Source organism: Budorcas taxicolor, chromosome 2, assembly GCF_023091745.1.
Source record: "Budorcas taxicolor isolate Tak-1 chromosome 2, Takin1.1, whole genome shotgun sequence".
Taxonomy (NCBI): domain Eukaryota; kingdom Metazoa; phylum Chordata; class Mammalia; order Artiodactyla; family Bovidae; genus Budorcas; species Budorcas taxicolor.
Window position 1 is genome coordinate 119,340,143 of NC_068911.1, and position 144,179 is coordinate 119,484,321.

General features: G+C 37.9%; 1 pseudogene; it reads left to right on the forward strand.

Annotated features, from left to right (window-relative positions):
• Nucleotides 1–14,111: 14,111 nt before the first annotated feature.
• Nucleotides 14,112–108,235, forward strand: LOC128060826 (immunoglobulin superfamily DCC subclass member 3-like; annotated as a pseudogene).
• The last annotated feature ends 35,944 nt before the right edge of the window (nucleotides 108,236–144,179 follow it).

Genomic DNA, 144,179 nt, shown 5'->3' on the forward strand with positions numbered 1-144,179 from the left:
TATTAGATTCCTCTTTGGCTAACCTATCTCCATTTGTGTATCTATTATAAGTGTTAGATGCTCAATCGTGTTTGACTCTTTGTGACCCTATGGAATGTAGACCTTCAGGCTCTTCTGTCCATGGAATTCTCCAGGAAAGAATATTGGAGTTGGTAGTCCTGTCCTTCTCCAGAAGATCTTCCCAACCCAGGAATAAAACCTGTGTCTCCCCCAGAGCAGGAAGAGTCCTTACTGTCTGAGCCACCAAAGAAACCCATCTCTATTTGTGCTTGTATAGTTTTATTCTAATAAACAGGCAGCAGATAATTCTTAAATTGCAAATATTTTAGGTATTTGCTAATTAGGACAAGGTCATTTTTACAAGTTATGATTCTGCCAAGGTAATAGAAGTCCATGAACAGCAGCAGAGAAAATTTAGAATTAAATTTATCTATATTGAACATTCTTAGTGCCAAAACACTTAGATTGTTTTCCATGGTTCAGTTTAAAAAAAAAAAATTAATGACTTCTTTTCAGAGTAAAATTATATACTGGCCATCATCAACAAAAAAGACTGTAAATCTAAGCCTATGGTTAGTGTATGCTTGTGTAGTAGTGCATATATATGTATAGTTTGAATCTGACTTTTCAGAACTCATTCTGAAATGCAAGCCACACTAGAGCAATATTTGAGGGACTCTAAAATTGTATTTATGCGAATCAAAGATTTTGTTTATACATTTACCACGGTTGTTTCATAGTGGGATTAAAATTCAAACCAGTCCCATAAATTGGGCCAATACAGAATAAAAGAGGAAATTGATTACCAAACTCTTTATGCACCAAAATCACCTGGGTCTTTGTTAAAATAGCTCCCCTGGCCCCACCTCTAGAGTGTCTGAAGTCTGGGAACAGACACAAGAATTTGTATTTCTAACAAGTTTCTAGCTAATTCTGCTACTCTAGGTGCAACTCTGAGAACTACTGACAATGATCTTAGAGAAAAAGATGTAGACTCTTGATTATGTTTCATATGCTGAGATATAAAGGTGCTGGTGTCTCAGACTTTGACAGGATATCCAAAAGATAAATCAAGTGTGAATTCTTGCCCATCTGGAAGATAGAGCTGAAATCATTGCTAACTCCCTGATTCAGCCCACTCAAACCACATGAGGAACTGGAATTGAACTGAATCTGTAAGTAGTTGGGAAAGAGGTACTGACTTGAAGTTCAGGTGGAGATCTTGGGGAAAGAAGAGGTGTTTGAAAGATACTCTGAAGCTTAAAATACTGTACTCCTTATGACTAAGGGTGCAGTAGCAGCTAATCCTTTAAAAATGCAAATGACAGAAACACTGCCAACACAGAAACTTGAAAACTCACTGCAGCAAGAGAAAGCAACCACAGCAAACTAACTCTGCAATATGAAAGCATAATTTTTTAAGAGTGACATTTGCAGGAAGGCTTAACTTTCAGGGATATATCCTGATTTCTCTTGTGAAGAAGCTGTGGTTTGGGGACAGAAGGCAGGTTCCAAAGTCCATTTTTTATTGACTGAATGGTTTTGGGCAACCTGCTTGACTTCTTCAGTCTTCCAATGATACATGAAATCTTTTTGTACAATGTAATTTGTGAATGATAAGAACGGTTGATCATAGTAAAGGACGTATAGACAGTTTGTGAAGTTCAGTTGAAATTACTAAGCTTTTATGTTATTTTCTAGCTGTATGATGTATCAGTATTTTGAAATGTCAGGAGTTAGGGTAAGTAGCCATAGCTACAAGCACAGTATGAATATATCAGTTCTTCCTTATTTCTTAACACTGAGAAGAGAGAAGATTAAGGACAGACATTTATTTCTCCACATGCCTGATTTTCACAAGGAGTCAATACCATCCTCTAATGCAGTAATAAAAAGAAAATCAACATGACATTCACAATTTACTAGGCAAGTCAAAATACCTTCCTAGGGGGGTTTCAATAATGAAATACAGCCATTTACTTCATCCATTTCAAAATCAGATTGAAGGCCTAAGGGAAAATTTCCCTGAAGAATTCACATTTTTCATGTTGCATATATTTAGAATACAATAATTCCGCACATGGAAGCAATTTTTTCTTGAGTGTCATAAAAAGTGGATGAGAATAAAATGACCATTTTCCAGTTTGTATGAGCATGAAGAGTTCCAAGTTCAGCATCTTCTAATTCACAGTTTCTAAGCTCTATTTACAATGGCGTTCATCTCTCACTGCAAGATAAGTGGCTTTTTTCCCCTACTCGTATGGTGGTTAAAGCTGCTGCTAATGATTCCCATCTTGTTAGTAATGGTTGAAAATAGATTCAAAACAGGCACTTTCATTGTTCTTTCTCTTCATTTGAGTGAGTTCCACAGAGTCCTACACATAGTAGGTACTTTCTACATGTCTACCCAAACTGTGAGACCAGCAACAAGAAAAGACAAAAAAATGAACATTCTTTACTATTTCATTCAGTCCTTCTTGTGGGAGATTCAGATCAAATAAGGTGCCTCTTAAGCAACCTGCTTCCACATTCTTTGTTGTGTCATGTTGTAATGTCTTTCAGTCATGTCTGACTCTTTGTGACTGCATGGACTGTAGCCTGCCAGGCTCTTGTCTGTGGAAATTTCCAGGGAAGAATACTGGTGTGGGTAGCCATTCCCTTCTCCAGGGGATCTTCCCAAACCAATTATCACATTTTTTCTTAGAAAAGGAGAAATCTTTTTTAGAGAAGGGGAAAGCTTCTGTGTTTAAAAATACAAAATCATTGCAGCTGATGTTGGACAACTTCATGTTAACAGAGAGAGGAAGGAAGATGGCTATTTTCTTCTTTTCTGGATTTGTTCATAACTGTGCTTTGAAGAAAATTCTGATTTTTGAAATGTTAATCATCATCAAATGTAATGAAAGAAAAAAGTCATGGTGCCTGCCTTTGATATGCTCATAGATATGACTGAATTATCTTGCTTTTCCCAGAGTTAAACTATTTTATAATACTACGTCTAGAACAAAAGATATACACACACAATCCTGGCATTTTACTGAATGCTAACTTCTATTGTCTGTATGGAAAGAGAACAAAACATATCTAAAATATGAATTATAATTTTTCTGTCTTTTTTCAGTTAATTTTTTATGGTGATGTCTAAACTATTGCAATTACCATTTCTTCACATGCATTCACCATAATCTTCCCTAAAAACAAAGTCAAAGTCAGAAATCACTCCCTCCCCTCTGATGCAAGTTTTCTTACTCCTATGGAGCCTGCTCACACTCTTTTCTTTTTAAGGGGAGTCCTCTTTTCCAGTTAAAAGCCTTAATTCTGAACACATTTTAGGTAAAATGAAACTATGTAAAAGACTTCAGTCAAAGGAATCCCCCTTCTCTCATCTGTCTGATATCCCAGATCTGCTCCCCAGAGGTGGCCAGTTTTTATTTTGGAACACTGAATAAATGATAACTAATTTTATTGTGTTTCAAGCATTTCTTCCTTCATTCATTCACTCGGAAATATTACTCGAGTGACAATTACATGGCAGCCATTATGCTAGGCACTAGTCATTTGAACCTGAAATAAACCACAGATGGATGGTGACTAAAGGCTATAGAGCAGGGTTTTCTAGCTGTCTCGGGTGAAGGATGAGATGGACTGACACTATTATATATATTATGCCATGTTGAAATAGAAAAATGAATCTAAAGACATAAAAATTACAAACAATTATTGCAGTCAACAAACATCCAATCATTCTGTCAATTTGCTGTGCAAGGTTTTAAATGCTACAGAGCAGGGTTCTAAAGCCTTATTCTGCATTTTTTTCCTCCAAGACAGGCAACATGACATTTCTGCACTAGCAAAGGACAAGAACTACATTTGGGAAGCATTTGTATTGGTTCCAGAACATAAACATAATGGGGGCCAAGTTCCTCTATTTCCTCTTACCTGTTAGGGTTAAGGATATTTCTTCCATTGCTCCTCAGGGTGTTGAGGGCTCTCCTCCCTTTAGAAGATAAACTTGCTAATGGTTTTCCTTTGCTATTAAAAGGAAGGATGTATTCGAATAGCCTTAGCAAGGTCTCCTAGCAGAGCCTGGCATTCAGCTTTTGGGAGTTCATAGGCAGTGGAGGTAGACACTTTTAATTAGCTGTAAATAATATTTTTATGCCTTTATTGGTTTATTCATGAATTTAGCAATTATATGTGGATTTTCTTATGAAATTTGCTTAAATGTCCTCATCCCCTTTCCTTAGTTTCCAAATTTGTCACTGTATCTCCACTCTTTCTTCTTCTTATGGCTTCATTATACAATATACATACACCACCATATAGATTACCCACACGTAATATAATTGTGTATTTCTTATTCTATTAGTTTTATATCTCTTAACCTCTTCCTTTATGAATTGATATATTCACATTCTAACCTATCTAAATCCCTCTTATTCGCTGCTTCTACCTCTTGACTTTGTCATCTGCATTTTTTTATTTTAAGGATGACATTACTTACTTAAATACTTAAATATTTAGTTTCATAAAAATTTAATCATAATTAAATTTTCTGCACTTTTAAAATATTTGGTTTGTAACATGAAATCACTATATGATGATTTATTGTTAGTTTTTTTAGAAATAATGTGTATGATAAAGCTAAATATATTCCTAGGATTGCACTTTCTTTTTTAGAAATCCAGTGCACAACTCCTATGACAATCAAATATTTGGACTGCCTTTTCCCTCCACTGAAAATATGGCACAGCTTGATTTCCTTTACTTGAGCAACAAGTTTCTTGTGTCTTTCTTAGCTTTTTTGTTAGTTTCCACCAGAGTTATTTTTTTCAGCTTTGTTTCTCTTTATTGTTGTTGTTGTTCAGTTCCTAAATCATTTCCGACTCTTTACAACCCCATGCACTGCATTATACCAGACTTTCCTGTCCTTCATTTTCTCCTAGAGTTTGCTCAGACCATATTCATTTAGTTGAAGATGCCATCCAACTATCTCATTCTCTGTTGCCCCCTTCTCCTTTTGCCCTCAATCTTTCCCAGTATCAGGGTTTTTCCCAATGAGTTGGTTCTTTGATTCAGGTGGCCCAAAGTATTGGAGCTTCAACTTCAGCATCAGTTCTTCCAGTGAATATTTAGGACTGATTTCCTTTAGGATTGACTGATTTGATCTCCTCACTGTCCAAGGGACTCTCAAGAGTCTTCTCCAGCACCACAGCTCAAAAGCATTGATTCTTTGGTGCTCAGCCTTCTTTATGATCCAGCTTTCATATCCATACATGAGTACTGGAGAAACCATAGCTTTGACTATGTGAACACTTGGCAGCAAAGTGATGTCTTTGCTTTTTAATATGCTGTCCAGGTTTGTCATAGCCTTCCTTCCAAGGAGCAAGCATCTTTTAATTTCGTGGGTGCAGTTACTCTCCACAGTGATTTAGGGCATAAGAAAATAAAATCTGTCACCTTTTCCACTTTTTCCCCATCTATTTGCCATGAAGTGATAGGATCTTCATTTTTTGAATGTTTAGTTTTAAGCCAGCTTTTTCACTCTCCTCTTTTGCCCTCATCAACTGGCTCTTTAATTCCACTTCATTTTCTGTCACTAAAGTGGTATTATATGCATATCTGAGGCTGTTAATATTTCTCCTGGCAATCTTGATTCCAGCTTGTGAGTCATCCAGCCTGGCACTGCCCCAAATTCCTCAGTGGCTCAGATGGTAAAGAAGCTCCCTGAAATGTGTGAGACCCAGTTTCAAACCCTGGTTTGGGAAGATCCCCTGGAGAAGGGGATCACAACCCACTCTGGTATTCCTGCCTGGAGAATTTCATGGACAGAGGATACTGGCAGGCTCCGGCCCGTGTGTTTGCAGAGTTGGACAGGACTGAGCAATTGTCTCTAGCTCATACCCTAGCACAATCTACATATAATTTTTTTTTCTTTTTTAAATTCATTACATCATGGATATCTGGCAACATTAGTTATGTCATCTATTTTACTGAAATCATTCCATTTTTATCCTGACAAACATGTTTCATACAAGTCTTTCAATTTGTATCTTACTTCAGACCAAATAAGATACTAGCCAGGATTATTGACACTGGCTACCTGAGATTTTCTCACTAAAATCTGTGATTATAATTTACATGTTTCACTTTGTGACATTTACTTTGGTTAGATACATCTTCAAGTATCCCCCTAAGAAAGTGTGCATGAACAGATATATCTTTGTAATTGCCACATCTTGAATACATATTTTAGGAAGCTTATGCTCAAGGTTATTTTCAAATTTTTTTCCTCAGACTTTTGTAGGCCCTTTATTGCTGGTGGTTTGTGGGCAATGGGAACAGAAACTTTTCAGTAATTCTAAATGTTATTATTATAATACCTTTGTTTTTCACTCAGAAACTCCAGCTATCTCTTAAGGATGTTCTTGCTAAATTCAGCTGCCAATGTTATTCATTAGATGTGAGGGCATGTGTGCTAAGTCACTTCAGTTGTGTCCTACTCTTTCAATCCTATGTATTGTAACTCACCAGGCTCTTCTGTCAAGGGGTTCTCCAGGCAAGAATACTTGAGTGGGTTGCCATGCCCTCCTCCAGGATGTCTTCCCCATCCAGGGATTAAACCTACCTCTCCCTCATTGTGGGTGTATTCTTTACCACTGAGACACTGCAGAAGTCCATTCATCATGTTGTAGCCATGCATTCTGGGAAACAAACTCACTCAGAAGGACAATGCAGATAGTGAAGTGCAGTTTATTACACTGGTGGGCCCAAGGCAGAGTTTCCTCAGCCAAGAACCCCGACCGGCATTTGTGAAAATCTTTTATACCCCATGTGTACCTGTCTGAACCCATGACTCCAAATTCCTAAAGACTTACAAAACAAAGGAAGGGTAAATACAATCCCAATAACCCTAACATTCATGTGTTATGTGCTCAAACAGTTAAACAATTGCCCAATAATCAATAAGCCTGAGGTTACATTCTGATAGGTACAAAAAATTTTATGAGCTATCTGGAGGTGGGGGGGGTTAGTGTATGTTTTCTCTTAGGCGATGAGTAACCAGGATACCTTTTCATACTGTTGATACTGTTCATGGCAAAATAATAGGATACTGAAAGAGGAACTCCCCAAGTCAGTAGGTGCCCAATATGCTACTGGATATCAGTGGATAAATAACTCCAGAAAAAAATGAAGGGATGGAGCCAAAGCAAAAACAATACCCAGCTGTGGATGTGACTGGTGATAGAAGCAAGGTCCGATGCTGTAAACAGCAATATTGCATAGGAACCTGGAATGTCAGTTCCATGAATCAAGGCAAATTGGAAGTGGTCAAACAAGAGATGGCAGAGTGAACTTCGACATTCTAGGAATCAGCAAACTAAAATGGACTGGAACAGGTGAATTTAACTCAGATGACCATTACATCTACTACTGCGGGCAGGAATCCCTTAGAAGAAATGGAGTAGCCATCATGGTCAACAAAACAGTCCAAAATGTAGTACTTGGATGCAGTCTCAAAAATGACAGAATGATCTCTATTCGTTTCCAAGGCAAACCATTCAATATCACAGTAATCCAAGTCTATGCCCCAACCAGTAACGCTGAAGAAGCTGAAGTTGAATGGTTCTATGAAGACCTATAAGACTTTTTAGAACTAACACCCAAAAAAGATGTCCTTTCCATTATAGGGGACTGGAATGCAGAAGTAGGGAGTCAAGAAACACCTGGAGTAATAGGCAAATTTGGCCTTGGAATATGGAATGAAGCAGGGCAAAGACTGATAGAGTTTTGCCAAGAAAATGGACTGGTCATAGCAAACACCCTCTTCCAACAACACAAGAGAAGACTCTACACATGGACATCACCAGATGGTCAACATCAAAATCAGATTGATTATATTCTTTGCAGCCAAAGATGGAGAAGCTCTATACAGTCAACAAAAACAGGGCCATGAGCTGACTGTGGCTCAGATCATGAACTCCTTATTGCCAAATTCAGACTTAAATTGAAGAAAATAGGGAAAACCACTAGACCATTCAGGTATGACCTAAATCAAATCCCTTATGACTACACAGTGGAAGTGAGAAATAGATTTAAGGGCCTAGATCTGATAGATAGAGTGCCTGATGAACTATGGACTGAGGTTCATGACATTGTACAGGAGACAGGGATCAAGACCATCCCCAAGGAAAAGAAATGCAGAAAGCAAAATGGCTGTCTGGGGAGGCCTTACAAATACCTGTGAAAAGAAGAGAAGTGAAAAGCAAAAGAGAAAAGGAAAGATACAAGCATCTGAATACAGAGTTCCAAAGAATAGCAAGAAGAGATAAGAAAGCCTTCCTCAATGATCAATGCAAAGAAATAGAGGAAAACAACAGAAAGGGAAAGGCTAGAGATCTCTTCAAGAAAATTTGAAATACCAAGGGAACATTTCATGCAAAGATGGCCTCGATAAAGGACACAAATGGTATTGACCTAACAGAAGCAGAAGATATTAAGAAGAGGTGGCAAGAACACATAGAAGGACTGTACAAAAAAGATCTTTATGACCCAGATAATCATGATGGAGTGGTCACTCACCTAGAGCCAGACATCCTGGAATCTGAAGTCAAGTGGGCCTTAGAAAGCATCACTATGAACAAAGCTAGTTTTGGTGATGGAATTCCAGTTGAGCTATTTCAAATCCTGAAAAATGGTGCTGTAAAAGTGCTGCACTCAATATGCCAACAAATTTGGGAAACAGCAGTGGCCACAGAACTTGAAAAGGTCAGTTTTCATTCCAATCCCAAAGAAAGGCAATGCCAAGGATTATTCAAACTACCGCACAATTGCACTCATCTCACACGCTAGTAAAGTAATGCTTAAAATTCTCCAAGCCAGGCTTCAGCGATATGTGAACCGTGAACTTCCAGATGTTCAAGCTGGTTTTAGAAAAGGCAGAGGAACCAGAGATCAAATTAGCAACATCTGCTGGATTATCCAAAAAGCAAGAGAGTTCCAGAAAAACATATATTTCTGCTTTATTGACTATGCCAAAGCCTTTGACTGTGTGGATCACAATAAACTGTGGAAAATTCTGAAAGAGATGGGAATACCAGACCACCTGACCTGCCTCTTGAGAAATCTGTATGCAGGCCAGGAAGAAACAGTTAGAACTGGACATGGAACAACAGACTGGTTCCAAATAGGAAAAGGAGTACGTCAAGGCTGTATATTGTCACCCTGCTTACTTAACTTGTATGCAAAGTACATCATGAGAAACGCTGGGCTGGAAGAAGCACAAGCTGGAATCAAGATTGTCAGGAGAAATATCAATAACCTCAGATATGCAGATGACACCACCCTCATGGTGGAAAGTGCAGAGGAACTAAAAAGCCTCTTGATGAAAGTGAAAGAGGAGAGTGAAAAAGTTTGCTTAAACTCAACATTCAGAAAATGAAGATCAGGGCATCTAGTCCCTTCCCTTCATGGGAAATAGATGGGGAAACAGTGGGAACAGTGTCAGAGTTTATTTTGGGGTGCTCCATAATCACTGCAGATGGTGACTGCAGCCATGAAATTAAAAGACGCTTACCAACCTAGAGAGCATATTCAAAAGCAGAGACATTACTTTGCCGACTAAGGTCCGTCTAGTCAAGGCTGTGGTTTTTCCAGTGGTCATGTATGGATGTGAGAGTTGGACTGTGAAGAAGGCTGAGCACCGAAGAATTGATGCTTTTGAAGTGTGGTGTTGGAGAAGAGGCTTGAGAGTCCCTTGGACTGCAAGGAGATCAAACCAGTCCATTCTGAAGGAGATCAGCCCTGGGATTTCTTTGGAAAGAATGATGCTAAAGCTGAAACTCCAGTACTTTGGCCACCTCATGCGAAAAATTGACTAATTGGAAAAGACCCTGATGCTGGGAGGGATTGGGGGCAGGAGGATAAGGGGACGACAGAGAATGAGATGGCTGGATGGCATCACTGACACGATAGACATGAGTCTGAGTGACCTCTGGGAGCTGGTGATGGACAGGGAGGCCTGGCGTTCTGTGATTCATGGGGTTGCAAAGACTCGAACACGACTGAGCAACTGAACTGTACTGAACTGAACCAGGATATGATCTTCAAATTTTCCCTCTCTGGAGGGGTTCTTATCTTTCTGTTGTAGTTTCCATAGGCACTAAACACAGAGTTCAGAGTCCATTGGATAGGTGGCCGAACATGATCAGCATGAACAAGCCTAAGATGGAGTCCTGGCCCTATGAATTCCCTCTTCAGTCAGATATCTTATATCAAATGTTTCACATTCCTCTACCATGCTAGAAGAATTTTAGGACATCATTTTATTGTGGTAAATTTCATAGCAATATGCCTAACAGTTGATCATTAAGAAAATATTTATCCTCACTGGTATTCAGCCCTTTTGATCTGAAGTCTTACCAGTTGAGAAAGACTTATGACAACAGATACATTATTGTATCTACACATGAGTTATTTAAGCTACTAGAAATTATATTAATTATTTTCTCTGCATTTTTTCTTTTATCTCCTCCCCCTTTAAATTCATATGTGGAGTCATCGGAATCCTTGAATCTCTCCTTTTCTCTCATATTCTGCTTATTTTCTTTTTTTCTAAGTATTTTTGCAAAGACTACTCCTTGTTTTGTGTGTTCACTGAAGTTCCTGTTCTTTAATCCCATGTTCAGCTAGAGTTTTGGCAGAGATGTCACTCTGCGCCATGTAGTTCAATGGGTATTGACAAATGCATAATGTCCAGTGTCTACAATGGTACTGGGGAGAGTAGTTTCACCTCCCTAAAAATCCCTGCTGAGCTATATATTTTAAACGGTTATACTCTCTCAATTTTATCTCTACCCTGATACAAGTTTTGTGTGCTTTTATCTCAGCCTTTTCATATTAATGATTTCCTTCAAACATACATTGAAACTTGTATGTCCACTTTTATGTTATTTTATTTATTTTTAGTGAAGTATATTATTATATGTTACAGGTGTACTACATAGGGATTCACAGTTTTAAAAGGTTATACTCAATTTATAGTTACAAAATATTTTCTATATTCCCCATGTTGTATAAGTAGCTTATTTTATATGTCCACTTATTCTTTAGAGTGAGGGAGTAGGAATCCTACGCATGGAAAGTGATATGACAGAACACACAGACCTTATGGACTGAGCTTTGCATTAGTGGTCGTTTGTGCAGGGATCCTGGAACTGTCAGAAAATGATGTATCTAAGTTGGGATTACAAAACATACAGTACCTATTTCAATTTAGATGGGATGGATCAGTTACCTCCCAGATATAGTCTATTATCAAGCTGGGACTTGTGCTTCCAAATTTTGTTGAAATCTCTAATCTAATGAGGGACTACTTTCTCATTGTTTCACATATATAAATTTATAAAGTTTTAAATTTTTATTTTAATTTCAATAGCATCTTGGTAACCATGCGAGAGTTTTATGTGCAAAGTCTGCCGTGTGGTAAGTAAAATAATATAGCCTATACCAATTTGTACAATACTTAGCACTCACTGTATGCATTCTGCATTATAAATCTGTTTGCTACTATCTTCTATTTTCTTTGTGTATTCAATACTGAAATTACTTACACATTAAGACTTGTGGCTTATATATTAAAACTATATGTGTCATCTAGCAAAGGTAAAAATATGGGAGTTGTTATCAAGCACCTTTGTAAACTCTGTTGTCTAGAAGTATACCTTTATGTGGCATGTCTTATTTTTTCAAATAAATAATTCATTATTAGAACTACTTATCCATATTTTATATGGGAAAGAAGAGTATAATTAGGATGAGATATCTGCTGTTAGTCTTATCAGAGTTTCCATGTACAAAATGAGTGATACTAATCTGGCTACTTGCAAAATTTTCTGTTTGTCCTTCAATATGTTACCAATAATGGGTCTAGGTGTATAACTCTTTGATGTTCATATAACTCCTTTGTTGTTCAGATGGGTTATTTTTATAAAAGTTGAGAACTTCAGCCATTATGTGTCCAAATATATTTTTTACTTTTTTGCCTTTCTCCTCTCTTTTTGTGCCCCTATTTTGCTTATGTGGATGCCCCTGGTGGTTTTCACATTTCTCTGAGTTTCTGTTCATTTTTCTTCATTTGGTTTTCTCTCTTGTCAACTAAAAAAATATTAGTCCAAACTCGTAAATAGAGAGTTGTTTTATTTGGTGGGGATGTTAAGGACTCCGAGCCCAGAACGCAACGTCTCAGTGCCTGCAGGCATGCCAAGTCTCTTCAGTCGTGTCCGACTCTGGACTGTAGCCCAGCAGCCTCCTCTGTCCATGGGATTCTCCAGGCAAGAATACTGGAGTAGGTTGCCATGCCTTCCTCCAGGGGATCTCCCAAACTAGGGATCAAAGCTGCATGTCTTAAATCTCCTGCATTGACAGGTGGGTTCTTTATCACGAGCACCACCTGAGAAGACCAGCATCACAGTAGCCAGGAGAAAATTATTCTCAGGAGGTAGGAGAGGGAGTTAAACTATACACAAGTTTGCAACAAAGGAGGCAGGCAGTCTAAACAGTGCAGATTCTTAACTAGTCAGGAAAACAAGATATCAAGTGAAGGAATTTAGCGTTCTGTGTACGGGAAGATGGAAGCCTCTGGGCTCACTGAAGTCATTCCTTTCATATGTATCTCAGCTCTCTGGAGCCAAATCCTGTTTCCTGTCACTGTAAGGGGCTGCAGGTGAGGTGGATAGGTGCCTCTTGCATCCCCCACCCCCAGCTCATTAGCAGGCACCCTGGGGGTAGTGGTGGCATCCGCTGGATTGCAGCCCTTGTGTTCGCTTTTGGGAGCCCTCATTCACATCAGGGCTTCCCAGGTGGCACTAGTGGTAAAGAACCTGCCTGTCAATGCAAGAGACATAAGAGATGCAGGTTAAATCCCTGGGTTGGGAAGATCCCCTGGAGTAGGAAATGACAATCCACTCTAGTATTCTTGCCTGGGAAGTCCCATGGACAGAGGAGCCTGGTGGGCTACAGTCCATGGAGTCGCAAAGAATCAGACGTGACTGAAGTGACTTAGCACACATTCACACTAGGAGGCCAGAAATTGCAGATAGCTGTGGCTTTTTTTTTTTTTTTTAACCTCTTGATATGGCAGGAAGTATTTCATTTCACACTCTGTTCTTCAGAATGTGTATTCTCAATCTTCATATTTGTAGACACTCTCTTCTCTCAGCTCAAATCTACTAGCGTCTCCTAGTGAATTTCCCATTTTGATTAGCATATTGTACTTTTCAACTGCAGATTTTCCATTTGGTTCCCTTTGTGATTTCTAGCTCTTGCTATTTTCCTTTTTATAAGACATTGTTATCACCTTCATTCAATTACACAAACACAGATTCCTTTATTTCTTTGAATATAGCTGTAAAAGCTGCTTTGACATCTTTGCTAAGTTCTACATTTGACACCTTCAAAGGAAGTCTCTATTGCTTGCATTTTGTTTTTCCTATCTATGGATCACAATTCCTTATTCTTTGCATGTCTCTTTATTTTTGTTGAAAACTGGACATTTTTGATAATGAATTGTAGTCACTCTCTAGGTACCACATCCTAGTCCTCATCCTCACCCCAAGGGCCTGTTATTGTTTAAGACCTTGGCTGCAGCCTATTTCCCCCACACTTTGTAACTTCTGATGGGCTTATGCACAGTCATCTGACCAACAGGAATAAGTGTGGTCTTAGCCAAACTCTCTCAAGAGAGTTCTGTCTCTGAACTTCCAGTGAAACTTATAGATGGTCTGCCTCTTTTGGTATGGAAACCCAGCTGTTACCCTCCACAAATTGCTAACTGACTGTACTATTGTTTTTGAAAACACCCTGGGGATATAAATTGTTCCAGAATCTAATCCAATTGAAGTGGCAATTTTGCATGAATAGAGTGCTGCTGTCTCTGAGACTTCCTCAGTCTCAGGAGGGGACTTCTTAGCTGTTTCTTTTCCTACTTCTCTTTGCATAATTTTGAGCCAGTTTTACTACATCTCGCTTATTGCCAGCACTATTTCAGAGCTACTAACATTTTCTTCTCTGCTTACCACCAAAATATTCCTTAAGCATAAACTTTGCAAGCAATGTTCCAAATCAAGTCTACCTCCTTAGGAAGAGCTACAGAAATCTCTGTTCTTCCAGTACGCCTTGTCCTTGGGCAGAATACCTATGTCATTGCATTGGGCCTGAAGCTCTGGAACAAGGGTCTGCTTCTCCCCGATGAACCTGCTACTCTACAGGTGGAGTATTTCATGGTGATGAGAGTCCCTGATCTTCTTGGTTTATCCTTTCATAATGAAACTACTAATGTATTATACAAGCAAGCTGGGGTAAACAATAAATTCCAAGTATTCTCAAATGGCTACAACTGGGTTATAGCTTTTGCCCCATGAATGGAGGTTTAGTGGGTGAGGAAATTTGGATTCTCTTGGTTCTGAGGCAGGAGATAGATGGGCTCCAGGTAAGGCATTTTCAACTAGTCTGCTGTTTGCATTTCCTGAGGCAGGAGGCAAGCGGTCTTCAGGCTAGATATTTATGACCAGCCTCCTGTCTGTACTTTGAGATAGAAATAACAACAGGGACAGGATAAATAACTGGACACTTTAAGATAACAGTAATAGCAGGGACAGAGAGATGCTAAACTCTGTTTGGTCACATATTTCCCATCCTAGGCTCCTTAGAGGTGAAGAAAGAAGGGGCACCACCCCATAATAGGTGATACCAAGACCCCTCCCAATAGGCCTCTGAGCTGGACTTCATCTTGGAAAAATGTTGTGCATGCATGTTAGGGAAGATCGTAGGGCAAGGCAAGTGTGGAAAAAGAAACCAGATAACTGGTCAACGGCAACAAAGACCCAGAAGAACTGCCCTATATAAATGACTTAACCATCTCTTTTCTGTGATTCTCTTCATTAGGGGGGATGCTTACACCCTTTCTCTCCAGGTGTGTCTCTCTGCCTTGCTTCTGTGTGTGCTTTCCCACTTGTGCTTCATCTCTAATAATAAACTTTGCCTCTGTTTTTGTTTTTTTCCTCCTTGAGAAATGCATTTTTCACTAGGACAAATAGCCAGGAAATTTTCATTCTAGCTTCTAGCCCCTGATGAACTAGCGACTGGGGTTGCTGGTTTTTATCCAGGCTGCTGCTGCTAAGTCTCTTCAGTCGTGTCCGACTCTGTGAGACCCCAGAGATGGCAGCCCACCAGGCTACCGCCTCCCTAGGATTCTCCAGGCAAGAACACTGGAGTGGGTTGCCAATTCCTTCTCCAATGCATGAAAGTGAAAAGCGAAAATGAAGTCGCTCAGTCGTGTCTGACTTTTCGTGACCCCCATGGACTGCAGCCTACCAGGCTCCTCCGTCCATGGGTTTTCCAGGCAAGAGTACTGGAGTGGGTTGCCATTGCCTTCTCCCAATTCAATTCCTGGGCAGGGAAATAAGATCTTGCTTCAAGCCACCACTTACTGCTATTTCTTCTGAGATCAGTCCCACCTACCTAGAATAGATGCAATATACTGCTGAGGAGAAAGATGAGAGATTCTGGCTGCCTATGCCTCCTGGAGACAAAACGTGGCTCTAAACTAGGTGCTGGGAGAACAGGGTGTCGTTGGTCATAGTCAAAGTCATCTAGAGTAGAATTTCCTTCACACTGAGTTGGGTATGGGGGTGGGTAGAGTAGATCATGGCTTAAATTACCTCTCTCTCCCAAACAAATTTTTACTATTCTTGCACATATTTAGTAGATTTTCTTGATTAAACATTTCTTCATTTTCTATGTACTCTTAGGAAATGGTTGTTTCACTGGGAGAAGCAGGGAGGGGGTAACTCAGATGGGTAAAGAATCCGTCTGCAATGCAGGAGACCTGGGTTCAATCCTTGAGTTGGGAAGATCCCCTGGGGAAGGGATTCGTAACCCATTGCAGTATTCTTGCCTGAAGAATCCCCATGGACAGAGAAGCCTGGCAGGCTATAGCACATTGGATCATAGAGAGTCGGACATGACTGAGTGACTAACACTTTCACTTTCACTTCACTGCGAGGTGGGTTGCTGAGCTACTCATATGTCCATTCTGAAGTGAGAAAGCAAATTTTTGATGGAAGAATTTATTCTAACGGCAGTGAGATTTTGCAAGAAAAATAAAACATATTTACATGACTTAATAGCTACAAAATTCTCTATAAAAGGCTGAGGACTAGAGCAAGTCTTTGAAGATGAGATTGTGATATATAGAGTACTGAAGTCAGCACACACAAAGGGTCATTAAAGCCCTGGATAACTGAGCTCCTAAATATTGTCTTATTGGAAACCATTCACAGTTAGTCCCCTACATATGAACTTTCAAGTTGCAAACTTACAAAGATGCTAATATGTGTTCAAGTGTCCTTTCATGTGCTTGGCTTATATTATCAAGTACGTGCATCCTTTGCAAGTGGTTGTGCTTTTGTGTACGTTACAAGAGAAAAGACAAAGAGAGGGAAGAAGAAGAAGAAGTAACTGATGAACCAAAGAGATTCACCATGCAGGAAATGGCAAGATTTTCTTTATTTGAGGAGGTACTGTTAGTTCTTGAGACATAGAACCTGAATGTAGAATGGTACATGAAACTTGCAACAGCCATTTAGAATGCAATCCATTGCTACTTGCTACCATGTCACCTATGATGAGAAAAAAGACCCACAATCCAGATATTATTTGATCATTCTTTCAAGAGAATAGATAGAATTGAATCCAGCAAGGAACCGGACAGAACCTGTGTTTTCAAATCAGGAGTGAATGGAATGCAGCTTACCCTCCATCTCCTGTTTCTTATAGTCCTTCAGCTCTACCATCTCCCACCTCCCTCTTCCAGTTGGTAACTCATCTTGCCTGTTCACTTGATGCCAGCCCCTGTGTGCTGGCTATTCTATAGTACTGTTATAATTTTCAAAGTATTTTACCATGAGATTAATTTTTCTTCTGTTTTTCTTTTATATATTATCTGTGTGAAAAGTACTATAAATTTATTATAGTACAGTACTATATAGCCCATTAGGGTAGTTGGATACCTAGGATAACACTGTTGGACTTACAAACAAATTAGAGTTATGAATGTGCTCTTGCAATGGAACGTGTTTGTTTGTAGGATACTTACTATATTTAGCTTATGTAAAATATCTGTAATACATCTAGAAGTAATACGTAGAATACTCCTAGAAACTGCAGGATGTAATTAGTCACAATTCTTTTTATAGATTGTGAGAAAAAAGACACATCATACTTAAACAGTAAGGAATGTATAGAGTACATATTTTATTCACATTTGGAGGCTGAGGATGGTGCACTTAAATAAAAATAGATGTCCACGTCTGACCACAATTCTGAGTTTGTGCACTCTGTAGAGGTCATGAAAGACAGTGGGTCTCTTGGGTAAAAGATTCGTGTAGATTAATTCATTAACATCTCATGATTAAAGGTGTGAAAGAACTCATAATATTTGCTTTCATTTTGATTACAATACTTAGGATATGCTCCTGCTGCTGCTACTAAGTTGCATCAGTTGTGTCCGACTCTGTGCGACCCCATAGACGGAAGCCCACCAGGCTCCTCTGTCCCTGGGATTTTCTGGGCAAGAACACTGCAGTGGGTTGCCATTTCCTTCTCCAATGCATGAAAGTGAAAAATGAAAGTGAAGTCACTCAGTCGTGTCCGACTCTTAGCAACCCCATGGACTGTAACCTACCAGGCTCCTCCGTCCATGGGATTTCCCAGGCAAGAGAACTGGAGTATAATCACCTATTATTTCAGTTACACAGGTGTTTTTCATGATAGTTTTGTATTTTGATTTTGTGAGTTTTCAGTTTGGCATAATTATCTTTTTAAATTTTATTGAATAATAGTTGCTTTACAATGCTGTGTTAATTTTTGTGCAAAATAGTGATTCATACATACATTCCTTTTCATATTGTTATTTGTTCATTCTATATATAATAGTTTGGATCTGCTAGCCTCAAACCCCTAATCCTTGCCCCCACCGCCTACTCCTTTCCTTTGTCAACCACAAGTCTTCTCTTTGTCTGTGAGATTGTTTCTGTTTCATAGGCAAGTTCATTTGTGTCATATTTTAAATTCCATATATAAGTGGTATTTGTGTTTTCTCTTTCTGACTTACTTAGTGATAATATCAAGGTCCATCCATTGTATTATTTCTTTTATCAGTTTGATAGAATATCTTCCCAAAATTTCTCTTCTTTAGTTATTACCACTAATTGGACACAAAAATGCTGATTTGTCCTACTGTCATAGTTTCTTATTCCTTTCTGTTTTCCTCTGGTAACTCTGCCATTGACACTGCTGACTATGTGACAGCTGAAACTGAAAACATTCTTGGGTGATATTTACCCAGTTGTTTGGATTTGGTTTACTTGTGGCTGGGTCCTGGCATTTTCCGAACTCCCAGTGGGCTTCTTCCACACGACTCCCTGAGGCAGCCACAGTTACTGATTCCAAAATACCTACTCCTCTGTGTCAAAATCAATATTTGATTCTTCATCACAGGCTCTGCCTCTTCACTAACTCCTACTGACTACTGCCTTCACTTGCCACTCTCCTAACAACAACAGAAATGCCTCCTGTAGCTACTTTTGAGCACACTAAAAGTAAGATTAATAAAGGCATTCCATTCTTTTTGTAGTTTCTTTGCCAGCTTGCAATAGAATTCTCTACCATCTTCTAGCTTTAACTTGTCTGAATTTTTTGAGACTGTGAGATGGGACAACTGTAACCTCTCAAAAACCATTGTCTCTAGATTCTTGACAACTGGAGAAAATGCTACTTTCCATATGGTAGGAGACAGGTGATAGGTAGGGCTTTAGGTTCCTATAAGGTCTTCACTGATCAGAAGTGTGACGTGGTGTGTTAGTCTTGGCAGATACAGTCTGAAACTTAATTCACATTAACTTTAAAACATAAAGATGGTATGGACCCAGAATTGAATCAAGATAGCTCTAACTCTACAAGCAAGAGAATTTATTTTCCAATTATAGGAATAGATTGACTGAACAAATGGAGGAAAAAAAAAAATTTTAAATTTACAGATGTCCTGGTAAAGAGTTGATCTCCCAAGTGTAATCTTAATCTTCTGGCTTCTGGCAACTGTTGAGACTCTTCCAACAAACAAAACACTAGACTGTAATCTAATTGAATCAATGGAATTAACAACTAGGAAGTCTATTTTGGAGGAGTTATCCCACGTCCGAGGTCAGGGGCAGCGGCCGAGAGTGCCAGGCTGAGATGGCGCAGGAATGGTAGAGAGGAGCCACCCTGTGCCCGAGGCCAGGGGCAGTGGCCGGGAAGAGCCACCCCATATCCAAGGAGCTGTGACTGCGTGGGCACAGGAGGGCCTAGAGGAGCTATCCCACTTTGAAGGTCAGGAAGGGCAGCGGTGAGGAGATACCTCTCGTCCAAGGTAAGGAGCAGTGGCTGTGCTTTTCTAGAGCAGCCGTAAGAGATACCCCATGTCCAAGGTAAGAGAAACCCAAGTAAGATGGTAGGTGTTGCAAGAGGGCATCAGAGGGCAGACACACTGAAACCATACTCACAGAAAACTAGTCAATCTAATCACACTAGGACCACAGCCTTATCTAACTCAATGAAACTAAGCCTTGCCCATGGGGCCACCCAAGACAGGCGGGTCATGGTGGAGAGGTCTGACAGAATGTGGTCTACTGGAGAAGGGAATGGCAAACCACTTCAGTATTCTTGCTTTGAGAACCCCATGAACAGTGTGAAAAGGCAAAATGATAGAATACTGAAAGAGGAACTCCCCAGGTCAGTAGGTGCCCAATATGCTACTGGAGACCAGTGGAGAAATACCTCCAGAAAGAATGAAGGGATGGAGCCAAAGCAAAATCAATACCCAGCTGTGGATGTGACTCGTGATAGAAGCAAGGTCCGATGCTGTAAACAGCAATATTGCATTAGAACCTGGAATGTCAAGTCCATGAATCAAGGCAAATTGGAAGTGGTCAAACAAGAGATGGCAAGAGTGAATATGGACATTCTAGGAGTCAGTGAACTAAAATGGACTGGAACAGGTGAATTTAACTCAGATGACCATTATATCAACTAGTGAGGGCAGGAATCCCTCAGAAGAAATGGAGTAGCCATCATGGTCAACAGGAGAGTCCGAAATGCAGTACTTGGATGCAATCTGAAAAAGGACGGAATGATCTCTGTTTGTTTCCAAGGCAAACCATTCAATATCACAGTAATCCAAGCCTATGCTCCAACCAGTAATGCTGAAGAAGCTGAAGTTGAACGGTTCTATGAAGACCTACAAGACCTTTTAGAACTAACACCCAAAAGAGATGTCCTTTCCATTATAGGGGACTGGAATGCAAAAGTAAGAAGTCAAGGAACACCTGGAGTAACAGGCAAATTTTGGCCTTGGAACACAGAATGAAGCAGGGCAAAGACAGATAGAGTTTTGCCAAGAAAATGCACTGGTCATAGCAAACACCCTCTTCCAAAAACACAAGAGAATACTCTACACATGGACATCACCAGATGGTCAACACCAAAATCAGATTGTTATATGCTTTGCAGCCAAAGATGGAGAAGCTCTATACAGTCAACAAAAACAAGACCAGGAGCTGACTGTGGCTTAGAACATGAACTCCTTATTGCCAAATTCAGACTTAAATTAAAGAAAGTAGGGAAAAACGCTAGACCATTCAGGTATGACCTAAATCAAATCCCTTATGACTACATAGTGGAAGTGAGAAATAGATTTAAGGGCCTAGATCTGATAGATAGAGTGCCTGATGAACTATGGAATGAGGTCCATGACATTGTACAGGAGACAGGGATCAAGACCATCCCCATGGGAAAGAAATGCAAAAAAGCAAAATGGCTGTCTGGGGAGGCCTTACAAATAGCTGTGAAAAGAAGAGAGGTGAAAAGCAAAGGAGAAAAGGAAAGATATAAGCATCTGAATGCAGATTTCCAAAGAATAGCAGGAAGAGATAAGAAAGGCTTCCTCAGTGATCAATGCAAAGAAATAGAGGAAAACAACAGAAAGGGAAAGACTAGAGATCTCTTCAAGAAAATTAGAAATACCAAGGGAACATTTCATGCAAACAGGGCCTCAATAAAGGACACAAATGGTATTGACCTAACAGAAGCAGAAGATTTTAAGAAGAGGTGGCAAGAATACATAGAAGAACTGTACAAAAAAGATCTTCATGACTCAGATAATCACGATGGTGTGAACACTCATCTAGAGCCAGACACCCTGGAATGTGAAGTCAAGTGGGCCTTAGAAAGCATCACTACAAACAAAGCTAGTTTTGGTGATGGAATTCCAGTTGAGCTATTTCAAATCCTGAAAGATGGTGCTGTGAAAGTGCTGCACTCAATATGCCAACAAATTTGGAAAACTCAGCAGTGGCCACAGGACTGGAAAAGGTCAGTTTTCATTCCAATCCCAAAGAAAGGCAATGCAAAAGAATGCTCAAACTACCGCACAGTTGCACTCATCTCACACGATAGTAAAGTAATGCTCAAAATTCTCCAAGCCAGGCTTCAGCAATACACGAACCGTGAACTTCCTGCTGTTCAAGATGGTTTTAGAAAAGGCAGAGGAACCAGGGATCAAATTGCCAATATCCGCTGGATCATGGAAAAAGCAAGAGAGTTCCAGAAAAACATCTATTTCTGCTTCATTGAATATGCCAAAGCCTTTGACTGTGTGGATCACAGTAAACTGTGGACAATTCTGAAAGAGATGGGAATACCAGACGACTTGACCTGCCTCTTGAGAAATCTGTATGCAGGCCAGGAAGCAACAGTTAGAACTGGACGTGGAACAACAGACTGGTTCCAAATAGGAAAAGGAGTATGTCAAGGCTGTATATTGTCACCCTGCTTATTTAACTTATATGCAGAGTACATCATGAGAAACGCTGGGCTGGAAGAAACACAAGCTGCAATCAAGATTGCCAGGAGAAATATCAATAACCTCAGATATGCAGATGACACCACCCTTATGGCAGGCAGAAAGTGAAGAGGAACTAAAAAGCCTGTTGATGAAAGTGAAAGAGGAGAGTGAAAAAGTTGGCTTAAAGCTCAACATTTAGAAAATGAAGATCATGGCATCCGGTCCCATCACTTCATGCGAAATAGATGAGGAACAGTGAAAACAGTGTCAGACTTTATTTTCTGGGGCTCCAAACTGACTGCAGATGGTGATTGCAGCCATGAAATTAAAAGACGCTTACTCCTTGGAAGAAAATTATGACCAACCTAGATAGTATATTCAAAAGCAAAGACATTACTTTGCCGACTAAGGTCTGTCCAGTCAAGGCTATGGTTTTTCCTGTGGTCACGTATGGATGTGAGAGTTGGACTGTGAAGAAGTCTGAGCACTGAAGAATTGATGTGTTTGAATTATGGTGTTGGAGAAGACTCTTGAGAGTCCTTTGGACTGCAAGGAGATCCAACCAGTCCATTCTGAAAGAGATCAACCCTGGGATTTCTTTGGAAGGAATGATGCTAAAGCTGAAACTCCAATACTTTGGCCACCTCATGCGAAGAGTTGACTCATTGGAAAGGACTTTGATTCTGGGAGGGATTGGGGGCAGGAGAAGAAGGGGACGACAGAGGATGAGGTGGCTGGATGGCATCACTGACTCGATGGACGTGAGTCTGAGTGAACTCCGGGAGATGGTGATGGACAGGGAGGCCTGGCCTACTGGGATTCACGGGGTCGCAAAGAGTCGGACACGACTGAGCGACTGAACTAACTAATTAACTTCTTCTTCTGACAAGGATATCAATCCCTTGTTTATTCTGAACCCACTCTTATCACCTCATTTAATCTTAGTTAGCTCTCTCAAGGCCCCATCTTCAAATATATTCGCCTTAGTTAGGGCTTCAATGTACAGATTTTGAAAGTGAAAGTGTTAGTTGTTCCGTTGTGTTCAACTTTTTTTCACTGCATGGACTATGAGGAATTCTCCAGGAAAGAATACTGGAAGGAGTAGCCATTTCCTTCTCCAGGGGATTTTCATGATTCAGGAATCAAACCGGGGTCTCCTGTATTGCTGGTGTGTTCTTTACCATGTGAGCCACCTGGAAAACCCACAATATGAATTAGACTTATTTGACATGTTCTTTCTAGTGAAGGAAGATCACACATTCCTCCTAAGTCACTTTAGTCGTGTACTGGACCCTACGACTGTAGCCTGCCAGGCTCCTCTGTCCATGAGATTCTCCAGGCAAGAACACTGGACTGGGTTGCCATGCCTTCTTACAGGGAGTCTTCCCCACCCAGAGATCAAATTCACGTGTCTTATGTGTCTCTTGCATTAGCAGGCAGGTTCTTTATCACTAGTGCTACCTGGGAAGCCCATATAGATTTTTTGAGCACACAATTCAGCCGGTAACAAGGTCATTGCCTGCACATGGAGGTTGGCTCATTTCTTCACTTTTCTAGTTTCTAGTCAGGCAGAAAATTACTTAAATCCTTCTTTTGATTAATCAGATAACTAAAGGATCTCTCACACCTGCCTTAATTCCCCTTCCCAACTTTTATCTGAATTATTTTGCTAGTGCTGAGTAAGCAGGTAGAAAATGGCTGAGGGAAGGAGGTTCACCAATTAAAAGCAGCATGTTACTGCTGAGTAATACATAATCATATTAACAAATGTTGTTAATTTATTTTATTTCCTAGTCTTAGTGTCTGAAGATATTCACCAGTTTTCTATGTATGGTAATGCAGCGTGCTAAAATGCTTTTATTCAATTTTGTATATCTGAAAACAGCAGTTTGATGGTTACCTGCAATAGCATCTTGGGTGAAATATAAGCACTTATTGACCAAAAAAAAAAAAAAAAGTGATAACCAGTTTAAAATCTATAAACTCAGCCACACAGTAATATTTTAAATTGCAGTGTGTCAAAATTTCAGATCATATTACAATCAGATTGCATAAGCCACCATTATATACATAACTTCTAGTCTTCGACAACACTGTGGAGTCTTCTGGTAACCACAGGAAAACTGGAACACTAAACAGTGCTGTCTGCTTTGGAGACCCATAGATCACTACCATAAACTGTGGTAGGTGCTCAAAAGATGGGCATAGATGAGAATGGAACCTGGCATTAATATGCCTCTGATAAGAGAACATGAACTTCAGGTATACTTGGATGTAGGCAACTAAACTGGGAGTATCAACTCATTTCACTCATACATTTATTCAATACCTTGGGAACCGATTTCATTCCATCTACTAAATGTGTCTACTTATGACAACCCATTCCAATACTCTTGCCTGAAGAATCCCATAGACAGAGGAGACTGGTAGGCTACAGTCCATGGGGTCGCGAAGAATTGAACACAACCGAGCGACTTCACTTTCACTTTTCATTATCATGCATTGGAAAAGGAAATGGCAACCCACTCTAGTGTTTTTGCCTGGAGAATCCCAGAGATGCAGGAGCCTGGTGGGCTGCCATCTATGGGGTCTCACAGAGTTGGACACGACTGAAGTGACTAAGCAGCAGCAGCAGCAGTACCATAGAGCTATAATACAGTTTATTAGTTGGAGTCATGTTTTTGTTTTATTCTATAAATTGTTTTTAATCTTCAGTTTTACATTTTGTTTTAAAATATGCTAGAGTTCAGTGATTAGACATGGAAAATATCAGGAGTACAAATACATAACACTGAAGATGACCATAAAGTTGATAATTGTGCAAATTTGCTTCAAGATATTCTACAGTTACCTTAGACTCATCTATTTGATCACACAAATTTACTAATTCAGGGCGATTCTAGTACTACAAAAATCTGTGCTTGGTAGCGAAGATATAAAGACAATTATGTCTAATTTTTTAATGAGAATACAATTAATCTATAATATGTTATTTCTAAGCAAATGCTTCTAAAATCAAACAGAATATGTTTATTTTTATGGTTTATAAAAAGAACTCTAAACATCAAAAAGAGAATTAAAAACAACTGAAAGCACTTTTTGCCTGTTGGATTAAATTTCAGTGTATAGTTTAATATAAGTTTGGATCTGCATTGCAAAATAGTGATTTATACTTAAATGCATTTCTTGACAATACATGCTCTTAAAAAAATAAAAAAAAATTCAAAGTAGCACTTGTAATTAAACATTGTATATTTTCCTTTGCATCAAGAAATGTTAAGAATTTTGTTTAAGTGAACTTTGTAGAAAAATTATAATATATTTTTCTCAAGTATTATTTATTTATACAACTTTAACTGTGTGACAGTCATGATTTATATGCTTTAAAATGTAATAAAATGAATCAACTTAATAATATCATGACAGGTACCATTTTATTCCCATTTTAAAGATGACAAAAGGCAAATTCAAACAACTTTTCCAATTATTTCTGTTTCATGCAATAATAATATTTTTAAATCCATATGATATTTATACCTAGAATATACTACAGTAAAAGGGATATGAAGCTACAATTATTAGGGAAAAACTAGATTTAGATGATCTCAAATACCCATTTATGTCATTCATGGATAATTCATGAATTCTCTAAACTTCTCAGCTGCAAGGAAAATAGTGTAGGAAAAAACGAAGCCCTCAGATTTGGCATTCTCTGCTTTCTTCTAGAATGTTAGACATCAGATGGTAGGCACTCTGTTTGTAAGAATATATTTCTGCCCTTTATTTTTAATTGAAAGATATTAAATGTGTAAGTACTATATTTAACTAGAAGGAAGATTTGAGAATGTTCTATGAGGATAAGGAATAGCTGCCATGTCAAAGGAGAATTTCATTCGAGATACACAGTGTACACATCTAATGAGAGTCCTCACAGTTTAGGTCCAAGGAATCCACAACGAAAGTAATAACATGCACACACAAAAACACCCACACACAGAAAAATAGAGATGGTACCTACCACCACAGGACAATAACCCAAAGTTTAAGTTCTTTACTGTCCAGGGAGAGTTGATTTTCCACAAACTATCATTTAGCATCATAATGATTCAAAAGAGGGACCCCCCCCCCCCCAAAAAAAAAGGCAGAGCAAAAGGAAAAGACATTTGAAGTTTTATTTGGGGTCTGTGTTTCATTTATGGGCTTCCCAGGTGGCTCAAAACAGTAAAGAATCTGCACGCAATGTTGGAGACCTGGGTTCAATCCCTGGGTCTGGAAGATCTCCTAGAGAAGGGCATGACAACCCACTCCAGTATTCTTGCCTATAAAATTCCATGGATAGAGGGGCCTGGCGGGCTACAGTCCATGTAGTCACAGAGTTGGACACAACTGAGCGACTGACACTATGGTCACTATAAGTATTTCATTTAACCAAAAGAGAGCAAACAATACATATGGCGAACGATGTATGGAACTCTCAAGTTATTTTGCCAAGTGATGAGATGCTGCAAAACTCTGGTCATACTTCTGTTCCTTCCATTGGTTAACTGCTGGTTTGGATAGGTTATTTACTTTCACAAAATATACAAAAAATACTTTTCCACATTTGAGGGATCTCATTAGACAAACAAAAATTTGAAAATTGCTGTCTTAAAAAATGTAGAACAGAACTTAATTAGGAGTAACACTAATAAGTAGAAGGACAAACTTCTCTCCATTAAGTCAGGTTTCTATTTTGACCGAAACTTGTTTGGAAATGGTTTAAATTTGTATAGGGAGATGGACATGTTTTGTTTGTTTGTTTTTCATATCTGTGTATGTATAATCAACCATTGTATTATATGAGATATATAGGAAATATTTTGAAATTCAAGTCTGCAAGCATTATTTGTTTCCTATCTTGAGCAAACAAGAATACCCATTTTGTGCACTGTTCCTAGTAAAATAGAAAGTCCCCATCTTCTGGAAACTTATAACCACACAGATGAAAATCACAGAGATAATTCACTCTAATATTTATCAGGGTATAGTAGACAATATTTAATGCATAGATGGTCTGTATTGGGAGACTGTCCCAATTAGTAATTTCATGATGGCTGCAAACATAGCCTCCACTCCAAACTCATGGGAGAGGAAATTGAGGATTTTGAAAATATTCTTGAAAAAGGTGAACACTGAGCTGTTGAACTGTTTGTTGAAGGATAGGCAGGAGTTAATCAGGCAAATATGAGAGGAAGATGATTTCATGCAAAGGTGAAGAGAATAGATGTGGAAACATGAAGACATTGGCATACACAAAATATTGTAATGTTATATCACCTATGAATTTATTTTTACATAGCTAGGCATCTCTTTTTCTCTGAATGTGTGGCTATATGTATTTGAAGCTTTTGAATTTGTCATAATTCACTCATGTTATAACACAGTTTGTGTTAATATCCATTATTCAACTTGACCGTCAAAGTATACATATGACTCTCAGAATTCTTCTGTTTCTTTCTTTATCTATTTGTGTTGCCTATTAAGCCAACTTCAAAAGGAATTGTTTCTCTACAAACAAGATCATCATCAATACTAGCACATAAAAAATACTTTTTGGTGAGAAGTGGCAAGGAAGTACAAGATCATTGATTGGTGTCTGTATTAAACATAAATATGTATTTATTGATGGTACCTCATTTTTATATATAAAAATTTTCTAGCAACTAACCTATATTTTTAACATTTTAATTCTTACTCCTTACAATACATAGGAAAGCAGCTATCAGAAATCAGATAACACTATTTTCCTTTGCCAACACACATCAATTTACTTTTTGGTGAAAGATGCCATGCATAATATAAATTATAACTTAGGAGTTGCTCATATTGTCGGAGAAGGCAATGGCAACCCACTCCAGTACTATTGCCTGGCAAATCCCATGATTGGAGGAGCCTGGTAGGCTGTGGTCCATGGGGTTGTTAGGAGTCGGACACGACTGAGTGACTTCACTTTCACTTTTCACTTTCATGAACTGGAGAAGGAAATGGCAACGCACTCCAGTGTTCTTGCCTGGAGAATCCCAGGGACAGGGGAGCCTGGTGGGCTGCTGTCTCTGGGGTCGCACAGAGTTGGACACCACTGAAGTGACTTAGCAGCAGCAGCAGCAGCTCATATTGTGTGGAGGAGAAATTCTAAAAGTCTTAGATTTCTATAAGAAGTTAAAAGTTAATAGTGTGGATTTGGACAAAGATAATCTTGAGTTTAAATTTTTCTTCTGATACATTCCAGCTGGGTGATATTGTTTAACTTACTTTATTTTACTTATCTCAGTTTCTGCACTGGATTCCCATCATTAGTGATAGTTTTTGTGAGATTTGAGCAGTTATAGACATGTACAAAGCTTTTAGTTTATAATCTGTATATAGCATGGGCTTCACACACTGTGGGCTGTGTGTGGGTATGAATAGGCACATGTATGTATATTCTTGCTGCTGCTGCTGCTGCTGCTGCTGCTGCTGCTTAGTCACTTCAATCATGTCCAACTCTGTGTGACCCTATGAACTGCAGCCTGCCAGGCTCCTCTGTCCATGGGATTCTCCAGGCAAGAATACTTGAGTGAGTTGCCAGGCCCTCCTCCAGGGTATCTTCCTGATCCTGGGTCTTCTGCATTGCAGGCAGATTCTTTACCACTGACCCACCAGGGAAGCCCATATATATGCTTACCCATAATATATTAAGAACAGGAAAAAATGAGAAAAACTATAGCATGATATAAGGCCTGACAAAGAAACCACCAAATTCATATGGAATGAATAATTAATTTAAATCCACAAATAAGTAACATCAATTTTTAAAAATAAATAAATAAATGAATTAGTGTCATAAAAAGAAACAGCAAGAATTTTATCTGTTGTGATTTGTCTTTTCTTCTTTTTAACTTTTCCTTTAATCTCTAATACAGACTCTACAACTGACATATTACCATTCATGCAAGGAAGGTGTCACTAAAATTTGCAATCTAGAGGAAGAGGCATGAAGTATGCAAGTGATAGGGAGTGGAATGTACGTTGTCTAAACACTAAGCCCATCAAAATTATCAAACTTTGAGTTGTCTGTTATTACTTGTTTGGCAGTTGTGACTATATAATCATAACTATTACTATAATGCTTTTTAGCTTCAAGCTGTATAAATTCTGAAAGAGATGGGAATACCAGACCATCTGACCTGACTCTTGAGAAACCTATATGCAGGTCAGGAAGCAGCAGTTAGAACTGGACATGGAACAACAGGTTCCAAATAGGAAAAGGAGTACGTCAAGGCTGTATATTGTCACTCTGCTTATTTAACTTATATGCAGAGTACATCATGAGAAACGCTGGGCTGGAAGAAGCACAGGCTGGAATCAAGGTTTCCAGGAGAAATATCAATAACCTCAGATATGCAGATGACACCACCCTTATGGCAGGCAGAAAGTGAAGAGGAACTAAAAAGGCTCTTGATGAGAGTGAAAGAGGAGAGTGAAAAAGTTGGGTTACAGCTCAACATTCAGAAAACTAAGATCATGGCATCTGGTCCCATCACTTCATGGGAAATAGACGGGGAAACAGTGGGAACAGTGTCAGGCTTTATTTTGGGGGGCTCCAAACTGACTGCAGATGGTGATTGCAGCCATGAAATTAAAAGACGCTTACTCCTTCGAAGAAAAGTTAGGACCAACCTAGACAGCATATTGAAAAGCAGAGACAATACTTTGCCAAGAAAAGTCCATCTAGTTGAGATTATGGTTTTTCCAGTGGTCATGTATGGATGTGAGTTGGACTGTGAAGAAAGCTGAGTGCTGAAGAATTGATGCTTTTGAGCTGTGGTGTTGGAGAAGACTCTTGAGAGTCCTTTGGACTGCAAGGAGATCCAACAAGTCCATCCTAAAGGAGATCAGCCCTGGGTGTTCTTTGGAAGGAATGATACTGAAGCTTAAACTCCAGTACTTTGGCCACCTCATGCGAAGAGTTGACCCATTGGAAAAACTCTGATGCTGAGAGGGATTGTGGGCAGGAGGAAAAGGGGACAACAGAGGATTAGACGGCTGGATGGCATTGCTGACTCAATAGACGTGAGTTTGAGTGAACTCCGGGAGATGGTGATGGACAGGGATGCCTGGCGTGCTGCGATTCATGGGGTCGCAAAGAGTTGGACACACTGAGCGACTGAACTGAAATGAACTACGATTTAGGGCTTCCCTGGTGGCTCAGACAGTAAAACGTCTGCCTACAATGCAGGAGACCCAAGTTCAATCCCTGGGTCAGGTAGATCCTCTGGAGAAAGAAATGGCAACCCACTCCAGTACTCTTGTCTGGAAAATCCCACGGATGGAGGAGCCTGGTAGGCTACAGTTTATGAGGTTGAAAAGAGTTGGATACGACTGAATGATTTCACTTTGAATGCTTTTTAGGTGGCTCAGTGATAAAGAAGCCACTTTCCAGTGCAGGAGATGTGAGTTTGATCCCTGGTTTGGGAAGATCCTCTGGAGAAGGAAATGGCAATGCACTCCAGTATTCTTGCTTGGGAAATCCCATGGACAAAGGAGGCTGGAAGTTGGCAGTCCATGGGGTCTCAAAAGAGTTGGACATGACTTAGTCATTAAACAACAACATTGCTATTATTACATATTATTCCATTAATCAGAATATTTCAGCATGTCTGAGGTCTGGTCCTTTAACAATCGTTCCAAATGATTCAATACAAGTAACCAAAGTGACTTGAAAAGTCACTTTGAAAATGATTTGAAAAACAATGATGTAAATCTCATCCAGAAAATAGATCTATAAGTCCTATGTGGTACTAAGGAAAACTATTTTCACAGAATTTGTTAGCTTCAAGCTGTATAAAATAAATTCACTGATATGTAAATTGATTTGTTACAGGAGAGAACAATTTAGAAATCCTGAAGCTGAGTGGAGAGGGACTGCTTGAGGCAGAGACATTAAAGAACACACAATGACAGAAAATTTTAAATATTGTAAACTTGTAGTTGAATGGAAATATTCAGCACAGGGACAAACTATCCTGTGTAAATTTGGAGCCCCTGAGTAATTTATTCAATATAGCTTTTTACAAGCATGCTTTGTTTTCAAAAATATGCTTTCCCATTTATTATATTTGCTAAAACTTTACTGGAAAGACAATACTTAGCAGTCTCGGCTTTCAAGGTGCTTATAAATCGAGAGGTAAGAAAGTCATCAACAGTTAATTTGAAAATCAAGCTGCTGATTAGCAGTACAAGACAACAGGAGAACAGATGTCATAAGTAGTAAGTGATTAATTGCCCCTTGAATTACATTGACAGTATTTGATAGAGGACTTCAAAGAACGAAGTTATCTGATGACCGTGAGTCATTCCAAGGTGAACCTATGCCAAGGGCCTCTTGGTTTTAAAAGTAGGCAGAAGGAAACAGCACTGCAAAGCCCTCCAAAGGTGTCTGTAAGATTAAAAAAAAAAATTAATTCCTTCTATGTGATTGGTGGGGCTTCCCTGGTGGCTCAGACAGTAAAGAATCTGTGTGCAATGTGATTGGAACTATGCCATATGCTATATACATTAGTTTATACATGTATACATTTATATACATTTATTTAATCTTTACAACCTGGGAATCATATACTAGCACCTAGTTTACAGATTAGACAAGCAAGATTAACAAAGTAAGTAACTAAGTAATCCAAAGTCATGTAACAACTGAGTACAAGATTTAAATCCTGACTGGTAACTCCAAATCTTGTTCATGTCACATTGCAAATCCGCCTGAAATGCAGGCACTGCAGGAGACAGGAGTTCAATCCCTGGGTACAGAAGATCCCCTGGAAGAGGAAATGACAACCCACTCCAGCACTCTTGCCTGGGAAAGTCATGGACAGAAGAGCCTGGTAGGCTACAGTCCATAGCATTGCAGAGTCAGACATGACTGAAATGACTTAGCATATCTGAATAGCAGGTGTAATACCTCGATTAATCGGAAGAAATAATAATATGGAAACAGGTGATTATGTCAGACCAACAAATTTTAACTATAATTCCAGTTGGAGTGCATTTTGATACCACCAGTTTTAGGAGTTTAGAAGTTTTGATTTTTCTCTCTGTGTCCTGTCCTCTGACAGATTCAGTTTTCTTTTTGACCACCGATTTAACTATTGTTGCAGTTACCTAAAGGTTCTATCTGGTTTTAACTGTGCTCAAATGCTTAAGATATATTTTTGCAGCAAAAAATATTATTGCATTTCTTCACAACATTGCAAAATTACTTGAAATGAAATAGGGAGCGTTACTTAATAGCAACAACAGCAAAAGCTTGATTGAAGAAAGAAAAATGCATTTTTCATTTTTTTAAAGATTTTTTATCTGGACCACTTTTTAAAAGTCTTTATTGAAATTGCTACAATTTTGCTTCCATTTTGTGTTGCTTTTTCTTTTTGGCCATGAGGCACATGGAATTGAACCCACAACTCCATTCACTGGAAGGCAAAGTCTCAATCACTGGGCTACCAGGGAAGTCCCAAAAATGAATTTTTCTTATTTTCTTTTGTGATTTTATTTAACTTTTAGTGCTGTAAATTATATTTAGTTTTAACAAGCCAGTTTTATCTAGTGTACGAGAAATGAATGTTTTGGTACGCTAGGACTATAGATTGTGATCAAAAGTTTCAAACAATGTCTTCGAGTTTCATCCATGCCAAAGACATGAAGCTAAATGAGACAAGCAAGTCAGAGAAGCACAAATACTGCTTGATTCGATTATCTGGGGTATCTAAAATAGTCAAAATCATTAAAACAGAAAGCAGAATTGTCATTTCCCAGGGATGAGGGTGGTGAAAGAAACAGGGAGGTGGATTTCAGTCATGCAAGATGAAAAGTTCCAGAGATCCATGGAACAGCATTGTCTGTATAGTTAACAATATGTTAATGCATGCAAAGTTAATGCATATATTGTCTTCCCCACTGCATGGTATTGTTGCAAGCACAGCAATAATGAAACAGGAAGTCAAACGGCCTGAGCACAGCATTTAGCTGTGTATTTGAAGGAATTATTTTGCTTTCCCCTCTAGTGGGAAATTGTGAAATCTTTGACTAAATAAATACCCAAATGATGTCTATTTATTGTCTTCTTGGGAGCTCAAATGCACAGTCTGTTTCTTCTTATCTTCAGATGCTTTTTTATGTGTTTGTTTAAAGTCATATATAATTTAATGAAAATAAAAATACCTAATTTCAGAACTATGGGGAAGTGTTGCCAGGATGTTTGGTTTAGAATAGTAAAAGCTACAGGCTCAGTATTATAAAGAGAAAGACTGATACTTGTTTTACTTTTCAAAATTTGCCCAATTTTCTTTTCAAATCTCACATTAACTCCAGAAACTATTAAAAAAAAAGGTGGCTCACCACTCATGATTGATGGCGTTCTTATGTTTTTGTTTTCAAGAGTAGTTGACTTACAATGTCACCTTAGTTTTGGGTGTACAGCAAATATATATATTTCAGATTCCTTGTCTTTATAGGTTATTATAAAATATTGAGTATAGGTCCCTGTGCTATACAGTAGGTCCTTGTTGTTTACTTATTTTATATATAGTACTGTGTATATGCTAATCCCAAACTCCTAATTTAACTCTCCTCTCTTTACCCTTTGGTAACCATAAGTTTGTTCTCTATGTCCATGAATTCATTTCCATTTTTGTAAATAAATTCATTTGCATAATTTTTTTTAGATTCCATATACAACTGATATCATATTTGTCTTTCTCTTTCTGACTTACTTCACGTACTATGATAATCCCTAAGACCAAGTGTGTTGCTGTAAACAGCAGAGTTGATATAGTTTTAAAAGGAGATAGTCTCAGAATGGGTCTGTAAACCCATTCTAGGTTTATCTCCCAGTTCTTAAGCATATACTTGGGTAAATGTAGCCAGTATCTCAGAGAAGGCAATGGCAACCCACTCCTGTACCCTCGCCTGGAAAATCCCAGGGCCAGAGGAGCCCGGTAGGCTGCAGTCCATGATGTCGCTAAGAGTCAGACACGACTGAGCAATTTCACTTTCACTTTTCACTTTCATGTATTGGAGAAGGAAATGGCAACCCACTCCAGTGTTTTTGCCTGGAGAATCCCAGGGATGGGGGAGCCTGGTGGGCTTCCGTCTATGATGTCTCACAGAGTCAGACACGAATGAAGCGACTTAGCAGCAGCAGCAGCAACAGCCAGTATCTAGCAGAATCCTTACCTTGTCTCCAACTCATGAAGTGAAGCTACTTAAATTCATAAATGCCATGCTTAAGCCTACAGAGCTCTGGTAACCTACAAAGATATTCAATGAAAGTGAAATTACATTACTGGGAAAATAGCAAAAAAAAGATTGATGGCAATTTCCAAAGGCTATCTAAGGACCATCATATAGCTAGGAACTTCAGGAATCTATCTATAAAACAATTTCATAGTGCCATAAGATACCAGAAAGATTTCTAGGCCAATCTCCTGACTTTTAATTACAAGGAAATGAATAAAACTTTTAACAAAGACTGTACCCATTCATAGTTACTGATTTTATTTCCTGAGAAATGAGTTGGGGCAGGAATTGTTTTAGGAAATGTTATCACTAGCTCCATTTTTTAGACAAGCATATTAAACTCACCTCACAGATCTAATAAGCAGGGAGCTGAGTTTCAAACCCAGGTCTTCTTGACTATCTGCCTGCAATGCAGGAGACCTGGGTTTTTTCCCTAGGTCAGGAAGATCCCTTGAAGAAGGGAATGACAACCCAGTTCAGTATTCTTGCCTAGAGAATTCCATGGACAGAGGAGCCTGGTGGGCTACAGTCCACAGGGTCGCAGAGTTGGACAGGACTGAGTGACTAACACTTTCACTCTTTGACTCTAAAAATCTTTGCTTATTCCTTTACATTATACAGGTACACTTTGGTATTATGAAGAAAAGTAGAAAATTTATTTTTTCCTCTTAGCCTGTATTCTTATGCTTGGGGATAGGCAAGCATGGCATCCTTCTTGTCTTCAGGCACAGGGATATACATTCACCCTCTTATGAGTGGATCAGCGTGGAATCTTTCAGTTGGATTTCTCCAAGTGTAAATGTGGGCGGGTGGGATGCTGTTGTTTCACCAGAATGTAGGTGTGTGTGTTTTGTTGGTGGCATTGGGATGGTCAACAGGTTTCAGCAGAGATATGAGGGAGCAAAAAATAACTAGTATTCATGAAAATGATGATACCAACTCACATTTATTGAACATTTCCTGTGTGCAAAAGGAGAGGAAATCACCTCCTCTCTATATGGTCTGCATTAGTCCTAGGTTACATGGCTTAGAAACTCTTAGAAGATAAGAGCCATAAGTAAAATTTGTGACTCTAAAGGTATTTTAACAGTATTCAGAGAAAGTGATTGTTGAGTTAATTCAAAGTAAATATAAGAGGCATTCCACAGATCAAAGCAAAGGATTCACATTTGTACTTATTTTTACTTAGCAAAGTTTCAATAGTCTTGGATGAACGTTGATTAAATAATAGCAGAATAAAATGACAGCAATACATCTCTTTTTCCTTATCTGTGCTCAAGAAAGAAGACTCATAGGAGACAATGTGTGAGAGCATGTGGCTTCTATTTGATTTAGAAATTTGCCCCCTGCAATCAGTTGCTATGAAAAGTCAGCTATGATCATCTTTTCTGCTTCTTAGTATTGTTAAATGCTGAAAAAGCACCTCTGCCTCTGTTCTCAAGAACTAAGGTAAGCCCTTTTTCCTTGTATGTCCTCTTTGAAGCCTATAAGCATTCTGCAAAAAAGAAAAATAATATGAGCTTTGGGCTCAGAAATAACTGTCATCTCAGTGGTTTAGTAAGAAAGTCGGCAGTTTGAGGAGAAAAAAATTCCCATGTGGCAGATTCATACGTGGCAAAGTCTTGCAGAATGAATGTAAATCATTTCTGGAATCATTCCATATGTTTATTTAAAAGGGACTTCATTTCACCTTTATTCTAATAAAAAATATACTTTAGTGTATTTAGTGGGTAATTAGAATATGAAAGAAAATGACACTGAGAGAAACATCCAAAGATAAAATATTTCTCTTCCTGAAAAAAAAAATGTTTGGAGAAAATCTCAAACTCATTACACAAGTGAATCTTGCTTTTAGAGGTGGGTGAAGGACCCATTGATGATGATCAGCCACTTCTAAAGGAGTTTACCTTTAGGAGGCTTTCTGATTTTCCATTGACCCACTTCCAGGATCTCTTTTTCAATTATCAATCATGTAAGTTAAGCATCTTAGCCTGGAACATGAGCAGGAGGTAGAGAATTTTCTTCTCTAGAATATATGCAGATTTCCAGTTCAAATGGTAATATCTGCTTTTAAAGGGTTTTTTTTTTTTCTTTTTTAATAAAGGAAATTATATTCTTGGTGTATATTTGAATACAAAGATTAATTATATTTAATTTTGTGTTGTGATGGCTAATTTTATATGCCCATTTGACTGAACCACAAGTGTCTGAGATTTGGTCAAACAGTACTCTGGATATTTCTATGAGGGTGTTTCTGGATGAGATTAGCATTTCAATCAGTGCAATAAGTAGAGGAGATTGCTCGCTCCACTGTGAGTCTCCTCCTAAACAACAAGACCTGAATAGAACCAAAAGCCTGAGTAAGAAAAATTCTTTTTGCTCAAATGTTTTCACTGGGAAATCAGTCATTGTCTGGCTTTGCCCTGAAACTGAAACACTGGATCCTCCCGAGTTGGGTCTCCAACCTGCTGGCTTTCAGACTGAAGCAAACACCATTAGCTCTCCTGGTTCTATAGCTTGGTGACTGCAATCTGTGAGACTTCTCAACTTCCATAATCATGTGAGTCAATTCCTTATTCCAAAGGAAGAAAAGTACACACACACACATACATATACTACTGGGTAATAATAGCATGTTTATAGGATTATAGGGTACACATTTTTATATACATATGTTCAATGTAATTAACATTTACATTAAGGAATGTAATTATGTTATACATAAGTGTATTATAATATACTTTGACTTGTACTGATAGTGAGAAACATGTTTTTCTCCCCCAAGAGCATCTTTTCTAACCTGCCCATGGTTTTCATGGGAGCACATAGAAAAACTACAATCCAGGTATTAAGTAAAAGTGGAATCAGAGGTGAATATGTCCACCAGGACTTCCAGTTGCTTCATCAAAGTTCCCAGGACTGATGCACAGTACCTGCTTAGAACTGCCAAAAGGCTCTTTGGAAAAATGCCTTATTATTTCCTCTAATCTTTCAAAGATTGCTGCTGCAAATTCTACCAAGCAGAGATGGAAGAATCTGACCTTAGCAACTTTAAAGAGGAGTTCAGAAAACACAGACATACCTGGCTCACCAAAAAATAAAAAGTGAAAATATAAAGTTGTCATCTGCAAACTCAGTTAATTCAGGAACTAATCTGATTCCTGTGAAAGCCATATAATTCACAGGAAACTAAGGTCATCAGTTTAACAAATTTCAGACAAAGGAAAAACCATTGAAAGTCTGCAAGAATGAAGACAGTTCTGTGTAAGTGATGTTTGAGGAATCTACCTTTGAAAGGACATATATAGAAGAACTATTTACCAACAATTTGGTGCTTCTCTTAATTGGCAAGAAGCTAAATGGGTATAACGTGCTTCCAAAGAAAAAGACCAATTGTGAATGGGGTGGAAAAATAACTTACTTCTGAGAAATTAATATAATTGATAAAACAAGGCATGATGGATAAATAAGAGATGGAAGACTTCCTCCTTAGACTTAAGCTATAGAAGAAACATGAGGACGCTCTTCACATCCTGGGAAGGACTCATCTGGGGCTTCCCTGTGGTTCAGACAGTAAAGAATCTGCCTAGGGAAGATCCTGATCCGATCCCCTGGGTTGAGCAGATCTCCTGGAGAAAGGAATGGCAACCCACTCCAGTATTCTTGCCTGAAGAATTCCATGGATAGAGGAAATTGGCAAGCTAGAGTCCATGAGGTCACAAAGAGTCAAACATGACTGAGCGCCTAACCCACAGCAGTTAATGATGTTGAGCACCTTTTCCTGTGCTAGTTGACTGTTTTCATATCTTCTTCAATGTCTGATGCCTTCTAGCAGGCCAAGGCTCCTCTTCTTGGGTGTCATCAAAAAGAGACTTGTACCTGTCCAAGGTGCTACAGGTCAATGAGAAAGGCATGGAGGCCACGGCCGCTACTTCTGCCATATGTAAGAATCATCCCCAGGTTGTGTGCAGACTACCCTTTCTTCTTGTTTGTCCAGCACAGCGAAACCAATGATCTTCTTTACCATGGCTGATTTTCCTCCCTGTAAGAAAATAGTTGGTGTAACTGATAACCATTATCCTGTCTCCTACTGATTCACTTTTCCTCTGATACTTCACAATGTGTCTGCAACCCCAAATGACCTTTGGTGACAATTCAAAGATAAGGAACAAAAAAATCTAAATAATTAAATATAGCTGATTTTGTTTCTCTGGAGAGCCTCGATACATGTGTAGATTCACTTAAAAAATAAATGTGTTTAAATGTATACAGGTATTTATTTGCACACATTCATATATGCAATGCATTATGCATATCAAAATAAATATTTAAAACCATATCATATATTATATATAGAGGACAGAGTGATAGAGAAAGGAAATGATATTAAATGGTAATGACTAAAAAGTCATCAGAATTTATGATAAAAGTAGAGAAGAAACAGAAACTTTTAAAATTCACCATTGTAGCTTCCATTTTTAGTTTCACCTTTACTGGTAATTAAAATCCAGGTATGTTGTTGAGAGTTTGGGCAGGGTGGATAAAAGTATCTCTTTTAATTCTATGTAGGACATTGAAAAGAATTCAAATGTTGGATGATGATAGCACTGGGAAACTGAACAGTGAGAAAATCTTGGGCAGTCAACATCAGTCACCATTTTGCCTTGGTGGTAGAATTCACAGAAGGAACAAGCTAGACATAAAACAAATAAGAATGCAGGGCCTCCCCATCACCCACTGAGGTCAGAAGAAGGTTTTGGTTCTAGAGGCCTCCAAGGTAACTGAAAAGGTTTCCATGCTTTATAATGCTACCTGGGAAGAAGGCAGTCCTGAAGCCCGGAATCAGCATTTGACTATTTGGGAGAATATCTGAAAGTTGCATAATGTACTAGATCCCTGTGCTAAGTCACTTCAGTCATCTCTGACTCTTTGTGACGCCATGGACTGTAGCCTGCCAGGCTCCTCTATCCATAGGATTCTCCAGGCAAGAATACTGGTGTGAGTTGCCAATTTCCTACTCCAGGGGATCCACCCAACCCAGGGATTGAACCCGTGTCTCATGCATCTCCTGAATTGGCAGACGGGTTCTTTACCACTAGCACCACCTGGGAAGCCCTCCTGATGTGGCCAATTCAAGGTCATGATTTGACTCATAGTTATCATCTTTTCCGTGAAGAAATCTTCTTTACCTCTACTTAGAACTGACCATTTATTTTATTTATTGTTGTTCAGTCATTGTGTCTGACTCTTTGAGATTCCATGAATGCAGCACATTGGGCTTCCCTGTCCCTCACCATCTCCTGGAGTTTGCTCAGACTCATGTCCATTGAGTCAGGGATGCCATCTAACCATCTCATTCCCTGTCATCCACTTCTCCTGCCCTCAATCTTTCCAGCATCAGGGTATTTTCCAGTGATTTGACTCTTTGGATCAGGGTGCCAAAGTATTGGAGTTTCAGCTTCAGCATCAATCTTTTCAATGAATATTCAGGGTTGATTTCCTTTAGAAAATCAAAGAATACTGGTTTGATGTCCTTCCCAAGAGTCTTCTCCAGCACCACAATTGGAAAGCATCTATTCTTTGGCACTGAGCCTTCTTTACAGTCCAACTCCCACATCTGTACATGACTACTGGAAAAAACATAGCTTTGACTATATGGACCTTTGTTGGCAAAGTGATGTCTCTGTTTTAACATGCTGTCTATTTTTATTTCAGATATATTAAAGTTTTATTTATTTTACTTTAGTTAAGATATGCATCTTAGAATTCACATATATGGATTTTTATGCTTTAACAGCATGTATGTACTCTTTTAGAAGAAGGCAATGGCAAACCACTCCAGTACTGTTGCCTGGAAAATCCCATGGATGGAGGCGCCTGGTAGACTGCAGTCCATGGGGTCGCTAAGAGTCGGACACGACTGAGTGACTTCATTTTCACGCACTGGAGAAAGAAATGGCAACCCACTCCAGTGTTCTTGCCTGGAGAATCCCAGGGATGGGGGAGGCTGGTGGGCTGCCGTCTATGGGGTCGCACAGAATCGGACACAACTGAAGCGATTTAGCAGCAGCATGTACTCTGTTGCTGTTATATTACATGTCTTGTGACTCTGACTCTGGAAATATTTTATTTTTATTTTGCAGTTGTTTTCCTTACTCTTTCCAACACTTTACTGTAAATCACAAAGAACAAACATTATCATATATATGTGTGTGTGTATATATATATATATATATATATAATCTTCTTTACCTTAGCTATATGCTTCTAAAATTTTATTCTACAAAGAATTACATGAATAGCTTAATGAAGCATATGTTGCTGGGCCCCACCTCAGAGCTTCTGATTCAGTAGATCTGGGTGATGCAGCTGTGAAACTGACGTTACTGACTGTTGTCATCTTAGCAACAATGCATTGAACATGATTGTCCTATTATAGCACCTGACAATTGGTAAGGTCAAAATTAAACTCCTAATAAATGCATAAAGAAATGATAATTTCAATATAACTTGTTTTTTGGCTCTAAGCTTAGAAAACAAGATCAGCTTTCATTCTCGAGTAGAGAACCTTAGAAGATTATTTGAAGGAGTTTGAATACAACAGGCCATGTTTTCTTCCCCTTCTATTCACATACAAATTGTATGTACACATGTGCATGACTGTGTGTGTATAGTGCTAACTTTTAAGGTGAAGATATAACCTTCTACCTTTTATATTTCTGCATGTGGCTTTTAAGACTAAATTCCTACATAACCAAAGGGATATCATCCCACTTCTAACATTTCAGTTAAATTCTGTTATCACCAAATGTCAATTCCACATTCACATTTCCTCATTTACTCTGAAAGTGGATTTCAATGTCTTTATAAAATATTCAGGATTCAACCAAGGATTATATATTGTATTTGATTATTGTCTCTAATCTCTAATTTTAGAACAGTCTCCATTCTTTTCATTATATGATTCTTTTAAAGTTTCAAATCAAATCCCATTATACTGTATAATCAGTCATATTCTGTATTTGCCAGGTTATTTACTCATGATCTATTTTGCATTAAACATTTTTTGACAAGAGAACTCAGCAGAGTTTTCTTTTTGATGTAGAGTACACTTTTTGCATTGTGCCAGAAGACATATGATTTCAGATTCCCCCAAAATCGGTGATGGTAAATTTAATCAGTTGCTTAAACTGATAGGCACCAGATATCTCCATTTTAAAAGTATACTGTACCTTCATAGACTTCCCTGGTGGCTCAGATGTTAAAGAGTCTGCCTGCAATGCAGGAGACCCAGGTTCCATCACTGGGATGGGAAGATCCCCTGGATCAGGAAACGGCAACCCATTCCAGTATTCTTGCCTGGAGAATCCCATGGATAGAAAAACCTGGCAGGCTACAGCCCATGGGGTCGCAAAGATTCGGAAACAACTGAGCGACTTCACATTCACACCTTCATAATTACAATTTGTAAGCAGTTTATGAGGTGATATTTTGAGATAATAATATTATCTTGTGGCCTAAATACTTACAACAAATGATTTTGCATGCATGATGATGCTTGCCTAAGTATTACTTTAATCATTACAAAATGATAGCTTTCTTATTATAACATATTTTCCTTTCAGGTGTGCTCTCATTAGTCTTTGGGGACCTGCTTGCTTTCTGGCCAAAGTGCTTGAAGCTGGTACTATATTTTTCCTGCCCCATATTCAAAATAACCTACTTTTGTAATGGTTCAGGAACTTTCAGAAGGAAATGGTACTTGGAGCAAATAACTGTGTTAGATGAAAATACTAACCTTTCATTGGTTAGAGTTAGAAAAAACATGTATTTATTTTTATACTTATAAATATTTGAGTTCATGTTGGCATTTCTAATTCAAATTTGCAACTGGAAGATTTTCCCTTTCTTCACTTTTTAATTTTCTCTTACAGAGGAAATCTTGGATCCTATGAATATTAATATATTTACCTACTTATTTCATATTACAATGTTCATAAAATAATTTCAGAATTACAATACCAGTATTACTTCTACAAATAAACCACCTAATTGAAGTTTAAGATTTCTCTCTGTTTGCCCTTAGAGTATGTCCTTCTAAGGATATAAAATCATTTTGCCATTTTAAAAATTTAGTTGAGAGGAAGTTTTCACCTTTGAGATGTAGAGAGAGCAAGCAAAAGCATTGCTATCACCTTTATAATAAGGAAATCCTGGAAAAAATGCAAATCAATTTCTTTTCTAGAATCCATTAGAAAAATAAGGTTGAAAGGTATACAACTGTCATGAGATCTGGAGAGAGACAGGAACCTTCAGGGAGATACAGGACCTGAAGATTTGCTTGTTTGGGTAGATATTGCCAGACTATGCAAGTTTAAAAGGAGATTAAGCTAGAAATTGTTAATAAATTGCTAAAGCATAATTGATGGCTAGCAAAGAGATCTTGAACAAAGAGGAATTTGATCCTCTTGTAGGCTTTTCATCACAAGGAAAAGTGGTAGTATTTTGAGAAAGATTCTCTGATGATGATGGTTCAGAGTGGATATTGGCCCAGATCAATCTTGTCCCTTTTATCTATGAGCCAAAACCTTTACTTTGTAGAGGAAAGGGAAAATAAAAATGGTAGTTTTTACTTAAAAAAGTAATGAGGAGGTTAGAATAAATTCCGTCATACTAGATTATAATTAGAAATCAGCATGCACTCTAGGTAATTTTATCATACATAGATAAAGGGAAATAAATATAATTGTGTCTACATGGGTTGTTACACATACAATTTATATGTGTTTTCTCTGTTGTGATGGTCTAGATACAGATAACATAGTCAGTCAGTTCAGTCACTCAGTCGTGTCTGACTTTGCGACCCCACAGACAGCAGCATTCCAAACGTCTCTGTCCATCACCAACACCCGGAGTACACCCAAACCCATGTCCATTGAGTCGGTGATGCCATCAAACCATCTCATCCTCTGTCCTCCCCTTCTCCTCCTGCCCTCAATCTTTCCCAGCACCAGGGTCTTTCCAATGAGTCAGCTCTTCGCATCAGGTGGCCAAAGGATTGGAGTTTCAGCTTCAACATCAGTCCTTCCAATGAACACCCAGGACTGATCTCCTTTAGGATGGACTAGTTGGATTTCCTTGCAGTCCAAGGGACTCTCAAGAGTCTTCTCCAACACCACAGTTCAAAAGCATCAATTCTTCTATGCTCAGCTTTCTTTATAGTCCAATTCTCACATCCATACATGACCACTGGAAAAACCATAGCCTTGACTAGATGGAACTTGTTGGCAAAGTAATGTCTCTGCTTTTTAATATGCTGTCTACGTTGATCATAACTTTCCTTCCAAGGAGTAAGCATCTTCCAATTTCATGGCTGCAATCACAATTTGCAGTGATTTTGGAGCCCAGAAAAATAAAGTCAGCTACTGTTCCCACTGTTTCCTCATTTATTTGCCACGAAGTGATGAGATCAGATGCCATGATCTTCATTTTCTGAATGTTGAGCGTTAATCCAACAATTTCACTCTCCGCTTTCACTTTCATCAAGAGGCTCTTTAGTTCTACTTCACTTTCTGCCATAAGGGAGTGTCATCTGCATATCTGAGGTTATTGATATTTCTCCTGGCAATCTTGATTCCAGCTTATGCTTCCTCTGGTTCAGCAATTCTCATGATGTACTCTGCATATAAGTTAAATAAGCAGGAAGACAATATACAGCCTTGACATATTCCTTTTCCTATTTGGAACCAGTCTGTTGTTCCATGTCCAATTCTAACTGTTGCTTCTAGACCTGATACAGGTTTCTCAAGAGGCAGGTCAGGTGGTCTGGTATTCCCATCTCTTTCAGAATTGTCCACAGTTTATTGTGATCCACACAGTCAAAGGCTTTGGCATAGTCAATAAAGTGGAAATAGATGTTTTTCTGGAACTCTCTTGCTTTTTGATGATCCAGCAGATGTTGGCAATTTGATTTGTGGTTCCTCTGCTTTTTCTAAAACCAGCTTGAACATCTGGAAGTTCACAGTTCATGTATTGCTGAAGCCTGGCTTGGAGAATTTTAAGGATCATTTTACTAGCATGTGAGATGAATGCAATTTTGCAGTCATTTGAGCATTCTTTGGCATTGCCTTTCTTTGGGATTGGAATGAAAACTGACCTTTTCAAGTTCAGTGGCCACTGCTGAGTTTTCCAAATTTGTTGGCATATTGAGTGCAGCACTTTCACAGCATCATCTTTCAGGATTTGAAATAGTTCAACTGGAATTTCATCACCTCCACTAGCTTTGTTCATAGTGATGCTTTCTAAGGCCCACTTGACTTCCCATTCCAGGATGGCTCTAGGTGAATGATCACACCGTCATGATTATCTGGGTCATAAAGATCTTTTTTGTACAGTTCTTCTGTGTATTCTTGCCACCTCTTAATATCTTATCCTTCTGTTAGGTCCCTACCATTTCTGTCCTTTATTGAGCCCATCTTTGCACAAAATGTTCCCAGTATTCTTGCCTTGAGAACCCCATAAACAGTATGAAAAGGCAAAAAGATAGAACACTGAAATTGAACTCCCCATATCACTATGTGCCAAATATGCTACTGGAGATCAATAGAGAAATAGCACCAGAAAGAATGAAGGGATCCAGCCAAAGCAAAAACAACACCCAGTTATGGGTGGGACTGGTTATAGAAGCAACGTTTGATGATGTAAAGAACAATATTGCGTAGGACCTGGAAAGTTAGGTCCATGAATCAAGGCAAATTGGAAGTGGTCAAACAGGAGATGACAAGAGTGAACATCGACATTCTAGGAATCAGCAAACTAAGATGAAATGGAATGGGTGCATTTAACTCAGATGACCATTATATCTACTACAGTGGGAAGGAATCCCTTAGAAGAAATGGAGTGGTTCATAGTCAACAAAAGAATCTGAAATGCAGTACTTGGATTCAATCTCAAAAACGACAGAATGATCTCTGTTCATTTCCAAGGCAAACCATTCAATATCGTGGTAATCCAAGTCTATGCCCCAACCAGTAACACTGAAGAAGCTGAAGCTGAATGATTCTATGAAGACCTACAAGACCTTCTAGAACTAGCACCCCAAAAAATGCTCTTTTCATTGTAGGGGACTGGAATGCAAAAGTAGGAAGTCAAGAAACACCTGGAGTAACAGGCAAATTTGGCCTTGGAGTACAGAATGAAGCAGGGCAAAGACTAATAGAGTTCTGCGAAGAGAACGCACTGGTCATAGCAAACACCCTCTTCCAACAAGACAAGACTCTACACGTGGACATCACCAGATGGTCGACACCAAAATCAGATTGATTATATTCTTTGCAGCCAAAGCTGGAGAAGCTCTATACAGTCAGCAAAAACAAGACCAGGAGCTGACTGTGGCTCAGATCATGAGCTCCTTATTGCCAAATTCAGACTGAAATTGAAAAAAAGTGGAGAAAACCACTAGACCATTTAGGTATGAGCTAAATCAAATTCCTTATGATTATACAATGGAAGTGAGAAATAGATTTAAGGGACTAAATCTGATAGACAGAGTGCCAGATGAACTATGGACAGAGATTTCTTGACATTGTACAGGAAACAGGAATCAAGACCGTCCCCAAGAAAAAGAAATGCAAAAAAAGCAAAGTGGCTCTCTGAGGAGGCCTTACATATAGCTGGGAAAAAAAGGAAAGGGAAAAGCAAAAGAGATAAAGAAAGATATACCCATTTGAATGCAGAGTTCCAAAGAATAGCAAGAGAGAAGAAAGCTTTCCTCAGGGATCAATGCATAGAAATAGAGGAAAACAATAGAATAGAAAAGACTAGAGATCTCCTTAAGAAAATTAGAGATACCAAGGGAACATTTCATGCAAAGATAACACAGTAGAGTGAACAAAACCTGGGACACAGATTTGGTTTCTAAACACTAAACACCATTCACCATACAGATAATGCTATTCACTATATAGAGTGAAGTAAGTCAAAAAGAGAAAAATAAATGCATTAACACTTATTTGTGGAACTGGAAAAATGGTATAAGTGATCTTCTTTACAGAAAACAAAAGGATGGACACCAAGGATAGAAGGGGAGCATGAAATGAATTGAGAGATTGGGATTGACATATACACATTATTGATAGTATATATGAAATAGATAACTAATGTAGCTAATGAGAACCTAGTGTATAGCACAGGAAACTCTACTCAGCAGGAAGAAAATCTTAAAAAGTGAGCATATATGCATACATATAGTTGATTCACTTTTCTGTACAGTAGAAACTTAACACAACATTGTAAAGCAACTATAGTGGAAGTGAAAGTCGCTCAGTCATGTCTGACTCTTTGCAACCCCATGGACTGCCCTTGGAATTCTCCAGGCCAGAATACTGGAATACTGGAGTGGGTAGCCTATCCCTTCTCCAGGGGATCTTCCCAACCCAGGGACTGAACCCAGGTCTCCAGCATTGCAGGCAGATTCTTTACCAGGTGAGCCACAAGCAACTATACTCCAATAAAGTTTAATTTTTAAAAAAGGAACAGAACTCAACAAAATAGCTAATTCTAGCAATAAAGCAAGAAACATGAGTCAGACACACCTAGTTCTCGAATGTAAGGAAGGGGAAAAAAAAAGAAGGCATGTGAAACAGCTTCCAATGGAACAATCTGAGTAGCAATATAAATCATGATAATTATATTGAATTACAATCAAAATAATAAAGCAAGTATCAGGGAGTTCGTGCTGATGTAAATTAATAGTAGCATAAATAAATAAATGAATGGGGAGAGGGGACACATTGCCTACAGAAAAATTCCAGATTATGAATGGTAAATGAGTGAGGGATACAGAAAGTGATTACAGTTAATGCTTCAGGGGAAAAAAATGTACTGATGAATGCTGTAAAAAGTGCGGGAAACTTTATGATAAGAAAAAGACTATTTGAATAGAATCTAAATATCTCCTCAAATTATTTGTTAATTGATATACCGACTCATTGGACATGAGTTTGAGCAAACTCTGGGAGATGATGAAGGACAGGAAAGTCTAGTGGAAAGTCCATGGGGTCACAAAGAGCGGACAGTACTGGAAAACAATGTTGATTTTAACAGCTAATTAGTATGTCCACTTATTACTTGATAACCATCCTTCTGAAAGGTGAAATTTAACTCCCTCCCCTTGGATGTCAGCTGGATTGTATCTCACTTGTAAAATAGCAACTTCTGGCAAGAGAAATGAATTTTTTTTTTTTTTTCAGTAGAAAAACTTAGCAAGTACCACTTTAGCCAATAGTCAATGTTAAGATCACCAGAATTAACTCATAGTGAGTTCATATACCCCTGTTTGACACAGTGTGGAGGACTCTTATCATTTATTCTTCCTCAAAATCTATAGCCTCAACTGAATCATGACAAAACCTTAGACAAACCTAAACTGGGGGATATTATAAAAAATAGATGGCCAGTACCTTTCAAAACTGACAAACTCATGAAAGACAAGGAAAAACCAAGAAATCATCCATGTGTTAACCTTGAAAATGGAATCGTAAAGACCAACTGCAATGGATATCATGGATTGAGATTTACAGAAAAGGGCATAAAGAGAAAAACTGGTGAAATTTGAATAAAATTAATAGTATTCTGACAATGTTACCTTCACACTTTTTGTAAATATACTAACATTACATGAGATAATGTTAGGGTAAGTGGGGCAAAATTAGTACTACTTTTGCAATTTCTTGGATTTCCCAGGTGGCTCAGATGGTAAAGAATCTGCCTGCAAGGAGTGAGAAACAGGTTCACAGTCAGTCTATGGGGTCAAAAGAGTCAGACACAACTGAGGGGCTAACACTTTCATTTTCTTTTCTTTTGCAGTTTCTCTGTAAACCAAAATGATTTCAAAATTAAATGTCTAAAAAATTAGCAAAACCTGTGGTGGGTTGTTGAGGTCTTTTAGTGGACCAGAATCTAGTGGTCCAGAGTCGATGATAAGAAAGTAAAGGAGAGAGAAAGAGGCTGATATTTCTTGGTTTATGCAGAAAACCAATGAAGTCCCTGACACGGGGCTTGCTCTGTCCATGAAGGCCTCAGGCACTTCTAGATGGGGTGAAGGTGTAAAGCGCCTTCTCGAGAGGGTCTTAGAAGCCTGGGCAAGAAAGTGAACTCAGAGGGCCTCTGCGCTCCAGAAAATTAGCCTGAAAGAGAGAGAGAGAGAGAAAGAGAGAGAAGGGAAGAGAGAGAGAGAAGACATGGGGACCAAAGCTCTGATGGAGCAAAGCTGTTTTATTCAACATTGTTTGAGTATTTATAGTGTCTTACAAGGTAGCTATTTTCAGCAGAGATAAAATTAAAACTTACAAATTATTAAGGAAACATGAGGTCATCCATATGAAAGAGAGAGGGTTGTAAATAATCACTTTTACCGTATGGTTCATAAGAAGGAAGAGAGTCGTAAATAGTTACTTACCACCATATGGAAAAACTAATGAAGGAAATTCATACATTCCTAAGCCCCCTGGAATAGCTTCCTGCTCCAAACCTGAATATTCAGGAATTAATAAGGGACAGAGGATTCATGACAGATCCAAAACAGCACACAGGAAGCCTCCTGTTAAATGCTTCCTGACAGTGGGTCACTTTTTTTTTTCTTTCTGTAGTTAATAATATCTGGTTTATGTACCTAGGTCTCTTATTTTCCAATTTCATTTCCATTTTTGAGATTGTAAATAATTTATGTTTCCAAATTCAAAACTACAAAAAGCAATAGCATATACATTGGGTGTTTAGTTCTGTCTCTTTAACTCTGTTCTCATCTATCCCTTCAAAATAATGATTTTTATTCATTTCTAGTTAATCCTTCAAATACTATATTTTCTTTTAATTACTATTTTGTTTTACTTTCTGGTGCCTTGATATTTAGAAAAATCTAATTTTATAGTTTTATATTTAATTAAAAGTATTAACTATGCTGGAGTCCAGTTTTTATTAGTTAAGTTCAATCACTCAGTTGTGTCTGACTCTTTGTGACCCTATGGACTGCAGCACACCAGGCCTCCCTGTCCATCATCAACTCTCAGAGCTTACTCAAACTCATGTCCATCAAGTCAGTGATGCCATCCAACCATCTGTCGTCCCCTTCTCCTCCCACCCTCAATCTTTCCCAGCATTGAGGTCTTTTTCAATGAGTCAGTTCTTTGCATCAGGTGGCCAAAGTACTGGAATTTCAGTTTCAACATCAGTCCTTCCAATGAATATTCAGGACTGATTTCCTTTAGGATTGACTAGTTTGATCTTCTTGCAGTCCAAGTGATTCTCAAGAGTCTTCTCCACAGTTCAAAAGCATTAATTCTTCAGTGGTCAGCTTTCTTTATTGTCCAACTCTTACATCCATACATGACATTCTTCCAGTTTTTATATTGTTTTGTCTATTTATCGGCTTGTGCCATGCAGCATTGTACTTGTACTCAGTCATATCGGACACCCTGCAATCCCACAGACCATAGCCCTCCAGGCTCCTCTGTCCATGGAATTTTCCAGGTAAGAACACTGGAGCAAGTTGCCATTTCCTACTCCAGAGGACCATCCCAAGGCAAGGATTGAACCCATGTCTCTTGTGTTGGTGGGCAGATTCTTTACCGCTGTGCCAACTGGGAAGCCTCCTATCCCTTGTCATGAAGGATCTTGTTTCCAGGACAAGGGTGGAACTCATGACCTCAGCAGTAGAAGCACAGAGTCTGAACTGCTGAACCACCAGGGGAGTCCCCGTGGATAATTTTATACAACATTTTATAAAACAAAGTTTCCCTTGGCCTTTGATTGGAAAGGTCATCTTCATTAGATTTCTGAGGTCGGATTAACAAACAATAGTCTATAAATTGTTGCATGTTTAAAATTGTTTTTCTACAACCTGGATGATTTAAATCAGTGTCTGGAGATGACATGTATTTTTAATTAAGTTCATTTTTCATTTATCTTTTCTTTCCCTATTTTATTGTCCCTCCTACAGGCATATCACAACATGGCACAATGCAGAACAGCCAGTTTCTCCTTGAAAAATCATTGAACTAATTACCTTTATTTTATTTTTGTTGTACTGAATCCTGTCCTGCGGGATGAATCTCTTATGTTGTTACATAAAAGCTTTGCATTATGCAAGAATTATTATGGATGACTAAGATGAGGGTGAGCATTGTACAGCTTGTCTATCATTCTGCCTCTTGTATTTCAGGTTTTTTTTTAATCCTTCTTCCTCTTCATTTCTCTACATTCTTTTATTTTAAAAATATATATTCCGGGGACTTCCCTGGTGGTCCAGTGGCTAAGAATCCACACTCCCAATTTAGGGACCCCAGGTTCGGTCCTTGGGCAGGGAACTAAAATTCCACATTCAGCAACTAAAAAAGGTTCCATGTGCTGCAAATAAGACCTGGCACAGCCAAATAAATAAATAAAATGAAACTACATATACAGTCCTTTTGTTTCATCCTTACTGTTTCTTCCAAAACTTTTGGATTTAGAAATTTATCTCACCATGGTTCTTTTTGTTTATTTAAATGCCTAAAAGATATTTCTGTTTGATTAATAATTTGAGTTTTCCTATTAATATTTACTATAGAAATCAGGCAAAGGTACAATGTCTCATTAATCAATCAAGGGATAACTTAATTTAAAAAAATGCACAACATTGTAAATCAACTGTACTTCAATAAAAAATTTTTAAAGATAAGTGTTAAAAAAGAAAAAAACGGTGGTGAAGCCATTCACATGTTTTCATTTGACGCATATATATCCTTCTGAGACCCAACATAGACCATCTTCTATTTTGTTGGCACATATGAAAAACATTTGTTTAATTTCTTTAGTGCATATTTACACATCCAGACACTGAAAATTTTACTGTGATTTCTTACTATGTTTTAGATCCCGGGAATATGGCAGTGAACAAAGAGAACAGTTAGTCTCATAAAGAAAAGCAACACACATCAAGAAGGGAACCAAGTGAAGTCAATACTGAAAGCAGAGCATTTGAGAGGCACAAACTATATATTAGGTTCCCCTGAAAACTCCTATTTTTATAAAAAAGGAGCAGAGGAAAAAGCTCAAGAGTAAACTAGGGTCCTTCAGTAAGAAATTTATAAGGAAAGTAGACAGCATGTATTACCACACCTCACATTGGTTGGGATTCATGAAGAATCCTCATATATACTGACTGGATAATAAAAAATATGTAACAACCTCTCTTTTCACACTGTCATATATATCAATTGGTAAATCAGTATACTTTATATGGGCACATTAGATCAATTATATGCAACATGCTTTGTATGATATGCATTATTTATAAAATTGTATGTTTATAATGCACATGCATATAATATGTATGTATATAATATATATCAGTATGCATTATTATTTTGAAATAATAACAGCCTCATAGAAAGTTGCAAATATAATACAGGGACATGTGCCATACCCTTCATCCAAGTTTCCCCAAGTGTTACATCTTGTATAATTAGAGTACAATATCAAATCCAAGGATTTGTCATTGTCTATTTACTACATGCATAAGTTCATGTAATCACCACCACACTATATCAAGATTCAGAACCATTCCATCACTACAAATTTTTCCTCATTATCTTCTTTACTAAGTTTTATTAGAGTACAGTTGATTAATTTTTTTATTATTATTATTAATTTTATTTTAATTTAAATTTTATTCTTTTACTTTACAATACTGTATTGGTTTTGCCATACATTGACATGAATCCACCACAGGTGTACATGAGTTCCCAACCCTGAACCCCCCTCCCACCACCCTCCTCATACCATCTCTCTGGATCATCCCAGTGCAGCAGCCCCAAGCATCCTGTATCCTGTATCGAACCTAGACTGGCGATTCGTTTCTTACATGATAGTATACATGTTTCAATGCCATTCTCCCAAATCATCCCACCCTCTCCCTCTCCCATGGAGTCCAAAAGTCTGTTCTTTACATCTGTGTCTCTTTTGCTGTCTCACATACAGGGTTATCATTACCATCTTTCTAAATTCCATATATATGTGTTAGTATACTGTATTGGTGTTTTTCTTTCTGGCTTACTTCACTCTGTATAATAGGCTCCAGTTTCATCCACCTCATTAGAACTGATTCAAATGTATTCTTTTTAATGGCTGAGTAATACTCCATTGTGTATATGTACCACAGCTTTCTTATCCACTCATCTGCTGATGGACATCTAGGTTGCTTCCATGTCCTGGCTATTATAAACAGTGCTGCGATGAACATTGGGGTACACGTGTCTCTTTCAATTCTGGTTTCCTCGGTGTGTATTCCCAGCAGTGGGATTGCTGGGTCATAAGGCAATTCTATTTGTAGTATTTTAAGGAATCTCCACACTGTTCTCCATAGTAGCTGTACTAGTTTGCATTCCCACCAACAGTGTAGGAGGGTTCCCTTTTCTCCACACCCTCTCCAGCATTTATTGCTTGTGGACTTTTGGATCGCAGCCATTCTGACTGGTGTGAAACGGTACCTCATTGTGGTTTCGATCTGCATTTCTCTGATAATGAGTGATGTTGAGCATCTTTTCATGTGTTTGGTAGCCATCCGTATGTCTTCTTTGGAGAAATGTCTGTTTAGTTCTTTGGCCCATTTTTTGATTGGGCCGTTCATTTTTAATGCTAAGTTAGTTTCAGGTGTACAGGAGAGTGAATCAGTTATATGTATATCTACTCTTTTCTAGATTCTTTCCTCAACTAGGCTATTACAGAGTATTGAGTATAGTTTCCTGTGCTATACAGCAAGCCCTTATTAGTTATCCATTTTATATATAGCAGTATGTATATGTCAGTCCCAGTCTCCTAATTCATCCCGACTCCCTTTCCCCAGGTTGGTAACCATAGGATTGTTTTCTACATCTGTGACTCTCTCATGTTACCTTTTTATCCTTATATACACACCTCTCCCCCAACATTTTATAGATCTTGGCAATCACTAATTCCTTTGTCAGCTTTATAATATTTTTTTTAGAGAATGCTATATAAATATACTTAAGTAGTGTGTGGCCATTTTGAGATTGACCTTTTTCACTCAACACAATGCCCTTGAGATTCTTTCAAGTTGGTAATTCAATCAATTTTATTTCTAAGTGAAATTCCAGCGTATCACAGATGTTTAACCATTAATTTATGAGTTGTTTCCAGTTTTGACCACTCCAAATAGGGCTGCTATGAACAACCATGTGTAGGTTTTTATGTGGACATAAGATTTCATTTTGCTGAGATAATTGCCCGGTGAGTCTGAGTGAATGTTGCTCAGTCATGTCCAACTCTTTGCGACCTCATGGACTATAGCCTGCCAGGCACCACTGTCCATGGAATTCTCTTGACTGGAATACTGGAATGGGTAGCCATTCTCTTCTCCAGGGATATTCTCAACCCAGAGATTGAACCAAGGTATCCTACATTGAGGCAGATTCTTTCCCATCTGAGCCACAAGGGAAGCCCAAATAATTGCTGGGTCATTTGTTAAGTGTAAGTTTAACCTATTTTTTAAGGGAAGGTCAAACTGTTTTCCAGAATGGTAGTATTATTTCACATTCCCATCAGCAATGTATAAGAGATCCAGTTTCTCTGTATCCTTGCCAGCATTTGATATTTAGTCACTGTTGCTAATTTTAGCTGTTCTATGAAGTGTGTGGTGATATTCCATTGTGGTATAAAATTGCCATTCTCTTTGGCCACCTCATGCAAAGAGTTGACACATTGGAAAAGACTCTGATGCTGGGAGGGATTGGGGGCAGGAGGAGAAGGGGACGACAGAGGATGAGATGGCTGGATGGCATCACTGACTTGATGGACATGAGTCCGGGAGTTGGTGATGGACAGGGAGGCCTGGTGTGCTGTGATTCATGGGGTCGCATAGAGTCAGACCCGACTGAGCGACTGAACTGAACTGAATGGCTAGCGATGTTAAACATGTTTTCTTGTGCTTATTTACCATCTAAAAATTCTCTTCAATAAAATGTCCCTTCATAGATTTTCCCATTTCCAGTTGAATTAGGTTTGTAATTTTGATAAATTTAGATTCTATTTTTTAATTAATAGATTATGGTTCTGGTGTCATATCAATGAACTCTTTACCAACTTCTAAACCTTAAATGGATTAAGTTTTTAATTTTGATAAAATCAGATGTCTATTTTTTCATTGATGGATTGTGGATTCTATGTCATGTCTAGGAACGCTTCAACAAGCCCTGAGTCCAGAATATTTCTCTATGTTATCTTATCTCTTAACTTTTATAGTTTTACACTTAAATCTATCATTCATTTCACACTAATTTTTTGTATAAGTTTTGAAGTTTAAGCTGAAGTATAATTCTTTAGTATGAATATACATTGCTCCAGCACAATTTGTTAAAGTGTTTTCACCTTTGTCAAGAATCAGTTGGTTGTAAATGTATGGAACTGTTTCTGAATTCTCTATTCTGCACAATAGATCTGTCTGTCTATCCCGAGTCCCGTCCTGACTACTGAAGCTATGTAATAAATCTTGAATAACTCTGTTAATCTACTTTACCAGAATATTGGCTATTGTAGTTTCTTTAACTTTCCATAGAAATTTTAGAATAACCTGTAATTAACCTCCAATTAAAATAAATAAATTTATACTTAAAAAATTAAAAAAAAAAACAAGTTTGCTTACATTTTGATAGGATAAACTTGTATAATAATTTTCAAAGAATTGACATCTGAACTTTGTTGAATCCCTTCAATCCATGGTATGTCTCACCATTTATTTAGGTTCTTTTTGAGGTGTAATGTATTTCATCTTTCAGATAGTTTTTTGTTTCCTTCATTCATATTTTATAGTTTTTAGTTTACCTGCATGTGTTTTGTTAGATTTAAACCTCTGGGTTTCTTTTTTTCTTTCTTTTTTTTTTTTTTTTCTTGAGTTGTAAATGGTATTGCATTTTTATTTTTGGATTCTGCAAGTTTATTGCTAGTATATAGAAATGCAATTAATTTTAGGGTGTTGATTTTATATCTTGGGGTTTTGTTGGACTCAATTATCAATACTTGAGATTTCTTTCTTCAAAATACATTCCTGATCACCGGGGTGCAAGATGGCTCAAGGGGCAGTGCTCCCCCTGCACCCTCAGTGCTCTGAGGCAAGCACTGGGCCCCAGCCCCCAGCCCCTCTGGCTCAGCCTTGGCACTGGCCCCACGGAACACTGTGAGCCGGCTAGAGACCCCAGAGCTGGGCGTTGCCGAGTCTAGCAGACCGTGAGCCCCACTGTTGCTCCGTGCACCGTGCCCCGGAGCTGCCATCCCGCCTCCTGCTGCCGCTGCTGATGTTGCTGCTCTTGCCTGCAGCAAGTGAAGGTCTTGACCACTCTGTTGAAATGGCATTTGCTGTGGAGCCAAGCAGTGATGTTGCAGTCCCAGGGCAACCCGTTTTTAATGTTGGGCTGTGAGGTGGAGGGGACTCCTCCAGTGCTAATCACCTGGAAGAAGGCTGAGGTGGAGCTGCTGGACAGTCCCCACTCCCCTGTGCTGGACAATAGGCCCTTGATGATCTTCCACTTCCTGCTGGATGGAGGAGGCAGCCCTTCAGATAACGGGGACTATACTTAGGTGGCTAAGAACCGCTTTGGGCTGGTGGTCAGTCGGAAGGCTTGAATCCAGGCTGCAACCATGTCGGACTTCCAAGTGTATTCCTAGGCCACTGGGAGTGAGGAGGGCAGTGTGTTCCACTTCCAGTGCCAAATCCATGTGCTCCCCAAACCCCTCATCACTTGGGAGAAGAACAAGGTCCTCAGTGACATGGACGAGGAGAGGTACACGCTGCAGCCCAAGAGGGTGCTTCAGATAACTGGCCTTCGATCCAAGGACAGTGGAGTCTTCACTGTGACAGGCTTGGACTCTGGGGCCGCAAGGAGCCTACAGTCCTCGTGGGGCCTGAGAACCTCACCCCGACTGTGCACCAGACTGCTGTGCTTGAGTGTGTTACCATGCCCATTGTGTCCTGGAGTCCCTTTCATGAACACCCCATCAAGGTAGAGGGCACCCAGGTGCCAGGCATGGGGAACTTCATCATCTCAGAGGTGACTGTCCAGTGCTCAGGCGTCTTTATGTCTACGCTGCCAAAAGCCCTGGCACCTGGGTGAGGAGAAGGGCCCAGAGCCGGCTGGTGGTGCAAGCCCCAGCAGAGTTTGTCCAGCACCCTCAGTCCATCTCCAGGCTGGCTGGGACTACAGCCATGTTCACCTGCCAAGCCCAGGGTGAACCGCCCCCTCACGTGATGTGGTTGAAGAATGGACAGGTGCTGGAGCCCAGAGGCCCTGACCATTTCTGGAATCGCCTGGAAGATGAGGCCATTTACCAGTGTGTGGCTGAGAACAGTGTCAGCTTCTCTTAGAACAGTGTCAGCTTCTCAAACTGACTCTGCTGTGGGTTGAGGGGCTGCAGGCCCCTGTTGTCCACTGAGGTCCACGTGTCCTGGACTGAGCCCCTGGTGAAGACCAAGGAGATTGTGGGGCTATGCATCAGGAAGGCTGCCGACTCCCTAGAGCTGGAGCATCAGGAAGTCATCAACAAGAGCACCTTCTAGCACACGGTGAGACACCTGGAGCCTTCCACTGCCTACAGTTTCTACATCAAAGTCTACACACCTTGGGGTGGGAGGGGGGCGGGTGCAGTTCAGCCTTCACTCCCACCCTGGCCAGCACTCTAGGCGAACTGCGACTCCCTCCTCAAATGTCAGTGCGGGTCCTGGGCAGCTCCACCCTGTAGCTGCTGTGGTAGCCCTGGAACCCACTGGCCTAGCAAGAGGGTGGCTTCAAGGTATTTTTACCACCCAGCAAGCAAAGCTCCCTTCACAGTCCCCATCCTGCTGCCTGAAACTGTCTTCTCTTATCGCCTAAGCCAGCTTAACCCCACTGCAGTATACCATGTGAAGCTGCTTGCCTACAGCCAGCATGGGGATGGCAACGCCACAGTCTGCTTTGTGTCTTTGAGGGGAGCATCTAAAAGGGCATCCCTGAGCCCACTATGTGACGGAAAGAGGAGGCCACCAACTAGACATCCACCATGGGCATCGTCATCGGCATCCACATTGAGGTCACCTGCATCATCTTTTGCGTCCTCTTCCTCTTATTTGGCCAAAGGGGCAGGGTCCTCTTGAGTAAGGGTGTGGAAAACCACCTCTCCCCAACTTAGGGCCCCTGGAGCCAGAGGAACCCTGGTGTCCCAGCGCTGAATGAGGTGGGACAGGGAGAGAGGGGCCGGCTGGGCCAAGGCAGGAAGCGTGTGGACACGAAGGAACTGGAACAGCTCTTCCCCAAGGCCCTGCCCCTGTGTGAGGAGACCCAGCTCTCCGTGCTGCTGCTTCAGGGGTTCCACCTTCTGGAGGAGATGACATCAGAGCCAAGGCCCCCGCTTCCCTGTCACTCTAGGGGACAAAGGCCCTGGCCTCCTGAGTGGAGGACTGGTTGTCCAACGAGCTCCCTCAGGACAGTAGCCAGTGTCCGGCAGGTTCTGGAGGGAGCAACCCCGCATTCTCAGGTTAAAGTCAAGATTTATCCTTTTATGTGGAATTCACCTAGGGGCTTCTCTGTGTTTCTGTCCTGACTGACCCTCTGTTTGTCAAGACCTAAAGTAGCCTCAGCAAGAAACCCCTCCAAGGACCCGGAGTGGTTCCTGCAGGAGCCCCCACCTTGGGCCAAGGCCCCCCTTCACCTCTGCTTGTACTCACATGACTTGGAACTGAGCTAATGTTTTCCTTTAAAAAAAGAAAAACAAACATAAAATCAAAAAAAAAGAGAGAGAGAGAGAGAGGGAGAGGAAGGTGAATTAGACTAAAATAATGCCCCTGCTGTGGCTGGGTGCCTGACACTGTCACTCTCCACGACTTTATTTTCTCAGGATGGAGTTTTGCTGTTTTGGTTTCCAGTGCTTACCTCAGCTGGAATGTATGTCCTTGGGGGAGCAGGGCCATGGCCTCAGCACCCTGCTCCACAGAACTCTGAATGCATTCCTGCTTTAAGCCCCTTTAGGGGCACCCCTTCTTTCCTCACATTGTAGTCCAGACTTTAAAAAAAAAAAAAGTCCCAATTTCCAGGTGGTAAAGAAAACATCTACCTTGAGGTTCACTGGTTCTTGGTCGGCCTGTGTTGTATCACTGGACCTTCCTTCCTGGCTCCTCTCTAAAAATAAGAGGAACATTTGTTCCTGAAAGTATAAGTTGTTGCTCTAGACTAGAAACTTCTCAGCATGCTACCAGGGCTCCATCTCATCTGCCCGTCCACTCCCATTTTGACCCTCTCAGGCAACTCATCCTTTACTGGGACCCCCAGAACCTTCTCTGAACCTGGGCCTTGGGAGGGTGGGCCATCACCCCACAGCCCGCCTGCCTCCTGTCTTGCCCGCAGAGCTACTGGAGCAGACTGGCCCCTGAAATGTACTGTGTGTGCCGGTTGTGTGTGTGTGGGTGTGTGTGTGTGGGAGGGGGGGCCAGCTCTCTGTTCCCTGGGACACTGCCGGCTTGACTCACCCCCTGGGCAGTGGAGCAACCACTATCAGCAGTTATGGCTGGAAACTATTTTTCCACAAGGTGTGTTTAAGGAATTATGTTCTTGTGACTTCTTGTTTCTCTTTTCTGTTGTGTTGCTTTTTGAAAGACTTAAAGATGAGGAAAAATTAAATGGAAACAAATATGTATTTTTGGTTACACTCAAACATATTTTTAAATAGAAGAAACAAAACTTTTTTTAAGAAAAAAATGTATATTCCTTAAGTATAGATTAGGTCATAAAATCCCTGACTCCCAACCCTCTAGGAACGCCTGCCCCAAACTTTAGTGAATTTGCTGAAGAAGGTACTCTCGGTGGCATTTTCGTGAAAGGTTGCAGTCTTGTACCTGTGGACTTGGGGAAGGGCATCGTCCCTTCTCCCCAATGCTGGGCCTGAGACCCAGGCACATCAAACCTCCCAGGCAGTACCCCTTGGTCCCTGCAGTGTCGTCTCCACACCCCCTTCCTCCTGGAACCCCCTCCCCCTAAGAAGCTTGGATCTGTGGGAGGGGATATGGGGGCCACCTGCCCCATCTTGGGTTTTGTCACACTCATTTTGACTGAATAAAAGCCCTGTAGCCAAAGTGGAAAAAAATAAAAAATAAAAAAGCACATTCCTCAGAGGTGTTTATATGTAGACCAAATTCCTTCCTATCTAGGCAGCCACTTATACCAACCTGGCTAGGAAGGACAGAGATGTACTTTTACTGTTCTACATGTGGCCTCCACTGACACCATGGAGAAGGTAGCACTGTTCTCAGTAAGCCTTAGTAGAAATGTAACTCTCCATAAGAGCCCCTCTGCCATCCCTCCAAGCAGGCAGGAAAGAGGCTTTTTGTTACTCATAGGCGGGAGAGATCTATAGATTTCCTTTACGCTGTCAACTTAGTCTGAACAGAGTAGTGAGCTTGTTAAGACACTCCAAGGTCTTTGGTGAAGAGAATGCTGGCTCCTGACCATGCCTTCTCTGACATCACCCTGACCAGGAGTTTGGAACACATTATGAAATTTTGGTTTTCCACTCAGTTTTTGCTGATGGAATTGAGAGTGGGGTCCTTCCTTTTTTTTTTTTTTTTTTTAATGTGCTGTTTTACTGGAGTAGAGTGGTTATTTCCAAAACTTTTTGTTCTGCATGTCTACCCTTTCTTGGCCTTTTAACAGAGAAAGCATGCTTTTCTTGTTTATTTTTTATTTATTTTTCTTAAATCTGTGTCCATTGACATTTCTGGGTGGTTGGCTTCACAGTCTGGTATATACAAGACAAAGAGAAAACCGAAAGAATTTACTACCTTATATCATCCCTTTGTTATCATATTCCTAGACAGGCTATCTACTTTTCTTCACCATTCAGCATATTTCTCTTTGTTTTATATTTAATAATCAGGATTTTAAGTTGCATTCATCAGGAGAAATAGGAAAAATATGTCTAATACAGCTCACCAGAAGTCTTTAATATATTTTTAATCAAACTGTTTATAGAAAGAGAGGCCCACAAAACAATTGCTTGGAGCCCTGAACTACTGAGGGGTGGCCCTGTACAGAACTGTGCAACATTGCTGTTACCTAGCAGCCAGATGGCCTGGTAAAAAGCATATTTTTAGCAAAGCATAATTTCACCCCAATTAGAACTGGGGCTGTCTTAGTAAGCACAAAGAGAAAATGCGTATTTAATAGGCAGCCTGCTGTGTCTGCTTCAAACTCCTATAGTTTAACAACTTACTTTAAAATCATGAGTGTTATAGAAGGCCCAATGTGCTTTAGGTTGAAATTACATATATACGTATACATATACACATATGTGTATACATATACATAATTTATATATGCATATTTTAAAAATATATACATATTTGTGACAAAATACACATACATAAAATAAGTTCATGCCATGCTGCCATGCAGAAGTCAAACTAAAATATTGGAAAAGTCCAAGAGACCCAATGTATGTCTTAGAGCAGCAAAGATGAAGTGATGGCCTCAATCCAGAGTCCAGGTGACCTACTTGGAGAGATGCATGGTTACCTGAGCAAAGTTTACTCAAGTAAAGCCCTTGGACTTTGGAGTCTCAGAAATCCCTTCTTCACTCAGGTATAAAAAAGTCATAAAGGAAGCAGAGAATGTCATTCTGAGCTTAGCAAACTATAGGAAAAATGAAAGGAATGGTAGAAATATTGGAAAATTGTAAGACATTTGATAAATAGTTTAGTTTGTATGCAGATCAATGAATATTTCTGACATCCTAAGGAAGTTCTGGAAATTCACCAAGAATTTTGGAAGGATGATAATAATAAATAAAAAATTTAATTAGCTGATGGATCTTAGAAGGAACTCTTTAATTAAGTGATACTATTAATTAGGTATTGAATGACTACTCTATATACATTTTATTAATACATCAAAATACTTTCCAATATTATGTTTTCCCTAACTGTGTTATTAAAATTCTAAACAGACATAATATAAAGTAATGGAAAACATTTTGAAAACTTTAAGTTGAAAAGCAAATCTCCGTTTTGTTACTGTACCCCATCTCTCTTCCAGGATAAACACTGTTTGTGGTTTTCCTCTACATATCATTACAATAACAATCATATATGTGTGCATGAGTGTATTTAATTTTACTCAAATGGCAGCATAATCACACACAATCATTTGTATCTCTGCATCTTCATAATAAAATACCTTAGAGATTTTTCTTTTCCCAACATTGATGAGATCTCATTTTTTTAAACATTTTACATACTCTTTTTTCATACTGATGGAAAACTTCATGTAGATAGTGTGAGCTAACATACATATGAAAATGGCCTTTTGCTTCCATCTCCAAGTTCAGTTGTATTTGTTATATTAAAGCTTTTACACTTATTGTGTTGTAATTCAATAACCTGATTACAATGTGGTTACATAGCTTTTCACTAGTATGTTTTTCTACTGTTTCTTCAGACTTGGTATGTGTTTTCATTACGGTTCATTTCCCTAGTATCTGATATAATACTGGCATATAATAATGACATCAACAGTCATTTACTGAGCATCAAGCACTAGAAGCATGGTGAAGTACTTTTGTAAATGCTTGCTTATATAACCTGCCAAATAAATTTAACAAAGAATAAAGTTATTATTCCATTTTTAGAGATGATGAAATCAAGGTTTATAGAGGTCAAACCACTCTTTTATAGATATAGCATTTATGCTTGTTGTCCATCATTCCTTTGAAAGTTTAAATCCTAAACACTGATCTCTGTAATCTCACTGCATGTATTTTTTGCATCATTTAAAAAACAAATTAATAAAATATTTAAGGGCCAGAATCCATATGTGTCAAATCATGAAAACTCCATTTAAGCATGTCCTTTTGTTTCTCATGTGTATTTTTTAGTAAAGATAATTTTTTAAATGACTAAGTATGCAGTACACATCATAGCAGTAAAATTTACTCAGAAAGGTTAAGGAGAAACATTTTCTATAGATTCACATGATATCCAGTTTATCTGGTTCCTAGCAATTCACATACACAAAAATCCTTTTTTCCTCACACAGTACATTTCAATTTAAATACTATGTTTTTCATTAAATTTACATAAAACTTGTATATCTTGTTTACTGCATAAATCCAAAGTCTTATATAAAATCAATATGTCATGTGCTCTATTTCACACATAGCATGAGTAGTTTTTCGTTTTGTCATAACTCTTTTTATCATCCTGGGAAACATACATGGAATTATGTTTCTTTCAGCCAAGTATACCCTCTTTAGTCTGTGTCTTCTGCTAAGCAACTGGATAAGAAGCAAAAAATCAACTACCTGAGGACCCTTACAAGTAATCTATAGATAAATGTAAAAACTATGAGAACAAGCTGTATGTGGGTTGGATTCTCAATTTTCTGTTTCTTTTGTGCTTTACTTTGAAGGAACTCCCCAGTCATGAGGCTGTGTAGCAGTGAGCATGCTGTCAGCTAAATCTCCAATTGAAATCCCATCTTTCTAGCCACAGGAATAAGGAAAAAGAGACCACATGTTCCAAAGAGGGCAGGGGGTATCCATATTTTATTTTTATCTTTGCTTGTGCCATTTCCAATAGTGAAACTCAACTAGGGAGTTCCATGACTTGGGTGGGAGTGCTTCGGTCAATATATAACTATTATTTTTATAATATTTATGTGCATATTTTTTCAGATATGCACATGTGCATGTGTGTTTAAGTCTCTTTAGTCATGCCCAGCTCTTTGCAACCGTTTGGACAGTAGCCCACCAGTCTTCTCTGTCCATTGGATTCTGTAGGCAAGAATACTGGAGTGGATTGCCATGCTCTCATTTAGGCGATCTTCCTGACCCACGGATTGAACCTGAGTCTTCTGCGGCTCCTGCACTGCAAGCAGATTCTTTACCACTGAGCCACTGGGGAAGTCTCTAAATATACGTACAAATATTTAGTTCTCAAACTATTATATCTAGCATCCGGTCCCATCACTTCATGGGAAATAGATGGGGAAACAGTGGAAACAGTGTCAGACTTTATTTTTTTGGGCTCCAAAATCACTGCAGATGGTGACTGCAGCCATGAAATTAAAAGATGCTTACTCCTTGGAAGAAAAGTTATGACCAACCTAGATAGCATATTCTAAAGCAGAGATATTACTTTGCCAACTAAGGTCCATCTAGTCAAGGCTATGGTTTTTCCAGTAGTCATGTATGGATGTGAGAGTTGGACTGTGAAGAAGGCTGAGCGCCAAAGAATTGATGCTTTTGAAGTGTGGTGTTGGAGAAGACTCTTGAGAGTCCCTTGGACTGCAAGGAGATCCAACCAGTCCATTCTGAAAGAGATCAGCCCTGGGATTTCTTTGGAAGGAATGATGCTATAGCTGAAGCTCCAGGACTTTGGCCACTCATGCGAAGAGTTGACTCATTGGAAAAGACTCTGATGCTGGGAGGGATTGGGGGCAGAAGGAGAAGGGAATGACAGAGGATGAGATGCCTGGATGGCATCACTGACTCGATGGACATGAGTCTGAGTGAACTCCGGGAGTTGGTGATGGACAGGGAAGCCTGGCGAGCTGCAATTCATGGGCCCACAAAGAGTTGGACACGACTGAGAGACTGAACTGAGCTGAACTGAACTGAAAATAAAAACCTACTGTCAATGTGGTAATTTTTATTTTTAATATTTATGTGTATATTTAAAGTGAAAGTGAAGTCACTCAGTCGTGTCCAGCTCTTTGTGACCCGTGGACTGTAGCCCACTAGGCTCCTCAGTCCATGGGATTCTCCAGGCAAGAATACTGGAGTGGGTTACCATTTCCTTCTCCAAGGGATCTTCCCAACTCAGGGATCGAACCCAGGTCTCCCGCGTTGCAGGCAGACACTTTAACCTCTGAGCCACCGATATACACATAAAAATATATTTAATATTTTATGTGTATATTCAAAATTTTTATTTTTATTTGTAAATATATGCATAAATATTGAAAATAAAAATTACCACACTGACAGTAGGTTTAAGTGTATATAGATATATTTGACAACTATAAAATAAAGAAGAGTGATAATAGTAAGGAGTCTTACATGTTTTTAAGACATCTAAATTTCATGTGAAGTACTAAAATATTAAGCCAATTAGGTTGCAAAAGGCTAGACATATGTATGTTGTAATCCTTAAAGCAAAGAATGAAGCAGTAATACAAAGAAATATCACTAGAAACTTAGTATGTAAATTAAAATGAAATGCTAAAACTTATTTATAAAATGAAAAATAATAAAGTGGCAATAAACAGGCAAAAAAAAAAAACAGAAAGAGAAAAGCAAAAATGAGTAATAAAATGTAAGATCTAAAGAAACTGATATAAATAACTGCATAGAAAGTAAATGATCTAAATAGATACTTAAAGATAGATTTTACCTGACTGTGTAAAAAATAAAAAAGACTCAACTATAAGCTGTATAAAAGAAACTCAGCTGTAATATAAAGTCACATAAATGCAAAAGTCAAAGAAAATGTAAAACTATATACCTTGCAAACAATAATCAAAAGAGGTCTGGAATAACTATATTAATATGATAAATGGTAGGCTTCAGAACAATGATTATTACTAAGGATAACAAGAGACATTAAGCAGTTACGAAAAATCAATTGTCCAATAACTGTCATGGTTCCTAAATAGCACTTAGTAACAGAGTTTCAAAGTAAATGAAAGAAAAACTGATAGAACTAAAATAAGAAATAAACAATTCCACAATTATAGTTGGAAACATCAGTATCTCTTTCCACAATCAATAGAGCAAGTAGATAGAAAAGTAATAAAAGTATAGAAGATTGAATCAACGTGTCAACAAATGAACTAAATTGTCATTTATACAGCACAACTATGGAGAGGCAATGGCAACCCACTCCAATACTCTTGTCTGAAAAATCCCATGAACGGAGGAGCCTGATAGGCTGAGTCCATGGGGTCGCTAGGAGTCGGACTCGACTGAGCGACTTCATTTTCACTTTCATGCATTGGAGAAGGAAATGGCAACTCACTCCAGTATTCTTGCCTGGAGAACCCCAGGGACCTGGGAGCCTGGTGGGCTTGCTGTCTATGGGGTGGCACAGAGTCGGACACAACTGAAGCAACTTAGCAGCAGCAGCACCAGCATGACATCAAAATAGAAAATATTTTCAAAAACACCTGGGACATTCACCAAGATAAATCATATTCTAGGCCATGAAAACCACTAATGAATCTAAAAGACTAGAAACTATTCAAAGTCTTTTTTAGACTATAGTATATAATAGCATTAATACAAAAGTAATATTTGATAAGCTTAAAATATTTGGGGATTAAATAATTTATGTCTAAATCACTGAAGGGTTAAAATGGAGGTAACAAGGGAAGTTATAAAATATTTTAAATGTAATAAAAGTGAAAGCTCTATATAACAAAAATGTGGAAAATAGCAGAAGCAGTGATTAAAGGGAAATTTATAACATTAATACTTAGTAAAGAAGAACAGTGTTAAATAAATGATTTAAGCTCCAAACTTAAGGAACTAGGAATAGAAGAATAAGCTAAATTTAAAAAGAGAAGAGTGACTACAAACAGGAAAAAAAATATTAAAAGAACAGAAAGGAATAAAATTAGGTGGAGGAGTCCGAGATGGCAGCATAGGAAGATCCTGAATGCATCTCTTCCCCTGGACCCACCAGATCTACATCTACATGTGAATTATTCCTCGCTGAAAAAGATCCAAAAAAAATAGATGAACTGCTTCCTCACAAGACAGGGATAAAAGACCACATCAAGACAAAGCAAAGACAGTCTCACTGTGAACCCCTGGTGTGGTGACACACGATGCAAATTATGGAGGGATCTCATCAGTCTGTTGCTTCCCCTGGAGGAGTGAGGGGTTGATGCCCTTGGAATCTGTAGTGGAGAAGTGAAGCCCCAAAATATCTGCCAGAGGAAAGCAACAGAACTAAAATTCAAGGGGCTTCCTTGATGGCTCAGTAGATAAAGAATCTGCCTGCAATGCAGGAGACACAGGAGACACAGCCTCAGTCCTTGGGTTGGGAAGATCCCCTGGAGGAGGAAATGGCAACATACTCCAATATTCTTGCCTGGAGAAGCGCATGGACAGAGGAACCTGGCAGGCTATAGTCCACGGGGTCACAAAGAATTGGACGTGACTCAGTGACTAAGCACCCACAGAAATACTTTAAGAAAATGAGACCCTCTTTTTAAAGGGCTCACAGGCAGTCCCACTTACTCTGAGATCCAGTGAGAAAAAGTTTGAAAGCTTCTAAACTCTATGTGAAGGAAACTCATCCAAAAATATCTGTTGAGGATCAAGGGATAGTTGAAACTCTCCTGGGTGACAGGGGTACTGGCAGATACCATTATTTCACTCTTCACATGCCCTACTAGGATTGGTAAGTGAGCTCAGAGGTAACACCATTTCACAGCCTTGAAAGACATAGAGGGGCGATGGATTGGGATGCTATCCCATTGCCTTACTAAAGCTGGAGAGTACCCGCAGATGCAATACCTCCTCAATTCCTTATTGGAACTGACTGATCATGACATTTTCCTCTTTCCAGCCTAAAATTCACACGTGCATAGGCAGAGCACTAACCCACCAATGCATTACTGAAAGTCATAGGTGTACACAGTCAAGACATTTTCCTGCTGCTTTTCTGAAGCTAGTGAATGTTCAGTGTCCGCTATACTCTCCGGCTGCCTAGCTAAAACCACTGGACACATACAATCCACACAGAGGGTACTTGATTGCCTTACTTGGTGTTCAAGGGGGCTGACATTCTTGAGTTGCCCAGACTGGGACAATCAGAAAGACAGTACTTGGCAGGCCTCCATCCCCAGGGTATTGCACACACAGCTGACTAAATCATAACTCCTGTTTTCCTGTAAAATAAATAAATAACAAATGAAATAATGAAAGGCCTGTTTATATAGCCTAGAGCTGTAGCCTAAAGTATAGGCTTCAGCTTTCCAATACATCCAGAGGCTAAGGAGGCATTCTAGAGAATGTAAGCAGTAAGATATTATCCTTGTGCACCCTTGTGGCCTTGCTACAGCTAAAATTTCTCCCAGAAAGGATCATTCATATATATATATATATGTTTGGTATCACAATTTTTTACCACTGTCATCCAGGAGACACCTCCAGATTTCCTGGACTGAAGGCCAGTAGGGATTACAATTGAAAACCCATAGGACTGTATATATATATATATATATATATATATATATATATATATATATATATGGCTTTCAATAGTCTGAAACTAGGTATTCAATGTACATCCTCTTCTTGGTGAACTGATAGGTCTCAGTGCACCCTCAATAAGAGGGACATGTCAGAACTAATAAAGTTCAGAAACCAAGGACATTACTGGTAAATTCTACTAAACATTCAAGATGAAGAAGAAGAGTCAGAGTGGTTATATAATGTGTCCAAGTCCATATGATCAGAAGTTGTGGGGCGGGGGTGCAAGCTCAGAGTCTCAATCCAAAGTCTTTACCACAAGACATTCACTGAAAGAAATCCCTGTGAACTTGCTAATGATTTCTCCCATTCATATGTGCCATTAATTTTGGAAATCTGTGTTATACAGATTTGTGATCTATAGTTGCAGAGTCCCCTTACAGGACTTTCTTCTGCCCCATTTGAGCACTATTGCCTTTAGAATCTCTTCCAAATACTCCATCAAAGCTGGTTTTATAAGCATTGTGCCCATGGGCCACAAGCACGTTGCTGGTGCTTGCTTCAATGCCATACTTTTAATGTCTTAAAATTTGCACTAATTTTCCAAAAGGCATTTCACATTATCATTTTGCACTGGGCCCTACAAATTTTATAACTAATTCTATGTGTTGTGTCTCATAAGTCCTCCTATCTTTGTTTTATCCGTGCTAGGAATAGGATATTCCCTTTCTTGTTTCCTTTGAGTCCAAGATAAAAAGTAAAGTGGTATTCTACTATGTTATTTTAAATCAAATTCAAAAGTTTAAATAGTTTCTCTATGGCCAGAAAATTTTAGGTGAGGATTCAAGTGAGAATGGTTTTATTCCAGAGATCTTGCTCTTTTCACATGACCATGATGCTATTCTAAACAAAGTCTTTCCAGGTGGCTCAGTGGGTAAAGAATCCATTTGTAATGCAGGAGAGGCAGTAGACATGGGTTTGACCCCTGGGTGGGGATGATATACAGGAGGAGGGCATGGCAACTGACTTCAGTATTCTTGCCTCAAGAATCCCATGGATAGAGGAGGCTGACGGGCTACAGTCCATGAGGTCACAAAGGATCAGACACAACTGAAGCAACTGAGCACACATATCCTAATAAAGACCTTGTAAATTGTAAAACTAATTCTGGAAAAATATCCACATTAAAATGATATATACAGTCAAGTCATGATTTTGAGTGGGATGACTGACTGAGTACACACAGATGTCTTTCCAACCCCATCACATTGAGATGCTGAATAAATTAAAATGACAAAAATCATTACATCACTGAACTTAAAGAAATGCAATAAAAACCTGTCTGAACTAGAGAATAAAAAAGGGAGTGATGGATGTAAACACTGCTGTGAACTTCCAGATGTTCAAGCTGGTTTTAGAAAAGGCAGAGGAACCAGAGATCTAATTGCTAACATCCGCTGGCATCGGATCATCGAAAAAGCAAGAGAGTTCCAGAAAAACATCTATTTCCGCTTTATTGACTATGCCAAAGCCTTTGACTGTGTGGATCACAATAAACTGTGGAAAATTCTGAAAGAGATGGGAATACCAGACCACCTGACCTGCCTCTTGAGAAACCTGTATGCAGGTCAGGAAGCAACAGCTAGAACTGGACATGGAACAACAGACTGGTTCCAAATAGGAAAAGGAGTACGTCAAGGCTGTATATTGTCACCCTGCTTATTTAACTTATATGCAGAGTACATCATGAGAAACGCTGGGCTGGAGGAAGCACAAGCTGGAATCACAATGTCAGGGAGAAATATCAATCACCTCAGATATGCAGATGACACCACCTTTATGGCAGAAAGTGAAGAAGAACTAAAGAGCCTCTTGATGAAAGTGAAAGTGGAGAGCGAAAAAGTTGGCTTAAAGCTCAACATTCAGAAAACTAAGATCATGGTTTCCGGTCCCATCACTTCATGGCAAGCAGATGAAGAAACAGTGGAAACAATGGCTGACTTTATTTTTCTGGGCTCCAAAATCACCGCAGATGGTGATTGGAGCCATGAAATTAAAAGACGCTTGCTCTTTGGAAGGAAAGTTATGACCAACCTAGACAGTATATTCAAAAGCAGAGACATTACTTTGTCAGCAAAGGTCTGTCTAGTCAAGGTATTATTTTTCCAGTGGTCATGTATGGATGTGAGAGTTGGACTGTGAAGAAAGCTGAGTGCCAAAGAATTGATGCTTTTGAACTGTGGTGTTGGAGAAGACTCTTGAGAGTCCCTTGGACTGCAAGGAGATCCAATCAGTCCATCCTAAAGGAGATCAGTCCTCAGTGTTCATTGGAAGGACTGATGTTGAAAATAAAGATCCAATACTTTGGCCACCTGATGAGAAGAGGTGACTCATTTGAAAAGACCCTGGTGCTGGGAGGGATTGGGGGCAGGAGGAAAAGGGACAACAGAGGAAAAGATGGTTGGATGGCATCACCGACTCAATGGACATGAGTTTGGGTGAACTCCTGGAGTTGGTGATGGACAGGATGTGCCTGGCGTGCTGCGGTTCATAGGGTCACAAAGAGTCAGACACGACTCAGTGACTAAACTCAACTGAACTGAATGTGATCCATGCTCAAGGTGTTGTCAGACACTGTACTGAGCCAAGGGTAGGACACTGAGGTCCAAGTGCTAGGACAGGAGACTGGTTGACCATTCAACATGAGGAAGCTATACCTAAGTGCCTCTTAGAATCTGAAACCTCAAGAAGATATTTTTTTATAAAAATTTTTTTATTAAAAAAAAATTTCATTTTTTATAAAATAGAAAAATTTCAAGTCAAAGTTAGTGAAGTGGTAAGAAATCTTGACACTTTTCTACAGAATTGTGTAGAAAAATAAAATATTATCAATGAGAAATTGAAAAGCCAAACATTTTTTCATTAAGATTTATAATGCAAATGGAGAATGAGTTTACTATGCATCAATCCACAAGTTTCCAAATTAAATGAAAATTGATCCTGGATTGCTACAATCTTTGGAGGCTTGACTTGGAATAAAATTAAAACTCCTGTATAATAAATTGTTCATTTTCCAGGCTTTGCAACACTCTACAGAATGATCAAATTCCACTGAAGTAAGTTCACAATAAAAATAAATAAAAATGGAATTTTATTTGGAAGAGTTAGTGTACACAATAAACAGAATTAATGCACCAAGAATTATAAATAATGAAATCATTTGGAGAGGCTACAAAATCATTGCTGAAATGATTAATGACTTCAGGAAAAAGAAAAAAAAAGTATGCATAATGAAGGAATAGAATGCTATAAGAAAGAAAAAAAAGTATGCATAATGAAGGAATAGAATGCTATTTAATTGAAAATGAATCAACTAGAACAATTACACAATGAAAATTCAGTTTTGAATATATAAAGCTTACTTTCAGTGGGTAACCACTGATTACACTCAACTGAAGAAAGAATTCAAGAATAGGCTAATTGATTTTTAAAAATTTGTTACAGCTTGCTAAAGAAATGGAAATTATGAGAGAAGGGGTTAAGAGATATGAAAGATGGAATCAGAGGTTCCAGAGGAATAGATAAGGAGATGAAATAAATGAATGCATTATTAAAGAGCTCAAGTCTAAGGATACTCCAGGATTTAAGAATGAGATAACTATCCAGATTAAAGATGTATACCATATACCAAGCAAACTAAATAAAATTAAATGCACTACATATCTCACTAAAATTGCAGAACACCATAGACAAAGACAAAATTTTGAAAAAAAACTGTCAGATTCCACATTATAGTTTGACATGTTTAGACTTTTTGAAGGGCATCACTCCATACTCAGGTAAGAAAAAATTCTGAAAAAATTAAAATCAACATCTCTTCTTAAATTTTTCAGAGAACTGAGGTAACAGGGTGAATCACCACTCCAAAACCTAGAAAGACAGAACAGAGAATTCAGCTTTCTGGGAGCAGAACCTGCTTAAATGATAAGCACTTATATAGTAATTGACTAATTTTTGGACTTGAGCACTTGGAGTTGGAAGGAAAAAGCTCCTGGAGGCCCAACCTTAAAAGGACCCACACACTATCATGAATTTTACCATTTAGCCCTACCAGATTCTTGGGGTGAAGATCAAAGAAAAATTCCATCTTGCTTCCAGCTGTAGGAGGAATAAAAATATCAAAATATGCACAAAGTATCATGCTCTTAACAAATGCTTGACTTCAAATAAAAATATTTTCCCAAAGCCTAACTGACTTGGAAGAATGGATATACCTGCCTCAAGCCCATTCTACCCTTCTTGTTTCAGCTAAAAATGGAGGGAAGGGGGAACCTCAAAATCTCAGACTTTTGTGAAAGTCACAGCCCATGGACCCAGGCTCACTAAAGATTTATACCTAATTACAAGATTAGCCACCTGATGCAAAGAGCTGACTCATTGGAAAAGACCCTGATACTGGGAAAGATTGAGGGCAGGAGGAGAAGGAGACACAGAGGATGAGATTGTTGGATGGCATCACCGACTCAATGGACATGAGTTTGGGTGAACTCCAGGAGTTGGTGATGGACAGGGAGGCCTGGTGTGCTTTGGTTCATGGGGTCTCAAAAAGTCAGACACACCTGAGTGACTGAACTGAACTGAACTGTAATGGATCACGAAAAACTCTAAGAATCTAAAGGAAATGCTAGAGATAAGAAAAATATATAAATAATGTCTTGAATATACTTCTCAGTATATTGAATAGGAGAAGTAAAGAATTAGGGAACTTTAAGATATATCAGTAGAAATTTATCAAACTTAAAGAAAACATGTAAAAAGAATTATAATAAATAGAAACAGAAAATGCTAGAAGAATGAGACTATTACAAAGAGTGGAACAGATATATAGTGGGAATATAAGAATAACATAGAACAAAAGCAACAGAAGAAGTATTCTAAAGAAAAATTGTTGAGAATTTTCTCATCTAATAATAGACACCAAATACTATTTAAAAATCTCAGAGAACATCAAGGACAATAAATATATTTTTAAAAATCTATACTTTGGTATACTTTATTCAAACTGCAGAAAACCAAAGACAAAGGAAAAATCTAGAAAGAAGTCAGAGAAGAGAAAACATTTTCCATAGAACATCTTCAGTTCAGTTCAGTTCAGTTCAGTAGCTCAGTCGTGTCTAAACACCTTCAGTTCAGTTCAGTCGCTCTGCAACCTCATGAATCGTAGCACGCCAGGCCTCCCTGTCCATCACCAAATCCCAGAGTTCACTCAGACTCACGTCCATCGAGTTTGTGATGCCATCCAGCCCTCATCCTCGGTTGTCCCCTTCTCCTCCTGCCCCCAATCCCTCCCAGCATCAGAGTCTTTTCCAATGAGTCAACTCTTCACATGAGGTGGCCAAAGTACTGGAGTTTCAGCTTTAGCATCATTCCTTCCAAAGAAATCCTAGGGCTGATCTCCTTCAGAATGGACTGGTTGGATCTCCTTGCAGTCCAAGGGACTCCCAAGAGTCTTCTCCAACACCACAGTTCAAAAGCATCAATTCTTCAGCATTCAGCCTTCTTCACAGTCCAACTCTCACATCCATACATGGCCACAGGAAAAACCATAGCCTTGACTAAACGGACCTTAGTCAGCAAAGTAATGTCTCTGCTTTTGAATATACTATCTAGGTTGGTCATAACTTTTCTTCCCAGGTACTGCAACTAAATATCCCAAGTGCTTCAACTAAGACTTGTCACAGTCGGGAAAACAGAAAAAAAAAGATCAATGTGGGCCCCTGGTGGTGGGTGCCTACTTGTGTGCCAGACCACTGCAGAGTAAGGATGGATCCCGCATAGATGTCTGTGTGATCTGGGTGGCCCAGGCCTTGTGACAGTCCACTGGTAGGCAGGCAAGCCCAAGTCCACAGGTTAGTGGGAGGATTCCAAAATGGCTTAAACCAGGGTTATTATAGTAGAACAATTTCCCTAAAATGGCTACTATCAACATCTCTACTCCCAAAGGGAGTTCAGTTTCCTCCTGTCTCTTCAGGACAGTCTCTAAGACCAGCAGGTAGGTCTGACTTGGACTTCTTTCAAACTTCTTCTGGTGCCCTGGGACTCAAAGTCTGTGTGCCTTTTAAGAAGAAAACTTGTTTCCTACTGCCCTCTTGTTCTTTCATACACAAGCCCTTCTGCCCTGTAAGCCAGAAGTTCTGGGAACTGGTCTTTCTGGTGAAGGATCCCTAGGCTGGGGAGTCTGATGTGGAGCTTGGACAACTCATTCCTTGGGAGGATTCAGAGGCTGGAATATTCCTCCTATTTGTAGGTCATCTATCTGCCTGGGAGTGTTGATTCCGACTCTACTGAATCTCCACTCATTGTATCTCAATTGTTTTGGTCCTTCTTTAAGTCTTTACTTGTGGAAAATATTTTCTTCTAGTCTTCAAGTTGTTCTCATAGGTAGTTGCTTGGTAAGAAGTGTAATTTGGATGTGTTTGTAGGAGGAAGTGAGCATGGAGTCTTCCTCCCCTGCCATTGAGGTCTGCCACCTGCTTCCAAAATTCTTTGTTTCATTAAAGTACACTTCAAGAGCAAGTCTAAATAAAAGTATATTTTGACAAAACTCTGCAGATTTACCACACAGACTCTTCTTGGAAGAATTACTAAAGGGTATATTTCAATCAGGAGTAAATTAAACCCAGAAAACAGAAGCTGGATGCAAGCATTAATGCAGGAAAATACTAGTAACTGTAAACCAAAATTGCAATTGCTCAAGCTTGTTTTATCAACATAATAGTAAAAGCCATTCTTTTTCATCCTTTCCTTGCAACAAACACCAGGATTTAATATTTTTTAATTTTTTTTTTTAAATTTCAGTGCAACAACACCAGGATTTAATTTCATATGTCTAGAATATGGTAGACTTTGGATATGTGAATATACACACTTGAAAAACTAGTTTGTTATTTTCATATATCATTAGATACTACCAGCTTTATATTAAGCTCCTGTGCAAATCAGAAGCTATCCAGAAGACAATATTATTCAAATACGTGTATCCTTTTGTTTATACTGTCATATCACACTAGCAACTTTTGTCCCTACCAGCTAATTGTGACAAACTGGTAATGGCACCCACTGTCTGGGCATATTAACTATAGCAGAAAGGGTACTCAACTTAGGTCAAACAGGCAGCATCATGAGTCATTTTCTTTGGCACAATAAAAGATTTGTCAAGAATAAACAGAAGGCAGCCATAAAGACACTTCTTCCCAGATGTGCTTGCATATGGGTTGAGCAGCACATACTGAAAATACTTTAATTATTGTCTAACTAAGCAAATTAATTACTCTACAGCCTTGAGGACATCTTGGAGGTAGAAAAAGCTTGGAGGGTTGTGACATAGTTTTGCAATCTCCTCCAGCCCTTCTCTAATGAAGATGTAGTCTCTGGTACCCTTATAAATCTTCATTTTCTGAGTTACTTCAAAATCAGTTCTGGTCTGAAAATTGTCAGACCACAGATTTGTTTTTAATCTAATTTAGTTTAAGCCTATAAGCATATATCACCAAGATTTATCTTCAAATTCTGAATGAAGCACTATATGTTGATGTGGTTGAGTCACTGAGTTGTGTCTGACTCCTTGCGACCCCATAGACTGCAACACACCAGGTTCTCCTGTCCTTTACTATCTTCCAGAATTTACTCAGATTCATGTCCATTGAATCGGTGGTGCTATCTAACCATCTCATCTGCCACCCTCTTCTCCTTTTGCCCTCAATCTTTCCAAGCATCAGGGTCTTTTCCAATGAGTCAACTCTTTGTATGAGGTGGCCAAATTATTGCTTGGTAAAGAATTCGCCTGCAATGCAGGAGACCCCGGTTTGATTCCTGGGTGGGGAAGATGCGCTGGAGAAGAGATAGGCTACCCACTCCAGTACTCTTGGACTTCCCTGTGGCTCAGCTGGTGAAGAATCTGCCTACAGTGAGGGAGACCTGGGTTCGATCCCTGGGTTGAGAAGATCCCCTTGGAGAAGGGAAAGGTGACCCACTCCAGTATTCTGGCCTGGAGAATTCCCTGGATTGTATAGTTCATGGCATTGCAAAGAGTCGGACATGACTGAGCAACTTACACTTCAGCTTCAGCATCAGTCATTCCAGTGAATATTCAGGGTTGTTTTCCTTCAGGATCGGCTAGCTTGATTTACTTTTAATGTCAAAAAAAAAAAAAAAATCAGAAACGAAAACAGTAAAAAACAAAGAGTAAGGGTGTGTTAAGGAGGTAGTTTTTTGGGGTAAGTTTAGTTCTGGTTTCACTGTGAACTCAATAAGGGTCTCCAGGTAATTTATTTAATTTTTTCTACTCAGTCTTCTTATGTGTCACAAGTGAAAAATAATAGCTTCTTTAGTCATTTCATAGCATATGCTGAGAGTCCAATTAGTAATCAAAAAAAAAAAAAAAACGTTTTTGAATGTGTGAATTATCTTATGAATGTTATCATCATTACACTTATTTTGCTAATTAATATGTCTTGGAAGAGTTTAAGTTTCACAGTGGTTTAGTAACCATGACAGCTATCATTTTTCATTATCTCATTTACTGACTGCCTCAAAACCTCTAACATAAGGGCTCATGCACAGATAGAAATACAAACATTCAACATACACAGGAATGTACACACTAGATTCACACACCTCTGCGCTTACTTAACTCCTTTCCTGGTTTGCTCTGTAGAGAAGATTTGTATTTAGAAGCCAGAAAGGTAGAAATTTGTTTGACTAACAAGATGGGAAAAGGTGAAATTGGAAGATACCTGAGTAGAAAGCAGAAGAAAAGTCCAAGAAAAGAAATATAAAAGCTAATTTTACTTACTAAAGATTTGCTTATTTCCCTCACCTCAAAATGAGCAAGGTCTTAAAGACTGAAAGTAATTATTCAAAAACCAGAAATAAAAAAGTATTTGCTATGCTAAATTATTTTTGGCTTTTGGAAGTTCAGTAAAACACAAGTATAGCAGATTTTCACAAAAGATTTAGGATGTTGTCCAAGGGAGTGGGCAGTTTTGCACACAGAATTACCAAGTGTTTGTAGGTTTGGATGGGGAGAAATGTGCAGTAGGGTTTCAAGACCAGGAGTTGAAACCATTTTTACTTAGAATTTTACAAAAGACTTAGAAAATATCTGTCTACATCAAGAAAAAAAAATGCATCTCAAAGATGGAGATTGTATGTGTGGGGGAAGGATTGCAGTGTGGAGATCTTGCACAGATATAGTCAGGGCCTCAGAATCCCACAAAAACATGCCCATGCTTCCCTATAACTTGTGTTTTTTGTTTTTATTTTTTGGTTTATTTTTGCTTCTGTTAAAATGATTTAAAATGTACAGTTTGAGTGATATATAGAAACTTTATTGAACACTTCTTGAAGGGACCCACGTGGAGAACTGCAAAGGAAGGAACAAAGTGGCAAGCTTTTATAGAGGAAAGCATAAGAAATGCTAAAAATAAAAATAGAAAATGAAAAAGGAACAAGGAACTAAGTACAGATCTTCCAAGATTTGCCATGGGGTTAGGTGCTGATAAGGCACTTCCTAGGTAGCTCAGCTGGTGAAGAATCCACCTGCAATGAAGGAGACCTGAGTTCAGTCCCTGGTTTGGGGAGATCCCGTGGAGGAGGAGATGGCAACCCACTCCAGTATTCTCGCCTGGAGAATCCCCATAGAGCCTTACAGGCTACAGTCCACGGGGTTGCAAAGAGTCAGACATGACTGAGTGACTAAGCACAACACACAGCACGTGCACTAATAAATCTACTGTAAGCTAAAAACATCAAAAGTCAAAAATTGCATTTGAAAAACATTTAGAAATTTGCTGTTTGAAGCACCACTTTTCCCTCCTTCTGTACTTTCCAACGTACTCAAGAAAATGAAAAATTTTAATGAATCTAAAATTTAAAATCATTATTTCCGAAAAGCACTTTTTTTTTTTTTTGGCATTTTTTAATATGCAAGACTTTTCTCCTTTGATGGAGGAGACAGGTTACTATCTGAATCTAAGTTGAAAAGCTTATGTAAAAAGAAATTATAGTAAACGGGATACTCTGCTTTTCCAAAAAAAAAAAAAAAAAAGAAAATATATATGATATACCTAACTTACCAAACAGCATAGCTTAGCCCAGCCTACCTTAAACATGCTCAGAATACTTAGATTAGGCTACAGTTGGGCAAAATCATCTAACACAAAGCTTATTTTATAATAAAGTGCTGAATATTTCATATAATTTATTGAATTCTGTGCTAAAAGTGAAAAACAAACTGATTGTATGGGTATAGAATGGTTTTAAGTGTATGGATTGTTTACCCTTTCCATCCTAATGATGACTGAGAGTGCGAATCACTGACATTGCCCAGGGTCCTAAGACAGCATGCTACAACATATCACTAACCCAGGAAAATTTCATAACTCGAGTCAAAATATGGTTTCTATTGAAAGTGTATTGCTTTTACAATACTATAGAGAATTGCTAAGTTGAACCACCGTAAGCTGGGACTGTTTGCATAACATTCAGTGTTGTCTTGGTATCTGGGGATTGGATGTCTGGATACAGTGCACTTCTTGTCTAGCAGAGAATTTATCATTGAAGTAAAACTAATAACAGCAAATATTACTGTCATAGTCTATCAGAAAAACAGTTGTCCATTGCATGTTTTTCTTCTATATTTATTCTTCCATAAAGAGGTAATTCTCTTAGACTGAATAATGAATGTTCTAGGACTCCTGGAAGAACTTTTGAGTCTAGAAATGAACCTATTTCAATATTTAGGGTGGTTTTTCTTTTAAAAAACTTCTAGATCTCCAAAGAAAAATGAAGACTTTTGCTCATATTTTGTTTTGCAGACATACCTCTCTGTCTGATTTCTTAGGTGTTTAGATGACAGCTACTCAAAGAATACATAGATAGATGAATGATTGATTAGTTATAGAATCTGTTCCCCAGGGTGAATTACACAACTAAGGAAACTGAACTAGACAGAAACAATGATGGATGTCAGACATAACAAATGTCCATACTTTTTTTACTGCATTATAGACCTTAAAATTTTCCACAGGAAAGAACTGCAAAGGTTCAAAAAATAGTAATAAAAATCCTTAAGAATGTAAAATTATAAGATAAATGTTATCATAAAATTATGCTTATTAATTCTATATGATTCTCTCATATCCAGTTACATGTCTTTAGAGTAACTTGACAAAATCCTGTACAGCTGCTAGGTATTATGTGGTCTTCACATGGAAGGATTACATCCAGTGAATATCAATTTTCTTTCCCATGCTGGAATTAAAAATTCAGACAGAAAGATATTTTATTTTGATCATCAATATTTCTATTGTGGTTATAACAAGATCCAAGCAGATCTACTTGAAGCTGCAGTCAACAGACAAATGGGTCTTTTACATTTAAAAAATAAATTTGGAGAGATTTGAAAATCACTATTCAAAGCTTCCCTGGTGGCTCTGTGGTAAAGAACATGCCTGCTAATACAGAAGGCATGAGTTCAATGCCTAGGTTAGGAAGATCCCCTGGAGAAAGAAATAGAAACCCGCTCCAATATTCTTGCCTGGAGAGATCTGTGAAGAGAGGAGCCTGGCAGGCTATAATCACAAAAGAATCAACACAACTTAGTGACCAAAAATCACAGTTCACTACATTTCACAGACATATCTACACTAATTTGTAGCACCTAAGGGCCTCCAAAATTTTATTCCCAGTTAATATTTAATCTGATTTCATTTCATCATGAAAGATCTATTTAGAAAAAAAGGGGTGCTAAAATACAACTCACATGCTAGCAAAATAATACTCAAAATTCTCCAAGCCAGGCTTCAGCAGTATTTGAACCGTGAACTTCTAGATATTCAAGCTGGATTTAGAAATGGCACAGGAACCAGATCAAATTGCCAACAACCACTGGCTCATAGAAAAAGCAAGAGAGTTCCAGAAAAACATCTACTTCTGTTTTATTGACTATGTCAAAGCCTTTGACTGTGTGGATCACCACAAACTCTAAGAGATGGGAGTACCAGATCACTTGACCTGCCTCTTAAGAAATCTTTATGCAGGTCAGGAAGCAACAGCTAGAACTGGACATGGAACAACAGACTGGTTCCAAATCGGGAAAGGGGTATGTCAAGGCTGTATATTGTCACCCTGCTTATTTAACTTATATGCAGAGTACATCATGAGAAATGCTAGGATGGATGAAGTACAAGCTGGAATCAAGATTGCCAGGGCTCCAGGTATGCAGAGGGCACCACCCTTATGACTGAAAGTGAAGAAAACTAAAGAGCCTCTTGATGAAAGTGAAAGAGAAGAGTGAGAAAGTTGACTTAGAACTCAACATTCAGAAAACTAAGATCATGGCATCTGGTCCCATCACTTCATGGGAAGTAGATGGGAAACAATGGAAACAGTGGCAGACTTTATTTTGGGGGGCTCCAAAATCATTGCAGATGGTGACTGCAGCCGTGAAACTAAAAGACACTTGCCTCTTGGAAGAAAAGTTATGACCAACCTAGACAGCATATTAAAAACAGAGACATTAATTTGCCAACAAAGGTCCATCTAGTCAAAACTATGGTTTTTCCAGTAGTCATGCATGGGTGTGAGAGTTGGACTATAAAGAAAGTTGAGCGCCAAAGAATTTATGCTTTTGACCTGTCGTGTTGGAGAAGACTCTTGAGAGTCCCTTGGACTGCAAGGAGATCCAACCAGACCATCCTAAAGGAGATCAGTCCTGAATATTCACTGGAAGGACTGACGCGGAAGCTGAAACTCCAATACTTTAGCCATGTGATGTGAAGAACTGACTCATTGGAAAAAACCCTGATTCTGGGAAAGATTGAAGGTGGGTGGGGTAGGGGATGACAGAGGATGAGATTGAATGGCATCACTGACTCAATGGACATGAGTTTGAGTAAACTCCAGGAATTGATGATGGACAGGGAAGGCTGGTGTGCTGTAATCCATAGGGTTGCAAAGATTCAGACACAACTGAGTGACCGAACTGACCTGCTGCTGCTGCTAAGTCGCTTCAGTCTTGTCTGACTCTGTGCGACCCCAGAGATGGCAGCCCACCAGGGTCTCCCATCCCTGGGATTCTCCAGGCAAGAACACTAGAGTGGGTTGCCATTTCATTCTCCAATGAATGAAAGTGAAAAGTGAAAGTGAAGTCACTCAGCGGTGTCTGACTCTTGGCGACCCCATGGACTGAAGGCTATCAGGCTCCTCCGTCCATGGGATTTTCCAGGCAAGAGTACTGGAGTGGGTTGCTATTGCCTTCTCCAAACTGACCTGACTGAACCGAAAATACATCAATCGATTTAGTGTGATGATTATAAAATTTCATTGTGTATTCTAACAGGACATATTTTCCAGTTATTACTTATGTATTTGCAATAGGTATGGATGGCCAAAACTTTAGTAAAATCCAGGGTTACTAAGTCTCAATTCTAAATACTCTATACTCTCTCCAAAGGACAAATAAAACAGCACATCATCTAAAAGGTGAATTTCAGAAAATATTGTATTTGTAGAAAAAAATTATCAAAAAGCTCATCTGAGAAAAATTCAAATTTTGAAGTACTTATTTACTTATTCAGATTGTGACCTCATTAATTGACCTTATTTATGGAATATGGGCAGTACTAAAGAATGCTCAAACTACTGGACCATTGTACTCATCTCCTATGTTAGTAAAGTTATACTTAAAATCCTTGAAGTTAGGCTTCAGTATTACATGAACTGAGAACTTCCAGATGTTCAAGCTGGGTTCAGAAAATCAGAGGAACCAGAGATCAAATTGCCAACATTTGCTGGCTCATAGAGAAATCAAGAGAATTCCAGAAATATATCTACCTCTGTTCCATGACTACACTAAAGTCTTTGATTCATAACAAACAAAGGAACATAGCAAACAACGGAAAACTCTTAAAAGATAGGAATACCAGACTACATTACCTGCTTCCTGAGAAATTTGTATGCATGTCAAGAAACAAATCAGAACTTAACATGGAACAACAGACTGATTCCAAATTGGGAAAGGAGATGTCAAGGCTGTGTATTGTCACTCTGCTTATTTAACTTATATACAGAGTACATCATGTGAAATGCCGGGTTGGATGAAGCACAGGAGTCAAGAATACTGGGAGAAATATCAATAGCTTCAGATATGCAGATGACACCACCCTTATGGCAAAAAGTGAATAACTAAAGAGCCTCTTGATGAAAGTGAAAGAGGAGAGAGAAAAAGTTGGCTTAGAACTCAACATTCAGAAAACTAAGATCATGTCATCTGGTTCCATAACGTCATGGCAAATAGAGGGGGGAAATGTGGAAGCAGTGACAGATTTCCTCTTCTTTGGTTCTAAAATCACTGTGGATGGTGACTACAGCCATGGAATTAGAAGATTTCTTCTTGGCAAGAAAGCTACGACCACCCTAGACAGTGTGTTAAAAAGCAGAGAAATCATTTTACCAACTGATAAATGTCCATATAGTCAAGATTGTGGTCTTTCCAGTAGCCTTGTACAGATGTGAGAGCTGGACCATAAGGAAGGCAGAGCACCAAAGAATTGATTCTTTAGGACTGTGGTTCTGGAGAAGACTCTTGAGAGTCCCTTGGACAGCAAGGAGATCAAACAAGTCAACCTTAAAGGAAATCAACCCTGAATACTTATTGGAAGAATTGGTGCTGAAGCTGAAGCTCAAATATGTTGGCCACCTGATGTGAACAGCCAACTCATTGGAAAAGACCCAGATACTAGGAAAGATTGAAGACAGAAGTAAACAAGGGTGACAGAGGATGAGATGATTGGATGGCATCACCAATTCAATGGATATGAACTTGGGCAAACTTCAGGAGATGGTGAGAGATAGGGAAGCCTGGCATGCTGTAGTCCATGGGGTCACGAAGAGTCAGACATGACTTGGTTCCTGAATAACAGTTTATTCATTCAAATTGTGACCTCACTAATTGATCTTATATATGAAATATTTAGTTTTCAATGTGATAGACCTAAAATCAGAAGCAAATGTGGTATTTTTTTGTTATAGATCATCATTATTAAACTAACATTTTTACTAAAGAAAAATTAATTTAAATAAACAGGACTGGAGCATCACAACACTTTTATTTTATTAAAGAATCATAGAACATTATAATTAAGAAATATACACCTTAAAAGCTAATATAATTAATAGACATGTTTTCCTTAAGTCCTTCATAGTAGGAGATGGGTACATATGTCTACATATGTACATGTATGACAATCTTTACTGTCAAGACTTATGCTATGTGGTTAACAGACACATTTTACAATCTGTATAAAATGCTGCCAAATAAGTAAGAAATAAAATAATTAACTTAGAAGAACAGAAATGAGCATGTACTCCTGGCTAGAACCCTCAGGTTACAATTGAAATGATTATTAAGATATGAAGGGAAATCATAGAATATGCCATAAATTAAAATCCAAATATATTTTAAACATATTCATTTACAAATATGAACGCTTATAAACTATTTAATTAAAATGCTTCCTAGAAATTCACACATGCTATGTATACCCAAACACACTAGATCTGTGAAATGTTAAAGAGTGATACCACTCCATAGCTTTCTTCTGAATGCACGCTCAATTTTCTACAAACAATACCCCTGAATGAATATAAATGAAGGAAATATTCCTCTATCTGCTAGTTTGACTATTCATGAAAAAAAAAAAAAAGGAAAAAAAGAAAGTTTTATGGAACTAGTGCAACCTAAATTTCATTGTATTTCCTATATCAGTGAAAGGCTAACAGTCTTCTCAACTGGATTCTTCATGAACCATGATACTAATCTAAACACCCGTATTTTTCACACTTGTTAAACAAAAGATCTAATTTTAAAAACAATTATTACTGAGAAAAATTTATTTCTCTACTTCAAAAGTTAATAATTTTTTTAAAGGCAAGATGTATTGATGCTGTCTTTTCAACTGCCTTTAAATGTGATGCATACCCTGTATTTACCTAATAAATAAGAGTTATTGATTTAGTAAGTGAGCTTCTTGCCCCTGGATTATGGAAACAATGAATGGAAACATATGTTAACATCACCCTTGATACAACTTCAGTTATAATATCTAGTAGGGCTGAATCAGACAAGGTATTCTGGATTGAGAAGCTTTAACAACTCCTAATAAATCACACTAACACATTCAATTCAATGCACTGTTACTAATACAGTACACCCTCTACATATGAACCTTCAAGTTTTAAATTTTCAAAGGTGCAAACATGCGTCTGGTTCAAGCAAGGAACCAGAACCCGGTGCCATCAGCATTAGGTGTGAGTTAAACTGCAGCTTGCCTTCCCTCTCATATTGCTGATGATCCTTTGTTCCACCATCTCCCACCTTCTCTCCCTCCTCCAGTCTGTAATTCATTTAGCTTGTTCATTCAACACCAGCCCATGGATGTCAACAGTTGAACTGTACTACTGTACTTTTCAAGGTACTGTACTGCAAGGTTTAAAATGTTTACTTTTTATATATTTTTAAAAGTATTATTTGTGTGAAAAGTATTATAAACCCATTACAGAATAGCACTATGTAGCCAATTATGTTAGTCAGTACCTAGGCTAACATTGTTGGACTTATGAACAAATAGGACTTACCAGCGTGCTCCTGGAACAGAATTCATTCTTATGTAGGGGACTTACCGTATCTGCAATATGCCTAAACAATGCATATTCAGGGATTAAAGGAAGCTTGCCACATTCCCCAGCAATTACTGTAAAGAAATAGAGGAAAACAACAGAATGGGAAAGACTAGAGATCTCTTCAAGAAAATTAGAGATACCAAGGAAATATTTCATGCAAAGATAGGCAGAATAAAGGACAGAAATTGTATGGACCTAACAGAAGCAGAAGATATTAAGAAGAGGTGGCAAGAATACACAGAAGAACTGTACAAAAAAGATCTTCATGACCCAGATAATCACGATGGTGTGATCACTCACCTAGAGCCAGACATCCTGGAATACAAAGTCAAGTGGGCCTTAGGAAGCATTACTATGAACAAAGCTAGTGGAGGTGATGGAATTCCAGTTGAGCTATTTCAAATCCTGAAAGATGATGCTGTGAAAGTGCTGCACTCAATATGCCAACAAATTTGGAAAACTCAGCAGTGGCCACAGGACTGGAAAAGGTCAGTTTTCATTCCAATCCCAAAGAAAGGCAATGACAAAGAATGCTCAAACTACCACACAATTGCACACATCTCACATGCTAGCAAAGTAATGCTCAAAATTCGGCAAGCCAGGCTTCAGCAATACGTGAACCATGAACTTCCTGATGTTCAAGCTGGTTTTAGAAACGGCAGAGGAACCAGAGATCAAATTGCCAACATCTGCTGGATCATTGAAAAAACAAGGGAGTTCCAGAAAAACATTTATAATTGCTTTATTGACTACACCAAAGACACTGGTGATGTGGAAACTGGAAAATTCTGAAAGAGATGGGGATATCAGACCACCTGACCTGCCTCTTGAGACACCCGTATGCAGGTCAAGAAGCAACAGTTAGAACTAGACATGGAACAACAGACTGGTTGCAAATTGGGAAAGGAGTACGTCAAGGCTGTATATTATCACCCTGCTTATTTAACTTACATGCAGAGTACATCATGAGAAACACTGGGCTGGAAGAAGTACAAGCTGGAATCAAGATTCCTGGGAGAAATGTCAATAACCTCAGATATGTAGATGACACCACCCTTATGGCAGAAAGTGAAGAACTAAAGAGACTCTCGAAAGTGAAAGAGGAGAGTGAAATTTAGCTTAAAGTGCAACATTCAGAAAACTAAGAGCATGACATCCGGTCCCATCACTTCATGGCAAATAGATGGGGAAACAGTAGAAACTGTTTTATTTATAAAAATAAATACTGTTTTATTTATAAAAATAAAGCTGACTTTATTTTGGGGGCTCCAAAATCACTGCAGATGGTGATTGCATCATTGAAATTAAAAGATGATTGCTCCTTGGAAGGAAAGTTATGACCAAACTAGACAGCATATTAAAAAGCAGAGACACTACTTTGTCAACAAAGTTCCATCTAGTCCAAGCTATGGTTTTTCCAGTGGTCATGTATGGATGTGAGAGTTGGACTATAAAGAAAGCTGAGCACCAAAGAACTGATACTTTTGAACTGTGGTATTGGAGAAGACTCTTGAGAGTCCCTTGGACTGCAAGGAGATCCAACCAGTCCGTTATAAAGGAGATCAGTCCTGGGTGTTCATTGGAAGGACTGATGTTGAAGCTGAGACTCCAGTCTTCCATCTGATGTTAAGAACTGACTCATTGGAAAAGACCCTGATGCTGGGAAAGACTGAAGGTAAGAGGAGAAGGGGATGAAAGAGCATGAGATGGTTGGAAGGCATCACCAACTCAATGGGCATAAGTTTGGGTGAACTCCAGGAGTTGGTAATGGACAGGGAGGCCTGTCATGCTGCTGTTCATGGGGTTGCAAAGAGTTGGAACACGAGAGTGACTGAACTCAGCTGAACTGAACTACCACATGGGTCCTATGAACTTGGCAATTGCAGAAAAATTACAGACTTCTGAGGGAAATGTGTCTTCTATTGTTCTGTCCTTGATCTCACACATAACAAATAAGTGTATTAATAATCCTTGTAAGAGTCATATGAAATAATATATAAGGGTATATATTCATACATATATATTCATGTATTGATAGGTAGATATAGATATGTATTTAGTATATACAAATATATAGAGAGAGAGGGAGAGAGAGAGAGAGCAAGATCCTCAGTCATGCGTGGCTCCATTAACCACTGTCAAATCTGGATGCCAATTTCACCTTCTCACCTGTTCTCATTCTCTTGACCCCTGGTACCCTCCAAACCTACACTTCAGATGAACTGAACAGCAAACAGCTCTTGAAAATGGGAAGCTTTCTAGGTATTCTGGCTTGGGTGTGGAATGGCTTTTAGCAGAAACAGGAGTCAGAGCAGAAGCAGTAGTGGTATTTATTCATAAACCTCTCCGCAATCTCTGCTTCTCTTGATTCACTGATGCTCTAATCTTTAGATGAAGCTGTGATTTAGGTTTTCTTTTTATCAAATAAGATTCTCAGCTAGAAGTTGTTCTGTTTTGTAAGGAAGCATTTGAAAACTTAAAGGCACATTATTGTTTGTCCCAAGGAGTGAAAAATGCCCCTGCCGTTTGGTGAGCACAAGGCAGAGTTGCTAAAGGCATTGGAGTGTCCTGTACAAGACAGAATTGCACATCCAGATTGTTGATGATGTGCCTTTGAAAATCCCAGAGGAATTGGGGAAGGCCATTCTACACAGTTGCCAAGAGAAATATCAACAACCTCAGATGTGCAGATGATATTACTCTATTGGCAAAAAATGAAGAGGAACTAAAGGGCCTCTTGAAGAGGGTGAAAAAGGAGCATGTAAAAGCTGGCCTGAAACACAACATTTAAAAAAAAAAAAAGTTAAAATCAGAGCATTTGGCCCCATTGTGCTAATTTGATTCAGTCTTCTCCAACTCTTTGTGACCCTATTGACCATATCTAGGAGTCTCCTCTATCCATGAGATTCTTCAGGCAAGAATATTGGAGTGGGTTTTTATCACGCCCTTCTCTAGGGAATCTTTCCAACCCAGGGATCAAACCTGCATTTCCTACGTCTCCTACATTGGCAGGCAGATTCTTTACCGCTAGTGTCACCTGGGATTCAGTCCCATCACTTCATGGCAAATACAAGGGTAAAAAAATAGAAGCAATGACAGATTTTATTTTCTTGGGCTTCAAAATACCTTCAGACCGTGACTGCACCCATGAAAATTAAAAGACACATGTTCATTGGAAGGAAAACTAGGACAACATAGACAGCATGTTAAAAAGCAGAAACATCACTTTGTTGACAAAGGTCTGTACAGTCAAAGCTCTGGTTTGTCCTGTAGTCGTGTATGGATGTGAGGTAGATCATAAAGAAGCCTGAGTGCTGAAGATACTTTCCAATTGTGGTGGAGAAGATTCTTGAGTGTCACTCTAACTGCAAGGTCAAACCAGTCAATCCTGAAGGAAGCCAACCCTGAATATTCATTGGAAGGACTGTTGCTGAAGTTGAAGCTCCAATATTTTGATTACCTGATTCAAAAACCTGACTCATTGGAAAATACTCTAACTCTGGGAAAGATTGAAGGCAAAAGGAGAAGGGGGTGGCAGAGGATGAGATGGTTAGATAGCACCATGACTCAATGGACATGAATCTGAGCAAACTCCAGGAGCTAGTGGATGACAGAGGAACCTGGCATGCTGCAGTTCATGGGGTCACAAAGAGTCAGACATGACTTAGAAATTGAACAGCAAAGACAAGTGCTACACAGAATCACCAAAGTCTATAAGACCGTTCTAGGGCTAAGACATTAAAAACTGATTTATTCTGATATTCTTTAGCTCCTGAAAAACTGTAGATTTTCACAAATTGACTGTAGAGTGAACAAGTGAATAAAGGGAAATTTGAATAATTTCCAGCCCCTTCATAGTGTCAGTGTCCCTGCTTTTTCCTCTGTAGGTATCAGGTGCTTAACCTTAAATATAATTATTTAGTAATTACCTCCAGCTATATATATAGCATTTTTAAAGATGATACAAATAGTAATGGGCTTCCCAGGTGGCCTTAGTGGTAAAGAATTTTCCTGCCAATGCAGGAGACGTGGGTTCACTCGCTCGGTTGGGAAGATCCCCTAGAGAAAGAAATGGCAACCCACTCTGATATTCTTGCCTGGGAAATCTCATAGACACAGGAGCCTGGTGGAACTACAGTCCATGAGGTTACACAGAGTTGGATATGCCTTAGTGACTAAACAATAACGATGACAAATAATCATGGCAGAAGCATGAATAAATACATAAATGCATTTCACACCCAAAGAAGATCTGTTTAAGAATGTATGTAGTTTGTACCTTATACTCAGAAATGTTTATTAAGTACTAATTCTGTGACAGGCTCTTTTTATAAGTGCCTGAGAAAATCAATGATAAAACAGACAGCATATGAGGTTGGTTTTTGTGCATGTTGTTTGAATCCTGGACTCCTTGATGAGACAAAATTACTTCAAAATACTGGCAGAGCTTTACCACACAAAGAAATCTGATTATCCAGATTTGAGGATACCTCACCTCTGTATGCCCCCAGCATCACTTAAATCCTCTTCTTACAGAAATTCACATTAAACTTTATTAACAGAACTTCATCACTAGATTTCTGCTGGTAAAATCCATCTCTCCCTCTTTCTGTGCTAAGTCAATCCTCAGATATTTCAGACAGAGGGAGAATTGTAAGGTTTCTTTCATACCATGTGCCAGGGATGAGAGGAAAGCTAGACTTTGTTCCATCTTGTGTGACTGACTACTACTATGTTGAAGAAACTGTCACATTCGTGAGATCAGTGAATACTTAGTATCCTGTGAATGACCTAACTACACTGAATTTTGCTCAACAAACTTTTCAAAACTTTCCCTAGTTTTGAAAGGAATAGTTGACTTTAATTGACTAAAATTTCTGGATTAGTGGACTTTCAAGCTTTCTAGCTCCGTTTTCTGATATTGTCTTTAGAATGTAAAATTTGAAGTCAAACAGACTTGATTGTGAATTATAACTCTGATGTTGGCTTTGTTATTTTGGATGTACAACATGAGTCTATACTTTTTATGAAAAAATGAAAATAATGTTTCATAATTGAAAAGTGCTAGGCAGAGATTTCACTTTTGGGTTTCAAGCAATTTAAGACTTCACTGAAAACATAAACTTGTGTATCAATCTCTCACATGTCCTTTTACTATTTTTTATTAAGATAAAATTAATATATAGCTTTATACAAGTTTCAGGTGTGCCACATTATAATTTGACATATATAGAGACTATAAAGTGATCCTTTACTCTTAAGACTATGCTTGATTTGTGGAAATGACTGGGAAACTCTAAAATGCATCTGAAATACTCAAATGTGAAAGTTGGACCATGAAGAAGATTGAGCACTGAAGAATTGATGCTTTCAAATTGTGGTGCTGGAGAAGACTCTTGAGATTCTCTTGGACAATAAAGAGATCAAACTAGTTAATCCCAGAGGAAATCAACCCCAAATATTCATTGGAAGGACTGTTGTTGAAGCTGAATGTCCAATACTTTGGCCACATAATGGGAAGAGCCAATTCATTAGAAAAGAACCTGATGTCTGGAAAGATTGAGGGCAGGAGAAGATGGTGGCAGAGGGTAAGATGGTTTGATAGCATCACCGACTCAAAGGACATGACTTTGAGCAAATTCCAGGAGATAGTGAATGACAGGAAAGTCTGGCATGCTGCAGTCCATGCTGTCACAAAGAGTTGGACACAACTTAGCAACTGAAAAACAACAGCAAAAAACTATGTTAGGCTAAATTGTGGAATAAGTCATGGAATAACTAAGAACCAAATCTCTTTCTATAAGATTGTTATGAAATAGTGTAATATCAGTTTTTTATATACCTTTAAAATATAAAATGGCCATAATTTTTTAAACTTTTCTTGAGTATCAGAAAACACCTTTAAATGAACACAATTGTTAAAGTATGCTCTTATCTGAGTTAACTACTCCTTCATGAGAAATATCAGTGATGGTAATTTCTTTAAAAAAAAAGAAAAAAAAAGAAAGTTTGCAGATATTCTGGACCCAGATTGGCCAAATTTGAATCGTGATTCTGTTTACTACTAGCCCTATGATGCTGATAAATCATTAAAAATCCCTGTGTCTCAGTTTCCCTCTCTGCAAACTCGGTAATGACAGTAAGCAGCTACATCGCAGTGTGTTGCAAGAGTTAAATATAGAATGTTTAGAAGAGTGTCTGACACATAGTGAATGCTCATGCTCATTGTTTTCTAAGGACACCTCAATCTGTGGTCTTACTCAAACGTTTCAGAATGACCCACAGATGCATCTTGGAAATCTACAATTGTCATTACCTTTGTTTGCCCTGCTGTGACTTAGTTTGGACTAGGTGCAAGTAATCTTCATCAAAAGTAAATAATATATATCTTATTTGTGTGTTTTCAAGATCTAATGCAAGCATGTTATTTGAAGCACTTAACATTTATTTATAGGACACAATTAGAAAAGAAAAAGTTAGAAAATAAATTTCCTCTTCCTTTCCATATTTTTCCATGAAACTGGCATGGCTTTATTTCTGAATGTTGGTCCATTTTTCTACTACTCATTTTTTACCATACCCAGTAGCAGATATGAATCTAGTTTATTTAAAAAATGAAGGAGAGTTTAGAAAATGGCTATGCTCCATAAAATGGCTGGATTGCTCTGAAGGACAGCTTGCACCCAGCTGTTTTCACAAGATAGAGTTTCCTCTAACTACCTGCTCCCTTTCAGTCTTCTCTAACAACAAAAAGAGCAGGAAGCTGGACGGGGGCGGTGGGGGGGGGGGGGGGGGGGGGGGGGCGGGCGGACGGCGGAAACGGCAGGAACAGATGGGCAGGGATTCTTCTGGCAACAGATCTTGTTTTCACTATGTTTTTGCTTTGGTTGAATTTCAGAGTTCAAGACCTAGAAGTTCTGGGGACAACTTTTTCATTTAAGTCATTAAAAATTTATATTGCAGAACTTCACCTTCTCATTCTGCCTGGTTTTAAGACTGATGAATGAGGTGCGCTGAGGGTAAAACTCTCTGATGAGCATATGTGGGTGTATATTCAAGCTCAGATTATGGAAGCTGTGTGATTGATTTCCACCAGAAGCTGATATGGTGGAGCAGTGGGTTGATTTGCTGGGATGGAGTCAAATAAAATATTTGTGATTTAAGTAGGCAGGCACGGTAAAGGAAGAAACCAATTTGGAGAGATTTAATCACTGTTAAGATTGAGTGAAAGAACAGAAATGATCAGGTCTTTCACTGGCTTAGAGAATGTTTTAAGTCATGCTGCCTTTACTGCCTGTTTTGGGGATAAATAAGAGTGGTTCCACTGGGTTAATTGACTATTTAGTATATCAGCTGCTAATCCCACTTCTTTCAGTATCACTCTTTTTTTGTAAGTCCTGTATTAGAGATCACTGAAGTGGACAAGATAGGTACTTGATGAAAACTGGAAAGGAGAATTTCAAGTGCATTAGTGGTGACTGTTCTAGCTTGCAAATGTACAACCCTAATTTGAAATATTTGAAGCAAAAGATTTTCCCAGCTCAATGGTTCTGGGTTGGATGTCTTAATGTTTGTTCCTCTTGATCCATTCATGGTTTTCTCTACCTGCTCTATTCTTGGGATGCTAACCCATATGAATTATATCTATGATATCCCTGTTCTTTGGCCTCTTGTTGGTGCTGGCAGGAGATCATACAGATGAGCAGAGTGAGGTTAGTATACTCTTCTTGCATCACCTGGTTTTGGCTATGGTTCTTTGTTACCTTAGATTTACTGTCATAAATCCTTCTCTACAGAATTTTCTTTCTGCCTTCTGGTAATTTTTTCCCTCTCCTTGCTCCTATAACCTTAGGAGAGGTGATCCATTCAGTTCAGTTGCTCAGTAGTGTCCAACTCTTTGCAGCCCCATGTACTGCAGCATACCAGGCTACCGTGTCCATCACTAACTCCTGGAGCTTACTCAAACTCATGTTCATTGAGTTGGTGATGCCATGTAACCATCTCATCCTCTGTCATCCCCTTCTCTTCCTGTCTTCAATCTTCCCCAGCATCAGGGGCTTTCCAAATGAGTCAGTTCTTCCCATCAGGTAGCCATAGTATTGGTGCCTAAGCTTCAGCATCAGTCCTTCCAATGGGTATTCAGGATTGATCTCCTTTAAGATTGACTGGTTTGATCTCCTTGCAGTTCACAGGACTCTTAAGAGCATTCTTCAACACCAGTTCAAAAGCATCACTTCATTGGCAGTCAGCTTTCTTTATGGTCCAACTCTCACATCCATAGATGACTACTGGAAAAACCATAGCTTTGACTAGATGAACCTATGCCAGCAAAGTAATGTCTCTGCTTTTTAGTATGCTGTCTAGGTTTGTCATAGCTTTTCTTCCAAGAAGCAAGTATCTTTTAATTTCATGACTGCAGTCAGCATCGACAGCAATTTTAGAGCCCAAGAAAATAAAATCTGTCACTGTTTCCCCTGTTTCCCCATCTATTTGCCATGAAGTGATGGGACTGGATGCCATGATCTTAGTTTTCTGAATGTTTAGTTTTAAGCCAGCTTTTTCACTCTCCTCTTTCACTTTCATCAAGAGGCTCTTTAGTTCCTCTTTGCTTTCTGCCATAATGGTGGCATCATCTGCATATATGAGGTTGTTGTTATTTCTCCTGGTAATCTTGATTCCAGCTTGTGCTTCATCTAGCCTGGCATCTTTCACAATATACTACGCATATAAGTTAAAAGGCAGGATGACAGTTTATAGCCTTGACGTACTCCTTTCCCGACTTGGTAGCAGTCCGTTGTTCCATGTCCAGTTTTAACTGTTGCTTCTTGACCTGCATACAGACTTCTCAGGAGGCAGGTAAGGTGATCTGGTATTACCATCTCTTTAAGAATTTTCCACAATTTGTTTTAATGCATACAGTCAAAGACTTTGGCATAGTTAATAAAACAGAAGTAGATGTTTTTCTGGAACTCTCTTGCTTTTTCAATGATTCAGTGGTTGTTGGCAGTTTGATCTCTCGTTGCTTTGCCTTTTCTAAATCCAGCTTGAACATCTGGAAGTTCTCGGTTCACGTACTATTGAAGCCTGGCTTGCAGAGGCGATGGCTCTCCATTATTACTCCCCAATGCCTTGTATTTCCCTGGCTCTAATAATTGTATATATTCTCTTGATAAAATTATCCTCAGTTACCCAGCTTAAAGGAAGCATGTCTCACTGATCTCTTTGAATTTGGGTTAATCATCATCATCTTGATTGTTTTAAGTATTGTTAATCCTCAGTTCCAGGGTTACTTTTTTTCTACTTGAATTCAGTTTTCTTGGAATGGTGTTAGATGAAGCAGCTTATGTCATGACTATAGTCTGGTTATCATATCATTAACTTCCTCTACCTGGTGGTGTTTCAGTATCTACAAGACAGCTCACAAGATATTGCTCAGAATATTATATAGCTCCTGAGGAGGAATTAAAGGTGTTGGTTTTGTTAAATAGCTAAATTTTGATTATTTTGTCTTGCCTGACCATTTTCCTTTGTTTTTGCATTTTTGTGCTTCTCTGATTAAATTTATTCTTTAGAAATAGGGGAAGCCTTAGGAGGCTAAAGTTTTTCTGCAAACAAGAGATAGGCAGAGGACATGGCAAGGAAGTGTCTTGTCCCAGGAAGGCCCCATAGAGGTCCTGCTCAGTTACAGTCTCATCAGTCATATCTATTTATAAGAAATCAGAAGTCTTTCTTCATAGCCTCAATTTTGCCTATATGGTTGGCCTGGCTTCTTTGTCCCTGTTTTCTGCATCACAGCTTATTCGTATTACCTGTTCTCTCTGGACTGGGTCAAGTCCATACATTTCCTGATTACGCTTCATCTTAGTGTTCTCTCTGCTGAGATCTTAGTGTGCTTATTATCTGGGTTAGTAAATTGCTACTAATAGTATGCTTTGAAATTTTTACCTTTTTTATTTTCAAAACTAGATTTTTAGGCTTTTGAGTATAAAATGAATCATCTAGCATTAATACACTCATTTTGCTAACATCTAACACTGACACACTCTCATCCTCAACTCTTTCTATTTCCAAATGGAAACAACCTGAAGAAATTCCATAAGCTCTCATGAGCTTGACTGTGCTATCTTCCCAAGGGAATTTATCAAAGCTACACTCCAATGTGACTTCCACTGACCCCAGTGATCTTCAGCAATGGCAGATATAGGGAATCCCTGACTTCTCTCTACTTCTGAAATCTGAGAAGTCAGGTGGCTCAGATGAAACTTTAACCTTGCAAGATGACTTTCTAGAAGCCAGCTGGAGGAGTTGGGTTACCCAACCTTAAAGTGTGGGGAATCAATCACTAGGGAGTGAACCTTGTCAGATGAAAAATAGGTATGCAGGACCCAGCAGATATATTCTCTATCCTTGCTGTCTTTAAAGGACTGTTTCTAGTCCCGTGACTTCACAGGGCCTCTCTGGAGAGTGTACCATGGAATCAAGCAATGGTTTGTGTTCTCCCAAGACTGTGTACCCCAAAATTTTGTGAACTGCTTTGTAGTCCTTCTCTCTCTCTCTCTCTCTCTCTCTCTCTCTCTCTCTCTCTCTCCTGCTTCAAATCCCTTTTTTCTGCTCTTGCTACCCTGCGATTGCAGTCTTCAACCTGGATGACATGGCTCAAAGCTCTGTTTTCTAGGGATCATGCTCTGTGACTAATCTATTATCAACGTTTCTGAGACATGAAATTGAAGAACTAAAAGAGGTAACTTTAATAGGGAATCAACAGCATCACAGATTGTTTCAGGCATTTACAGAATTTCATGTTTACAATAGTATTCTAAGATATTATTGCCTTTCATAAATGAAGAAAATGAGTCTCAGAGTGTTAAAAGGATTTCCTCAAAGTACTATGATTTGTATCTCAAATTTACTAACCCTACTTCAAAGCAAATAATACTTTCATGATTGAAAAGATGAAATTTGTTCTTATTACTTGCATACCATCAAGGATGGGACTTGGGGCACATAGTTCTTACATTCTTTCAATGAGATAGGAGACGCTCCCTGGATAAGCGTCTTTCCTAGAGAACCTTGGGGCAGCCCTGGCCACTTTATACAGCCTTATGTGATTAATTACCATTCAACAGTTGGGTAGGGTATCCTGACATTACCCTCATGTCTCTATAGGCCTCCAGATTTTTGGCCATTCTCTTAAGCTGGCCAATCATTGGGTTTTACAGAAGATTTAGAGGCTTTGAATAATTAGGATATAATTGTAAGAGAGTCCTCTTAAGAGTCCTCTTCTTTTTTTTTTTTTTTTTCCAGACAGTTAAAATTTTCTAAATCATCACAGGCACACTTAGCCTTTTATGAAAGATCTCTTAGGAAGATAACTTCAAAGCTTTCTCAGTAGCTAATTCAGAGGCTAATAACCTTTCCAGTCAGTTTTCCCTGCAGTTGAAACTAAATTTCTGTGACAAGAAAAACTCATTTCTCTTTGGCGTCTCAGCTGAGACACAACATAAACCTGCAAAGCATTATAATAGATTATGAATTTCAAAAACACCAATAGTAATAGACTTATAATTTAATAATAAGACCAAGGAAAAAAAGTACTTGAAGCAATAGCTTGTGAAAAGCTGCTAATTGAAACTAGTGCCCCAGAAGGCACTCACCAAAATGGGAAACATACAAGATTAAGTACCACAAGAGAAAGGAGAGAAAGAGAAGGAAAATATTTCTACAAATAACAAGAGTTCACATAACCACCATGCTTTAGGTCTGACACAGACTATGGAGGGCAAATAAGTTGTCCAGGGTCTCTCTGCTATGTAGATCAAGAAATAATATTAGAAAACACTATTCCTAGCAAACTAAGGTAAAGCACTTCCTAATGATTTCACTCAGCAGACCATAACAAAGAACAACAAGAGACATCAGGTCAATAGGAAATTTGGCAACCTCTCACTTCTGTGACATATCCCACTCTAGTCGTGAGAGGGCCATGGCAGACACTGTCAGCTTCCAGGGCTAGAGGTATTTAATCTTTTTCCTTTGAAACAAAACCTTATTTTCAAGTATTGGGGAAGATCACACAATTTTCAAGTGAGTATGTGTTCATGTCTAGCCCAAGAGGTAAATCTGGATCCATCTAAGATAATCATGATTATTATATGTTCCACAACAGGATTTAGGATGGGCTTGGGGTGAAGTTTGGGTCAATAAGACAAAAAGTAAAGTTCCCAAGAAACACTCCTATCCCTCTTTAAAACTAGTTGAGGGTGACATTTTTTCCCTCATCCTGTCCTTGGACCTGGCTTCATAAAGCTGTGGTAACTTGGAAGAATAAGAGCCATCATATAGCCATACGAATGTAAAACCTGAAAACCATACCATTGACTTGAGTAGGCATGGTGAAAATCTGGAAATAGAAGACTTGCCAGTTTATGAATTAACTACACTGAAAAAGAAAAAGCTGCATTAAATGTTGAATCTCTGAAACATGGTTTTGGTGAGTAGAGCCAGTGGAAAAATTAGCAACTTTTTTTTTCCTTGCTTCCTTCCTCCCTCCCTCCCTTCCTTCTTGCCTGTCTTCTTTCTGTTCATCCTTTTATTGACAAGGAATTGGTAGAATAAAGAATGTAGATAATCAGCATCAGCTCATTCAATTCAAAATATGTTTTATAAGCAAGGGATAAGATAAAAACATGATGCAGAGAAAAGGGGGAAAAAAGTTAAAGTGGTTGAGCAGTAGTGGAGGAGAAATAAGTATCTAAATGAAAAGCTTCCTTTATAAAGGATTTATATTTACTGACAAGGGAAGGATGAGAATCTTTGAAGAACACATAGAATTATACCCAATAAGATGGAAATATGATGCACTTATAAATCAATTTATTAGAAGAAAAAAAGATGGGGGGGAAAGTAAGTAAACTAGAAGTGATTAACCTTTGTCCTATTTCTCCCATTCAGTCATAAGCCAGGACAGAACTTCCTCTCTGTACATGGTAATAATAATGCATGTTCTAGTGACACTCAAAATATCTTTAATATTAAAATAAAATAATGAGACAATGCTTGGAAAAGCATAAAATAAATTATCATCATGGTAATAACATGAAAAAATACATTCCATTTATAGGATAACTAGTTTATCATATTTGACACATATTCTTGCAAAGAAATTATATGGATGACATTTTAAGATGAGAAGACTGAGGCTTAGAGAAATTCTTATTTGTCTCAGTGTACACAGGCAATCAATGAAAGAACTCTTCTAAGCTACAATTTCACATATATACAAACTAAAAAGTTATACCTCTTTCATCCCCTTCCCTTTCCATTTACATTGGGCTTGTCCTAAATTGCTGTCTGTAATTTCCATTTACAATAGGGTTGAGATTGACATTTTTACTGCAAAATATTCTTGATAAATTCAAGGGTGATTGACACAGTGGAGGTTAATCATAGCCAATAGGCACTTATTCCCTTATCACTTCAGAGCACTGCAACAGTCTCACTTTCAAACACACTGGACACATTTCATGTTCAGCAAGAACAGAGTGGTCTTCTGTCTGAACACAGGTCTATAGGAGTCTAAGTCTTTTCGTTATTAATCTTATAATATGGAAAGTAGTTCATTTGTATGGAAATAGCTGAATTGGGATGATGTGTTCCTTGTTCAGAGTGAAACACAGATTTCTGATTAAAAGCCAAATCATTCTTTGAAAAGGTCGAAATGATGACTTCAAATGAAACTATTTCAGCTCTATTTTCTGCGGGTCACTGATGAAATGCCCTGTCAAAATAAGATCCAGTTATCCGGTGTTTCTATGTGATTGCAAATTTTAAATTCTTCTTCCACTCAAAAGTTTTGAAAGTAGATACACATTGAATGCCTACATACATTTTGAATGCACACATTTTGTGCTTTGTGAGAAAAAAATAAATTGTATGTTAAATTGTGACTGCAAACTATCAGTACTATAGACAAGGATTACATAAATCAGAGTCCTGGTGGCCATTATATACATTACTTTGTAAGGATGAGCATGCTATTTTATGATCCTGCATTTTTTCTCAAAACAGAGGGATGTACGTACCTACAAAGATGAGTCTATATACCCTAAAAACATGTGCATAAATTGTGCACGGAAAGAATACTCATAAAAGACCTGAAAAAAACCCAAATGTCCATTAACAATAAATGAAAAAATAAAGATGGGTCACACAGATATGATATGCAAATAAGTTACACCCAACAGAGGGCATATGCATGACTTTATTTCCATAAAATATAAGAATAGACAAATATTACCTATGGTGCTCTGGAGCTTTCTTGCTTGAAGGCAGGAGGATAAGGGGATGAGAGAGGATGAGATGGTTGGATGATATCACCAACTTGATGGACATGAGTTTTAGCAAGCTCTGGGAGTTGGTGATGAACAGGGAAGCCTGGCATGCTGCAGTCACAGGGTCACAAAGAGTTGGACATGACTGAGCAACTGAACTGAACTGAACTGAACCTATGGTGTTAGAAGTTAAAAAGTATTTGGAGATTTTTGAAAGATTAAATTACAGGAGTTACAAGAGAATGTGTGGGCTGCCAGAAGTGCTCCCTTTTATCCATCTCTGTACTTCACATCTGTAAAAATTCATAACACTGTACATTTAGGAATGTGCATATTACTATAGTAATTGGATACCTAATAAATAATTCAGAAATAATGGTTTCTCAATTCCATATTTAAAAGAAAGAATTGCACAGATGTTTTAGATCTTTTAAAAAGTGTATGAATGGGCAATTCTGAGTTGATTGGTTTATGTTTCCCAGAACTAGTTCTGTAGTGGCTAGTAGAACCAGTTTCCAACTTCCTGTGAATTAGGATAGATAGCCAGCAGTCAATTTGAATTCAGATTTTAGGCAGATTTATAATAATGAGCTCTTCTTGCATTTCATTCCAGTAGTTGTCTTGTTAAAAGAAAATATATGTTCACAATCTCAAAATCCCTTTTATTAGAAAAATACTATCAAGGTTTTTTTGGTTCATATAAATCTCCTTTATCTAGAAAGGGTATTCTAATCTGCAATTGCATTCCAACAGTAATAATGATTATAATAACACTATTTAAGTATAATTAATAAGTATAATTATCATTACATTCTGGGCTGCTTTTCTTAACTTTACATAAAGAAAAAACATGAAATCCCTTATGATTTCGTTTATGAAAACACTGGCTTTTTGAACTTTATTTTGTATTCTTGGTGCCATGTACAGTGTACAGTGTACAAGGAAATCTATGAATCAAGTTCTGTTTCATAGGTTTGTTTTTTGTTTTTGTTTTTGTTTTGCATAGCTGGACTTTGAGGGATAAATTGGATTTATTTAAGAAGCTATTTTTAAATTCCTATATTCCTTATATTTTTTCACCTATGTCCTTAACTACATTTTAGTGATTTTGAGTTCCAGATAATGATTTATTCTCACAGACCAGAGAGATCCAATTTTAGTCAAATATTTTATTTGTTCACCTCTTATTGCATTGCCTTTTGATTTAGAAAAATTTTGTTTTTAAGGGCATTGACTCAATTATATAAGAACTATTCTAGTTGATCGTGAACTTCCAGATGTTCAAGCTGGTTTCAGAAAAGGCAGAGGAACCAGAGATCAAATTGTGAACATCTGCTGAATCATGGAAAAAGCAAGAGAGTTCCAGAAAAACATCTATTTCTGCTTTATTGACTATGCCAAAGCCTTTGACTGTGTGGATTACAGTTAACTGTGGAAAATTCTGAAAGAGATGGGAATAACAGACCACCTGACTTGCTGCCGGGGTCCAGCCCCGGTGGATCCAGGGAATTCGAAGGTGGGGACGGTGTCGGCATCCTTGGAAAAATACATATTTAATTACAGATATATAGTGAGATTAGAAATGGATAGTGTAGTAAGAAAATTAGTGGAGAAAAAGAGGCTAAATAACTTGGTTTACGTGGAATAGCATCCATGATCCAGATGGCAATTCAGCCAGAAAAACGAGGAGCAAGAAAGAACGACATGGGGGTATCAGTCTTTCCAGAAACTGATCCGATTTCTTTATTTTGGGGTTTGCTTATATACCTTTTGTTACATATAGGGATGAATACAGAGTCACGCGGGGGTCAGCAGTCCTGACCTTTATCAAAATCAGGTGCTTCACATAAAAAGGTCTTAGGGATTTTACATCATCTGGCCATAAGACCTGCTGACATTTTATGATCCTTTCTTTCTGATAACCAAAAATCTTATTTTTCCAAGGATGTTTTTTCTTAAACCAGGCACCACCCTCCAAATAAAGTTGCATTCCTATAGGGTGAGGGTGTAGTGAGTTACAATCAAGAAAGGCATTTATTTAACCCAAGGTTAACATGCTTAATTTTAAAGGTTAATGCTTATTTCTCCTATATGCTTAAAGGTTAATACTTATTTCTCCTAAAAGCTAGTTATATTCATTATAAGGACAGGGAATATGGAGATTTAGCAGCAAACATCAACCCAACAAATGAAAATCCTTTCACCAATGTTCCCCTTAAGATCTATTTAGTCTTAAGATAGTGATAAAGTTACATTTTTACATAGCAAGGACACAGTGATTTATAACAAAGTACAGTGATCTATTACAAAAGAGAAAATTCATTAACTCAAAAAGTCTAGTATTGCTAACCTTAAAAACTACTATATTTCCTTTTCTATATTCCAAATACATTGATTAATATATTCCCAGGTGCCTAAGGATATGGAGGCCTGGTAGCAATCATTGACTCAACAATGAGAAAAGCCCTATGCTAATTAAGACTCTCAAAATACTCCAAAACTCTTGTGCTGTTTATGGTTCAGAGGTAGTAAACAGTCATGTGCGTAGTGGCAGGAGTATGGATAATCCTGTCAAACAAGCTAGTCTGTCAGCAGAGAAGTTTGACCTAAGACACCCTTGTCTCACTCAGGGCAGGGAATTAGCAGCAATTATTGGCACAACAAATGAAAAACCCTTCACCAATATAATTCCTAACCATCCCACTATACTAATAATTTCCAACTCCCCAAAAGAATTTGCCTTTAGTAAGTCTAAAACATCTCGTGCCTCTCAGATTGGGAGGCTGTAAACAATCACATGTGGCTGGATGTACCTATACAGGTGGGCTAGATAACCTTCAGAGGAGTCCGTAAGCTGAAACACTCTTGTCACACCCAGGAATTTTTATTGCCTTGGAGCTGCACGTTTACTCCTTCTCCGAGAGAAACGGTTATGGGGGAGAGCATAAAACAGACTCTGGTTTTGGGGTAGATGCTCGGGAACAGGGGGTTTCTTGAGGCTTGATCATGCCTTTACGTATGGCAAGCCTCCTTCCTCATGAACTTTGCCATGGGCGGAGTTCCTCACGCTGGCCCCCGGCATATCCCCCTTTTTTGTTTTTTAAATTAATCAGGTGCATCTGAATGCTCTGCTGAAGAATCCTGACAACAAAAGGAAGAATGATTAAAAGAAGCAAAATTAAAGCACCAACAGCAACATAACTGAAGACATTAGACAGAATGTTTTTTCCAGAAATAAAGTTAGAGAAGGTGTGGAAAAAGTCATTAGCGGCTCCAGCGGCAGTAAAATCCAAACGAGAGTGTTTCAAGGTCTGTATCTGATTATGAAGTTTCCCTTAGTCTAAACTAATATCTGAGCTATTCCAAACACCTAAAATATGATTTTTTAACATATTGGGCATTTGCACTTGTTGAGTCAATGATATTGCTGCCACAGTAACAGTAACAGTAATAGTTGTTATTAAAGCTGAATTCCCTAAAATTAGTAAGCCCACTAACCATCCTGATCACATTAAATCTTAACAAGATGAGAGCATACATTGTTTACAAGACACTACATTAAGTCCACCTGTGTAATTCATATGACCATTAAGTTTCCCAGAATCCTTAACAAAGAGAAAAACATAAGGAGAGGGTAGACAAGCTAAAATAGAATAAGTAGGATCATTTTTTCTGGTCAGAGTTTGTGCTGCAGCAGCTGTCAGTCCCCCCAGGATCTCGATGCTTATCTTGCCTCTCCTGCGAGCGGGCACCAGGTCGCCGCCCTCTCTCCCTCACTGAAGCTGCTTCAGGCTCAGCTATGCACTGGGCCCCAGCAGCCAGGCTGGCCCCACCCATGGCTCCTGGTGCGCGGCTGTTCCGTGCAGTGGCAGCGGCGGCAGGGGCAGAGGAGTGCCCTTCGAAGCAGTGGGGGATCAGTCAGTCCGAGATCCAAATCGGAGAATCTGTGTCCTGTTGAAAAATACAAGCACACCCTTGACCGCAATGGGTTGGGACATTTCCATTGTCTGGAGAGGAAATCCTTCCACTTTACCAATGGCTTTGCATTTTGTATTACAAAGAGAGCATGTTGTAAAATCTGATGGGGAGACCTATACTTAAACCTGCCTTTTGAGAAACCTGTATGCAGGTCAGGAAGCAACAGTTAGAACTGGACATGGACCAATAGACTGGTTCCAAATCTGGAAATGAGTATGTCAAGGCTATATATTGTCACCTTGCTTATTTAAGTTATATGGAGAGTACATCAGGAGAAATGCTGGGTTGGAAGAAGTACAAGCTGGAATCAAGATTGCCGGGAGAAATATCAATAACCTCAGATGCGCAGATGACACCACCCTTATGGCAGAAAGTTAGGAAGAACTAAAGAGCCTCTTGATGAAAGTGAAAGAGAAGAGTAAAAAGTTGGCTTAAAACTCAACATTCAGAAAACGAAGATCATGGCATCTGGTCCCATCACTTCATGGCAAATAGATGGGGAAACAGCGAAAACAGTGGCAGATTTTACTTTTTCGGGCTCCAAGATCACTGCAGATGATGACTGCAGCCATGAAACTAGAAGACTCTTTGGAAGGAAAGCTATGACCAATCTAGACAGCGTATTAAAAAGCAGAGACATTACTTTGTCAACAAAGGTCCGTCTAGTCAAGGCTATGGTTTTTCTAGTGGTCATGTATGGATGTGAGAGTTGGACTATAAAGAAAGCTGAGTGTAGAAGAATTGATGCTTTTGAACTGTGGTGTTGGAGAAGACTCTTGAGAGTCCCTTGGACTGCATGGAGATCCAACCAGTCCATCCTAAAGGAGATCAGTCCTGGGTATTCATTGGAAGGACCTATGTTGAAGCTGAAACTCCAATACTTTGGCCACCTGATGCAAAGAGGTGACCCATTTGAAAAGACACTGATGCTGGGAAAGATTGAGGGCAGGAGGAGAAGGGGCCGACAGACAATGAGATGGTTGGATGGCATCACCAATTCAATGGACATGAGTTTGTGTTAACTCTGGGAGTTGGTGATGGACAGGGAGGTCTGGTGTGCTGCGATTCATGGGGTCACAAAGAGTCGGACACAACTGAACAACTGAACTGAACTGAACTCATTCTAGTTTAGTTAGCTTGCTTGACTGGAGTATGTACTAATAAAGTCAAGTTTTGAGTTTTCATATCTGAAAGGAAAATAGGCTTTGCCCTTTACCCATAAGTCAGATGAGCTGTTCTGTAAATGCCTTTCATGGGCCCAGGGACCTGAATATCTGGGATCTTTCACCTTTAAATGAATAAGTGAATAGATGGGTAGATGACAGATACACAAAATTAAACCATTTTCTCAGTTGATAATTTGCTTATCTGTAAATATCTGAATTTTCAGAATTTTAACAGTGTTAATAACATGTTATGCCTTGAAATATGTATTTTACACTCTTCTACATATTTTGAACTAAGGCTCAAATTAAGAGGCTAAAATAAGGCAGACACTTTTCACTGAGCTTAACATGTAGGAATAAATATGGCAAGTCAAATACTCAGGTATTTCATAGCTAATTGAGGAAGGGGGCTGTGTATGAAGATACTTTAATCAAGAATTAACATTTAGAAAGTGAAGAGAAAGTGAAGTTACTCAGTCGTGTCTGATTCTTTGTGACCCCATGGACTGTAGCCTATCAGGCTTATCAGTCCATGAGATTTTCCAGGCAAGAGTACTGGAATGGGTTGCCATTTCCTTCTCCAGGGGATCTTCCCAACCCAGGGATTGAACCTGGGTCTCCCACATTGTAGGCAGACGCTTTAACCTCTAAGCCACCAAGGAAGCCCATTTAGAGTATACTGGAAAAAAACTGACATGCAAGAAGAGATTACAGAAAGAAGAAAGTGAGTAACTTTATATGAATACTTATGGGTAAATGTGGAAATCAGAGGAAGCTTTTGGAGAAAATAAAAAAGTATCTATGATAGAAGACCTTTCCAGTTTTCTACTTTCCTCTCACCCTTCTGTTTTCTTTCTTTCCTAGTGGAATAAGCATCTTCTTATATCCTTCCCACATTTGAAAAATTTGCCTCTTCCTTTAGGGTATGCATGTGGCCTCCTTCTACATCCATCCTCTTACTTCACATACGTTATGCTTTCTCTTCATCCAGAAACTTCTCAGTTTTCTCAAAAAATTGAAGCAACAACTATAGTGAAACACTTCTTAATTTCCATCTTTGACTCTATTCTTTGTCCTATTTAATTCCTTCTTTACTTGAGAAGTTGAAATTACCCTGTCCACTCAGTTTCTATGTCTTCCTCTTCCCTTTACTTACTAGTCCGCTGTAGAACAGATGCTGCTTTTACTAAAAATCATCCAATAAATTCCATTTTCAAAATATTTTGAAATATCTCTGCACTTTCTGGACCTCTCTAGTGCTTTGCTATCCCTCTTTCTTAAAAGAGTCCCTTCCTTTAATTTTTGTGTGAAAATATCTCCTGGACTTTCTTCTATGTCACAGAGAAATTTCTCTCATTATCTTCTAATGGTTTTCTTTTTGTTTCTTCCTAAGCATGAGTAAGTGGAGAAGGCAATGGCAACCTACTCCAGTACTCTCGCCAGGAAAATCCCATGGACAGGGGAGCCTGGTAGGCTGCAGTCCATGGGGTCGCTAAAAGTCAGACATGACTGAGCGACTTCACTTTCACTTTTCCTTTCATGCACTGGAGAAGGAAATGGCAACCCACTCCAGTGTTCTTGCCTGGAGAATCCCAGGGACTGGGGAGCCTGGTGGGCTGCCGTCTATGGGGCTGCACAGAGTTGGACACGACTGAAGCAACTTAGCAGCAGCAGCAGCAAGCATGAGTAAGACACTTTGATTTTAACCCTCCTCAATCTGCATATTCTTAACTTAAATGACTATCCTTATGATTTCCCAAAGCTTTTCTTAAACATAAGCCTTATTGTTGATTTCAGACTGAACTTTGGAAAATGTTTTTGAAATCCACATACAAACACACACACATTTGATGGAGGGATGTTAAATCCAAATTTTAAATGATAAAGAGTTGGCAAATGGAACAAAGATACAGATATACATATACTTATTAATATACATATACTTATATAGATATATATATAAGTATATACATATACTTATAAATGCAGTATAGGTAACAGAAATAGAATGTGGAAAACAAATATTTTGGGATGAAGAACAACTTTGATTGTCAGCATTAAAAAAATTAGGGACAAGGAAATAAATAAGTCAGAAAGATAAAGAGAATAAAATTATAATGAAAGCAAAGCAATACAAAACAAAATGTGTATAGCATCCTTATGAATTTGTTTTTTCTTTTTATCTTGCAGTGGGCTCAGCATGTGAAGGCAAATTTTGGGAAAAAGTAAGTTTAATCTGTTCTGGTCGTTATGTGGACCACGAGGTAAGGTGTGTAACAGATGGAAATAAAACAAATGTGAGGGAGCCCAGGAATGATTGGAAGGTGCTGTTGCCTCTATGCTGTCACTCTGTGTCCACCAATCTTCCCCATCAAGACTATGCATTGTCTTCTGTCTTTTATGTCTCTTCATCTTAGGCTCAAAGAAATGCTCTCCAAACTTTTGAGTAGCATACCTGGTCAGTAAAGCAAACCAAGAAACAAAATTTTAGAGGACTTCCAATAGAGTCATAGTCGTTTGTATATTATATGCATGTCCTATTTTCCTCATATGAAAAAAACCTTATAAAACATGCACAAGACAATTTTTTAAATTATAAAGTTGAAATCAAATGTTTTGAAATGTTTAATGTCTTTAAGTTCAAAAATCCTTTCAGCTTGAATGGATGTGTGTTTATATACATTATATTCACATATTTTGAAGCATATATATGTGCGATTTCTTTTGCTTATTTTTAAAACATTAGTAACATTTTTCATACAACATTTCAAAGACTTGATTTGAAGTTTAATTTATATGGATATTGTTTTTAATGATTGTCATACATTAAAAAAAAAACAAAACCCTTCACCAAGGAACAACTTATACATTATTTACTTAGGTAAACTTCTTGTTAATAACAGTGACTATGGATTTGTATCCATATTTCAAGTAGATTTTATGACTTTAATATTTTTGCTGATCTTATTGCTATATCTGATTACATCCTCATTTTTTTAACCTCTGTGTTTCAAGTGAAGAAAATGTCAGTTCTGCTAAGGATTTTATTGTTGGTTTAGCTTGTTGGTTTAGATCATTACTATAATCCTTATAGTTTCCTTGCAGGTATCTCTTGAAATTACAGTATATTTTTTAACAGTTATTTATGTTGAAATTAGATTGCATACTTTGCAAATTCTTTTAACCACACAAAGCTGCAATAAAATTGAAATATACTATAAATAAATACATGAATGAAGACACCATTCTGAACCCTTTTGACCTTCTGAACAATAGACCCCAGAAAAAAGGAGGAGCTTTAAAGTATAATTACAAAAAGTTTCAAAAATTATTCTATAAATACAGAATAAACTCTTGTCAAATATGTTATTTAATTAATTAATGACATAAAGAGGTAAAAAGGGAATGGTAGTTCAAAGAATAGTTAAGGAACTGAGTACTTATAGGCAATATAGTAAGAAATGTTAGAATAAGATAAGATCTTTTTGTTACCTGTCCTATAGGACAAGAAACCATATCTCTTAGGGTAACCTTCTGTGCCTTGCATTTGCTTTTCTAAGAGCAAAAAAGTTGATGAATGAAAGTGCAGTTTCATTACGTCTGGCACATTTAATTAAAAAAAAATAATAGTGATTTGAACAAAGTACATTTCAGTAAATGGTAATTCTTAGGTGTACTTATACCTACGGTTGATCAACTTTAGTCCAATTTCTAAGTTATAAATTGTTTTCCTTAACACTTGCAATGTGTTGTTTTCAACACTGTTCATAATAAGGATAAAATGCACGAACAAAGCCAAAATAATCTAAGAGACCAAGGCACAGTTTGGCACAATCAAAACCACTAATGATCAGTGTTCCCTTTCCCTCAGGGCTGTTATCTGAAACAGCATGATCACAAAAGATATTCTATAGCACGTATTATTGAGATGAACAGAGAAAGAAATGCAATGTGAGACATTTTACTATATCAGTCATAAGTTTAACTGAGAGTAAAGAACTCTCTTAGGTACAGAAATATAAGGACAAAGGACAAAAAATATTCCTAACTCCCTGAAAGATAATGCAGGAAGTGCAGAGAAGAAAAAGTGAGGCAATGTCCAGAATTCTGTTTTACAGATTTCTGTTGTTTTATCAACAATTTAAAATGAACTGACTTTGTCTTTGTTTAGAAATCAGATCTTAATCTGTATTCTTACGAATTTATTTATATTGGGGAGAGAAAGAGACAGAGAGAGTAATGCAATGAGTTACAGAGTTAACGTCATGGAAGTGTGTAAGAACAGAACAGAATATGGATAAATCTTCCTGGGCACATGTTAGGAGAGGATTCATAGCTGAGGGGACACTTAAGCTCTAAATCTTAAAAGATTACAAAACATTTTCCAGGTAGACAAGGTGGAGAAAGGCATGCCAATTGGACTTGGCAGTGTAGACAGTAGTGGGACTATAAAGAGTATTATGAGCTTGGAGAGATGCATGTGGTTTTTGGTGTGAGATGGAGTGTGAGGAAAGTCTGGAGATCACAGAGGGCAGAATAATGAATCTTCTAGATCATACAAACTATTTTGTATGTCATCAATGACAAACCTCCCCTACACATGGCAGGTCATGGTCAGGAAGAATGGAAAAGCAAAATCATCTACTTCCATCAGAATCACTGGTAAATTTCCATTATAATAATGAAAATAATGCCCTGATTCACCTTTGAGGTATAGGTTCCTGCCAATGCTATTAGCTTGGCCCCTTCTACTTTCCTGTCAATTGTTATTAGTAATGATCTCCATTATTGCTATAAGCTAATCAGCATGTTATAAACTGAACTCAACATTTGTTTATTTTATGCTCTTAATAGAGCTTACTTGGTAGCTCAGGTGGTAAAGAATCTGATTTCAATGCAGGAGACCAGGGTTTGATCCCTGAGTTGGGAAGATCCCCTGCATGCTCAGAATAAGAATGGGTTAACCAAATGGACAATAGTAATTTAGCTAACAGCAAAATCACTTTAAAGAAGCCGGGATGAAGGGTAAGCAAATGACAAGTAAAGCTTTAATAGTCAAAGAGCCAGCTGCTTCTCCAAGGACTGACCAAGAGAGGTGAGAATCTTGTTGTGAGTGGATACATCAGACCTTCAGAACCTGAAGCAGGCAAATGTCTTAAATATATATCCATTAGCTTTTGTGCGAAAGCCTCTGTTAGCCTTGCACCTTTGAGTTATTGAATATAATGTGACTTCTCAACTCTTTCTCCACGTGGAGAGAGACACAGCTGCTGCTGCTGCTAAAGTCGTGTCAAACTCTGTGCGACCCCATAGACGGCAGCCCAGTCCCTGGGATTCTCCAGGCAAGAACACTGGAGTGGGTTGCCATTTCCTTCTCCAATGCATGAAAGTGAAAAGTGAAAGTGAAGTCGCTCAGTTGTGTCCGACTCTTAGCAACCCCATGGACTGCAGCCTACCAGGCACCTCCATCCATGGGAGTTTCCAGGCAAGAGTACTGGAGTGGGGTGCCATTGCCTTCTCCAGCGAGAGAAACTATGAGCCCCCATATATTGTTAAATTCCCAAACAGCTATGTTTCTCATATAAAGTGACAAAACTGGTAGTGTAAGCTTAAATCTTGGCTACTAAGTATCTACCATTGTGAAACTGATTTTTATCTTGCTATATTAACATGACCAAATATTTCTCCTTGTTAGTGAAGACTATTCTTAGTAAATGAACCACATGAATTTTGTGATGGCAGGCTTACCTCAAAGCCTGTGTACATGTTTTCTTTTCCATTTCAGGAACAATTGTATCTGTGTTCATTATTTTACATGATTAATAGAAGGACAAGTGTATATTGAAAAGTAAAAAAGAGCTGAAGTATTATTTCCACTGATTTTCAAATTTTAAGATATTATAATTTACATATTGCATCTAAGCCACTATTATTTGTGGTAATCCAAGGACAAAAGAGCAGATAAAACCAAGGATTCTTGGAATGCAGGTATCGAAAAACCAGACCCTTATCATCCTATGTTGTAATTACATTATATTGCAATAATGTTGTAATGTAGTTAAGGTTGTAACTATTAATGGATTTCATGTCCTCCTGAGCAGTATAACCTGTCTCCTCTTCTACCCCATAGGGAGAAGATATTTGCCTTACTCTTCCCACTACCCAGTATACGTGCCTCATTCAATCAACAAATGACCCGCAAGACCCCTATCCTACTCCTTGTACCCTGGCTATAAAAGTGGACTAAGGTCCCCTGTTCAACGTCAGTTCTCCTGTGAGCTGGCTTGCTGTACTAACAGCATCTCCCACTCTAATAAACTTTATTTCCTTCTCATTCTGTTTCATGTCTGGAAATTATTTTCCAACATGTGCTCAGACCACGACATTATTCACAATTTAAAAAAATTGATGATTATTCTACTACTCTAATAAATACATGCCAATTAAAGGAGTTTCCTACAAACTTAATTGCTAAATTTAGAAAAATAATTCTATTGTGCAATTTTAATCCCTAAATTAGTGAGACAATATGAGAAAAATAAGTGACATAATCAGATACAAATTTGATTTACTTACAGTCTAACCAAGATTCCATTCAAGTTCTGCAGTCTTTCAGTTTTACAGAATAGATATTTTGGAAAGCTTGGAAATAACAAAATATATACACCATCATTATTACTTTTGAAAATTCTTAAGAAAAATTATCTCAAATTTGTAAATAAGGTAGTGATGGTTAGGCAAAACTCTTTAAATATCAAATAATACTATCTTACAGTAAGCCCAATAAAATATTATTTCTTTTGGAGGATATATTTGGGTTCAAATTTATAATTTACCATTTGACTAGAGCTCAGTATTGTGAACTTGCATGCTAACTTGCAAATTTATTTTCAGTAGTAAAGATAAACTCCAAGATTATATTCTTATTGCCTTATATGGGATTATCCAGTTTTATTCTAACATTCTTTTTTCTTTTTTTAATGCTGAGAACTCCCAGTTTCTCCTCAAATGTTCTTGAGACAAGCTGTATCATTTTTACTGGTCCTTTTGCTGTTGATTTGAATAAATTTATAAACTGTGCATTTTTCCTGTTGTTGTTGAAAGTCATGTTTCTATATATTTTCTAAAAAATTATGTCAATATATGTAAAACATATGTAAACATATGTAAACACACAAAAATGTCAGTTATTAATGTCATTCTCTTGGTAATATAATTCATAGGTTAAGGATATAAATTTTAGCTTGAGAAATATTGGATCAAAAATTCAAGTTTGTACTATATTAAGCATGTGACTTTAGACAGATCTCATAACCACTCCAAATTCCCATGACTGCATATTACACATATGACAGCAACTGCATTTTTTGTCTCTTGTAAGGACTAAATGTTGTCTAGTCACAAAGCTGTGTCTGACTCTTTTGCGACCTCATCGACTATAGCCCGACAGTCTCTGTCCATGGGATTTCCCAGGCAAGAATACTGGAGTAAGTTACCATTTCCTTCTCCAGGGGATCTACCTGACCCAGGAATCGAACTTTGTCTCTTGCGTTGCAGGTGGACTCTTAACCACTGTGCCACCTAGGAAGTCCAAGGACTAAATAGCATAAAGCATTTTGAAGTTCTTGGCAAAAGTCGGACACTCACTAAATGCACAATAGTTGCCGGCTTTACTATACAATTCAGTTAAAAGAAACTTGTTCTTGGAATATGGATGAATAAACAGTGGCCATGATGGACCGTGCAGTTCCATATTTGCAAGAGGATGGAGGAGGACAAAGCACCCTCTTATACATCTACTGCTGTAACAAGTGGAAGAAAATTGCCTGTGTTTTACTGGAGGATTCCCCCATCAAATGCCAGTGAAATTGGTAAAGAAACATTTCCCATTTCCTTAATGTGTAAATTGCTGAAATGGATTTTCTGAAGTGAAAGATTTCTACTCCTAAATCCTTTTAAGTGTGTCCTAGTTTTCAGAAGACAGGTTGGAAATTGCTCCCCGGCACCAGACACACATTTCAAAGTGCAATATTCAGTGAACCTTTCAGAATCTGCTTAGTAATGAACACTTGTATGTTGACATGAGACTAATATAGGTGATATATTGATTATAGTCTAACTGAAATATGAACTTTTCCTGCAAAATGAGGGTGTTCAAATAAGAAATGTGGACTCTCTGCCTGGACCAATTAGCAGTTGCATGAATTTCACTTGTCCTATTACCTCCCAGAGTTAATATTAATAAAAGAATTGGAGATACTAATTCAATTTTTTTTGTTGTTTGCTTTGCCGTGCAAAGCAAGTAAAAAATTATTAGCCAAGCACCATGCCTGTGATTAACTGGTAAAAACATTTAAAACAGCAGGGACTTCCTGGTGGCCCAGTGGTTAAGTATCCACCTTCTAATGCAGGGAACAAGGGTTCAATCCCTGGTCTGGGAACTAAGATCCCACATGCTGCAGGGCAACTAAGACCATGCACCACAACTACTGGGCTCACACGCTTGAGAACCCTTGCACCTCAATAAGAGAAGCCCATAAATGGCAACAGAGACCGAGCACAGTCAAAATAAAATTTAAAAAAAAAAATTATAAGAGCAGTGCTAATCAGTGGGGACTCAAACAGTTCAAATAAATAGTTTCGTACTCATGTTGCATAAAGTTATAGCCAAGAAGAAGGTAGCATGAAGAAGAAAAGAGTGGCTCCATCATTCACAGACTTTCATTGCCATCCTTGGAGAATTCTTAAACCCAAAATGGTTTTCACTGAACATCCAGCACATTCACTGCCTACTGCTGTGTGTGTGAGTAATACCAACTCTAACATTATCCTAACATAAGAGCAATCAGAAAGGTAGCCTACCACCAAAAATGTATATGTATGTGAGAGAGAAAGCACATGTTACTGAAGACATTTCCAAGAAGAAAGTGCTATATGACAGAATGCTTTAAAAAGAGATTGAGATTTTGAGGAAAACAGACTTTATTCCACACAATTGTGCTGTTACATATGCTCATTGCAACACTGGTTAAGTCTTTAAACTACCTAGGCTCAGTTTCCTCATCTGTAAAATGGGAATAAAACTACCAAAACTTGCAGGGACAGGAATGCTTTTAAGTCTTCTCCAATGAAATAGTGGATGTTGGTGTTAATTTCCTTCATTAATCAGTTAGTGCCCCTTACTATTAATCTTAATATACATTTTTGTCCCCTAATAATAAGCATAGACCACACTGAAGACTTGCTGACTATTTGCTCCTTGAGAGAGGTCTTCCAAGATGGTTGGTGATCTGTAACATCTAATTCTTCCCTACTTGAGAGACTTTCAACATGGAAATATTTCATAGAGCAGTAATGATTTTTTCTATATTGATAACAATGTTGATTTAGCTAGAACAGAAATGTTTCTGGAAGCATCACCATCAAGTCTTTTTTATGACAACTATAGTTTATAAAACCCATGGTCTTAGATGGATATATTTTTGCATTTAAGAATAATTTGAAAGTTGGATTCTACAGGAGCAATTGGGAATTTAAGTGGCATCTGGCCCACTGGAGAATGTCAAACCACGTAAATTCATTGTTTCTATACCAACCAAAAGGCAGGTTAGACTGAATCGTCTAATGTACTTCTGCTAAATAATTTTAAAAAGGAAGATCAGTGGCCAAATTTTGGAAGGAATTCTACTCCTACCCTCCAAGTTCCGTTAGCTCCTCTGACTGAAATGAACGCCAGTGCATTGAAATGAATTGATTCCAAAAATGTCAAAACTCTGTTTTAAACTACTATCTTTGTCAGCAAAATCCAGGATAATCCCATAGTCCTGCATCTGATGGTGACTTTTAATATTCATCATCTACATGGATGTATTCTTTTAAATGTGGTACTTCTTAACATATTACATGTATTGCCTGGGTCTTATGAAATACTTGGGTGAAACAAGTCAAAAGGGGAAACACACACTGTACAATCTCACTTACACTGATGATCAAGTGGCTGTTCTATTTTAAATCTTTTGAAGCACCTTCATATAGTTTCCATACTGACTGAACCAATGTATATTCAAACAACAGTGAACAAGGATCTCCTTGACACCATATCCTTGCCAAAACTTATTATTTCTTATCTTTTTACTGATAACTAATCTAAAAGGTATATGGTGATATTCTGTGGTTTTTATTTCCATTTTGTTGATGATTAATGATGTTGAGCATATTTTTATGTAACTGGGGGCCATCTATATGTATTTCTTAGAAAAGAAAAAGTATATTCAGAACCTCTACCCATTTTCTAATTTTATTTATTTATTTTTTGCCACACCATGCTAAATGTAGGATCTTAGTTGCTGGACTAGGGATCGAACCCCTATCTCCTGCATTGGAAGTGTGGAGTCTCAAGTACTAGACTGCCAGAGAAATCCTTGCCCATTTTTAAAATGGATTATTATTGCTATTAAATTGTATGAGCTCCCCTCTGATAACTGCTGGCACTCTGAAGCACAGCAGAGGGAAAGTGAAAAGATAATGCCTACTCTCTGAACCCTCCAGAAATGTTTACAGTCATTAGATGTGTGTTTAATTAGAAGCCTGCCCCTCAGGCTGTTTATAATTATAAGCTATAATCTAATAAGCCTCCTTCCAGCTGGATTGAGCTCCTCTTTTTGTTGCCTGGTACTCTGCTATGGCCTGGAACTCTTTCTTTGTTGGTTAGGGTCATGGGAGACCTGTGAGTGGTGGTCGCACTGTCCACCAGAATCGGGCAACACAGAATTGTTCTCTGGCAGCATCCCCATTATAAGGGCACCAGAGAAGGGGCAATAAGCTTCTTTCTTTATGTTACTGGTGAGCTGGAATGAGGCAGAAGAAGAGCACAAAGACTGAACTCTCTAGTCTCCTTTGCTTCCTACCTCTTTCATGTTATTGTTGCTGTTTAGTCACTAAGTCACCTGACTATTTTGGGACCCCATGGACTGTAACCTACCAGGCTCCTCTGTCTATGGAATTTCCCAGGCAAGTATACTGGAGTGGGTCATCATTTCCTTCTCGAGGGGAACTTCCCCATCACCCAAGGATCAAACTTGTCTCTACTGCATTATAGGCAGAGTCTTTACTTCTGAGCCACCAGAGAAGCCCCCAGTCCCTTCTATAGATATAGATATAGATATAGATGATATAGATATAGATATATAGATCTATATATAGATACATAGGCATCTGTAAATTTGCAAAACCAAAAACCTGCCCCACAGGCCAGAGCCCCTGGACAAGCAAATAGGTGTCTTTCCCAGAAGGACAAGTGGTGTATTTTATTCAACTATCTGTATAGTGCCCTAAGTGTGGAAGTCATCTAAAGACTATCTCTCTGATGATTACAATCCCAGGGGACCCAGGAACATAGGCTCCTCTGGTCTCTAGAGACAGGTGATCAAGGAGTATCCCCTACATGGAGACCACAAAAAATCAAGTCACCAGATATAAACATTAGGACACCAGACACATGTAAGTGCTTCCTTCACCAGGAGATACTGGGCCAAAGACAAAAGGGGAAAATAAGAAATATTTTTAAAAAAGGAAGATAATTAAAAAAAAAAAAAAAGATTGTAACTACAAGCTGTAACATAAAAGTGGCACCTGCAGGAGAGAAAAAGAAAAGATAGTACCTGAAGCTTCAACACGATTGGAAGAGAGCATGGATGGCCCCCACTGGCTAGAGGGAGGCAGAAAGGGAGTATGAAAACTCAATAAATATATAAGAAAAGAAACAAGAAAAAAAGAAGGCAAAGAAGAAATAGGAAAGGAAAATTAAAAAAAAAATAAAAGAACAAAAGGAAAATAAAAATTAAAAAAAATTAAAGATAGTACCCACAAGCTGGAGCATAAAAATGGCACCTGTTGGGGGGTAAGGATACATTATTGGTACCTGCAACTTCCTCAAGGATGAAAGAGAGGGTGAAGATGCTGCCTGCCAGTCTTGTTCCCTGGAGACTATCACCTCAGGTGCCTCTGCCCCTTTGGCTAATTCCTCTCAATTAGGAAATGAGACTTTTACCTACAGTCTGGGTGCTTTTCTGAGAGTTATCTCTGTGCTGGACTCTGAACCTGATGAGTCCCTGCCTGGGCCCTTTAAGAAACATACCTCCATTTGCCACAGTGTCTTGGATCTCATGAATGAGAGCCCCATTGGCCTTTAAAGTCAGAGATTTTAGGGGCTCTCCTTTCAGGTGCTGGTCTTCAAAGTTAGGGTGCCTGATGAGGGATGAGCCCTTTCTCTTCAGGGAGAAATCCCAGGTTTCTGATTACCTCCCCTGCTGCTGAGATCTGCGGCAAGATGGTCTCTGAGCCTTCTCACCTGCTTTATTGTGTTTCCCCACTCACTTCCTGATGTGAAAAGGTCCTTCCACCAGTTTTTAGGGATTTTTTGCAGAGGAAATTTTTCCATATGTAGCTATAGAGTCAGTGTGTCTGTGGGTTCAGAATCTCCCTTCATCTCTTTCTTGAACCAGAACTCTCACTGATTTTTTTTTTTTTTTTGAAACAACTTAAATTTGAGACTTGCAGAGATATCCCTAGCTGTCCAGTAGTTAAGACTGCATGCTTCCAATGCAGGGGGCAGGGGTTTGATCCTTCAGAGGGGAACAAGGATATCACATGCTACAAAGCACAGCCAAAATAATAATAATAACAGAATAAAATACTTGGGGAAAAAAAAAAAAAAAAAGACTTGCAAGATGTTGCAAAGAATAGAATAGAGGGACTTCCCTGGTAGTCTTGTGGTTAAGACTCTGCTTTCCAATATAGGAGGTTGCAGGTTCAAACCTTTGTAAGGGAGCTAAGATCTCACATGACTTGAAGCCAGATAAAAGCAAAACATGATACAGAAATAGTATTGTAACAAATTCAATAAAGACTTTAAAATTGGTTTGCTAGAATACACAGAAGAACTCTACAGAAAAGGTCTTCATGAATCAGATAACCATGATGGTGTGATCACTCACCTAGAACCAGACATCCTGGAGTGTGAAGTCAAGTGGGCCATAGGAAGAATTACTATGAACAAAGCTACTAGAGGTGATGTAATTCCAGCTGAGCCACTTAAAATCCTAAAAATGATGCTGTTAAAGTGCTGCACTCAGTATGTCAGCAAATTGGAAAACTCAGCAGTGGCCACAGGATTGGAAAAGGTCAGTTTTCCTTCCAACCCCAAAAAAGGCAGCACCAAAGAATGTTCAAACTATCACACAGTTGCACTAGTAAGGTAATTCTCAAAACCCTTCAAGCTAGGCTTCAACAGTACTTGAACTGAGAACTTCCAGATGTTTGGCTAGATTTAGAAAGGGCAGATGAACCAGAGATCAAATCTGTTGGATCATACAAAAAGCAAGAGAATTCCAGAAAAACATCTCATTCTGCTTTAATGACTATGCCAAAGCCTTTGACTGTATGGATTACAACAAACTGTAGAAAATTCTTAAAGAGATAGGAATACCAGACCACCTTACCTACTTCTTGAGAAACTTGTATGTAGGTCAAGAAGCAATAGTTAGAACTGGACATGGAACAAGACTGGTTCAAAATTGGGAAAGGAGGACATGAAGGCCTGAGATCTTTGCAGAACTGATAATTAGCGATGCTATAGTCTTATATAATATGCATGGCTGAAAGGACATTTAAATGCCTTAGATGTTTGGTTGACAATAAACTTTTGAAAATTCTACTTATAAATTTACTGAAGAAATGTTTAAGGAAAAGTTGGTGTTGATTTGTGAGTAGCAGAATGATAATGTAGACCTCATTGTTCTTGTATTGAAATCATTTTACAGACAACATTCTATATTAGATTTTATCAAAGATTATGAACAAAACTACTATAAACCATGAATGGATCAGACTTTCAAACTGTCTTCAGTGCCAGGTTGAAAAGTTCATGATGACAAAAAAAAAAAAAAAAATAGAAAGATGAAAGTTAAAACTTTTGGGAAGAGAATATTTTGAGGCTACTTTCTTCTATAAAACTCCAGAGACATTGAGAAGAAAATGTGAAGTACTCTCTGCTACATTAATGGAGAATTTAGGTCCTAGCAATGTACATGTTCTCTTTATATTAGAAATAAAAAATATAAGCTCCTTAGCACCTAATAAAAAAGATAAATAAAATAAAATTGGTTCGCATCAAAAAAGTCTTTAAAAAATACATAACAGAGATAATAGCGTGCCCTTCACTCAGATTTCTACATCTCATTGATTCTTAAAATTCAATAGTTTTTTTTCCAAATTTTACTGTTTTCTTGATATATCCACCTATTTTTCCATTATATTCCACCTTTTCATGATGTTTTACATACCTTTAATTCTCTATTTCCTTATACCAAATATGTTTATTTTATTGTGGTTTACACTATTAAAAAAATTTGTAAGGCATTCAGCCTCAAGACTGATGTTATGATTCTCACTGGTCATCTAGTCTATAATTTCTGAGTATGGGTATAAAGTCATATTTACCTCTGTTTCTCCTTCAGGGCCTGTTCCCTTTGGTAGAAAATATTTCTGCAGCATGAAGGAACAATACCTCTGCTAGGTGCTCTGAAGAATCACTGGACTGGGTCCAGGTTTTAAAATAATATCTCAAGTTGGAGTGTTCCAAAGCATGTGGATAATGCAAAGTTTGATTTTATACACTTGGAGTTTATATTTCCCAAAGGACATTTCTCTTGCCTGCAGTGACCTGAGGCAACAAAAAGCTGCCTTGTAGTTCCCTAGCGCAGTGAACTCCTCCATAGGCCCTGATTCATCAGAGGGCAACATTTTTTGGTCTCAGCTTTTTGTTGTGACTTCAGTTTCAAATCCCTGTTTTGCAGGTATCTAACTCCAAAATTTCCTTTCCTTGTAAGATCTTTAATTTCTTAGTTAAATACCCATTTCCAATGCATTCCCAATTTCCTTTACATTAGTATGGAAGTTGACTGTGCTGTCTTCAAGTCTCCTTTTGTCTGATGCCAGGAAATCTATTTTATTTATACTCATATATAAATTAAATATTTAAAATATGTTATTTAGAATTTTTATATGTTGGTGCATGCTAAGTCACTTCAGTCATGTCTGACTCTTTGTAAGTCCATGGACTGTAGACTGCTAGGCTCCTCTGTCCATGGGGATTCCCCAGGCAAGAATACTGGAGTGGGTTGCCATGCCCTCCTTCAAGGCATCTTCCCAACCCAGGGACTGGACCCACATCTCTTATACCTAATGCATTGATATGTGGGTTCACTAATACCACCTAGGAAGCTCCTATATGTTGGTAGAATTGCATATATTTTGTTAACTTTCTAAGTGTAAGAATCTACAACGGGGTAGAGGTTATTGACTTTAATTCCAGTAAAGTATTATTAGATATTTACCCAGCCACATACTATATACTTACATTGTAGACTGACCTGACACTTTGTGTAAGACTGAATGTGTGTTTGTTTGTGCACCTTAGATTTTTTTTTTTTTAATCAATAATGAGACTCTTGATTTTTCTTTTGGTTTCTGTCAAAAGGCCCAGGGAAAATTCCATCTCAATTTCCTCACATTTAAAGAAAAGGAGCATTCCTTCCCACATCTTCCTAAGTTAGCATCCTGTGTTACTCTTAATTATTAGGCACTTACATCTTTGTGCTCACACCACTGAACTGAGCACTGCTGTGAGAGATACAACCATAGGGCAGCACTCTCCCCCTCAAGTCGTTGGGAAGAGGAACATGCACAAAGAAGATACACTTTGCTGAGGGTTCTAATAGAATGCTTTACAGGGGCAAAGCAATGTTATCACCAAAGACTGCACAGCAGCTAAGAAACTTCATGAGAGAGCAAAATGACATGAAAAGGATTCTAGGAAGGAGAAAGACAAACAAAAGCTCAGAGGATGGAAAGGACAGCAGGGAATCTAGAACAGTGAAGAACCTCTAGTGTGTAGCCTGAATGACTGTGTGGAATTGAGAGAAAAAGAAAAGTGATCCCAGGTCTTGGTGAATTTCATTTATTCAAAGGAATAGTTTTGAATCTTAGAACAATGAACATAAGATTGAAGCAATAGTGGAAATATAAAGTTGTCTAAGTATGGTCTGGGGGGTTAGAGATTTATTTCTTATAAATAACAATATGTTTCTTCAAACAACATGTATACTGTCATAAATAGCTAGTCCCCAACTTATACAATTGGTGGTTGACGTTAAACTAGGGAAAACACAATTATCTATTCTACTACAAATGTGAATTCACAAAAACAGATATTTACCAACACCTGCATTGTGAAAGTCTAGTGTCTGAGGAGCAATTATAATTATTATTGCTACTTTGCACTTATAGAGCTGTATTTTATTTATAAGAGCTTTACAACTGTGTTTGTATGTGTGCTTTTCTTTGCTTTCTCTTTCTGCAGCCCTGTGAAGTATGTCAAGGTTATTGGCCTTATTGTGTAGATTAAACATCTGAGGCAATTAAGATTTGAAGGTAGTTTCAATTTATTTTTGGCTTTGGAAGAACAGTTCACAGGTAACAAGAGGTCCATTTACAAGTGCAAAGGATGTGTTTACAGAATATAGCAATAAAAGAAAAACAAATACATTCTGCTTCCAGTAAATTAAGATAAGCCCCGTTTCACATTAAAAGCATTTTTAAACTCTGAAGCTTCTTTTTTCATTAATCAGTAGAATATAATGCACCTGTTTAGACCAAAAGCTTTTGATTCAAGGAGACTTAGGCTTAAATGCTATTTGCTAGCTGTGTGGTTCTGATACATTCCTTAATCTCATTGAGTTTCTAAGTATAATGCATAAATAATGTATTCTTAATTGGCTTTCATGAATATTAACGTCTTGTTTGTACGATATCTAACAGGTTTAGAAATATTATAAGGAAAGAATGAATAGCATTCATCTTGAACTTAATTGTCATCATGATTAAGTATTTATTAAATATTCAACTTCAGTGTCCTCATAAGAATAATAGAATAACATAGAACATTATCATACACTAAAACACTCTACAGAATTTTTAAAGATTATATAATGTTTTCTATAAATATTTGTCATAATGTTTACAAATGTCAATGACATGCATGTATATATCATTGCTTCACTTTTAATACTTGGTTTACCAAAACTTTAGACTGCAGTCAATAATGTATACCAAATTGCACAAATATGTGCAACAAGTACAGATGGTTTTAGAATTTAGAGCTTGATTCTTAATAAAGTAACACCTGGAACAATTTCCAAAAATGGTGTTATTAAATAGCTAATTCCCAGAAGAAATGAAATAATCAATAACCTGAATCGCATTGTAGAAAATAAGACTAAAGATTGAGTGTTTAAGCACAAGATTTTGTCATATGTATGAACTGAACTATAAGAGGAAGGAGGTGGGGATAGTTCATGATGAATCATTGCATGTATCATGTCAATATCAAAGGGTTTCTTTGAAACTTGAGCACATTCTCCATTGTTTACCCCAATTGAAGTGGTCAGCATGGGAAGGGCATTTCAGACCACTCAGAAAAATGAGACCTCGGGACATGGGAGAGGGATTAATAGACCTCACTCAAAGTCAGTTATCTATATCCAAATCTAATACATTTTGTACAAACTAAACATATAAACATTACTTTGCTGACAAAGGTCCGTCTAGTCAAGGCTATGGTTTTTCCAGTGGTCATGTATGGATGTGAGAGTTGGACTGTGAAGAAAGCTGAGCGCCCAAGAATCGATGCTTTTGAACTATGGTGTTGGAGAAGACTCTTGAAAGTCCCTTGGACTGCAAGGAGATCCAACAGTCCATTCTAAAGATCTGTCCTGGATGTTCTTTAGAAGGAATGATGTTAAAGCTGAAACTCCAGTATTTTGGCCATCTCATGAGAAGATTTGACTCATTGGAAAAGACTCTGATGCTGGGAGGTATTGGGGGCAGGAGGAGAAGGGAAAGACAGAGGATAAGAGGGCTAAATGGCATCATCGACTCGATGGATGTGAGTCTGAGTGAACTCCGGGAGATGGTGATGGACAGGGAGGCCTGGCGTCCTGCAATTCATGGGGTCACGAAGAGTCGGACATGACTGAGCAACTGAACTGAACTGAAACATATAAAGGACAGAAAATAAAACTGCATATAACCCATGCCTAAAGCAGAACTAAAAGACACAGAATGATACAAACTTTAATTCACTTACAAATGGCTGAGGGATAATCTGAAGTTACTAGAGCCAGGGCTGGAATACTTCCAGAGGAATGTTGAGATGAGACTACATTGAAAAGAATCAAGCCATGGTATCTGTGATGTGGCCCTGATCTTGTTAACCTCACACATGGTCCTTAGAGTGGGAAGATAATTAAAAACAGTTTGGAGATGTGATGGGTCAGAGCAAGATCTACTGAGACTTAGAAAGTTGAGAAATGTACCAGGGCCTCAGGGAGGCAGAGATTCTGGGAGTAAGTGGTACAAACTAAACAAGAAAACTATGTCTACAGGCTTAGCAAGAAAGAAAAAGAGAGAGCAAGAGGTGCAAATTAATGAATCTACTACAAAAATGAAAATTCCAAAGTCTGTATCTATTTTTTTTTAAAAAAGCATGAAATCCTTCATTTCTTCTAAATAAATAAATAAGTTAAATAAGTAAACTGTACTCCACAGTTCCAACATAATGGATGGATTTTGGCTAAGAAAACAATAAGTTGACTTATGTGCTTAGTCATGTCCACCTCTGTGACTCCATGCACTGTAGCATGCCAGGCTCCTCTGCCCATGGGCATTCTCCAGGCAAGAATACTGGAGTGGGTTACCATGCTCTCCTCTGGGTGATCTTGTCAACCCAGGGATTGAATCCAGGTCTCCTGCAGATGGATTCTTTGCCAGCTAAGCTACCAGTAAAGCTGATTTACTGGACAATTTGACTCGTATGTCTACCAGTTCTCATAAACACCTTGGATATTGGTGACCCCAAAAAAGACAGTCAACAGCACACACACAGACACACACAAACACACACACACACACACAAATTCTCAAACACCTGTTAAACAGAATAAGATGAGTAATATAAGGGCTAAAGTTTTCACTGATGAAAATACTCTTCTCAATTAAAATAGCCCCAGACATAATAAAACAGCAATTATATGCAATTAAACAACTAATTGAAAATATTTCAGAATATCTAAATTTGGAAATTAAAAAAATGAGAACAGAAATAAACAGAGGAGGAGAAAATTTTAAGATAAAAGTTGGTGGAACTAAGAAAAAGAAGACTAGGTCTTCTGAGATGTGAAGGTCGAAATTCCAAGTTATTAAAGTTAGGATAAGTTTAACTAAAAATAAAAACTGAGGTAGAGAAGAGAAAATAAAACATTTGGAAACATTCAAGCAAAAACATAAAGGGAATAATAAAGATTTTTAAAGAAAAAGTTAAAATGGGCATACTCCACACACATAAAGAAATAAAATTCTGGAATAGTAAAATGACATATATGCAGAACTATCATCACAAACTTTTGCAAAAAAATTAGCTCTCTAGAAGTAGAGGGAGAATAATCTACATATTAAAGGGCTCAAATCTACCTGAAAAACTGGACCAAGATTCAGTCAGTTCAGTTCAATCGCTCAGTCGGGTCCGACTCTTTGCAAATCCATGAATCGCAGCACGCCAGGCCTCCCTGTCCATCACCAACTCCCGGAGTTCACTCAGACTCGCGTCCATCGAGTCAGTGATGCCATCCAGCCATTTCATCCTCTGTCGTCCCCTTCTCCTCCTGTGCCCAACCCCTCCCAGCATCAGTCTTTTCCAATGAGTCAACTCTTCGCATGAGGTGGCCAAAGTACTGGAATTTCAGCTTAAGCATCAATCCCTCGAAAGAAATCCCAGAGCTGATCTCCTTCAGAATGGACTGGTTGGATGTCCTTGCAGTCCAAGGGACTCTCAAGAGTCTTCTCCAACACCACAGTTCAAAAGTATCAATTCTTCGGTATTCAGCTTTCTTCACAGTCCAACTCTCACATCCATACATGACTACTGGAAAAACCATAGCCTTGACTAGACAGACCTTTGTTGGCAAAGTAATATCTCTGCTTTTCAATATGCTATCTAGGTCGGTCATAACTTTTCTTCCAAGGAGTAAGCGTCTTTTAATTTCATGGCTGCAACCACCATCTGCAGTGATTTTGGAGCCCCCCAAAATGACGTCTGACACTGTTTCCACTGTTTCCCCATCTATTTACCATGAAGTGATGGGACCAGAAGTCATGATCTTCATTTTCTGAATGTTGAGCTTTAAGCCAACTTTTTCACTCTCCTCTTTCACTTTCATCAAGAGGCTTTTTAGTTCCTCTTCACTTTCTGCCATAAGGGTGGTGTCATCTGCATATCTGAGGTTCTTGATATTTCTCCCGGCAATCTTGATTGCAGCTTGTGTTTCTTGCAGTCCAGAGTTTCTCATGATGTACTCGGCATATAAGTTAAATAAGCAGAGTGACAATATACAGCCTTGACGTACTCCTTTTCCTATTTGGAGCCAGACTGTTGTTCCATGTCCAGTTCTAACTGTTGCTTCCTGACCTGCGTATAGGTTTCTCAAGAGGCAGGTCAGCTGGTCTGGTATTCCCATCTCTTTCAGAATTGGTCAACCATAAAACACATTTTAGTAGAATGAACAGATGTAAATTTATATTTTAAAATCTGTGGAAGCCCACACTTGAAGAACATGTTACAAATGAGTGAAAGAAACATAGTAGCAGATTTTGCAAGTGCATCTTATAAAGCAAGAAAACAGTATGAAAACATTTTCAAGAAACTCAGAGAAAGGTATAAGGCAAAGAATTCATGAATTTGAAAATAGAATAAGTATCATGAGTACATCTTTCCAGTCATTACTTCTGAAAAAGTTCATGACTGTCTTGATTTCTAGACCCAGAGAAAAACTTTTTCATATGGAAGCATACAATATTCAATCATTTTTTCTGGCTTCTTTTGTTCAATACCATTTTTGTGAGATTCATTCATGTCTTTTGGTGGCAATAATTTGTCTTGCTATTTAGTAACAGTTGGTTAGTCTATTCCAGATGTTCAAGTTGGATTTAGAAAAGGTAGAGGAACCAGAGATGAATTGTCAACATACATTGGATCATAGAAAAAGCAAGAGAGTTCCAGAAAAATATCTACATCTGCCTTATTGACTACACCAAAACCTTTGACTGTGTGGATCACAACGAACTGGAGAATTCTTAAAGAGATAGGAATACCAGACTTCCTGACCTGCCTCCTGAGAAATCTGTATGTAGATCAAGAAGCAATAGTTAGAACTGGACATGGAACAACAGACTGGTTCTAAATCAGGAAAGGAGTACATCAAGGCTGTATATTGTCACCCTGCTTAATTAACTTATATGCAGAGTACATCATGAGAAATGTTGGGCCACGTGAAGCACAAGCTAGAATCGAGATTGCCGGGAGAAGTATTAATAACCTCAGATATGAAGATGACATCACCCTTATGGCAGAAAGTGAAGAGGAACTAAAGAGCCTCTTGATGAAAGTGAAAGAGGAGACTGAGAAAGTTGGCTTAAAACTAAACATTCAGAAAACTAAGATCATGGCATCTGGTCCCATCACTTTATGGCAAATAGATGGGGAAACAGTGTCAGACCTTATTTTTCTGGGCTCCAAAATCACTGCAGATGGTGACTGCAGCTGTGAAATTAAAAGAGACTTGATCCTTAGAAGGAAAGCTATGACCAAACTAGACAGCATATTAAAAAGAAGAGACATTACTTTGCCAACAAAGGTCCATCTAGTCAAGGCTATGGTTTTTCCAGTAGTCATGTATGGATGTGAGAGTTGGACTATAAAGAAAGCTGAGTGCTGAAGAATTGATGCTTTTGAACTGTGGTGTTGGAGAAGACTCTTGAGAGTACTTTGGACTGCAAGGAGATCTAACCAGTCTATCCTAAAAGAGATTAGTCCTGAATATCCATTGGAAGGATTGATGCTAAAGCTGAAACTCCAATACTTTGGCCACCTGATGTGAAAGACTGACTCATTCGAAAAGACTCTGATGTTGGAAAAGATTGAAGGCAGGAGGAGAAGGGGACGACAGAGGATGAGATGGTTGGATGGCATCACTAACTCGATGGACATGAGTTTGAGTAAGCTCTAGGAGTTGGTGATGGACAGGGAGGTCTGTCGTTTTGCAGTCCATAGAGTCACAAAGAGTCAGACACGACTGAGCAACTGAACTGACTGACTGATTAGCCTCTTATGATCCTTTGCATTTATGCCATATCAGTTGTTATGTCTCCTTCTCCATTTATACTATTAGTTATTTGGAATTTATGGTCAATTAATCTATGACAGGGAAGCCAAAAATATACACTGAAGAAACAATTGTCTTTTCAGTATATGGTATTGGGAAAACTGGAAAGCCACATGCAAAAGAATGAAACTGCAACCTTGTCTTTCACCATACACAAAAATCAAGTCAAAAATCAATTAAAGACTTAACAGCTAAAGTCATAAAACTCCTAAAAGAAAAAAAATGGCAATAAAGTTTCTAGGAAACTTTTTTTTTTAAATACCAAAAGCCAAGGTAACAATAGCATAATAGTAAGTATAACTTTATTAAAGTAAAAAGATTTTTAAAAAGAAAAAGAAAAAGACACCTTATGGAGTGGGAAAAATATTTGAAATCATCTTTCTAATTAAAAAAATATATAAAGAACTCACACAAGTCAGTAGCAAAAACAAAAAATGCAATTAAAAATGGACAAAATATCTAAATAGACATTATTCTAAAGAAGGTACACAAATGGCCAACAGATACATGAAAAGGTGCCCAGTGTCACTAATCACCAGGGAAACACAAATCAAAGCAACTGTGAGCTATCATGTCACACATGTTAGAAGCAATGGTAACAAAAGGAAAGGAATAACAAGTATTGAAAATGATTGTGCACTGCTTTGGGAATATGAATTGATGCAACCATTACAGAAAAAAAGAGCATAGAGTTTCTCAATAAGTTAAAAATAGAATTACCATATAATACAGAAATCCTACTTATAGTTTATTACATTGTTCAGTTCAGTTCAGTTGCTCAGTCCTGTTCAACTCTTTGCAACCCCATGGATTGCAGCAAGCCAGGCCTCCCTGTCTATAAACAATTCCCGGAGTTTACCCAGATTCATGTCCACTGAATAGATGATGCCATCTAAACATCTCATCCTCTGTTAGTCCCATCTCCTCCTGCCTTCAGTCTTTCCCAGCATCAGGGTCTTTTCAAATGAGTCAGCTCTTCGCATCAGGTGGCCAAAGTACTGGAGTTTCAGCTTTAGCATCAGTCCTTCCAATGAATATTCAGGCCTGATTTCCTTTAGGATGGACTGACTGGATCTCCTTGCATTCCCTTGGACGTGTCTTCTCTTGTCTTCTCCAACACCATAGTTCAGAAGCAGCAATTCTTCGATGCTCAGCTTTCTTTATAGTCCAACTCTCACATCCATACATGACTACTGGAAAAAGCCATAGCATTGATGAGACAGACCTTTGTTGGCAAAGTAATGCCTCTACTTTTTAACATGCTGTCTAGGTTGGTCATAACTTTCCTTCCAAGGAGTAAGCATCTTTTAATTTCATGGCTGCAGTCACCATCTGCAAAAGTCTGCCACTGTTTCCACTGTTTCCCCATCAATTTGCCATGAAGTGTGGGGCTGGATGCCATGATCTTAGTTTTCTGCTTATCTAGACAAAACATCACATGAAAATTAAATTGTAGGTGAATATCCTTGATGTGCAAAGATGCAAAAACCCTCAACAAATATTAACAAACTGAATTCAGTAATGCAGTCAATGGATCATACAACCTGATCAAGTGAGATTTAGTCTAGGAATGCAAGGTAATTTCAACATGCACAAATTAAGCAATGTGATACAGCTAATTAACAAAAAAAAGGACAGAATTATATGATCATTTTAATAGATGCAGAAAAAGCATTTAATATACTTTTATCATAAGTGCTCCCAACAAATTAAGTATAGAATTAATATACTGCAACATAATAAAGGCCAAATATGATAAATCCATAGCTAACATTATACTCAGCATCAAAAACCTAAAAATTATTTTTCTAAGATTAGGAACAAAACAAGAATGTTCACTCTCACCAGTTGTATTCAACATAGCACGGGAAGTCTTAGCCTGTGAAACTAGGCAAAAGAGGTGAAATAAAAGACATTCAAATCAGAAATGAAGTAGTACTGTCTTTATTTGCTGATGATACAATATTACACATAGAAAATATGAAAGTCTCCATCAAAAAAAACTATTAAAATGTATCAATGAATTGAGTAAAGCAGCAGGATATGAAGTCAATATACAAAAATCGGTTCCATTTTTATACTCTAACAACAAACTGTCACAAAGAGAAGTTATGAAATAATCCCATTTATAACTGCATCAAAAGCAATAAAAGAACCACAAATGGGTTTAACCAAGGAGGTTAAATATCTGCCATGGAATATCATAATACACTGATGAACAAAACTGAAGGAGAATCAGGTAAATAGAAAGGTATTCTGTATTCACAGATTTGAAGAATTAATGTTGTTAAAGTGTCCATACTACCCTAAGTAATGTACAAATTCAGTACAGCCTCTTTCAAAATTTTAATGGCATTTTTCACTGAAACAGAACACATATTCTTAAATTTGTATAACCAAAGCAATCTTGAGAAAGAAGAGCAAAGCTGGAGCTGTCACTCTTCCTGATTTTAAACTGCAGTCTTAAAGTAGTTCTCATTTTGACCTACTTGCAATTTGTAAGCTTCTAAATCCTCTGATTGAAATAGCTACTATTTCTTCTAGAAGATGCAAATATGAACTAACATGCAGAAAGCACATAATGCATGCTTGTATAGAAGATGTAAAAGAAATGTTAGTCTGTTCATTTATTTCTTCACATATTAATGTGCGAAATATGTACATAAAACTGAATGATATATTTTAAATCACCTTATAAATTCTATGTCTTTCTGACATAGTTTCAGCTTTACAAAAATGTTGTTTTAAATAATGAATTCAAGGAGTTTGTGATTAAATAGTGTTTCAAAAAAGTTAATTAAAGAGTTTAAAACATAGACATAGATATTGGAAATATGCTTTTCCTACTTAGGATATTGTCAGTGTTATAAACTTCTGTTTGTTGAACATATTCTGTAGAAACTCAATATTCCATCTCAAAGTAAATTTTAAGGAACCTACAACAACTTGAAGAAATTCAAATTTGTGAATATATTATTTAATACAACTAAAATACAGATAAAGCAATAAATAAAATAAATTCTTCTTTGAAATACTAAAAAATTTGATTGAATCTTGCTACTTCGAAAAGAAGTAAACAAGATAAATTTAGATATTGTGATGATAATAAGGTATCAATAGAAATCACACACTCACCAATGTTACATAGAAAAACTGAATGTTCAAAATACAAAAAAAAAAAAAAGAGGAGGAAGAAGTACATTTTATTTTGGAGGGAGTAACATCTTTGTTAATTTTGATGACAAAATTTGATGTCATTAAAATTATTATTTGATAAGACAGTAATATATGCCAAGTTTTTTTCCATTGGATTACTGCAAAATTAAAAACAACTTTAAAAGGTATGCATTTTTATGCCATCTTACAGAAAGAAAATAACAAAGCAAATATTGTAGCAGCATTTTACTGTACCCAAACTTGTGATTTCTCTATTCTTCCTCACTATCATTTATTCCTAAAATTCCAAAAAAAAGATAATCTTAGACTTTTCAATCTGAAAATAAATTATGCTTACATAAAACTATTATTTTAAAAATAAATAGAACATTTGCTTAGGTAAAGGGTGATTGGACACTTTGCCTTATTCTTCCCATTAAATACAACTTATAATCCTGAAAATTATGCATAAAACAAGTAGAAGACTATGAAAGTTAGAGATGTTAGAAAGTTAGAGACCACATGAAGAGCCTGAAATGAGGTACCCTGGTATCAGAGGATGTCTAGTCAGGTTGAGGTAGAAGGTAGACGTACCCCTCCCCCCCGCCCCCACCAACAAGCAACCAGGATAAAGCAATTGGAGATTCATTCTCTGTGGCCCAAGATGAAAATAGCAGGACAATTGAGAGAGGGGTATGGGCCCTGGCCAGACAGAGGATAAGAGACCACATATTTCTCATTCTAGAAGTCAGGAGACCTCCTAGACTACACATGGGGAGAAAGATTCCTTGGAGGTCAAAAGGAAAGTGATGCTAACTGATGCCAAGCTACCTATAGGCCTCTTCAGTAGAATCCATCTTGGCTAAGAGATGCATGTGCACACATGGGAGGATCCTGAGCTATACCAAATATGGACTCTGAACCAGACAAAGTAAAATGATTTGCCAAAGGCAAACCAGAAGAAATGCCCCATATAAATGACTCAGACTACCACAAGACCTGACTTTTCCTTTGAGTCCACTCGTGCGTCAGACTTCACACACTGTACTCTTTTCATTCTTAATAAAGACTCTACCTGTTTCACTGCTTTCTCTTTGTGTGGGAATTCTTTTCTGTAAAGCCAAAGGGCCAGGGCCTTGACACTGACCACTGGTACAGTGGCTAGGATTTGGTGCTCTCACCACCGTGATGAAACCTTAATCTCTGGTTGGGAATAGAAACTCTTCTTCAAACCACTGCAGGCCAAGACTGCCTGAGATCAAGGTCCAGACAGGCTTGTTTCTTTGGGTGACGGTGATGGGTGATTTCTGAATCTAATCTTATGTATCTTAAACTTCATCTATTTGTATATAGTTGAAAAGTTATCTATTCTTAATATAAATAATGAACTTTCTGCTGATTAGTTCAGTAAGTGAAGGCTTTTTTTTTAAAATATATATATACTCTAACTTTGTAAATGGAAATTTGGAAAGTTAAAATTTAGTGTTTGTTTAATTGGCAATTTATTGCAAGGTTTCTTCAGTCAGTCAGTTCAGTCATGGACAGAGAAACCTGGCGTGCTGCAGACCATGGGGTCGCAAAGAGTCAGACAAGTTTTCTTATAACCTTATTATCATGTGTATGTAATTATTTGATTCAGGAGAAGGAGACATGATATACACATCAGTCCTCTTTCTAAGCTTTAAAAGGTACAGAGGACATTTTTATTCCATCTCCACAGGCTTTCAGTTTAGCACACTTCCCTGTGTCTAATCTCTTAGAGTTTCCAAACAAATTATATAAAGTTACAGAGCCATCTTCCTTAAACTCTGTCTTCAGATTGACAGTCTTGTGCCTAAAGGCCCAAGTGTTTCCATTGCCAAAAAAAAAAAAAAAAAATCTGCATGTGCTAACCTAAAAAACAGTTCCATTTTGATTGACATCTAATTAGCTAATGTGAAGGGAATTTGTTTTAATTCATAGTTTCATCACAAGCAGCTCTTTGTGGGAAACCATCTTCAGCAGGAAACCCATTTTCTTGTCACTTTATCAAAGCTATATTGTAACTAGTTTTTAAACCAGGCACCTCCATGCTCTCCTCTTTTCCAACACAAGCACAACTTTCAAATCTTTTAATCACACGATACCTTGCCTAACGTGTTGTTGCTTTCTATAGATCAAAGAAGTGGGAATGAAGAATAAATAATTAACAGATGACCAGACCTCTTCTGCAGATTCCCTTTTAGTTATCTTGCAAACAAGCTGTGTGAATAAGAGAGCATCTAAAGAAAGATCACAAGAAGTCATCAAGCCTGCACACAAGCCTGCACGCCATGGGGAATGGAGATAAATATGACTTGGTCTCCTACCTTCTTTTCTCATCTCCACAAATTTCCAATATTCTGATTAAAGACAACTTTCCTTTCTGTCAACATTCAATTTTGTAAGTGGTATGCAGCGGGTTCCAACTTGACAACATCATATCATGCTTTGGAAAGTTCTTGTTGCTAAAAATGAAAGTAGATATTTTTCCTAACATTTCTGATGTAAGTTTTGTATGACTGGGATCCAAGTTTTAGTTCAAACCAGAAATTTTTCTTAAACTTTGTCTCATTTTAAATAATTTTTTCTTGCCAGTTCTGTCATTTCTCCTTGAATATTTATAATAATAGTTAAAAACTGCATTGAGTATATCTACTGTTACAGCAGGTGAGTGGCTAGGTATGAGCAACAAAATGGGCCCGGGGCCACGTGGCAGGAAATCACACATCCTTTGTTAGATGAAGAAAAGCAGGAAACCCCAGACTGACAGGAAATCACACATTTAGGTGATAAGTGTCTTCAGTGCAGACAAAAAAAGAGGAGGAAAGGCAAGAATCTTCTGCATCCCAGTGCAACCTATTGCTCACTATACTCTCATTACTATAAAATTAGCCTTGTAGATAAGAAATATCCATCATGCACTGATGCCATGACACTTCTGACCTAAGGTAAATAAAGATAAAAATTTCTCCTCCCCTCAGGAAGTTGGAGCTGGGATGAAAATCAGGAAATATGATCCCCAAGCTTTTCCTTCACCATTGAATATTCTACCCCTTCATTTGTATGCCCCTCATGTGCGTGTGTGTTAAGTCCCTTCAGATGTGTCTGACTCTTTGTGACCCTATAGACTGTAGCCCACCAGGCTCCTCTGACCATGAGGATTCTCCAGGCAATGATACTGGAGTGGATTGCTATGCTTTCCTACAAGGGATATTCCCAACCCACCTGGACCGCTAGCCAAAGAAACCCAAAACAGCAGCTCCTCACCTGTCTGCCTGTTTTCCCTCTGAGAGTGCATTTTTGGCTTAAATAAACTCTCACTTTACTTCTTTGGGCTTCCTTGGTGGTTCAGATGGTAAAGAATCCACCTGAAATATGGGAGACCTGGGTTCCATTCCTGGGTTGGGAAGATCCCCTGGAGAAGGAAATGGCTACTTACTTCTTGCCTGGAGAATTCCATGGACAGAGGAGCCTGGCAGGCTGCAAGTCTATGGGGTCACAAAGAGTTAGACACAACTAAGTGACTTCATTTTTCACTTTACTTCCTTAACCTCCTTGCTTTGTTTCCAATTTTTTTCACAACGAGGCAAGAGCCTCAGATTCACTGTGGACACTACTAGTATATTTCATTTTCTCCCTTCCTCTTTTGTTTTCAGGTTCTGGGAGGCAGGGGTCAGGTATGATCCACTGAGATAATTTTTTGAAGATGAGGTAGTTAAGGCAAATATATTCAATTCTGCATCACCTGGCTCTATTCCAAGCCCAGAATGGTCCAGAGAGATCTCAAACAATTTGAGTTCATTTATTTTCAAGGAAAGTAATTCCTATTTGGAAGGAAGGTTATTACATCTGCTCTAGTGTAAGAAAATCAAACAAAATAACACAACTCTTCCAAAGAAAGAAATGTAGAATGAAAAGGGACCAGGGTAAGAAAAGTTGGCTGTTACAGCATGTATATGATAGGATATTACTGGCTTCAATGGTGGACATTAAGATTTGTCTAAATGATAATCATCAAATTCATTGTCCTCTCTTGGACTTGGTCAGACTCACTTCAAGCTATTAGCCTGGCTGTAGATTCTGTGCAACTTGGAGCCAAATGAAACCAGTTATTCATGATTGGAAGACATTAAACACCAATATGTCCCCTAATGAGTAGTTTTCTGTGCAATCTTACATTGATAATTTAAAATAGTGTTTTGAGAATTGCTTGCCAGTCCAGTCATAAGGACTCTGCATTTCCAGTGCTGGAGGCATGGATCTGACTCTTGGTTGGGGAACTGAGATCCTGCATGCCATGTGGCACAATCGAAGGAAAAAAATAAAAATAAAATGGTGGTTTGAATGCCATTGTGTTGAACAATGTGGTGGTTAGCACTTTATGTGGACAGATAAGCTGTTCTACAGTATCTCACTCTATTGCCAGACAATGGCTCCTCAAAAATATTAAATATAGTTAATATTTGATTTTCCAATTTGGCAGACCAGGAAGCTATTTTCCTCCCAATTTTCTACTTATGAAACTATGAACATATATGCAATATTATAGATATATGAAATTGTGAAAACATAAGAATTTTCATCTATTAGTTATATATTCCAAATTAATACATCACTTTTTTGCTTTTCAAAGTGTTTTTAATCTCTAAATTTTATGATGGATGTGGAAATTTTGAGCCAATTATTTTGGGAATGTAAGTTATTATCTTCTTTTTACAAATGAAAAAAAAAATTGCCCATTTTTTATTATCAGTGATAAGTACCAATAGAACTATTTTCTCATTCTAAACTGTATGTTTTATTTAGTTGTTTTAAAATACAGTTTTGGAAAAAAGTTAATAATATTTCCAAATCTTACACCATTCTTTTGAAAATGTGTATTTAATGGAATTTTCCTCTATATTTTGAAAAGGCAGAATCAAGTGCTATATAAGAAAAGAAGCATGTCATTTTTTATTACATCATAATATATTAATCAAGGTTTCTAACTCTTCAAATAAAAGATGTATTGAGAATTCAAATTAAGAACAAGATAGAATAAAATGTGTCTGCTCTAATGCATATTATCTCCAATAAAAGAAACATACTTGCCAGCATATTGGGGAATATGAAGTTTTTCATCAAGTAACAGATAGTGAATGGTAAGTATTTGCAGAACCTTTTATTACTAATCCAAGGGCTAAATGTCTTGGATATAAATGTCTATGAAATTCTTTATATGATGCTGTCTAGATTCATTGATTTAATGGACATTAAACAAAAAATGAAATATTTATAGGTTTAAATAGGTTTTTTTTAAGTATTTTTATAGCCAAAATTACAATTTTGTAACATAATCAACTCTTTAAGAATAGTAGGAAAAAGAAAACCTCCAAAAACTGGACAAAAGACATAAACAATTAATTCATTAAAGAGTAGTATAAGTATCCATTAGACATATTTGAATCATTTTCAAGCTCATTGAAATGAGCTTGTAAATATAAATAAAGTGAAATACATAATGCAAGAATGATATCAGAATTTCACTGAGAATTCTGGAAATTGCATGTTATATCTGACTGGTGACATTCAGAAACTATGAATCAAAAGTCTGAACTGTGTACACTCTGACTTAGTAATTACACTTTTATATTTACATTAATTTAATTAAACATATTAAGTTAATATATTTATGTCAATTTAATTATAGAATATATGCAATTATAATTAGTTATAGTGATTATATTTATTATACAGAAAAACCATAAGTGTTAGGCTTTTCACTCAGTGGTACTCCACCATGGATCTTGGCTCCCAAAGTTACAGCTCTTCAGGGGCCCACTTTTACTGATTTTTGCTCTCCTATGCAATCCATCTTCCTAAGGTTTGGCCACAGTCTCAGGATGATTGAGTCTGAAGGGTTCTAGTCACACAGACATCCAGGACCATGAACCATATCTAACTCCTGACCTCCTAGCGACAAATGTTTAAGAGAGGAGAAATCCATTCTTCTTTCCCATTCCAACATAACTGGCCTTCTTCAAGGTAAAGATCCCATTATCTCAGACTAAGTTGGTACCTTCTTTCTAGTGATACTATGGGAGTTAAATGGTGTGTGCATCTGATGAATGTAGGAGGTTTGGTTGTTCACTTCTGCCACTCAAGATGAAGGGTTGTGGTTGTTGTTCAGTTACTCAGTCATCTCTGACTCTTTGTGACCCCAAGGACTGCAGCACACAAGCTTTCCCTGTCCTTCACTATTTCCCAGAGCTTGCTCAAACTTACATCCATAGAGTTGGTGATGCTGTCCAACTGTTTCATCCTTGTCACCCCCTTCTCCTCCTGCCCTCAATCTTCCCCAGCATCAGGGTCTTTTCCAATGAGTTGACTCTTTCAATCAGTAGCCAAAGCATTGGAGCTTCAGCTTCAGCATCAGTCCTTCCAATGAACATTCAGGGTTGATTTCCTTTAGAACTGACTGGTTTGATGTCCTTACAAAGTTAATGAGGTATGGGGTGGAGACTATAGCAAAAGTCAGTTCTAAGTTTGACAAAGATAAATATAATATTGTCACAAAAATTTCAGAAACTTCTCAATACATACTTGTTATTTTAGAAGTTTTAGATTTATTAGAAAATTGCAAATATATTAAAGTATTCAAATGCACACTACACCCAGTTTATTCTATTAACAACTTAAAATAGTAAGATATATGATTTGAAATTAATGAATCAATATTGCTACACTGTTATTGACTATGTCCAGAGCTTATTCAGGTTTTTTTAGTCTTTAAAGTTTTTTTTTTTTTTTCCTTCCAGTTTCAAGATCCCATCCTGGATAGTAACTTAAAATGTAGTTGTCATGTCTCCTTAAGTTCATTTTGGTTGTAACAGTTTCTTAAATTTTCCCTGTTTTTGATGAGCTTGACAGTTTTAAGTTATGCTTGTCAGGTATTTTGTGAAATGAGCCTGAATTAGGATTTGTTTGATATTTTTCTCATGATTAGGCTGGGATTATGGGTTTGGGGGAAGAGGATGGCAGGGGTAAAGTACTGTTTTCATCATATCATATCAAGGGTACCATCTACAAGATTTATGACTGTTGCTGCTGACCTTTATCACCTGAGTGAGAGTGTCAGGTCCTTTAAAGCACTTGTTTTCTTCCTTTCCACTCTGTACTGTGGCCGGAAGTTAGTATGTAAAGCCCAGTCTCAGAGACTGAGGGTTATGTCTCTTCTCTCCTGTTTATTTGTTTAATCATTTACATCAGTAGGTACTCATGTATTTATTTTATACTTTGGATTATAATAAAATAAAAGATCATTTATTATAATATTGGACTTGGTTAACTCCTATGGACTTTGATTCACCGTTTCTTGTCTTTCTAACACATACTTTGAGATGCTCCATGAAGTTCTTACATATTTCCTACTTCAGTCCTAGAATCAGGTATTTTCCTCATGGAGCCTTGATTCTTAGCATGGGAGACTTGTGTGAGAAACAAAGGTCTGGGTGCTAGGAGTGCTTATTGTAACTGAGGTATCATTGCTTCTAGGTCCTCACAACTGACAGAACAAAGGACTATGTGTTTGTGCATCCTATCTCATCTGTGTGATTATATTTGTAAGTGTATATTCATATATGTAAGTATGTATATAAACGTATATGCATATATATTTATGTTATGAAAAGTTAAAACATAGAAATGAAAAAATAGAAAACAAACATGGTTACTGAAGGGGAAAGAGCAGAGCAGAAGAGAGATAAATTAGGCGTTTGGATTTAACATATACATACTACTATATATAAAATAAATAACCATCAAGAGCCTACTGCATGGTACAGGGAACTACACTCAATATTTTGTAATAACATATAAGGGGAAATAATCTGAAAAAGAATATATATACTCATAACAAAATCACTTTGCCATATATGCAGAACCAACACAACATTATAAATCAAACAAACTTCAACTTAAAAACTAAACTGACAAAAAAGGTAACTTACCCTCAACAAAAATGGACGTTGGTCTTGAGTATTTAAAACTTAAAATTAGGTGCTCTGCTAAAAAAAAAAAATGAGTTCATATAATATATCTAGCATTAATCCATTCTAACCTCTTCCTTTTGCTTATCTGTAAGCTTTAAGTCCAACAGTGAGAAATCTGTCTCCCTCTATCCAGCATCCATTTACCTAGTTGCTCAATTCCAGGATACAGGTAGAGTGATACCAGAATTATCGGCCTCTACCTTCAAGGTGAATACCTGTATCAACCCAGTTAAGTAGCTTTGTATAGTTTTATTTGCTTTTAGGCTTACAAACTTCATTCATCTCTAGTTAGGCGAGCACCTTTTCCATTGCCCCGTCAGTGAAATTGTCTTAAACATCTGCAATATTGTTAAAACATTATGTTGAAAGTCTGCATTCTGTCCTGAAGTCCTCTGACCTCCGAGAAATATGCATTTCAATTTTGCTTACATTAAGATTCTCTGTGCTGTAAAGTTCTGTGAGTTTTGAAGAAAGCATAGTGTCATAGATCTACCTATAGAAAATAACTTCAGACCCTACAATATTTTCTATATTTCATCTATTTAATAATCCCTCTCCCACTTAAAGCCATTGAAACCAGTGATATTTTTATGTCTGTATTTTTGCCTTTTCCAGAATATCATAACCTGATGGGATTTCTGAAAGAAAAATCTATGAACGTCTTGGTGCCTCTCAAGTCTGCATACCCCAGGAGATTTTTACTCTTACGATGGTACAAATGCAATCTGCAACAGTTTGCCAAAAATGCCATTAAAAGTGTTCATATTAGTTTATGTTTCCAGCAACTTTTTCCCAGATGCACAGAGCTCCACTGTGACTCTCTGGATTTGCCTAGTCTTCCAGCTTCTGAGGTGGCAGTTTGCCCTGAAACTTCAAATTTCTCGTGATTCTAAGTATTGTTATTGCTTTTTAGTTTGTCTAATTTTGCCTTGTTATAAGGATGGGAATGAAGACCTTCTAGTTCTTTACATGTTGGAATTGAAACCAGAATTCTCAGGGGCTTTTCCAACATGTAAGTAAAGATGTAGGGAGTAAGATAAATGAATTTGGAACTCTATGAAGAGATCTGGATTATTGATGTTTGTGGGCATCTTGGAGACAGGTGGCAATTAAAGCTAATGGAATGGATAAGACTGCCTGGGGGAGAAATGTTCAAATAGGAGCCAGGATCAAGATCGATACATGTCAAAATTTAGTGGCGAGTAGGGCTGCCGTCTATGGGGTCACACAGAGTCGGACACGACTAAAGCAACTTAGCAGCAGCAGCAGCAGAAGATGAACTAGCAGAGGTTCTGAGGTATCAAAAGTGTTGAAAGGAAATATAAGACATTGTGATACCACAGAAGAGTGTTTTCATATGAAACAAACCAGATGAAGACTAAAGAATATAGCCATTTAGTTAGAATTCCACCCAGCTGTAATATTGGAATTATTTTAGTAACGGATTGTGTTGACTAGTTTTAAACAGTTAATGGATCATTGAGAAAGAGTAAATGATAAAAATGTTGAAAATAGACTGCATTTTAAAGGTTGGAGTTAATGGATATATTTAAGTGTATTGGAAAGGATGTAATTATAAAGATTTAACAGTATGGAAGAGAAAAATCATAATCAATTTAGATGGATGCTGATGAAAGTATTTGTGAAATTAGGCCTGGGAAATCATGATTGTAAAAGAAAATATAAGGACAAATACATATCCAGAAAGAATACCCCAAAATATTAGCAAAGATCATTTCTGGTTGGTGAAATTATCTGATTTTTTTTTTTTTTTACTGAGCTCTTTTCCCCAAATCATCTGTCATTGATTGTATGCTAGTTTGTAGTTAGAAAAAGAGAAGAAAAAAAAAAAAATGACAAAAACAAAAGCAATAAGAAGGAGGGGACATATGTGTACCTATAATGGATTCATGTTGATGTATGGCAGAAACCAACACAATATTGCAAAGCAATTATCCCTCAGTTAAAGATACATAAATGAAAATCAACTGAGTCTCATCCATAGCTTTTCTCTGACTTGAAATTATGTGAATGATAGACTCAGGTCCTCCTTTCATGTAGTTTGTATCCTGTGACAGTGAAGAATATGAAAACCTTAATATACAGTGATAGGTACTACTTAAGATTTGCATTTGGAAGCTATGAAAATAGTCTGATTAGTCACATAAAAGAGCTTTTTGCATAATATGAGTGCTGATCCATAACAAAAATAGGAGAATCATTTACTTTCATAGTGGCTATTTTGGTGAAACTCCTTACTTTATGGACGTCCAAGGAATGAGTCTGTCCTTGTCCCTATATTGTATATTGATTTGTTCCTCAGCAATCTCAAGTTTGACATTGACTACCAAGAAGAATTTAGACACTATAAAAAAAAAAAAAAAAGCTATGTTTTTTCATTATTGAATTCATGGCTGCAGAAAGCAGGTCTTATTCAAAATCCCATATTCACATAGTAATTTACTCATAAGTTTTGCTTGCCTACTCCTTTTTCTCTTTCAATTCAAATTTTAGTCCTTAGAGCTTACCCAAAAGACAAACTTAAGAAATCATGAAGTGGGATTTTTCTTTTATTAACAGACTAAAGTATGAATAAATGTATTTTATAATATACAATGTTTTTAGTAAACAAATTTAACCAAAAATAAAAGAAAGAAAAATAACTTCATTGTCTTTCCTTCATTCTTAGTTTGTTTAATTTGTATGTTAATTAAGATAGTAAATTATAGATAATAGTCAAACAAAAATGTCTTGTGCTTTTCTTATTTATGGACTTAGTTTTGCCTACAAGGAATGTATTTTTTCACTTTCAAATTATTTATGACATATTTACATAGGTATTCCAGTCAAATTTAATAAACAGTAGTGAGGATTGGAATGGAGATAAAGTATTTTTCAAGCATTCATACTGTCCATGGGCGACTAAGAAACTAGTATATTCAAGGTGGGTTTGTTGACAGATTTCTATGTGAAAATTTGAAAAGACTAATGACTTGATCAAAGCTTTTTGGATGTGACCTCTCCTTTCCAAAATAAACTCACTTCCTAGCCTGGAATTAGAGATTCTCTATAATTTGAAAATAAATTTTTCCCCTAACATTGTTTATCACCATTTCCTTTCATATGATATTAGCATCAAATTGAACTCAATCTCAGGCACTATGGGGATTATCACACATGTTGTGATAATAAGTTACAATTAATGCAGTTTTACTGCCTAATCAAAGAAGACTTGAGTCTCAAAATTCAAACCATGGCAGTGTCATCTCAAAAATAGTATGTAAACAGAATGAGATTGCAGCAGGAAGCGCAAACCACTTTATTAATCAGTACTATCTTCATTTAATTCACTGTTAAGTGTCTCTGTTAAATAACATTCCCTCTCTGGTGTTCATCATGATCTTGGATGATTAAAAAGCATTTTGATAATATTTGTAATAAAATTAGGCTCACTGAGCGATGTATACCACTGAGTTCTGGGGACCAAATGAGACAAAAGTTCCAACTGTCAAATTAAGTGCAGTAAGTTAAAGGAAATTAAAAATGTGTTTCCCCAGAGATGCAATAGATACAACTTATTGTCATGTTTTTTCCTTTATCATCTCTGAAGACAGATGCTGTCAGCCGTTTGTGAATGAGCATTGAAAAGTGTCTCTGGAGAAGTAGAGAACAAATCCAAATAGAACGTATGTTCCATTAAAATCAATTCCCAAGCAGTCCAAATTGAAGTTGACTACATTTTTTTTTCTTTCTGTATGCTTCTCTTAGCTTCAAAAAGGAGATTTTTCTCATATAAGCATCTACATATTTGAAATAAAAGTATTGAATATGTTATATCCTCTGTTTCAAAAGGATAGGCATTCATTTCACTGTGTCCAGAAGGCAACATGTTCCTTTAACCTCAAAATTCACATAATTCATGATCCAGGGAAGTTATGGGTGGCACCAGAGTTTAAATCAAGGCAAACATTTTGTTTCTCTTCAGAAATGCAAGAATAAGATGACATCTAAATAATACAATTACAAAATCAATAATAATAATAATAATGCAAAACTTGAGATCCCACAAAATTCTTTGCATTATAATGTCACATTGAACTGGGAGCTGAAAGTGGAGAGAGAAGAATTCTGAAGCATACGATCTTAAGGTTTATGAGGAAGTTCATTTTAGAGAGTCATTTGCTTAGTGACTGGTCACGTGGTGGCAAATACGTGTGATATCCTGGCAAGAGAATGCACTTGAACTCAATAAAGTGCCTGTGTTTAAGGCATTAAATATTAGTTAGCTTTGAAGGCAAGTAAAGGCTAATTTAAATCCCAGTATCCCAGGTGACGCAAGTGGTAAAGAACTCACTGGCCAATGCAAGAAAAGTAAAAGATGTGGATTTGATACCAGGTCCGGAAGATCCCCTGGAGGAGGATATGGTAACCTCTTCCAATATTCTTGCCTGGAGAATCCCCTGGACAGAGGAGCCTGGCAGGCTACATAGTGCCACAAAGAGTCAGGCACGACTGAAGCAACTTAGCATGCACACACAAGCACATGATTGTGGATCATCTTTCTGAATGTGACATTGGACAGCATGCATAAACTCTCTGACCTTCACTTTTTTCATTTATAAAAAGAAATTTAAAAAGGAGTGAAAGTCATCCTACCTCATGGGATTATTATGTAGAATAAATGAACTATGATCTTAACACATGTAGGATCCTCCATGATTAAGCTCTTAACAGATATGGTTTTCTTCTTCCACTCCCTTTGCTTTTCCTTTCTCTTTTTCCCATTATGATTCAAATGAAGATGGGATTACTGTCTTCACAGAAGTGCTTGTGAGCATTAAAAAAGTCAAAGACTGCAAGTGATACTATTTTATAGTGTTAGTTAAATTACAGAGAATCATGAAGCAACCTGATTATGAAACAGTGCAGGTAAAGAAGAGAATTAAATCCACTCAGATAGAATATTTCCAGGCTTTAGGCATAATCATGTAGGATATATCATGACTGAGTGGTTGGTAAATATCTGCATATTTCATTTTTATTCATCTCCACTCAATCTCCTTTCATCCTAACCCACAGTCCATCTGCCCCCAACTATTAAGGAGCCTAAAGCAATAGTTATTATTACAATTATCTCTGGCCTTTTTATGGCCTTCTGTGATTGGGTTTGGGAGATAGTTTCATTTGGGCATGGGCAAAACACACATTTCTTAACAGGACTTGCCCAAAATATCTTCCCCACTGACATTCTTAAGAATCAGAGTTTTTATTTTTATTATTTTTTAAATTTCTGGTGGGAATTTAACTGATAGCAATCTTGTTTTTTTTTTTTTTGGCATGAATCCATGTATTCAAAATGGGAAGCTCATTTCAAATAGTTTTAATTATAGAAAACAGAGGTTTGTAATATGGCCCCTGGCCAAATTTAGATGTAATGTGATACATACCTATACATACATATACATGTAGACCTGTATATAATATACATTACATATATTAATCATAACATCCGTTTCTGTATATCATAATGAATTTGCAGGGAGACCGTATGTCCAAGGTCACAGAAAAAGTGATTAGCAAACAGAGTGGTAGATTTCATCTCAGTTTTATCTGGCTACAAAATTTGGGCTTGGCATGTTAATTTTTTTTTTTAGGGACATCTCTCCATAGTTTGGATACTTGATATGTAAAACTTGCTTTTGTAAGCGAGAGAAAGTGAAAAATCAGACACTTTGAAGCACTCAGTTGTGGGAATTTCCTCCCAAACTTTAAAACACAAGAAATAAGGGAACAAGTCACAAAAGTTTATCATTCCAGATGTTGATTATAATCTCACGGCTTGAAAAGATTTTAAATTGAAGTGCCTTGGTGTTGCATGATAAACTACAGAAGACCAACTAAATATTTCTATTGAATGTTTCCTTTAAATGAAATGTTAAGTTTATACATTCAAGCTGTCTCTATTTGTGGATTTTCAACTACAGAAATTCTACAGATAATATAGGCCTTCAATTTGTGAATTTTCAAAGATCTGAGCATGTGTTCACATGTCAAATCACATAAGTTAGTTCATGTTTCTTGGGTACCTTGTTAGATGTGTGCATACTGCATGTGTGCACAAACACAAAAGTGGTTGTGCTTTTCTGTACTTTACTATACAGTACTATGTGGAATACAGTTAATACAGCATCATTAGTACAAGTCCAGGAAGTACAGACGCAAGTGTAAAAGCAGTGGTGATGTAGCTGGTATTGCTAAAAGCACCAGCTGTTGTACTGTAATACTATACTTTTCAATGTATTATATTATAATATTAAACATGTTTTCTTTACTTTCATATTGGTTTTTTATGTATTATATATGTGAAAAGTATTATAAGCCTATTACAGTATAGCACTGTATAGCCGATTATGTTAGTTTGGTGCCTAGGCTAACTTTGTTTGGCTTATGAACAAATTAGACTCATGAATGCATTCTTAGAACAGCACTCATTCTTATGGAGGGGACTTACTGTATTTATGAGCCACATAACATAATTTTTTTCATTAAAAATAAAAAGAAAATTCAAGCAACATTCAAAGAATACACAGCTGGAGAGAGGCAACCAGAGACTTTTCTCCAATTATTCCTTAGAAGATGATGATTCCATTTAATGCATGTTTTCAACAAAAGGGTTTATGACTGCCACTAAATTGAGTGCTTTGATAATAGGTCTTATCAAATTTTAATAATATGTTGGAAAGGATTTTTTAACCTGAACACATAAAACAAAACATTAAGGCAGTTGAAGAGAAAAAAAAAAAAAAACAAAAACCAACAGTCAATTTACTAGTATTATTTTCTATAAAAGGTTAATCAGAACAGTTCTGTGATTTTTTTTTCCAGTTCTAGATTTAGCC